We start from the raw sequence: 121,896 nt of genomic DNA, 5'->3' as shown, positions 1-121,896 counted from the left end.
TGAGAGAGGAGTTGGCCAAAGTTGATTGAAGGGGGACACAAGCAGGGATAATGGCAGAGAAACAATGGCAGGAGTTCTTGGGGGCAATTTGGAAGGCGCAGGATGGATGTATTCCAAACATAGAGAGGTATTCTAAAAGGAGGATGAAGCAATCGTGGCTGACAAGGGAAGTCAAAGACAGCATAATAGCAAAAGAGAGGGCAAAAATTAGTGGGAAGTTAAATGATTGGGAAGCTTTGAAAAACCAACAGAAGGCATCTAAAAAAGAAAGTAAGCTAACCAATAATATAAAAGAGGATACCAGCTTTTTTTTCAAATATGTAAACAGTAAAAGAGGAGGGAGTGGATATGGGACCACAGGAAAATGATGCTGGAGAGGTAATAATGAACAAAGGTTAATGAACATTAAGTTATTTAGTGTCAGTCTTCACTGTGGAAGACACTAGCAGTATGCCAGAAATTCGGGAGTCTCAGGGAGCAGAAGTGAGTGTTGTTGCTATTACTAAGGAGAAGGCGATTGGGAAGCTGAAAGGTATATAAATCACCTGGATCAGATGGACTACACCCCAGGGTTCTGAAAGAGGTAGCTGAAGAGATTGTGGAGGCATTAGATCCTTGAAGAATCACTAGATCGTGGAATGGTTCTGGAGGACTGGAAAATTGCAAATGTCACTCCACTCTTCAAGAAGGGGGAGAGGCAGACGAAAGGAAATTACAGGCCAGTTAACCTAACATCAGTGGCTGGGAAGGTGTTGCAGTCCGTTCTTCAGGGGATTTGGAGGCACGTGATAAAATAGACCAAAAGCAGCATGGAATCCATAATAACAGAAGAAACAGGAACAGGAGCAGGCCATCTGGCCATCGAGCCTGCCCCACCATTCAATAAGATTCTGGCTGATCCGAAAATGGTCTCATCTCCACTTACCTGCCTTTTCCCCTACAATGCAAACTTCTATCCAACCTTGTCTTAAATATATTTACTGAGGTAGCCTCCACTGCTTCATTGGGCAGAGAATTCCACAGATTCACCACCCTCTGGGAAAAGCAGTTCCTCCTCATCTCCATCCTAAATCTACTCCCCAAAATCTTGAGGCCATGTCCCCTAGTTTAGTCTCACCTACCAGTGGAAACAACTTTCCTGACTCTATCTTATCTATCTGTTTAATAATTCTAAATGTTTCTATAAGATCTCCTCTTATTCTTCTGAATTCTGGTCAGTTCTGAATTCTTCAAGGGAAAATATTGCCTGACAAATTTTTCTAAATGGGGAGAAAATTCTAAAATGAAAGGTGAAAAGTGACTTGGGAGTCCTTGTGCTCGATTCCCTGAAGTTTAACTTGCGTATTAAGTCGGTGGTAAGGAAGGCAAATGCAATGTTAAGCATTCATTTTGAGAGGATTAGAATATAAGAGCAACAATGTAATACTGAGGCATTGGTCAGCCCGCACTTGGGAGTATTGTGAGCAGTTTTGGGCCCATTATCTGAGAAAAGATAGAACCATAGAACCATAGAAACTACAGCACAGAAACAGGCCTTTTGGCCCTTCTTGCCTGTGCCGAACCATTTTCTGCCTAGTCCCACTGACCTGCACACGGACCATATCCCTCCATACACCTCCCTTGATGTGCTGGCATTGGAGAGGGTCGAGAGGAAGTTCCCGAGAATGATTCTGGGAATGTAAGGGTTAATGCATGAGGTGCCTTTGATGACTCTGGACCTGTACTCACTGGAGTACAGACGAATCTGGGGGGGGGGGGGGGGATGTCTCATTGAAAAGTATCGAATACTGAATGGTCTGGATAGAGTGAAAGTGGGGGAGATATTCCCTATAGTGGGGAGTCTTGGACCAGAGGGCACAGCCTCAAACTAGAGGGAAGTCCAATTAGAACAGAGATGAGGAGAAAGTTCTTAAGCTAGAGGGTAGAGAATCTGTGGAATTCATAGCCATGAGTGGCCGTGGAGGCCAAGTCATTGAGTATATTTAAAGTGGAGGTTGATAGGTTCTTGATTAGTCAGGGCATCAAAGGCTACAGGGAGAAGGCAGCAGAAAGGGGTTGAGAGGGATAGTAAATCGGCCATGATGGAACAGACTCAGTGGGCCAAATGGCCTAATTCTGCTCCTATGTTATATAGTCTTCAATGCAAGTGGGACATTGAAGGGTTAACCCTCTCTGGTACACATCTTAGGCAGCACACACAAAATGTGTTGCTTTGGATTTCCAGCATCTGCAGACTTTCTCGTGTTTCTGGTTCACATTATTCCCAGCTATCAACACACAACTAATATCGGATTTCCAAAGTATTTAAAAGGTTGATAAAATTAAATACTCCCTGGCCAATTCCAGGTGCAAGACACTGTAAGCGTACGCAGCTCCTGCTGTACAGCCCTATTTTTAAATGCAAATGCCATAATTTAGCAGCAAGACCGATAACTGAGGTGAAAGCGGAGGCTCTCGCTCTGCTTTGTTCTGTCGTTAGAGGAAGCTCGTTTCGGCACATCGGCCATCTGTTAGTGCCTCTGTCGCGTTCTGCAACGCGCAAGACTTAATCCATTCGGCTTGCAGCCCTTTGAAGGTAAAGTCATCATGCATCTGGGTTTTCCCTCAACTAATGAGGCCCCAAATTCAATGTCCCTGTCAGATCTGGCACATTCACTTTTGCTGAAGGGTTTTGAGGATTCTCTTAACACAATGCCCCTGTCTATAAGTTGCGCAAACAACACACTGACACCCAGCCAACCGTGCAGAGATGAAACTTATTCGACTGCTTGTTTAACATACACTGATTTTAGAGAGAGGGAGAGAGGGAGAGAGGGAGAGAGAGAGAGAGAGAGAGAGAGAGAGAGAGAGAGAGAGAGAGAGAGAGAGAGAGAGAGAGAGAGAGAGAGAGAGACCGACCGACCGACCGACCGAAAGACAGACAGACAGACACATGTACAGGCTACACCAGGCAGTTCTCAAACCCATTGCTTCAGAGTAATGAATTACAAACGATTTTACTTTTTTTTTGTTAAAATGTCCATTTACAACATGAAATAATCCCGTGGAGGAGCACCTTCTTGGATCTAACTTCCAATTAAACAACAGCAAGAATGGCTAGGAAGTCTTTTTGTGGAGGTTGTATGTGTTTAATCTTCCTTCTTCCAGATCTCTCTTCACAATGTAATTCATGAACATTTTCCATAAATTGAAAGTGAGATGTATGATCATCAGCCTGCTGGTTACTGGAGATAAGTGGCTGGAGCAATCATAATCTCTTAAGCTTTGTAGGTGTTTAATTATAAGCTGTGTGGGGCTTGGAACCAAAAATGGTTCAAGATATTTTCAGTGTTCATCTTTTTGCAATGGCTCCACTTTATAGTTTTCTTTTCAGAGCTGGAAGATATTTTAAAATCAGGAGTACTTAGTGACCTCGCTGTGCTACATTCTTGTACCATTTCAGTACGTAATATATCACTACTTCACAGAAATGATATCGATCAATATTGATTGAATACTGCCGTCAAGCAAGAAGGCACAATAGTCTGAGCAGCTAAGTCAATGTTGCCCTGAACTCAACAATAGGAAAAGTAGCAAACACCCTTGTTGACATACTGTCTATTCTCCAATTGACACTACACATCAAATCTTCAGTGCAAGGTTTGATACCAGGTAGGCTTATGACTGGGTGCAGACTTCTCAAAGTAAACCCTGATTCTCCTGCGCTGTGTTCTTCACCTCATTTTGCCTCACAACTTTAAAGAACGTAAAACATTTCTCTAATGATCAATGAAAGGCAGACACATTTCAAAGTTCTACTGATTTATGACTTAACAGATAAAGTAGGGCAGACACTATTGACAGCTGGAGAACTTACAATCTCCAAATACAGATGATAAATATCAATGGTTGTTTCTTTAATTACTGGCTGACTGACACGAATGATAATTAGTAATTATAAACAGTTTGATTCAAAATGCAATATTTTCTTCTTTAAAAAAAACAACCTCAAATTACTGTTTGGAAAACACTTATCGTTCAGTTGAACAGTACTTTAATTTCATGGAATAGACAAAACCCATAACAGGTATTAAGCATGAATCTGATCTCTGGGACCTCACACCCACACAAATCATCCATAAAAACTCTTCTCTATTTAAGCTGAACAAAGCAATTCTTTACCCAGCTGAAAGATACATGGTACAGTCAGAACTCATTAGGAACAATGTAATTAAAAATAATATACAATATGTTAAGTATTTATTGGAATGATTACAACTTTGAAGAATAAGAAATAATTGATGATGAGGGATATATTTTCCCACATTGATTTTGAGAGAGATTATGGAACAACATTGGGGCCGAGTCTTTTGTTATATACCTTCAGTGGCTGCTTTATTAGGTACACCTGAACATTAATGCAAATATCTAGCCAATCACGTGGCAGCAATTCAATGCATTAGAGCGTGCAGACATGATCAAGTGGTGCAGTTGTTGTTCAGATCAAACATCAGGATGGGGGAAAAATGTGATCCAAGTGACTTTGACTCTGGAATGACCAGATGGGACAGCTTGAGTATCTCAGAAACTGCTGATCTCCTGGGGTTTCATGCAGAAACCTAGGGTTTACAGTGATTGGTGCGAGAAACAAAATGCAGTGAGCATCTGTGGGTGACAACACCTTTTTAATGAGAGAGGTCAGAGGAGAACGGCAAGACTGGTTCAAGCAGAGAGGATGGCTAGAGTGACTCAAATAACCACACGTTACCATCGTGGTACAAGAGGTACCTAATAAAGTGGCTACTGAGTGTATACGCTTTGGTGCCACTGCCAGTCTCTGTAATCTTAAAGGATGAATGGTATTTAAGGTCAGATTTGCTCAGTGAAGCATTCTCACTGAACCCTAGTATTCTAGATGAACTGCAACATCTCAGTTTCTTCAACATCCAAACTTGCGATGGTAGCAAGCACAAGAAAGCACCACAACCTCCAGCCTCCCTGCAGTGCCGCCATTTATAAACTTTATAGGCCACATCTGGAGTATTGCATACAGTTCTTGTTCGCCCCACTATAGGAAGGATGTTGAAGCTTTGGAGAGGGTGCAGAAGATGTTTACCAGAACGCTGCCTGGCTTAGAGGGCCATGTGCTATCATGAGAGACTGGATAAACTTGGGTTGTTTTCTCTAGAGTGGCAGAGACTGAGGAGAGCACTGATAGAGGTTTATAAAACTAAGAGGCATTGATAAACAGGGAATACCTGTTTCCCGGGGTTGAAATGTCTAATAGCAGAGGGCAGCATTGAAGGTGAAAGGGGGTAGGTTCAAGGGGAATGTGAGGGGTAAGGATTTTACTCAAACAGTGGTAGATGCCTGGAATGTATTGCCTGGTGTGGTGGTAAAGGCAAACAATTGAGCCATTTGGATAAGGCACGTGGAAATGAGGAAGATGCAGGGATATGGATATTGTGTAGGTAAGAGGGATTAGTTTTTGGGTGTTTTTGGTTTGTTTTTTTTACTGATTCAGCACAACATTGTGAACTGAATGGCCTGCCCCTGTTTTCTGTTCCATGTTCTATATTATTCTGACAGCACCTTCTAAGTTTATGATCCCCACTGCCAAGAAGGAGACTTGGGAGAACAACCTCCTGCAAGTTCCTTTCCCAATATGCACATGATCCTGATGAGAAAGTACACTGTACGTCTTTGTTCCTCATCACGCTGGGTCCAGACCCCGGAAACCCCCAGCTCCAGACCACAATGGGGGGGGGGCAGCTTCACACTGTGGCTGACACTAGTTCTCCAACACTTTCTCAAGGGCAGTTAAGAAGGGGCAATAAATTCTGGCCTTACTGGCAAAATGTACAGTGTATAAATAAGTTGTTTAAAATAATCCCATTCCAGTTTTAAATACATGATCTACAATGCCACTACAGTGCAGTAACAAACAAGTGCTACGCTGAGAGAGACGCCGTCCTTCAAGAAATTAAACCAAGGCTTTGGTTGCTCTTTCCAGCAGAAAACAATGGATATCATGGCATTATTTTAAAGAGCAAGGACTTTGCAAAGCACACGTTAGTTAGCATACATTACAAGAGCAACTTCACTTCAAAAGTGGCTCATTGACAACCACTTAAGGATGCCCCAATGTTGTGAAATCTCAAAATGTGAACCAGAGAATAAACCTACCACAGCATTAAGCAGACCTAAAGTCGTCACATGACTCTTCCCAGCTCAGTTCAGTGCATTGTGCATTTACATTGAGGGTCTTGTATATAAAATAATTGATGGCTTTGTGTTTCACTGGTTCACACTCAATCTCTCTCAAAATCAATTTAGGCCATTGTGTACTTTTTCACGTATCTTACATTATTCCCAATAGTCTGCAATAATACCAAAACATTAATCATTCTCTGGCAGTTGGTCTTATAACCAAAAAATATTAGCAATATTACATTTCTGAGGGAGGCGTAATCAAATGCACATCCTTCATGCAGAGAGAGAGAAAGAAGGAGTACACACACTGTACCCCAGGAGCTACATAATCTTTCAAAAGCCAGGCACTGGGAGAAATAGACTGTTTAATTAGGCTATCAGTAACTCTTTCAGCACCGTGCTACTGCATCCCTACAGATTGCTTACTCTGTTCCCTTTTAAACCCTCGGCTCGACTGAACAAGAACATCTGTCATGATTCTTTTTATTTAGCTGGACTCAAGACAAGTCACTCAAACCAGTGATTAATGGGAAAAAATAGATTCCAATTATACAGCGCACACCATTATATATAAAACAAACATGTGAATAGCTTTAATTGAGGATTCAAGATATGTAATGAACCATGGTAGGGGGCACATAATTTGCATCCGTCAATTGTATTCATAATGACTTGGGCTTCACCTTATATTCTACCATAATTTAAGTGGATTCTATATCATTGGATGTCCCTCCACACTGTTAGTTAACATGTTTGTAGAGATGGTCATCAATTCTCAATTACTAGCATGTAAAAAATACCCACCTTCTCTCGTCTATAGTCTGAGGGATTATGCACTGGCTGCAATGTTCCCTCCATTTTGTAATGACCAGTGTGCATAAAAATCTTGTGCTGTGCAATTTTTTGCCCAGTGGAAACAACAACATGTGCACACTCAATTTTATATAGAGAGGTATTCACTTTAACAGCTATCAAAACACTGTCCATAAGAACTTTGATCTCCTCTGGGTTTGATAGTTTTTGCTCTTGTTCATCTGCACTCTCACAAAGCATACGTAGCAGGTCTGTAGCAGGTAATGAATGATTTTCTTTCCGGAGCTTTTGCACACCGTCCATATGTGACTTGCTTGCTAAATGACGCCTTAAAAGGTCAAATTTCCAAATATCATTCCACTTCTTCCCACTTGCAAATTCTCCAGCAACTTTTGCATCATGACAATACACGTGGGTAACACCAGTTTCTGAATTGTACATAAATATTTCTCATAGATGCACATTCCTGACCTCATGAGCTTTCAGTATAGCAGTTTCTACTGTCTGATTAAACCATTCTGCTTTAAGTAAACTAGCAGGTTTTTGTGCTTCATGCCCTTTGCTTCTTTGGAATTTTGACATAGTGTATCAATAATTTCATCAATAAAAATTGTATAAATAATCCAGTTCTAAAAGTCTGCAGATGAATCATTGCAAACTGCACATTGTCAACATTGTCCACATCAAATACCAGAAAAGGAAGTGTGATTGCTTAACATACTTAACATGCGAACAAGTTAGAGGGTGACAACCTTTTGTGCACAGTTTAAATTCCTTAGTGCTCTGGTAGCAAAAGATGAGCGTGTGCGCACACTTTAACGGGAACATTGACTGGATGCCATATTTGCAATGGCCATCATGCTAAGTTTAATGCACATCAGCAACTGTTCTACAGAAGTAATTGTTGTGTATTTAATACTCCAGTAATATTTGAGTAATCTGGTATCTATATTGGTTGATTAAGCATTCTTGTTCATTTAAATAATTAATGAGTTGTATGTATAAATACATGAACTGCATACATCATCACGCGATACATACGCGCCATGCTTAAAGTAAACAAAGTTAGACCCACATCCCCAGACTCCTGTGTCTTCCTTTGAATTCATTTAATGTTTTGAAGTTACAGAGCATAACATTATTCTGTCATGGTCCGGATCGGGGTCCCTTTAAATTTAGCTTGTTTATGTTACGATCCGGACCGTTGATTCCCTGTTTTCCTGTGTCCCTCGACTTTGGTGATTAGAGGCAATTAACACTCGGCTGAACCGGTAATTTATAATCTCCGGCTTTCAGCCGTTCGGTGCAGGAGCATCTGCAAAGTCACGGCGTGCCAATGTCATCTGGCCGGAGCAAACCTTGTCTCCGCCCGAAGCAAGTGTCAGTAATTCGTCTTTCCTCACCAGAGCAACCCTGTCCAGTTACCTCGCTGAAGCGAGCCTGCAAAGTTTCCTCATCAAGGTGGGTCCATCAGTTAACCCGCCGGAGAGAATCAAGAGCCGCTGTCTACTGTCCCCGGGCCGAGTTGAGAGCTCGGCACTACCCGGAGGTTCCAAGCACCACGTCCTGGCTCCGGCAGCATCCAAGTACCACATCCACGTCCTGGCTCTGGCGGCATCCAAGTACCATGTCAAGTCCTGGTCCTGGCGGCGTTCAAGTACCATGTCAAGTCCTGGCCCTGGCGGCTTCCCAGTTCTGAGTCTAGTCCTGGCCCTGGCGGTCTGTGATTCCTGTCCTACCCCCTTGTCTTAATCCCTTCTCTGCCCCTCTCGCCTCTAGCCCTCGTCTGCAGCCCCCGCCTGTGCTTCAGTCTAGTTCCATCACCGGAGCTAGATAGGTACTGTCTGGTGTTCATTCCTGTTGGTCTTGTCTTGTCTTGTCCTCGCCTCCGTGGGGTAAGTCAGGCCGTCTTGCTGTTGCCCCACGGGGGGTCATGAGCCCCGGCCCTATGTCCTGTACCCAAGGAGGGGTCCCGGCTCTCTGTTCTGTGTGCGAGTCCCGGCCCTATGTCTTGTACCCAAGGAGGGGTCCTGACTCTGTGTTCTGTGTATGTGTCCATGGTTCCATGTACCTGCTCTCCCGGGACCGAGACTCTGTATTCCCATGTTCCTCCTCTCCCTAGCCCATGTCATGTCTATGCCTGGTTCTGGGGTCCGAGCCCGAGGCAAGATCCAGGTACTAGGTCCATGCCCAGTCTCGGGCTCGGAGTCCATACCCTAGCCTCTTCATGTCTTCTCTAGTTCTGGGAGCCGATTCCCAGTCCAAGCCCAGACCCTTGGTCCCAGCCTAGTCGTAGTCCTGAGTCCTTATCCTGTTCGCTATTTCTGCTTCTGTCTTGCTCTCCTGGTATCGTACTATAAACTAAACCTAAGTAACCTCACAAGATGTGTCTTGCATTTGTGTCCACCCTTACTCCCTATGCTCCCACCACTGTGACATATTCACTGTATTTTGGGATATGAAATGGATTTAAGTTACATAAAGATAAAAAAAGATCAGTTTTGTTTGTAACATGTACATCGAAACATACAGTGAAATGCACCGTTTGCACCAAATCAAATCAGTGAGAACCGTGCTGGGCAACTGTCGCCACGCTTCTGGTGCCAACATAGCATGCTCACAACTCACTAACCCGACCAAACATCTTCGAAATGTGTGTGGAACTGGAGCACCCAGAGGAAATCCAAACAGTCACAGGGAGAACATACATACTTATAGACAGTGGCGGGACTCGAATCAAACAGTCGTAATGGCTAGCGCTTTAAAGTGATGTGTTAACTGCTAGACTGCCATGTGGCCCACATTATACCTGAGCAAATCCTTTGTTTCTTCCATTACTAAGCAAGCAGTTTTAAAATCAAGAATCCATATTGATTTCAATGAGTCAAAATGATCAGCAATATTGGTAATGGAAAATGTGAAGTTTACAATATCCAGTATCGACCACTTGCAATCAAATGGAGATTTAGAAATAATTTTCCCTTTTTCCATTCCAATCAAAGATTTCAGATCTCTTAGACAGACTCTGTGACATTTCCTACTTGGAAATAGACTCACTGGATGGCCTCTCCCCTCAATGTAGTCCCTGCTCGGGTCAATCGTGTGCAAAGGGTCTCGGGCACACAAAAGTGAACCGACACTACCTAACATCACTTCTCAGCCAACCAATGCAAGTAACTTCCATCCAGCAGGCAATCGCACCGCCAAGATGATGACTCAAAGCATCGCTGCTGTCTTTGGAATCATCTCGAATCATGTTTCTTCTGCATCTAAGGACTCCAACCATGCTGAGCTTGGCAGGTTTCTGATCAGCTAAGCCAAAGCTAAGTTGCCAACAAGGCTCATTTTTATCTGGTATAACTAATAGCTGACAGAAAATGTAATTTATCTATTTATTTATTTTATTTATTTAGAGATACTGCACAGAATAGGTCCTTTGAGTCATGCTGTTCAGTAAACCCCAGCCATCTCCGATTTAACCCTAACCTAATCACGGGTCAATTAACCTACTAACTGGTACATAAGACCGTAAGACACAGGAACAGAAATAGGCCACTTGGCCCATTGAGTCTGCCCCACCATTCAATCATAGCTGATTCTCTGTCCTCCCCACCCCCCCCCAGCCCTACTCCCCATAACCTTTGATGCTGTGGCCAATCAAGAACCTATCAAGGTCTGCCTTAAACACACCCAGCAATCTGGCATTCACAGCTGTCTGTGGTAATAAATTCCACAAATTCACCACCCTCTGGCTAAGGAGATTTCTCTGCACTCTGTTTTAAATGGATGCTGCTCTATCCTGAGGCTGTACTCTCTTGTCATAGACTCCCCCACCATGGGAAACATCCTTTTCACATCTACTCTGTCTGGGGTCTTTCAACATTTGAAAGAGTACAATGAGATCTCTCTTCCTTCTAAAGTCGTACGTTCCTCGTATGAGAACCCTTTATTCCCAGAATTATCCTTGTGAACTTCCTCTAATGCCAGCACATCTTTTCTGAGATGAGGAGCCCAAAGCTGTTCAAAATACTCAAGGTGAGGTTTCACTAGTACCTTTTAAAGCCTCAGCATCACATCCCTGCTCTTGTATTCTAGACCTCTTGAAATTAATGCTGACATTGCATTTGCCTTCCTCACCACTGACTCAATCTGCAAGTTAACCTTTAGGGTGTTCTGCACGAGGACTCCCAAGTCCCTTTGCATCTCAGAGTTCTGGATTTTCTTCCCATTTAGAAAATAGTCTGCACATTTATTTCTACTACCAAAGTGCACGACCATGCGTTTCAAACATTGTATTTCATTTGCCACTCTCTTTCCCATTCTCCTAATCTGTGTAAGTCCTTCTGCAGCCTTCATGTGTCCTCAACACTACCTGCCCCTCTACCAATCCTCGTATCATCTACAGTCTTTGGACTGTGGGAGGAAACTGCAGCATCTGGAGAACACCCGCTCATTGCACGTGGGGAATGTACAAACTCCTTCAAGTAGATGCCAGCACTGAACTCTGAGCTCTGACACCCTGCAACGTAATAGTATTGCACTAACTGCTATGCTGACGTGATGCCCGATCTCAGTGTTCCTCTTAATTTTCAAATAGCTGACGTGAATGGGAATAAATCATTAGTCAAGGGAAGATGTTTCATCAAGTGTAGTGCAAGAGAGCAAGACTTAGTTAGTTGTTGTGTTATCCACAGTCTGTTGGTGCCTCCTACTTTCCCTGTTTCCATAATACCCACTTACACATCCAGACACCACATCACCACAAACACAATGTAGAAATACTCCACCTATTGCATCATTGCTGTAAAGAAATCTTTTAATGTTGTAAAACCATGGCAGACCTTGTTACTGAATTAGATTTGTCAGGCCAGGTCACGGCATCACTTGATGTAATCACTATACCCAAGACTTTACCAGGCTCAAGTCACAGATGAATTAAAAGAAATTCTGATTAAGTGCTTCACCCACAGCATCAGCAGGATGCTCAGCCCAGCAATAATAGAGCAAGAATGTTGGATGACAAACTGGAGAAAATTGTTCTCTGTGTCATTGCCTGTGGCAAGATTGATTGCATAAAATAGACATTGCATAAAATAAAATATGGGGAAGGAGCAACAACTTATATTCCGTCTGGGTAGCCTCCAAACTGATGGCATGAATATCAATTTCTCCTTCCACTAACAAAAATCCAACCCCACACCCCCCAGCTTCTTTCCCTACTCTGGCCTCTTCTATCTTCTCCATCTGCCTATAACCTCCCCAAGTGCCCCTCCCCATTCTCTTTCTCCTATCAGATTCCTTCATCTCCAGCCCTTCACCTTTCCCACTCACCTGGCTTCACCAACACCTACCAGCTAAGCTCCTTCCCCTCGCCCCACCTCTTCCCCCTTCTTTTTCAGCCCTGAAGAAAGGTCTTGGCCTGTACCATCGACTGATCATTTTCATGGTTGCTGCCTGAGCTGTTGAGCTCCTCCAGCATTGTGTGCGTTGCTTCAGGGGAGTCCACTGGATGCCAAAAATTAAGGATCAATTAAAATCTGTTTGATCTCTCCATAAACTGATAGAGGACCATATCGATCTCTTAAGATCTAGTCTTTGCATATGTGCATGAAAAGCTATGTTGCTTGAAGATCTCAGTCTACGGGACTTGCTACAGGAGAATTTATCTTAGAATTTCAGTTAATTAGGAGCATGTTTGCAGATGTTTATTCGCTGTGTTTTAAACTGTATAAACTTGGCCCTTGTGTTCAAGTGAGCTGTTAATATAAATTCAGGCAAAAGCTTCATCTCAAAGTCTCAGTAGCTGTTACCGAGACATCATACACCCTTGAACAAAGGTTTGAACATGTTAGCTTTTGTGATATATGTAAAACCAGAACCTCTTTAAGGACATTACCAGCAGCCTTTGGGATCATCTTAACTGTGGACCAAGTCATTTACTCCCCTTTTTACAGCCTGAGATTTCACAGTGGCAGACGACACATGGACAATAGAGTCAAAATGTGCATTAATTGTGGGTGGACTCTTAAATCTTTTCAGTGATGCAGATCTGAACGCCACGCATCTGAATTGCGACCTTTTTAATCTGACAGCAGGCCTCATCCATTCCATCAAGTTTAACATATGGGGCATGCACACAACCCAAATGAGTTAATAAAATGCTCACTCTGCTAATTGACAGGTTTTCCACTCTGCTTTATTGTATTGGTGAAGTCACTGTTCAAGCTGGGGGCATGAACTATCAGTAGGAAGTCAAGTTATTGGCTATCTCTGTTACCGATGATTGCTAACTCAAATTGCCGGATAGAATAGCCTACAATAGCCACATTGTAATGAAAGGCTTGCCTCTAACATGATGAGCAACAATATACAGGTTATCAGATCATTCTGGGAAAAGTCTAGCAATTTATGGTAGCTGAGATGTCAAGACATACTACAATTCAGCAGGGGTTATGAAAATCTGGTTGCCTTGTTTTCTGCCTGGTTTATTAAAATAATGTCTGGTAAACAGCAAATTGTACATTAAAATAAATCTAACAATAACATACAAAGTATTACTTCCAGGATCATCAGAAAAAGACAATAAGTGAGAGAACGCATCCCTGTAATAGATAATCAGGGGAACAACAGTCTCATAGAAACCATAGAAACTACAGCACAGAAACAGGCCTTTTGGCCCTTCTTGGCTGTGCCGAGCCATTTTCTGCCTAGTCCCACTGACCTGCACACGGACCATATCCCTCCATGCACCTCCCATCCATGTATCTGTCCAATTTATTCTTAAATGTTAAAAAAGAACCCGCATTTACCACCTCGTCTGGCAGCTCATTCCATACTCCCACCACTCTGTGTGTGAAGAAGCCCCCCCTAGTGTTCCCTTTAAACTTTTCCCCCCTCACCCATAACCCATGTCCTCTGGTTTTTTTCTCCCCTTGCCTCAGTGGAAAAAGCCTGCTTGCATTCAATCTATCTATACCCATCATAATTTTATATACCTATCATAATTTTATATACCTCTATCAAATCTCCCGTCATTCTTCTACGCTCCAGGGAATAAAGTCCTAACCTATTCAACCTTTCTCTGTAACTGAGTTTCTCAAGTCCCGGCAACATCCTTGTAAACCTTCTCTGCACTCTTTCAACCTTATTTATATCCTTCCTGTAATTTGGTGACCAAAACTGAACACAATACTCCAGATTCGGCCTCACCAGTGCCTTATCTCAACCATAAGATGGTTTGTCAGGAGGAATCATCCTTGGATTTTTATAAAATACACGAAAAGGAATTTTCTCTGCTGGAGAATCACCTCATTTTTCATATTTATTAAATTGAGACTTTACAACATTTGGACAGAAGTTTGGAGAAAAGCTACCTTGGAGAAAACACTCCGAATGCTACTCACATAATTTAGTCACAACACACAGATTCGCAAACAACTCTAATCCAATTCAAAATTACATACAAGATCGAACTGTTCCAATTATGCAAGAAATGATGATGATGATTTGCATTTATATTGTGCCTCAAGACATCCTGAAAGAAATTACAGCCAAGGAAAAATATTAGAAAAGTAGGTACTGTTGTAGGAAATCAAGCTGTGCATCAAAGGTTCACATTTACTGATTTTAATGATGTTGATTAATAGAAAAAAAATTGGGCAAGATACCATGGCAAACTCTTCTATGTTTCTGAGGACATAAGGTGCTGTTTGGAATCTCATTCTAGAATGGTTCCACGCACCAGAAGTACATAAGGATCTACTCTCAAACAGTGTAGGATCTTGTCCGTACCACATTGGAATGTCAGTCAAGATATCTGAGCTTAAGTCTCTGAAGTGGAACCTGAACCCAAACCTCCAGAGTCACAGTGGTTCCAAAGTAAATGATACTCTGGACAGGATCGTTCCAATAGCTCAGAGGTAATGAAACTCAAACAATATTTTAAACAAATAAGTAATAAATAGTATGGCAAAGAACTTACAGCTCAACACATCTGAACCTATTTAAATATTAAGTTGTACTGCAGCAAGCTTTCATTTGTAATTCTTAGACTTGCGAGCAGTGTGACATAAATTATTGAGCTCATCCCAACATCTATATATTAATAAAATTGTAACAATTTGAAGAACATTAAAAACTTGGTCATCAGGCTGGAACTGACAGGGTAGTTAATCAAATATGCTAGTTAATGAAGAAACAGCCCTGGTTGATGCTGGCTCCCTGTTGCTGCAGCTCTCTCCTCATGAAAGGCTAGTTACTAATTCTGCTTGATTGCAAAGCTCCTGTCAGACCCTAGTTGTGTTATGCTGCCATCTAGTGGAGTGATTTATTTTCCTTTTTGTTTCGGCCTCCATCATCTCCTCCTGCAGGGTAAGATTGCAGGAATCCTGCCATGTATCCAGTGGCTTCAAGAATGGGAAGGGAGTGGTCACCCTCTTGAGCCTATTCTGCCATCTTGGCCGATCACTGACCTAATTCTATACACTTTCCCTTTTCCCCATATGCCCCAAGATAAAAATCAACCACCCTCCGATGTAAAATTATCAGGCCTAGCATGGATTTCGATTTGCGGATGGAAGCTCCAAACCTTTTCCAGGTACAAGTTGAAATTTCACAGGGACATCATGAAAATGGTAGTGTATGTTTGGAATGAGCTGCCAGATACCGTGGTTGAGGCAGGCCCAGCAGCAACATTTAGAAGCCATCTAGGTAAGCACATGGACAGGAGAAGTTTAGAAGGCTCTGGGCCAAATGTGGGCAGATGGGTCTGGCTCACTGAACAACACAGTCAGCATGGAACAAGAAAGAAATGGGCTGAAAGGACTGTTTCCGTCTTTCTATGACTTTAAGGGTTTCATAGCTCTGCCTCAAAATGACTACTGTCTGCAAGTTATAAGGCCTCTTGAGCAAATCATACCCAAGAGAAAGCCTATCTTCTGCCCTCCTTTATTTCCAGTCTAATTAGGAGTCTAATTGCCTTATTAATGCCTTATGTATTTTTTTTTTAACATTTTGTTTTAACTGTTTGATCTAATTGAAGGGTATTGGAAATCACTGCTATGTTATCAGATAGAGGTGCACTATTATCCATTGGAGCCAGGATATTTCAGACCGGTATTGCTTAAAAATCGCACTAACCATGAATCATATCCCTCAATCCATCACTCTAAACTTTCCAGTACAGTGGTTGAAATTTACCAATATTCTGTCAAACATACCAATCTGATTCTTTGCATTATTCTGTGATTTTCTGTCCTTTTGATGAAACTGAATATTAGGTATAATTTGAAAGCGAATAGAAAATATTCAAAAAATGCAGCTTCACTTGCTATGTTTCAATGGTTGTGCTGTCCCCACATTAGGCCCGACTGTAAGGTTAGATCACATGGTTAGCCAGCAAATCGGAGCTCTCTGAGTGTCCTAGCTTTTTCGATATTTTCAGGAGCGGACTGGAAGATTTGCACCTTCAGAGTGCAGCCTTGTGGACGATCCAATTCCTTGTTAGTGTCACCAGCTGAAACGTCGTGGGAGATCGGAACACTGAGGCATCAAACGCGGCTGTCGGAGGCCTCTGCACTTGAGTCGGGGGAACTCAAAATAAAGTGACTCTGCAGACTGTAACACTGAAACAATGAGCTGTTGGTCTCCCCCTCTTGCTGTGGCGAGAGATATCTCGTGTGTGTGTGTGTGTGAGAGACAGAGTGAGTGAGTGAGTGAGTGAGATTTTGAGAGATAAGACATATCTGCATTTGGAAAGACAAGGACTGGTAAGGGATAGGCAACATGGCTTTGTGTGGGATATTGTGTCACACAATTTCAGAATCAGAACCAGGTTTAATATCACCAGCTTACATCATGAAATTTGTTGTCTTTACGGCAGCAATACAATGCAATACATAATAACAGAGAAAAAAAATCTGAATTTCAGTAAATATATACACATATATTTTAAATAGTCACATTAAATAAATAATGCAAAAATTTTAAAATAACAGTAGTAAGATAATGAAGAAGTCACTTAACACATTTGCCTTAACCAGTTAGGCTACTGAGTACAAGGGTTGGAGCATCATCTAATAGCTGTACAGAACATTGGTGAAAGCACATTTGGTGCATTGTGTGCATTTCTGGTTACCCAGATACAGGAAGAATGTCCTTAAGCTCTAAAGGATGCAGAAAAGATTCACAGGGAGGTTGGCAGGACTAGATAATTTGAGTTACAATGAGAGACTGGATAGGCTGGGGCTTTTGTTTCACTCCCGCCATCTGTCTTATCTTGTGAAAGGGAGAATCTTACAGAGGGATATAAAATCATGAGGGGCGTAGAAAAGGTGAATTATCTGCCTTTTCACCAGGAAAGGGGAGCCACAAAACTTGAGGGTATTGGTTTAAGTCGAGAGGGGAAATATGTAAAGGGGATCTGAGAGGCAAGCTTTTTCAGAGGGTTTCGGATATTTGGCACAAGTTGTCAAAGGAAGTGACAGAGGTGGGTGCAATACTATATATTTCAACAAATATATGGCGAAGAAATGTTTAGAGAGATGTGAGCAAAGTGCAAACAAATAGGACTAGCTTATACAGGCAACTAGGTCGGCATGGTTAAGTTATGCCAAAGGGCCTGTTTCTTGTGATATAATTCTAAGACAACTTGGCCTTTTGCTAATTTTGAAATGCAGTTCTAAAAATAGCACCTGCAACGATTGAACGTGGTATCAATGTGAATTCCTTCCTGGAGTGGATGCCGCTCATTCTTTCCCTCACTAAGCTTTCCTTCACTTATGGTACAATATAAAATTAATTTGCAACCGCAGCCTTGAAACTTATCTTCAAAGTGTATCTTTGATTCTGCATATTTTATCTATTGTTTCCCAAATCAGCATGTCTAGGTTCAAAAAAGTATGTGAGCCTCTGGGACAATGCCTTCGATAAAAGCTATTTGGAGTCAGGTGAATTGAGATTGGAGGTGTGGGTTGTAGAGGTGCCCTGCCCTATAAAAAGGTCAAAGTCAAGTTACTGACAGAGCATGTTCTTCTCAAGAAAGATCTGTTTATGCGCACCATTCCTTGATCGAAACAACTTTCAAAGGATCTTAGAATTATAGAAATGTATGAAGCTGAGTATTCATCAGTCCACAGTAAGATAAATTGTTTACAAATGCAGGAAATTTAGTACTGTTGCTTTGCTCCCTAGGACTGGGCATCCTGCAAAGATCACACCAAGAGCAAAACGTGCATTGCTGAAGGAGGTGAAATAGAACCCAAGGGTAACAGCAAAAGACCTGCAGAAACCTCTAGAACTTGCTAAAGTCTCTGTTCATGTGTCCACTATAAGAAAAACACCGAACAAAAATGGTGTTCATAGAAGGACACCATGGAGGAAACAACTGCTCTCCAAAACATTGCTGCACGTCTCAAACTTGCAAAAGGCCACCAGCATGTTTCACTGCATTTCTGGGACAATGTTTTGTGGACAGATGGAACAAAAGTTCAACTTTTTTGGCAGAAATGCACACCGCTGTTTGGAGGAAAAAGGGCACTGCACACCAACACAAAAACCTCATCCCACCTTCAAAGCATGGTGGAAGCAGCATCACAGTTTGGGGTTGCTTTGCTGCCTCAGGACCTGGACAGCTTGCAATCGTTGAGGGAACAATGAATTCAAAATTGTGTCAAGACATTTTACAGGAAAATGTCAGGTTAGAGGTCCACCACAACTTAATAGAAGTTAGATGATGCAACAAGACAATGATCCGAAACACATGAGTAAATCAACAACGGAATGGTTTAAAAAGAAGATTCGTGTTTTGGGATGGCCAAGTCAGAGTCCAGACCTTAACCCAATTGAGATGTTGTGGCATGACCTGAAGAGGACTGTTCGTGCAAGGTATCCCAGAAATATTAATGAACTGGAAAAGTTTTGTACAGAGGAATGGTCTAAAATTCCTCCTTGCTGTTTTGCAAGTCTGATCAGCAGCTACAGGAAATGTTTGGTGGAGGTTATTGCTGCTAAAGTAGGTTCGACCAGCTATTAAATACTAAGGTTCACATACTTTTTCCAGGCAGAACTGTGAATGATTAAACAATGCGTTCAATAAAGATATAAAAAGTACAATTGTTAGTGTGTTATTAGTTTAAGCAGTCTGTGTTTGTCTATTATTGTGACTTAGATGAAGATAGAGCACATTTTATGAGTAATTAATGCAGAAAACCAGGCAATTGCGAAAGGTTCACAAACCTTTTCTTGCAAATGTAGAACAGATTAAAAAAATTGGCAGTTGCAAAAAAAAACAAGATACTTGAGGAATTCAGCAAGTCAGACAACACCTGTGCAGTGAAATGGACGACTGATATTTTGGCCTGAGACCTTTCATCTGGACTGGGACAATTTTAAAATTTAGAATATTTGTTAAACAGATAAGCAGCCCACTCTCACATACTTCAGCACGGTTCTCCGGAAATGGACCAGATGACTTTTTCTAGACTAATCCCCAAGCGACTCTGAAAATGTCCTGGTCTGGTTTTCAGGCCTGCTGCACTGCTTAACTGTAGTATATATGATTCCTTACTTCAAAGCAAGAAAGACTCACCTCTGCGAGGGTACATGGTCTTCAAAATTTGATTATCACACTTCCTTTAACAAGCTCCTTAAAATCATATTCTCTTGAACAAACTTTTGGGGCTCAAGCATTAAATGTTGTTTTGTGTTGTGGAAAGTATTAAGCTGTTACAAATGAAATATTTTACACATTATGGTAATTACGACTGCCACATTGTTGCTGTTAATAACTTGTAGTGAAGTGTATTTTGAATAAGCCGGCAAGCTGTTTATAATTATACCATCTTCACACGATTTTCCTCAACTTTAGTTGCCTTCACTAAGTCACAAGATAAAAAAGATTACATCTCAATACATGCTGAATAGCAACATTCAGTCTGCTGTTTTTTTTGCGTACAATTAGGTTTGTTTTACATGCTGGAGCAATTACATCAAAATGGTACTCCATCTCGCCCCACTTTCAGCCTAATCTACAAAAGAGCAGAATCTATCTGGGCCACTCTGCCCCACCATTCTGATGGCCCCAGGTCTCAATTCCTACGAAAGTCACCATAGCCCTCAATTCTGTGTTTTAGAGTTATTTGCTACCTCTTTCAATCAAAGTCAAGGTCAAAGTACACTTATTAACAAAGTGTACCATTAAAAAAACCATCAAACAGCCAACATACAGAAAAAAATTAAACCATACAAACAAAAGCAAATAACTGAAGTCCATGGCCATGAAGCAGTCATCACTGCAGTCTTAGCTCAGAGTCTAGCAAACCCCTGGGAGCAGCGAGCCGAGGTCAGCTGACCTGTCTCTTGCCTCCAGCCCCAACACCAATGCTTTTCTTTCACAATGTCTAGGGTGGAGAGTTTGGTATCACTACTTGGTCTGAGAAAATGCTACCCTCCTTAGTTAGACTGCCCCCTTAACTTACAACTATGCCCACTCAGCAAAGACTCACTCACCAGTGACAACATCAACTGTGTCATGTCCCCTTAAGATCTATCTATTTTAATGAGATTGCCCAATTCTTCTGAACTCCTAAAAAAAAAATACCCACTCAGCTGCTTCAGCCACTTATAGGACCACCCTCTCATCTGCCTAGTGATCTACTTGGGCTGTCTCTAATGCTAGGATACCCTTTAAATCAGGTGATCAAAACTGTCAACAGTTCTCCAAGTGGGACCTCACCAAAACCCCGTGCAATTTGTAACGCTTCTCTATTTCTAAATTCCAACCCCCCCCCCCCCGCAATAAATGCCAATGCACCACTTCCCTTCCTTGCTGCATCTGCCTGTTAAATACCTCATTTATTCTCAGGAACACCAAAATGGTCACAGACCACAAGGGCACACGACAGCCTAGAACACGCTATCAAATGAACATCTTGACTTCTCAAGTTGTCCCAAAATAAGAAGTTGCAATTTGGAAATGCAGATGATCCAACTCAGTCTTCTCAAACTGTAAAAGTAGAGTTACAAACCAAAAGATGCAATATACCAATTCTTTTAATACAAAAATAAAACAATTAAGATTCACCAGACTGATTTCTGTTTTTGGAAGAACTGTCACAAGTAGAAATTAAGCAGATTGGGTCTATACTCTCCAAAGGTTAGGACAGTTAGAAACAAACAAAAGCAAAAACCCCTGATTGGGATATTCAGGGATTATGAGCTCAAGATAAGGAATTGGCCTTTCAGAATTGATAAGAAAATTCTGCACTCAGGACTCAGAATGCTGTGGAGGACAAACAACAAGAAAGTATGAGACAAATGGATAGGCCAACCAGCAATGGCGATAGTAGATTTCTTTCTGAAAAGTTGAATTGATTTTTTTCCATATATAAAAAAGGGCAGAAACATACAGACCCAATGACACAAATGCCACCATCAATGCTGGAGGAATTATTTGGTCACTTTGCAATTTAACAGTCATGCATGCACACACCAATTCAGAGGTTGATCACTTCAACTGTAAACTCAATTACTTTCTGCAGTCTGGGAAGATTAGGACCAGGGAACATAATTTATAACATGAGCCAGGCCTTTCTGAAGCGAAGCCAGCAAACATTTTTGCCCTTCAAGGTTGGTAAAAGCTTGGAAATTTCTCCAGATACAGGTGTCCCCTGCTTTTCAAACGTTCGCTTTACAAAGCCTCACTGTTACGAAAGACCTAAATTACTTCTCTGTTTTCACTAACAGACGGTGTTTTCATTCTTACGAGAAAAGGCAGCACGCGTCCTGAGCAGCCACTCCTCCCCCGGATTTGGAACAGCATTCTAGCCGGCATTGCTTAAACACGTGCCTGTGAGCAGCTGTTTGCAAGGTGAGTTCTAAGCTGTCAGAAAAGCCTAAAAGAGCTTGTAAGGGTGTTATACTTAGCGTAAAACTAGACATAATTAAGCGTTTTGATCATGGTAAACGAAGTAAGGACAAAGTGAGTTTGGCTTGTGGAAGTTGACGAAGATGTTGAAGTGGTTTTGGCATCCCATGACCAAGAACTGATAGATGAAGAGCTGATGCAATTGGAAGAGGAAAGGATAACAATCAAAACGGAATGCAGTCGCGAACGAACTGAAAGTGTAGTCGTCCAGGAACTGAACGTGAAGCAACTGCGTGAGATTTTCGCTGCAATGATAAAGTACAACTTTAATTTTGAAAAGGTACATCGGTTTAGGGCATATTTGCAAGATGGTTTACAAAGAACTGTATGATAGAAAAATGCATGAGGCTAGCAGTCAAGCATACTGTCATTTTTCAAGCCTTCCACATCAGCCACAGCAGACGACCAACCTCGACCTTTGACATCGAGGCAGGCAGACATAGAAGAAAATGATCTGCCTGCCCTGATTCGACGATGAGATGACACTCCTGTGTCCCACCACCCCAGCGGTCCCAACCCCTGGGCCGCGGACAGATACCGATTCGCGGAGAATGCAGCAGTAGCCGGGTGGCACCCAGCACGTCTTTAAGAAAAAGCCAAAATAAACAAGCTAATTAATTAGGTGCCGCTCGGCACGTAAATGTCGCCCCAGATCAGAGGCGATGCAATCACCTCTGATCTGGGCCGACACTTACATGCCGGGTGGCACCTAATTAATTAGCTTATTTATTTCAGCTTTCTTCTTAAAGATGTGCTGGGTGAGTACCAACTACCGCCGTACCTCTGCATGCTTCACAGATTGGTATCAGTCGGCAGCCCGGAGGGTGGGGGCCACTGCACCACCCCAACCTCCGACGACTCAGCCTAACACACCATCATCAGTGTGCTTGGCGCTGTCTTCCCGATTCCCGTAAGTGATACTATATACACTTTATATAGGCTGTGTATTTTTATGTGTTATTTGGTCTGATTTGGCAGGTTCATAGCTTAAAGGTTACTGGAGAGAGTGTTTCTGCCAACAGTGCTAGCATGAGATTTTTGCTACGGTGGACAGTGCGACAATGATTGTAGAAAAGTATTTCTACTTTATATAGGCTGTGTATTTATTATATCATTCCTGCTTTCACTATATGTTACTGTTATTTTAGGTTTTATGTGTTATTTGGCATGATTTGGTAGGTTATTTTTTGGGTCTGCAAACGCTCACATTTTTCCCCATATCAGTAAATGGTAATTGCTTCTTCGCTTTACCACATTCTGGCTTACGAACCAATTCATAGGAAAGCTCTACCTTCGGATGGCGGGGGAAACATGTACAGATGATGCTGAATGAACTGTCTTTAAATCTGAAGATATGGTAACAAATATAGTAGCAAATATGGGGAAAAAGACAAGTTTTTTGTCATCAAATTACTAATTGGACTATCATGGCTTACTAGTGTACACAGCCTCTTGAGTTTCTATGTCCCCAGGAATGGATTCAACAGCAACAGTTTACAGAGTCAGAAATGCAATTTTTGGGCCCCTTATCTAAGAAGGGATGTGTTAGCATTGGATGTCTAGAGGTTCACAAGAAAGATCCTGGGAATGAAAGTGCTATGGGGAGTGGGCCAGAACTGAATGGAACAGATTCAGAATACAAGGATTTCCCTTTAGAAAAGAGTTGAGGAGTAATCTCTTTAGCCCGAGGGTGATGAATCCATGGAGGACATTAGTGGGTATATTTAAAGTGTAGGTTAATAGGTTATTGATTAGTAAGGCTGTTAAAGATTATGGGGAGAAGACAGAATAACAGGGTTGAGAAGGGTAATAGATCAGCCATGATGGAATGGCAAAGCAAACTTGGACCAAATGCCAAATTTTGCTCCTATGGTCTAATTTTTTTTTTATTTATTGAGATAAAGAGTGGAATAGGCCCTTTAGGCCCTTCAAGCCATACCGCCCAGCAATCCCCCAATTTAACCATAGCCTAATCATGGGACAATTTACAATGAGCAATTAACCTGCCAACTGGTACATCTTTGGACTATGGGAGGAATGTGGAGCACCTGGAGGAATCCCACGTCACCCACCAGAACTTACGAACTCCTTACAGGCAGTAAAGGGAATTGAACTTGGGTCACCTGGACTGTAAAGCGTCGTGCCAACTGCTACGCTACTGTGCCATGCACTCAAGAGTACAGACTTTTAGATTCCACGCAGCTGCTCATTGAGAGTTGAACCTTGTGCTATTCACTGGAGATGTTGGTAAGGTCATAGCACCACACTTTTCCGGGCAGATCTTCACTTCCATTCTGGTTCTGTGGTTACGATTAGGGCAACATCATAGCAAATACTGATTCTTTGCATTAGGCCCCAATGTCAACAGTTTTATCCTTGGGTTGAGAGAGGAGTTCTGAAAGTAAGTAGTTCCGATTATTGTCACACAAGGATTATTTACCAGAGGACAATGAAACGAAGTCACCAGCAACTGGCAGATTATTTGGGATTCATCTGAGATTAATATACATGAAAACAATGGAGATGAAAGCAACTGATCCAATCCTTTTCATACAAAAACACTTATTTAATATTCTTTAGCTACTTGTCAAAGTACAAATTCCAAACTGTTCACAAAAGTGAATCCTGATCATTGTGCCTTTATAAAGTTAACTGCAGGTGCCTTTCCATCACATGACAAGAAAAATTCAATGCTTCAAGTGCATGTTCGAAGCCATCTTTGTAGAGTGTCGTTTCCGCTAATTCAGAAATGGTGATGTCTTCACTACACTCTTTCTAAAGCTTCTAGCATGATAATGCTGTTTCCTCTAATCACCTAATGAAGAGAATTTAAAGACAAAAGTTAAAACTCACTGGAAGGATAGACTCAAGTTACTGCTGGAAGGTGCACTGTGGAAGAAGGATGCTGGACTCCTGATCAAAATATTTTGGGTCAGATTTGCTAATCATGTTACAGAGAGCCTCAGACTGGAAATGCATCTGCATCACAGGTATATGGGAACGCTGAAAGACAATTTCATTACTCTGACCACAGACACACTTGTATTAAACGAGAAAGGTGGGAAATATGCTTTTGATATCACAAGTTATTTCAAAACAGAAAAGCTATCATTTGATAATATTCTTCTTTTGCAAAGCAGTATTAGTTCACGTTAAAGTGAGTTACAAAAATCTACAATAAAAAATAAACAGACCCAACATAAACATTTCATTATAGCAGATATAGTATACAACCTAGAACAGTACAGCCAATGACATCGTGCCAAAGGTAATTTAGCTAAAGATGCTTAATTAAACCAATTCCTCCTGCTTGCTCATGGCCCATATCCCAGCATTCATGCGCCTACCTGAGAAACTCAAATACCTTTATTGTTTCTAGCTCCCCCACCAACCATGGCAGTGCATTTCAGGCATCAATAAGAACTTTATGAAATAATTGGTCCTGCACATCTCCTCTGGAATTCCCCCCTCTAAATTAAAAGGATGCCATCTAGTATTAGACATTTTGACCCAGGAAAAGATACTGGCTGCTTGCTCTACAACTCTCATAATTTTATGAACTTCCAACAGATACAGCCAAAGATTTTTCTCTGTCTGAGGAGAACTTCCAATTAGCAGACAGCAAAGCATCTAGTAAAGTGGCAATCAATACTACCACTTCCTAGCAGAAACATTGGTGCCAAGTGGAGTCTCAATCGACTTTGTCAAAAATTTACCTCATATCATAAGACCATAAGACATAGGAGCAGAATTAGGTCATTCCATCATGGCTAATTAATTATTCCTCTCAAACCCATCCTCCTGCCTTTTCTCCATAATCTTTCACACCCTGACTAACCAAGAACCTATCAACCTCCGCTTGAAATATACTCAATGCCTTCGCCTCCATAGCCCATGGTAATAAATTCCACAGATTCACCACCCTCTGGCTGAAGAAATTCCTTCTCATCTCTGTTCTAAATGGATGTCCTTTTATTGTGAGGCTGTGCCCTCTGACCCTGGAACTACCAAGAACTGCTGATATTAGTATCACAAATGTTCTAAATGCACAGTTTTGGTCATTAGAGTTACAAAATGTTACACCCTTATTGAGATAAGAGCATGACAACATATTCACTTATTTCAGTTAAAGCCCAGATTTTCATTTAAAGTGACATTGGCTTTCATTCCCAGTTGTTTAAAAACTTCTCTACAACTTCAACTTGCAAGTAAGGGATGGTCAGAATAGAGTACAGAACTGTCTCAATGACTAATTAGCTTAAGATGAAGCTTAATTCACTGTGATAAGTTCTCAAGTATAGGCAGGGAGGAACAAATGAGGTACTTATGGAGTATAAGAAATGTAAGAGAACACTTGAGAAAGAAATCGGGGGGGGGGGGGGCTAAAAGAAGGCTTGAGGTTGATCTAGCTGACATGGTGAAGGAGAATCCTAAGGGATTCTACAGCTAGTTAAGAGCAAAAGGATTGCAGAGACAAAATTGATCCTTTAGAAGATCAGAATGTTAATCCATGTATGGAGCCAAGAGGTGGGAGAGACCTTCAATGGACTTCTTGCATCTGTATTTACTCTGGAGATGGACACAGAGTCTATAGAAGTGAGGCAAAGCAGCACCAGGGTCATGGATCCTGTACAGATTACAGAGGAGGAAGTGTTTGCTATCTTGAGGCAAATTAGGGTAGATAAATTCCCAAGATCTGACAAGGGGCTCCCTCAGACCCTGTGGGAAGCAAGTGCAGAAATTGCAGGGGCTCTGTCAGAGACATTTAAATTATCCTTAGCAACAGGTGAGGTACCAGAGGACTGAAAGATAGCTAATGTTGTTCCACTGTTTAGGAAAGGCTCGACGAGTAAACCAGGAAATTGTCGGCTGGTGAGCCTGCAGTCAGCAGTGGGAAAGTCACCAGAAGGTATTCTAAGGGACCGGATACATGAGTATTTGGACAGACAGGGACTGATTAGGGATAGTCAGCTTGGCTTTGTGTGTGGTAGGTTGTGTCTAAACAATCATGTAGAGTTTGGCATGGAAATTACGCGGAAAGTTGATGACGACAAGGCAGTGGATGTTGCCTGCATGGACTTTAGCAAGGCGTTTGATGAGGTCCCGCATGGGAGGTTGCTCAAGAAGGTTCAGACACTCGACATTCAAGACAAAGTAGAAAACTGGATGAGACATTAGCTCTATGTGAGAAGCCAGAGAGTAGTAGTAGGTGGTTCCCTCTGACTGGAGGCCTGTGACTAGTGGAATGACACAGGGAACGGTGCAAGATCTATTGTTTGTCACCTATATCAATGGTCTGGATGATAATGTGGTTAACTGGATCAGCAAATTTGCCGATGAGACCAAGATTGGGAGTACAGTAGACAGTGAGGAAGACTATCAGAGCTTGCAGCAGGATCTGGACCAGCTGGAAAAATAGGCAGAGGAAATTTAAGGCAGTCAAGTAAAACGTGTTACATATAGTTAGGACCAAACAGGGTAGGTCTTATATAGTGAACGGTAGGGCACTGAGGAATGCAGCAGAACAAAGGGACCTGGGAATACAGGTATATAATTCATTGTAAGTGTAGATAGATAGGGTTGTACAGAAATCTTCTGGCATATTGGCATTCATAAATCGAAGTATTGAGTACAGGCAATGGGATATTATGCAACACACATCAAAATTGCTGGTGAATGCAGCAGGCCAGGCAGCATCTCTAGGAAGAGGTACAGTCGACGTTTCGAGCCAAGACCCTTCGTCAGGACGAACTGAAAGAAGAGCTAGTAAGAGATTTGAAAGTGGGAGGGGGAGGGGGAGATCCAAAATGATAGGAGAAGACAGGAGGGGGAGGGATGGAGCCAAGAGCTGGACAGTTGATTGGAAAAAGGGATATGAGAGGATCATGGGACAGGAGGCCTAGGGAAAAAGAAAAGGGGGAGGGGGGGAAAACCCAGAGGATGGGCAAGGGGTATAGTCAGAGGGACAGAGGGAGAAAAAGAATGTGTGTATATAAATAGATAACGGATGGGGTATGAGGGGGAGGTGGTGCATTAGCGGAAGTTAGAGAAGTCAATGTTCATGCCATCAGGTTGGAGGCTACCCAGATGGAATATAAGGTGTTGTTCCTCCAACCTGAGTGTGGCTTCATCTTTACAGTAGAGGAGGCCGTGGATAGACATATCAGAATGGGAATGGGACGTGGAATTAAAATGTGTGGCCACTGAGATATCCTGCTTTCTCTGGCGGACAGAGCGTAGGTGTTCAGTGAAACGATCTCCCAGTCTGCGTTGGGTTGCGCCAATATATAGAAGGCCAGATTGGGAGCACTGGATGCAGTATATCACCCCAGCTGACTCACTGGTAAGTGTCGTCTCACCTGGAAGGACTGTCTGGGGCCCTGAGTGGTGGTGAGGGAGGAAGTGTAAGGGCATGTGTAGCAGTTGTTCCGCTTACAAGGATAAGTGCCAGGAGGGAGATTGGTGGGGAGGGATGGGGGGAACGAATGGACAAGGGAGTCACGTAGGGAGTGATCCCTGCGGAAAACTGGGGGGGGGGGGGGATGGGAAAGATGTGCTTAGTGGTGGGATCCCGTTACAGGTGGCGGAAGTTACGGAGAATTATATGTTGGACCCAGAGGCTGGTGGGGTGGTAGGTGAGGACAAGGGGAATTATGTTGAAGTTGTATAAGATGTTGTTGAGACCTAATTTGAGTATTGTGTGCAGTTTTGGTCACCTACCTACTGGAAAGATGTACATAGGTTGAAAGAGTACAGAGGTAATTTACAAGGATGTTGCTGGGACTGGAGGACCCGAGTCATAAGGAAAGATTGATTAGGTTCGGACTTTATTACCTGGAACACAGAAAATTGAGGGGAGATTTGATAGTGATGTACAGAATTATGAGGAGCATCAACAGGGTAAATGAAAGCATGCTTTTTCCACTGAGGTTGGGTGGAACTGCAACTAGAGGTCATGGGTGAAAGGTGAAATGTTTCAAGGGAACATGAGGGGTAACTTCTGCACTCGAAGTGTCACTTGAGTGTGGAACGAGCTGGCAGCACAAGTGGTGCATGTGAGCTTGATGTCAATGTTTTAAGAGAAGTTTGGATAGATACATGAATGGGAGGGTTATAGTCCGAGGGGCTTGCTTCCGTGCTGCACTTTTCGATGATTCGAAGTAACTTACCACCATGCCAATGTTATTCTGCTGGCCACCGGGTGCCATCTCCACAGACTCATCCACCACAAGATTCATGAAGGGGTCAAAACCACGTAGAATTCCTTGCACGTGCCTTCCACCATTCAGCTTTACTGAATAACAGAACAAAAGCTTTTTGAAACCTGCATCAAAAACTCTTACTTTTGTAGTAAGCTTCAACTGATGTGGGATGAATCACTGACAGTAGTTGGGCTTCTAATGCAGGCCCCCACAAGAAACAAATAGACAACAATCCTAAAGTCAGATCACATTTCCCACCATTTCAATTTATCAAGAATGAGGCAAAGCACTTTCTGAACAGTATTTTGCAGATTTTCAAAAGAATAAAGGGACCAAGAATAACATTTACAGACGGACAGAAAAAGTATCACCGTCTTCCTGACTTCACAGAAGTCCAGATATCCAAGCCTTCCCTCTAGAATAAAACAATCTAACTTGTTACCATGGCGCAGAGCACACAATGAAGCAAGTTTACTGCCAACACAGTGCAAGAGTGGGTGACATGAACTATGTATGCAAATTCTTGTCGTTATATCCTTACAGATTTGCAGGATTTTTAATTTGAAAGGATTACTTAATTATCATATACATTAAATTTGAATTATCTGACAACTTGGTAGGCAGAAAATTTTACTAGAGGCTCAGGCATTTTAAAATATTTTGTGGGATGCAAAATGCCCATTCTGAAAAATGTCACCACTCCAGATGCATTCAATTCGAGCCTGCAGTAGCTCAACATTCAATCCTGATCTACCACAAAAAATGGCAACATTAATTCATCTAGCACGGCTTATTCAAAACAGACTTTACTGCGTATTTTCCCAGTTTTGACAGTTAGGCACTGCTCTACACAGAGTTCCGGTTTTGTATATGATAATCCTCCTCCATGAGGCACTTCACAGTTCCTTGCATGCAAACGCAATTCAAAACTCACGTGACAACTTCTTGTCCATGAACCTAGAAAAGCAGAGATGTTGAGGTTAATAACATGCTCAAGCTCAGTACAGCATTAATTCAAGACTCCTTAAATCAATGTTGACTCTAAAACATAAGAATCTCCAGTTACACACACACATTGGAAGGAAATAGTACAAAATTTGTACATATTAAAGAAAACGTGTGCCATTCAATTCTAATGTAAATGTTCACAAAGGAAGCTCAATTGCCTGTCTCACAACACGCTGGAAGAACTCAACAGGTCGGGCAGCATCCGTGGAAAAGATCGGTCGACATTTCGGGCCGGAACCCTTCGTCAGGACTCAAACGAAGGGTTCCGGCCCAAAACGTCAACCGATCTTTTCCACGGATACTGCCCGACCTGCTGAGTTCCTCCAGCGTGTTGTGAGTGTTGCTTTGACCCCAGCATCTGCAGATTATTTTGTGTTTTCAATTGCCTGTCTACTTGCATTGCCTCTAAGAAGGCAACATCCAAGGATCCCCACTACACACACTGTGCTATTTTCTCACAGCCACCATCAGGCTGAAGCTACAGACGCCTGAAACCCCACACCACCGTCCAAGGACAGCTACTTCCCTTCAACTATGTAGCTCTTCAACCAACTGGCAAAATCCTAAATTACTATCATGACCATTTTGAATTAAAATGGACTTTTTATTTATTCTACTTGCACTCATTCTTGTAAACACTGTTTAATTTGTGCTTCTCTTGTGACTGCAGCTTTGTGCTATGTGCTGTGTTGCCACTGCAGGCCAGTATTTATAGCAACTTTGTATATGCGGACTTTGTGCACACAACAAATTTAACTTTGATTGTTGACGCACCATTTAACAGATTTAAAGTAGTGGACATGGCCCAACCCTTCACTGATAAAGGCCTCCCTACCACTGAGCACATCTACATGCAGTGTTGTTGCAGGAAAGCAGCTTTCATCATCAGGGACCCCAACCACCTAGATCATGCACTGTTTCACTGCTGCCACCAGGAAGTTGGTACAGGAACCTTAGGACTCACACCACCAGGTTTAGGAACAGTTACTACCCCTCGACCATCAGGCTCTTGAACCAGTGGGGATAACTTACGGCATCACTGAACTGTTCCAACAATCAATGGACTCACTTTCAAGTACTCCTCATCTCACGTTATTGATATTTATTCAACCATCACACAAAACAAAATGCTGAAGTGACTCGGCAGGCCAGACAGCATCTATGGGAAAGTGTAAACAGACGATGTTTCAGGACGAGACCCTTCATCAGAATTTGAATTACATTGTTCTGATGAAGGTTCTTGGTCCGAAACATTGATTGTTTACTCTTTTCTATAGACACTGCCTGAGTTCCTCCAGCATTTTGTGTGTTGCTTGGATTTCCAACATCTACAGATTTTCTCCTGTTTGTTCTTGATATTTATTGTTAATTTATTATTATTTTCTTTCTTTCTGTATTTGCAGTTTGTTGTCTCTTGCAGACTCTTTGTCCAGACTTCCATTGATTCTATTATGGTTAATGGATTTGTTGAGTATGCCCACCAGAAAATGAATGGGAGGGTTGTATATGGAAACATGTATATACTTTGAAGTTTGATTAGAAGTTAAAATGATGTCTAGTGCTACGAGTCAAAAATAAAATCTGAAACCAAATGTAAAATTTGTAGGTCCAACAGCACCTGTAATAAATAAAAATAATCTGCTTCATCTATTCTAATGAAGAGTCTTAGCTGTGACGTCAACTATTTCCCTCCATAGATGCTGCCTGACCTGCTAAGTTCCTCTAGCACTCGTCTGTTTTGCACAAGATTTCCAGCAAATACAGAGCCATTTACTGTTTATAATGATTTACTTTTCTCTGTTCAATGGTGACGGATCCATTTGACGCCTGTGCTTACAGAGTGCACGCCGCTTCTATAACTGGAGAGTGTACCCCAAATGCACGGGCTAAGCTGCTCTGAAGCTTATTTCCTCCACTCTCTTTCCCGAGAGCTGAGGGGATGAGCCCATAACGAAGTGGGGGGGGGGCGCTCAGGAAGAAGCCGGTCGGCGGAGGGTAGTTATTGCTAGGGTGCGGATGTGGATCAGAAGCACCGGCGCAAACTGGGGAGCTGCCAGCTGCAGATTCAAGGCCTGCGGTACCATCATCAGGCCACCCTGAAGGAATTCCCTTCCTCCCCACCTCCCATCCTTCGACCTGTCCAGCCGTTCTGCTCACATGGAGAGACGTACAAGCCCCTGAGTAACCCCCCCCCCTCTCAACCCGCGGGCCCCCACATGTATGGGCCTACAAGCCCAAACCGCCTTCATGCCCCACAGGCGGGTGCCGCGCCTCCAGTGAACGCTAGAGCTGAGCTGAGCAGAGACTTAACGAGGGCCCCAGCTATTACTTCCTCCCTCCCTACCCTCCGTATCCTCTCGATCCCGCTCTCCCGGACTCACTTCTTCAACTCGGGCGGGTGCGCTTTGCTCATTTTCCTCTCGCTACTCGCGCTTCAATCCTTCACTGACGGTCGCGCTCCAACTGACGTCAAAAACTCGGCGCAGACGCTCTCCGTCATTGACTAACGGCCGGAGCTCGGCAACCCTGTCCAATCGGTTGGCAGCATTACTCACCGCCCAACCAATAGGATTTCAGTGCAGAACCGCCGGTCATCCAGTGGAATGAAGGGCAAAATATTAGCTCCTACAAATGCTACCTCTTATTGAATGTTTTCTCCTGTTTGTCGTTGTATTTCAGTTTGCTAAAATCTGTAGGTTTTATTTTAATTCGTCCAACAGATTGCTTGCTACTTTTCCAACCAATCAGTTCTATGCGCTCCCCCAGCGTGTCCAATCATCTCACAGGACTTGTGCGTCTCCTTCCAATCAACTGCAGGCATCGGCTACGCCCAGCAATCAGCTGCCACCATTGCCACGGAGATACAGATGCTAGGATCTGGTGCAAAATGCAAACAGCTGGGGGAACTCAGGGGTCAGATAGGTTTTGTGGAGTATTTGGGATGGTTGATCCTCCACAGATGCTGAAAGAGTTCCTCCAACATTCCTGCCTTTCCGTCTAATCAGCCCCTACCTCTGTTTCTCCTTTCACAGACGTAGCCTAATTTGCTGAGTGTTTGCAGCATTTTCTGTTTTTATCTCATACCTCTGGTATCTACAATTGTTCTTATTTTCATTCAGTTATAGACTTTGGTGAGGTCACATTTGGAGCATTGTGTTCTGTTTTGACGCCGTGATTTAGGAAATATGCCAGCAAGCTGGAACGAGTGCAGAGGAGATTTATGAAGATGTTGCCAGGATTAGAGTCACAAACACGAGAAAATCTGCAGATGCTGCAAGTCCAAGGCTGGAGGAACTCAGGAGGCCAGGTCGTATTATGGAAAAGAATAAACAGCCAACCAACTGGAGGGAGTATTCAAGGACGTTTTCAACACCTCACTGTTACGGTCAGAAATTCCCACTTGCTTCAAAAGGGCAACAATTATACCAGTGCCCGAGAAGAGTAGCGTAAGCTATCTTTATAGTCCATTTGCACTCATATCGACGGTGAATGTTTTGAAAGTTGGTCATCGCTCAGCAAGGACCTGGTCCCACTGTAATTTGCCTATCGCCACAATAGGCGTGCGGCGGACACAATTGCAATGGCTCGTCACACATCCATAGATCACCTGGACAATGTAAATGCTATGTCAGGATGCTGGTCGTTGACTATACTTCAGAGTTTAACACCATCATTCCCATGGTCCTGATCAAAAAGCTATAGAACTTGGGCCTCTCTACCTTCCTCTGCAATTGGATCTTGGACTTCCTCATCAGAAGACCACAATCTGTGTGGATTGGTACTATCTCCTCCTCACTGATGATCAATACTGGCACACCGCAGGGAAGTGTGCTTAACCCACCACTCTACTCTCTCTATACCCACGACTGTATGGCTAGGTATAGCTCAAATGCCAGGTATAAAATTTGCTGATGATACAATCATTTTTAGTAGAATCTCAGATGGAGACGAGAGGGCCTACAGGAGTGAGATATACCAGCTAGCTGAGTGGTGTCGCAGCAACAACCTTGCCCTTATCGTCCGGAAGAACAAAGAGCTGATTGCGGACTTCTGAGGAGTAAGACGAGGGAACGTGAACCAATCCTCAGAGGGATCAAAAGTGGAGAGAGTGAGCAATTTAAAGTTCCTGGGTGTCAATATTTCTGAGGATCTAATCTTGTCCCAACATATCGATGCAGCTGTAAAGAAGGCATGACAGCAGCTATGTTTCATTAGGACACACAAACTTCTATAGGTGTACTGTGGAGAGCATTCTGACAGGTTGCATCACTGTCTGGTATGGGGGGGTAGGGGGCGCTACTGCACAGGATCGAAAGAAGCTACGGAAAGTTGTCAAATTAGTCAGCTCCATCTTGGGTACTGGCCTCCATAGTATCCAAGACATCTTCAAGGAGCGGTGCCTCAGAAAGGCAACATCCATTATTAAGGATCCCCCATCACCCATGACATGCCCTCTTGTCATTGTTACCATTAGGAATGCCCTTTTCTCACTTACCATCAGGTAGGAGGTACAGAAGCCTGAAGGCACACACTCAGCAATTCAGGCTTAGCTTCTTCCCCTTGGCCATCCCATTCCTAATTGGACATTGAATCTATGAACACTACCTCACTTTTTTATATTTCTGTTTTTGCACTATTTTTAATTTAACTAATTAATATACATATATACTTACTGTAATTTACATTTTTTCTATATTATTATGTATTGCATTGTACTGCTGCTTCTAAATTAACAAATTTCATGGCATATGCTGGTGATATTAAACCTGATTCTAATGATTGATGGTGTCTGATTGGGTGCAGCAGGCGGCCTTTCAGATCTGGTGCTACTTTAATTTAGTTTTTTAAATTTAATTTTAAGGCACAATTAGGGTTTTGGACAATGGATAACAGACCGACTATCTACCATCACCAGATACTGCTACAATACAGAGATCACCCAAAAACAAACCTTCATGAAGATCTGCTGGTTAAATTGCACGACCTCCGCTTGCTGAGGCACTCAGGCCTGCAGTCATTGGGGTCGCCTGATGCCGGTGGCCGGAGGTGGGGACGTCGTAAGCGGTGTGCGAGGAAGCGGAAGCAAGGCGAGCGGGCAGGAGTCCATGCCAGGAAAAAAGCAAGCCCTAGCGGGCTGGCTCTCCTGTCCATTCTGCTCCCCAATGGATATTAAATTGGACTACATCCGACTCCAACGAAATACTTGGTGGGAGTACAGAAACGGACAGAATCCCGGACGCTGCCATTCAGCTGTTTATGTAACAGTTTTCCCCCCAAGCCATCGGACTACCAACCTACTGCCCTCCGCTGTGCCTATTGTCTTGTTTATTACTTATTGTAATGCCTGCACTTCTGTGTACTTAATGCAGTCCTGGGTAGGTCTGTAGTCTAGTGCAGTTTTTGTGTTGTTTTACGTAGTTTAGTATAGTTTTTGTATTGTTTTATGTAGCACCATGGTCCTGAAAAACATTGTCTCATTTTTACTGTGTACTGTACCAGCAGTTAGGGTCAAAATGACAATAAAAAGTGACGACTTGAGTATCACAAAGTTGCTGATCTCCTGGCAATTTCATGGACAACGGAATTTACAGAGAATGGGGAAAAACAAAAAACATCCAGTGAGCAGCAGTTTTGGGCAAAAGCACCTTGTTAAAGAGAGAAGTCGATGGAGAACGGCCAAATTGGTTGAAGCTGACAGGAAGGTGACAGTAACTCAAGTAGCCATGTGCTATAACAGTAGTGTGCAGAAGCACATTTCTGAATGGACAGCACGTCGAACCAGCAGAAGACCACGCTGGGTTCCACATCTGTACCTAACAAAATGGCCACTGAGTGTGTGACTGCAGCTTACTGCACTGTTATAAAAAGGCCCAACGAAAGCTAAAGGAACAGCACCTCATCTTTTTCCTCGACAAACTGCAGTCTTCTGAACTCAACGTCAAATTCTACAACTCAGGCTACTCAGTTTACCCACTGCATCAGAAATTATCCATCATCTGTAACAGAGCCTGTGTGTTATTTTTTCCACTCTTCTTTATCAGAGTCTGAAATGGCTCTGTATTCAAAGGGATGAAGCTACGTCAGTGTTTGTAGTTACTCACCCGAAACAAGCCAAGAATTTATTTTGGGAATATTAGGAAGTATGGTTCATCTTGACAGCTGACTCAATTTATCAAAAGCAAAGTGATGCAAAGTGTTTCCAGGGGAAGTGATGAGGGTTATGGCTACTGACAGCTTCTGAAAGAAATTTATTGCAAAAGAATTGGAACCAGAGCAGATTTACGATGTGCATGAAACTTGACATGTTTACTGACAAGGACTTTCGCAATCCAGGCCAAATGACTTGGCGAAAGGGAGGAGAACACAAGTGCAAATGATTCTCAAGAACTCAAACACTGTGCAAGTTACAAGTGCTCGTTGAAAGGAACTGAAAGTATTATTTAATTTTTTTTATTGAGATACAGTCCTTCAAGCCAGACCACCCAGCAATCCTGATTTAATCCTAGCCTAATCACAGCACAATTTACAATGACAAAATTAATCTACTGACCGGTATGTCTTTGGACCCAGAGCACCCACGCGGTCACAGGGAGAACGTACAAACTCCTTGCAGGCAGCGGTGGGAATTGAACCCAGGTTGTCGTGCTGCCCCAAACTAATATGCTGGGGGAATATTTCATCCAGATACAAGCATGGGCGAGCTTGCTATCTGCCCTTTCGATGGTGATGCAACAGTGGTCCGTATGTGTTTTAATAAACTTTTAACAACAAGAATTAAAACTAATACTCCTGAGGCTTTTCAATGTGTCCTGCATTAATCATGGATGCATTCCCTTCTATTGCCCAATGTAATCAGAAGTCAGCTGCCACTTTAAGTGCATCCACCCACTCATCTTACATAAGGCAAGCAAAAGACATTGAAATCTTTAAAGGGTAAAGATTAGCTCTATTTGTCACAAGTATTTTGAAACATCGGAACTTACAGTGAAATGTGTCATTTGCATCAACAACCAACACAGTTCAAGGTGCTGGAGCAGCCCGCAAGTGTTGCCATATTTTTAGCACCAATGGAGCATTGCTAACAACTGACCACCCCTACCTGGTACTAGTACCCCTAACTAGTACGGCTCTTGGAAATTGGGAGGAAACTGAAGCACCTGAAGGAAACCCAGATGGTCACAGCAAGAGCTTGCAAACTCTTTGCAGACAGTGATGGGAATTGAACCCCGATCTCCCAGTTGCTGGCATTCATCAGCCTGAAATATTGATCCATTTATCACTATCTGCAAAAATCGTTTGACCTGGTGACTGCTTACAGCATTTCATCTTTCTGTTAATGAGCTTCTAATTACGACAGTTGGGGAGGAGGTACAGGAGCCTGAAGACCTGCACAAGGAATAGGGTGGCACGGTAGTGTAGTGGTTAGCACAAGGCATTAGAGTACCAGTGACCAGGGTTCAATTCCCGCCACTGCCAGCAAGGAGTTTGTATATGGGTTTGCTCCAGGTGTTCTGGTTTCCTCCCACAGTCCAAAGACGTACCTGTTGACAGGTTAATTGTCCCGTGATTAGGCTAGGATTAAATCGGGGGTTGCCCTGTGGCATAGCTCGAATTCCGTGCTGTATCTCAATAAATGACTGAATTTGGGAACACCTTCTTTCCCCACCATCAGATTTCTGAATGGTCCACCTTTACTTTGCACAATATATTTATTTTGTCATTAATAGTAATTTTTATGTCTTTGCACTATACTGCTGCTGCAAATCAACAAATTTCATGACACAAGTGAGAGATTCTCCCTTGGATGATTAAAAGGTACACCAACAGGCATAATTCGGCAATTATCTGACTACTTTAATAAAATAATCCTGAAGGCAGGCTTGCATGTAAACATCAGGAATCTACAGAACGGGCACATATTTTTGTTATTTAAAAAAAGCACTAAGGCACAAATAAAATAGCACTGAAGTCATGAAAACAATAAAAAAAATAAAAAACTAAAATGCTGGAAATACTCTGCCATTCAGGCAGCATCTGTGAAGTGAAAACAATTAATCATTTATTTTGATAGCCTTTCCTCAAGATAGTGTGGAAAAGCCAACTCCTTGAAGTATTATCTTCTGTTTCTCACACCAGATGCTGCCTGAACTGCTGAGTATTTCCAGTACTCGTTTCTATACAAAGGCACGTGTAGCTGCTAATATCCCAAGGAGTTGGAGACGGTAGAAAGAAATACATCCTGATGTAAATACAATCCTGATTTCTATAGACCCATTCACAAACTCCAAGCATTCATCATTAGTGAAGTGACTATTGCCTTTTGTCATGTTGAAACAGCAGCAGCCAATTTATGCAAATCTGTTTCATTGATGTTGAATGAGGGTGAATATTGACGATGGGAAGACACTCCTTTTTGTGTTTTTTTTTTAAAAAACAGAATTATTCCCCTCCAAACGAACAGAGTTAGTCCCAGTTTTATATCATGCCCAAGAATGACTCAATCTCAGTGCAGGCAAAAACTTCAAATTCATTATGTTAGCACGAGGAATTCTGCAGATGCTGGAAATTCAAGCAACACACAAAGTTGCTGGTGAATGCAGCAGGCCAGGCGGCATCTCTAGGAAGAGGTATAGTCGACGTTTCGGGCCGAGACCCTTCGTCAGGACCTAGTGAAGGGTCCTGACGAAGGGTCTTGGCCCGAAATTCATTATGTTGACAAGATCCAGATACTCAAAGGTGTAATACAATTCTACCCAACCATCTACAAATGACAGGAGAAAGAACAACAAATTAGTAAAATGGGAGAGCATTATGGATGAAATGTCTCTCCTATTGGTGCTCTTCGCCCATCTCACTTTCTCGCCTTTTATAATCCAGCCGCACATCAGTTGCTTTACCCACACGGTAATGTAGCCAGCAGTACGGTAGCACAGCTGTTAGTGTAACGATCAACAGCACCAGCAAACACTGATCAGGTTCAATTCCTGCTGTTGCCTATAAGGAGCTTGTACATTCTCTGGACATGGTTAGGGGTAGAGAGTTGTGGGCATGCTACGATGGTGTTGGAAGCATGGTGACACTTGTGGGCACAACCCTTACTGATTGGATTTGATGCAAATCATAAGACACAGGTGCAAAATTAGGCCATTTGGCCCATCAACCCATTTCACTGTATGCTTTGATGTTTTGTAATATATTTGGCAAATAAAACTAATCTTCTCTTTACTTGATAAGTCAAACAAAAACACAAACTCCCACATTGTTGTCTCTTAACACTATAGTCCCTCTACAAGCTCTTCCTAAATTTCCTGCCCTGCTATCAGTCTCTTCAAGATCCTCCTTGACTGCCTCCCATGACTTCATTCCAGTTCATTGTCAGCAGTCCCCTCATTATATTCTTCACATGAAGCAACAAGATCAAACCATGGTTGTGGCCTGTGTGGGGAAAGAGGTTTTCTGTTGAATCTGGTACATTGCATGCAGGAGTGCCCACAAGTTGATGATACGCTGTTGCAAATTATCTTAATTTCCTCCATTAGCAAAACCCATGCATCCAGCTCTGAGTAGTAATGTGCTTTCCTCTGAACAAGTTGGACAGTAGGGTAGGCTAAAGTTGTGGAGAAGAAATAAGCACAGACATCTAAATACATTAACTTTAACAGAGTGAATATTTCTTCCAATATTTCAAAACTGTTCAAAATACCATGGAAAAGAGCAAAAAAATTAATGTGGACCAGCAGAGACACCATTACTGACATAATCACTTGGATCAATTACAGAATCAGAGTCATACACCCCTTCAGCCCATCATGTGCAAACTAACAAGCACCCATCCAAATTAATCCTATTTGCCAGTACTCGGCCTGTGACCTTCTAGGCCTTGATAATTCAGGTGTTTAACGAGGTACTTTTTAAAATGTTGTTAGAGTACCTGCCTGCACCACCAGATTCCAGATTGCAACCAACATCTGGCTGAAAGAAATTCTCCTTCAGATCACCTCGCTTTATACCCATGTCCTCCGGCTATAAAAGTCTCTGTTATGGGGAGAGACAGTATTTCTCATTATCCACGTTTTTGCTCTCCTAAGTTTGCCCATCTCCGTCAGGTGCCACTCCTGCTCCAAGAACAACAAACCCAGTTCCACACTCAATATTACAGAGGAATCTAGAGGGTCAGGATTCTAGGGATGACACCAAGGATGACGGCAGAAGTTCTAAGCAGCAGGAAATTCTGGACAGGCTGAGTCTTTTTTGACAGGGAGGCTTACAGGAAAAATTTTTAGAGGCTCATGATTAAGAAGAATTGACGAGGAGAAAAATATTTCTTTCATGAGGGAAGTTCGAAACTAGACAGGAATTCAATAATCTATCCAGTAGGGATTTCTGGAGAAACTCTGTCTAGATGGTGTTGATAAGGCAGAAGTTCATCCCACAGGTGAGTCTAGTACTGGAGAGCACAGCCTCAGAAAAAAAGGGCCGCTTTAGAAAAGATGAGGAATTTCTTTAGCCAGATGGTAGTTAATCTGTGGAATTTAATGCCGTAGACGGTTGTGGAGGCCAAGTCATTGGGTATATTTAAATTGGAGAGTGATAGGCTCTTGATTAGTAAAGACGTCAAGATTTACGGGGCAAAGGCAGGGGAATGGAGTTTGGTGGGAAAATAAATCAGCTATGATCAAATGGCAGAATGGACTCGATGGACTGTATTGACTTACTCTGCTCTTATGTCTTATGATCTCCGCAGTGACTGAGCAGCACTAATGAGGGTGAGAGGTTTGTTTGGAGTGCCAACACCTGCACAGGCCAAAGGGCAGTACAGACTTTTCCAGTGCTGTGACTTTCAATGTAATTCAGTGCAAACGTAAACCATTTCTTTAGATGAAAGTAAACATCCAGTACGGAAAATGCCTCAGAGCCAAGCAGCTTTTCCAGTTAGCTCTGGTCAGAGTTCAACCTTAACTTGTTGTGGCACATTTTGGTCAACCTTGTCCAGCTGCCCGAACCAGCGGTGGTGGGCGAGGAGGGCACCATTCTTGGCAGCAATGGCCATCATCTCAAGGGTGCTGGCTGCCCACTCAATGGCATTGAGGTGGTAAAGCTGGTCGTGGAGGACGAAGGGCGGCACCCGATCGTCTGGGCTGTAGCGTGGGTGGGCAAGCCACTGGGCCTGGCGCACGGCAGCCCAGGATGGGAAGAGCTGCCTTAACCGCTTCTCGCCCAGGGGCTCGGGCGACAGCACCTTCCAGACCCGGGTGGGGGATGCCACGCCTGTGATGGGTGTCGAGACACTGGCGCCCAGGATGAAGTTGCCCGAGTGTACGGTGGTGCCGATGGTGGTGGGACGGAAAGGCCCAGCCCCGTGGTAGCTGAAGAAAGAAGCGTTTAAATGGCCCTCCACCAGCGTGACAAACTTCTCTTGGTAGCGACCCTGAGCTACATCGATCGGCTGGGAGAAAGCCCGGAAATGGATTTCTGGATCGGAGCTGTGCAAGGGGACTGCAACAATGACGATATCGTATGCCCCATAGCCAGTGCCGGGGCCATCCACGTAGTTCACTTCATAAATAGTAACCTCATCACCTGAAATTTAAGGAGAAAACACTGAATCACAATAGAACACACTGTTTTGTCCACCGCCGTCCCTTTGCTCTTTTTCCATTCCCCACTCTGCTTACCTTCTCACTTCTTCTCCTCTCCTTCCTTGCTCTCATCTTCTGCCCATCACCTCCCTCTGGGTCCTCTCCTCCTCCCCTTTATTTCATGGTCCACTGTCACCTCCTATTTGATTCCTTCTTCTCTGGCCTTTTATCTCTTCCACCCATCACCTCCCAGACTCTCTCAGAATTTCTCAAATGATCTGCATTCGAAATCATTTGTTGAAGGAACCTAATGACTAACACAGAGGGCAACTTCCCTGGAATTCCTCTCAGCCAGTTGAGAGGGCAATTTAACATCTCTTTCACAAGCCTGTATGACCAACAGTTCAGCATGCACTGAGCAAAGGTACAAAGTGATGACAGGATGAACTTTTTTTTAATAAATTGGACACAAGGTAACATCGATATTTTGAAATGGATTCAGTGAATGCAAAGGGAAATGGTTAGGCATTTATTTTTAAAATTTTATTTAGCGATACAGCATGGTAACAGGCCCTTCCAGCCCAATGAGAAGATGTCTTCTGATTTAGCAATTCTGCAGAAGGACAATAGACATGCTCTGGTCAACACCGCCTGTACCTGGGTTTCAAATATTCCAAGTCCTGCATGGTGACCAACTCTCGGTGATATTGTTGCCCCATTTTCATGCTGACATTTGTTTGAATCTCCCAGGAACCGTGGCAGGGAGGGAGAGTAAGGGTTGCCCTTCCAGCCCAATGAGCCCAATTAATCGACTACCAATTAATGACCGGTTAATCTACCACCCCATACAATATGTCTTTGGAATGTGGGAGGGAAGAGCAGCACGTGGAGGACATCCACATGGTCATGACGAATGTATAAACTCCTTACAGACAGTGATGGAATAGAAGCCAGGTCGCTAGTGCTACATTAGGGTTACGTTAACTGCTACGCTACCTTGCCTTCCCAAACAGGTTTGATAGAGGTTAATCTGTGGGGAAAGAAAGAAAGGAAAGGAAGTGATAAAGTTGTTCTAATTGGATGCTGCATGATCTCGGGGAGCTCAAATGCCTTGACAATTCTATGCTCATATATCAAAAAGCACAAACCTGGATTTGAGGCGGCAAGGAGTTTCGACAGCATAACGATAATCTATCCTCTGAATGGTAACTGCCCAAGAACGCCTTGCTCAGCTCCCAATAACTTTCCTCAGCCGCACACGTCACTGACCAGCTGTTGGAACAAGAGGACTCACCATTGCGACGAGGCCTCTTCTTGGCTTCGACGGAGGTGACCTTGCCTTTGATGAGGTTGACTTTCGCAGAGTAAAGCAGGCCTGAGCAGATGAGCTGGTTCCCGTCTTCCACAGACCACAGATCGGACTCTGTCTCTGACAGCGAGGTCATGCCTGCAGGTGCGGCAAAGACAACGGCTTATAGCTCGGCACCCTTTATCATCTTTATACCTCCGATACACAGGCTGTGGGTTCAAGCCTCACTACTGAGATGTCAGCGTACATATTTAGCCTAATATTGTGGGTACAGTACTGAGTTCATGGTGCACTGTCAGACAGGATGTTAAACCAAGGAAAAATTTTGAAGAGAACTGAAATAAAAACTAAAATGTTGGAAACATTTAGTAGGTCAAGTAGAGTCTATAAAAAGTCATCAACCTGAATCATGAATTTTCTTTCTCTTTTCACATGCTGCCTGACAGGCTGAATATTTAAAGCATTCTATGCCTGTACAGCTAACTTTTACACCTCAGGTGGTGGGGTGGAGATACATCTCTACAAAAGGGGGTGTAAGGCGCTCCTTCCCTCTGCCAGCCTGCAGCTCACCCTTGGGCAAGATGGTTAGATGCTGATCAGGGCCATGTGAAGCCCATAGGAACAGCTGGTGGACAGTCACATGAGCAGCTGGTGCATATCACAATTACTGGTTATGCGACCACCAACGCCAGGCAGACGATCTCCACAGAGTATTGATAATGACTGGGGTGACCTGTCCTGTAAAGACACTGACCAGAAAGCGGCAATGGCAAATTACTTTGGCAGAAAAAGTTTCCAAGAACAATCATGGTCATCTAAAAGACCACGAACGCCTCAGCTCATACAACTCAGCACATAATGAACAAACAGCTAACCAAATCCCTGTCTGCTCTCTTCACTGGAAGAGAAAAAGTTCATAAGGATTCCACCGATGTTTGGGCCAATATTTTCCTCTCAGTCAAAGGTGTTAATGAACAGGTTATCTGGTCATCACCAGTACCACACTGTGCGCAGACAGCCTGTCCATTTCCTCCAACACAACATTGTGGAATCAGGTATTGATTGCAATGTGCTTCAGGAAATCCCAAGGTGTGCAAAGTATCCTGTTTGATTAAACTTCCCTTTCCTTGTTGCTTAAAAGGGAGAGAAAGATTCTGTAATGCTGGTTAGTTATATGCTACCTAATATAGAGCTGTTTCTGCCTTTCCACAGCTTATTCTATTTAATATTCAGGAAGATTATATTTTCAGACTTTCCTTATAAGATAGACAGGCTGTTTCAATGCATTGCTTCACCTGTTTATAGGGCTATCCTAATTCTTAACTAATTTTTTCTTTAATCTACTCTCCACCATCCCTTTTACACCCCCTAGTTCCTACCACCCATCTACGCACACACAAAATTAACAGTGGCCAATTAACATACAAATCTACACATCTTTGGGATATGACAGGAGCTCCTTGGTAAATGTGTACACAGACAGCCCGCAAACTGAGGGCTGAACCTGGGACACTGGAGCTGTGCCATGCTCCACCATGCTACCTGTACAGGAAGGAAAGTTTTGTACTCCAAAAACAGCTTGCATCATTGACTGACACCCCGCAGAGCTTTACTGTTAATTAGAAGTGTAACTTAGCAGGCAGTTTGGACTTAGTGGATCCCACAACACAGCTTGAGTCGATAATCTACGTGTAATCTAGCCACTCCTGCAGTTAATATTGGCTAGGACATCGAAGAATGTAGGAAAAAGAAAGCAGCACAGCATGGGTTCTTTGGCTCACAAAGTTTTGCTGTCCCATATAAATCTACTCTATGACTTTACAATCAATCTTCCAATTAGGAAGAACTTCCCTGTTCTTCAAAGCAAGGTGGTTGGATGCACATGGATTGTTTTGTCCAGAGCTTCAGAGGTTGAGTGGGGAGAAACAGAGTTCATTTTTCAGGTGAGAGGTCCCTTGACATAATCTGTGAGGCCTTCAACCCAATACATAAACTCTGCTTCCCTTTCCACAGTTACTGTCCGAGTGCTTCTCCCACATCTTCTGGTTTTAATTCAGGATTGGTTGAGTGGGCTACAGATCACTCTGGCTCCAACCTTCACGCTACAGCAGCAGTCCCCAACCACCGGGCCATGCAAAGCAAAGCATGTGCTACTGGGCCGCGAGGAAACGATATGAGTCAGCTGCACCTTTCCTCATTCTCTGCCACGCACTGTTGAACTTGAACATAGGATTGCCAACTGTCCTGTATTTGCCGGGACATTCTGTATGTTGGGCTAAATTGGTTTGTCCCATACGGGACCGCCCTTGTCCCGTATTTCCCCCGCTAAGATAGAGCGTTCCTATGAAACCTTTCCTGCTGAAATGGCGTGAAGCGAAGAAGCAATTACCATTAATTTATATGGGAAAAATTTTTTGAGCGTTCCCAGACCCAAAAATAACCTACCAAATCATACCAAATAACACACAAAACTGAAAATAACACTAACATATAGTAAAAGCAGGAATACTATGATAAATACACAGCCTATATAAAGTAGAAATAATGTATGTACAGTATAGTTTCACTGAACAGAATTGCACAAAACCAATTTGTGGAAAAAAAAATCGGAACACACATGCATGCGCACGTCACGTATGCGCACACAGGTGCCCGCGCAAGGCTTCATGGTCATGGTAGTGTTTCTCGGGGTAAACACGTGTTCCGTATTTGACTGCTACCTTTGTCCCTTATTTGGGAGTGAGAAAGTTGGCAACCCTAAATGTATGGTGAGTTTAACCCTATGTTGAACACCTCCCCCCACCCCCCCACCCAGTCGGCCAGTCCACAAGAATATTGTCAATATTAAACCGGCCCGCAGTGCAAAAAAGGTTGGGGACCCCTGTGCTACATTATAAGCAACAAGCTCTGATATGGCCGGGGATAGGGCGAGCCAAGGCTTTCACTGCACCGGCTCTGCATGAGGGCAGGGGCTTTTTGAGAAGATGTCTCCCCATTAACCATTTCCGCAGGACTGCTGCAGAAGGACAATAAATACGCCCTGGCCAAAACTGCCTGTACCTGGGGTTTCAAATATTTCCAAGTCCCGCATTATGACCAACCCATGGTGATCTGTTGCCCCATTTTCATGCTAACTTTGGATAGAATCCTCCCATGGGAACTTCAGGAACTGTGGCAGGGAGGGAGAGTAAGGGTTGGGCAACCTTCTTAGTTAAATAGCCGTGGTTAGGACAGCTGGCCGAGCCACAGCATCAACCTACAGGATGTGGTCAAATGGCAGCACATCGGCAACCTCTCATTCACAATATATCTCTACCTGTATCTCAGGAACAACATACAAACACCATGAAGTGCTGCTGTACCTATGAATGCATTGACATGGACACCCTCTCCATAGGTGAGCCTGATGATGGGGCCGACCATCTCGTCAATGAACCTCTGGCTGATGCCGGCCTCCTGCAAGGCTTCGTCAATGGAACGCTTGGTCAGCTGTACAAACTTGTCACCGCCAAGCACCTGCAGCATCTTCTCCATGGTCGAGAAGGAGTAGCCCATAGCCTGGTACTGATAGATTCTGCAGGCGACAAATACAGATGTTTCAGTCTCCAAGCAAGCATCAATTTTTAAGAGGATAGCAAAATCATGAGAGTTAAATCTCTCTTGCCGAAACAGCAGCAACTTGCTTTTGCTTCTTTCAGTTTACTTCCTTCATTTGTAGCTCTTAAATTTAGGCAGCATAGTGGTTACAGCAATCGTTTTACAACACCAGCAGTCACTGATCAGGGACCAATTCCCACTCTGTCTTTAAGAGGTTTGAACATCCTCCCTGTGTCCGTGTGGGTTTCTTCCAGGAAACCGGATTCTTTCCACATTTCAGAGACATACAGTTAGGGTGAGTTGGGGGGGAGGCATGCTATGCTGATGCCTGAAGCCCGGCCACAGGTGTGAGCCGCCCCCAGCACATCGCAAACAATGCATTTTGCCACATGAGGAATCCTGCAGGTGCTGGAAATTCAGGCAACACACATCAAAGTTGCTGGTGAACGCAGCAGGCCAGGCAGCATCTCTAGGAAGAGGTACAGTCGACGTTTTGGGCCGAGTCCTGACGAAGGGTCTCGGCCTGAAACGTCGACTGTACCTCTTCCTAGAGATGCTGCCTGGCCTGCTGCATTCACCAGCAACTTTGATGCATTTTGCCATATGTTTTGATTAATGCACATGTGACAAATAAGACTAATCTCTTTACCTCTTGATGTGATCCCCTCTAGTTTGGGTGAATATTTTAAGACCTTCATCTGATCAGGTGATCTATTACTGCTCCATCCCTCTCTGATCACTTTGTGCTCAGTTTCTTGCGTTCCTCCCAGGAAGCCTGATGCAAATTTGAGGATTGATGCCTCACCTGATTAGACACATGGCAGCTTTCTGGACAACAGTGTCACAAAACTGTACAGAGAGAAATAGGCCCTTCAGCCCAATTCATCCATGCCAACCATGTAGTCAATCTCTAGTAATCCCATCTGTCCATACAAGGTCCGTATCACTCAACTCCCTTCCTGTCCAAACACCTTTTAAATGCTGTAATTTTACCTGCTTACACCACATCTATATACTCACCACCCTCTGTGTAAAAAGCTTGACCCTCAGATCTCCTTTGAACTTCTCCCCTCTCAGTAAACTGAGGCCTCTTGTTTCAAACCTTCTTCACTTCGGAAAAGGACTATCCACCCTATTAGAGCGCACAATTTCAGCAACTCCTGATTTTGATCCAGTTCCTGCTTATATTTCCTCTAGACCCAACTTTCTTTGGCCTATTATTACCCTTTTACATCATGGACCATAATCACTAATCTCTCTCACTTTTCTGCCCTTCAAAGTTCAAAGTACATTTATTATCAAAATATATATACTTGAGATTCATCTCCTAACAGGCAGCCACAAAACAAAGAATACTAACAGAACTCATTAAAAAAAGACCTTCAAACAGCTGATGTGTGGAGAAATAAATCATGCATACAATGAACACAAGCAAATAGCGTTCTGAGACTAAGTGTACAGAGACTAAGACAACTTAGTCTAGCTCAGCATAGAGCCAAGCAGCAAGCTGAACCAGTCCATCTCTTGCCTCCAGTCCCAATGCAAATGAACATTTCAATCTGGCCCGGCGCCAGATATGCCCTTCCTTCTCAGCTCCTGCACTCGCTCCAAGACTGGACACAAACATTCCCCAGTTCTGATGAACGTCCTGAAGCACTAACTCCGTTTCTCTCTCCACAGACGCTGCCTGGTATGCTGAGTGTTTCCTTTCCACCTGCTGGATTTACCCAGATGGGGGTATAATACTGCTCCTGGTGACCCCAGTGTAGGCTTCTGTCTGCCCTCCTGCTCCTTGAGCCATCTGTAGACTGGCTGGAACTGATCCTGGGAGGCAGCAATGACAACCAGTGTAGCTTCCGAGGAAGGACGTCCCTCTCAGAACTGGTAGTACCAGGCATGGAAATCCTGGCCTTTTATTCTTCTATGCGGTGCTGGGATCATGCTGTGTTCTTATTGCTGGGGTGCCTTTGCCACGTGGGCTGCCATGAATTAAGGTAGCAGACCAGAGCTTCTTCAGGGTGCTGAGGTGACGGCCAAAAGGTCTCAGTCACAACTCTACGGCGAAACCCCACTCATTACGAGAACATGCCTTGTCCCTCTCACACTCCTACTCCAAACAGCCAGGTTACAGTTTGTGTTTAAGACCACAATCTCTTGCACGGTAATCAACTAAACATTGCCAAGCCAACCCTGCTCCAAGAGGCATGAGAATAGGAGGAGACTATTTGGTCCCCTGGGTCTTTATTGTAACGAACTTGGATCATGGCTGAATTGGATCCTCTGTTCTACAACTATCTTTGGCTCCATACAAATCTCTCCCAATGCCAGTTTTAAAGTGTACAGCTGATCCCCTGATGACAGATTCCAGCTCCCACACCCTCTGTGTACTTTGTGCTCTCTCAGTGACCAAGTGCCCAGTGTAGGGCTAGAACCTTTGGTCCATTCCCCCACCACATGTACCCAGACCATTTCTTTCTGTTCTGTGCTAATTAACGTCTTTAATCAGTCCGCTCAAGGCCATTCTGTGCATCCAAGTTTCATAATTTAACCCTTTCAGCAGTTCTATTCTGACAGAGTTAAGAGCAGCCCTTCCAAATTCTGTAGACTGGGAGAAAGGGGAAGAGATCTAGCGTTGGCAAAGGAGCCAAAGCAGACGTGGGTGAGGTGGCAGTTGTCTACGCATAGCTCTGTGCTGTTGGTACTGATGATCCTTACCTCATGAAACTGTGTTGATAGTTTTCCAGCCACATCTTCACCCGCAGGAAGTCAAAGCCGTACCGCCAGAGCAGCTTGATGAAGTTAACGATGAACCACTCACTCTCTTCGAACACCAACTGCTCCCCATCGTACACCGCCAGCAGGTTGTTAGGGTGCTTGCGCTCCGTAAGACCTTGTGTGTGAACAAACACAGGGAACATTAAGATTCTGGGATTGAAATGAATACACTGTGCAGAAACAGGCCATTTGGCCCCCACGTTCCTGCTGTCCTGTCTTCTTCCCCTCCCACCCCATCACCACAGCCTTCTATTCTATAACGTTGCCAAGCCTTGAGCGCCCGAGTTTCAGTGAGAGATTTGGCAGACTGGGGACTTCATTCCTCGAAGCACTGGAGGCTGAGGGGTGATCATATAGAGGTGTACAAAACCACGAGGGGCACTTATAGGGTGAATGCACTAAGTCTTTCTCCCCAGGGAAAGGAAACCAAAAAAAAGGTCGTAAGTTTAAGGTGAGAAGGGAAAGATTTAAAAAGGGACTGGAGAGGCTTTTTCACCCAGAGAGTGGCACATATTTAAAAAAACTGCCAAAGGAGTTAGTCAAAGCAGGTACAATATATTTAAAAGGCATTTGGGTAAATATATGGATAGGCAAGGTTTAAAAGGGTATGGGCAGAACATGGACAAATAGGTCTAAATGGGCACCTTTAATGAGATCGCCGAAAAGCCTATTTCCATGCTGTTTCTCTCTATAACTTTAAATTTACTCCTCTTTCCTTCCTGTTGTTTATCCAGCTTCCTTTGCTACTTAGGACCCTGATGAAGTACCCCGGCACAAAATGTCGACTGTTTATTCATCTCCATGGATGTTGCCTGACCTGCTGAGTTCCTCTCGCTGCTGAGGTTCCCAACCTGCGGTCTATGGGCCCCTCAGTAAGGCTCCATGGCATTTAAAAAAAAGTTTGGGAACCCCTGCTAACATTTTGTGTGTGCTTACAATATCCACGTTTGTTGGCATAATAAAGCGAGGTGAAGAGGTAAGGGGTATACAGAGTGAGTGAGGTGGTGTTTGGGCAGGAATTGTGAATGGGCAATTGTAAGTGGGGATGTGCAATTGTCCAGTTGGCAGAAAGGATGGTAGAAAGTTATTCTCTCGCTGCCATACTGTACTGTTCCCTAAAACTACTAAGTCTACTTTAATCCATCTCTTGACAAGCAGTCAGAATTGGAAGAATACCGAGTAGAAATGGAGGTAAATCACACAATTAACAGATCGGAGTCCAGGTTGGGATCTAGTGTCCAGGAAGATTTGAACATGTGAGGAAGAATTTTAAATTCAGACCAGGAGCCAGAGAGTTCAGTTTGTTGATAGTTTTGTGGGTTTCAGCGTGTGTTAACAGTTGGGATAAACACAGGAGATCTGGTTGCCTCATTTTTACCGAAGATGGAAGCTTGGAGTCTGGTGCAGAAGCTGCAAAATTAGGAACAAAGGATTCAACAGCAACTGGAGAGGCGATGTTCTGGAGGTAACAACATGCAGTCTTCACGGTGAAGAGTCATTAGTGTCAGAACATGGGGTAAAAAACGTGGTGCAGAAGGGAAGAGAGAGAAGAAGGGAGCGGTAGTGCTAGGGGACTCAATAGTGAGGGGAACAGACAGGAGATTCTGTGGACGTGAACATGACACCCGGATGGTACGTTGCCTCCCAGGTGCCAGGGTCAGGGATGTCTCAAATTATGTCCACAACATTTTGGAGAGGGAGGGAGAGCAGCTAGATGTCTTTGTACATATTGGTACCAATGACATAGGAAGGAAAAGCAAAGAGGTCCTGAAAAGAGATTTTAGAGAGCTAGGTAGAAAGCTGAGAAGCTGGATTTCCAGAATAGTAATTTCTGGATTGCTGCCTGTGTCATGAGCCAGTGAGGGTAGAAACAGGATGATTTGGCAGATAAATGCGTGGCTGAGAAGCTGGTGCAGGGAACAAGGCTTCAGATTCTTGGACCATTGCGATCTCTTCTGGAGGAGGTATGACCTGTTCAAAAGTGATGAGTTGTACCTGAACCCGAGGGGGACCAATGTTCTCGCGGACAGGTTTGTTAGAGCTGTTGGGGAGGCCTTAAACTAATTTGGCGGGGGGTGGGAACCGGAGTGATGGGACTCAGGATAGGACAGATGGTAAAAAAATAAAGATAGCGTGCAGTCAAACACTCAGGAAGGGTCAGGCAGATGATGGGACTTCACAGGGCTGCCAAGGTGTCTATAGTGAGGTTTGGGCATGATAAGCGAGTGGGCAATAATGTGGAAATGTGCAATTTCTCAGTTTGGAGAAAGAAAGAATGGTAGAAAGTTGCCTGTAAGCCGGTATAGACTCGAGAGGTCAAACGCCTCCTACATCAAAATAAATACACGGAACTTGTTTTAAATCATTTGTTAAAGGCCAGGTTTGTTCTTCTTATGGCTGGGGAGAAAGCTAAAAGATGTTTGGAGAACCACTTTAAAAGTGGAAATAATTTTCAGGGCTACAGGGAAAGAGCAGAGGTGTCAGGATTAATGGAAGATTTTCTTTAGTCTGACAAGACAAGGTTCGGCTGTCTTGTAATGTAAAGATCAAAGATAGCTGAACAGCACTGTGGCTGAAAAAAAAATAGCAGCATTATAAGGGAAACACAAATCTGGACTCGAGGAGGAGGAGGTTAATCAGGATTTTGCCTGGATTGGAGGACTTTAGTTCTGGAGGGACATTAGATAAGACTTGCAATCCTTAGAGTGAAGGAGGCAATGGTATCACTTGATAGAAGTGTATAAGATTAATGGAGCCATAGAAGGGGCAGACAAAATTTTGTTTCTCATTGTAGAAAAGAAGGAGTTTTAAAAGAGATCTGAGGGATACGTTTTTACACAGAGAATGGTCGTTATCTGAAATGTGCTTCCAGAGGAGATAATGGTAATAATAAGATATAATTATTGTTTAAGAGGCACCTACACAGACTATTAAATAGACAAGGCATAGAAGGGAATGGAGTAAAGGCAGTCAGATAGATTTAGTGCAAAGATATCTGACAGCCAACAGACCTATTTCTGTGCTGCGTGACTCTTGAAAGCTGTTGAGTTCAGAATTGTTTTATGGGTGAGAGTTCCAGCAGAAGTCACTGCAACTTACCCAGCAGCTGAACAAACTCCTTGATGTGCAGGCTGAGAGGGTGAATGGTTGCCCCTCCTATCTCGTGTTCCTGGCCACTGATAGAAGTCTTGGCCAACCGCCCTCCCACTGTCCCGCTCTCATAAACATCGATCTGTACGCTCCGTCCAAAATACTGCCTTAGGAAGTGGGCAGCTGACGCTCCACTGATCCCAGCCCCGATCACAGCTGAAGGAGGCAGGAAAGAAAAAGAAAACTTGAGAGTCTGGCCACTCCAGGAGAGAAATGTCTAGTGGATTAAAGACCAGACTAGACCCGTTCGACAGGTGCACTTCAACAGCGTGAACAGGAGGATTTTAGATCACAGGAACAGACCAAACTAATCTACTTTACACAGCTAGTTCTGTGATAGAAATGGTACAGCTGTAAGATTATCGAACAACTAGCCTTGCTACCTCACAGCTCCAGCGTTCTGGGTTCAACCCTGACCTCCGGTGCTGCGTGGAGTTTGCCTGTTCTCCCGGTAACTGCCTGCGTTTTTCCAGGGTGATCCATTTTGTTCCCACATCCCAAAGACATGTCGGTCAGTAGGTCAATTGGCTGTCGTAAATTACCACTGGTGTAGGTGTGTGGCAGGAGAAAGAAGGGGGCGTTGGATATGAGAGAGAACATCAATTGTGGGAAAATGTGGAAGGGGGTTAATGGGATTGCATTAACTCAAGGGACCAAATGACCTTCCATAGCATAAGGAAATATGAACCTTAAAATCTCGGAGAGGCTATTCAGTCCATTTTGTATATAATGTCTATACAAAATCTCTTCTGTTAATCTCACTTCCACACAGTCCTGAAAATTATTTCCCTTCTGCTATTTATTCATTTCCTCTTCAAGATCCTTCACAATTCCCCTTCTTTACTGTGGGGAGAATTACAGGTTCCCTCTACCTCCTGTTTCCTTTCAGCCTGGAAAACTTTTCTTCTTTATTTTCTTTAGATAGTTCCACTGACTCTGCCTCCACCTCCCTTCTCCATTACAGTAACTTGCTGCATTAAAAATACTGATCCCCTCCGAATGCTGGCCTTGTTGCCAATGGAAATAGCATCTGTTTACTCCACCAAAAAAAATTATTTGGTGCTAGCAACAAAATCCATTTCTGTTCACTGTTTTCTACAACCGATATATTTTTTTTCCCAGAAATCACAGGATCTGGACTTTGTTTCCATAAGACCATAAGACAAAGGAGCAGAAGTAGGCCATTAGGCCCATCGAGTCTGCTTCACCATTTTATCATGAGCTGATCCATTTTATCCTATTTAGTCCCACTGCCCCACCTTCTCACCATAACCTTTGATGCCCTGGCTACTCAGATACCTATCAATCTCTGCCTTAAATACGCCCAATGACTTGGCCTCCACTGCTGCCCGTGGCAACAAATTCCATAGATTCACCACCCTCGAACTAAAAAAATTTCTTCACATTTCTGTTCTGAAAGGGCGCCCTTCAATCCTGAAGTCATGCCCTCTCGTACTAGACTCCCCCATCACGGGAAACAACTTTGCCACATCCACTCTGTCCATGCTTTTAACATTCGAAATGTTTCTATGAGGTCTCCCCTCATTCTTCTAAACTCCAAGGAATACAGTCCAAGAGCGGACAAACGTTCCTCATATGTTAACCCTCTCATTCCCGGAATCATTCTCGTGAATCTTCTCTGTACCCTCTCCAACGTCAGCACATCCTTTCTTAAATAAGGAGACCAAAACTGCCTACAGTACTCCAAGTGAGGTCTCACCAGTGCCTTATAGAGCCTCAACATCACATCCCTGCTCCTATACTATATTCCTCTAGAATTGAATGCCAACATTGCATTCCCCTTCTTCACTACTGACTCAACCTGGAGGTTAACTTTAAGGGTATCCTGTACGAGGACTCCCAAGTCCCGTTGCATCTCAGAACTTTGAATTCTTTCCCCATTTAAATAATAGTCTGCCCGTTTATTTTTTCTGCCGAAGTGCATAACCATACACTTTCCAACATTGTACTTCATTTGCCACTTCTCTGCCCAGTCTTCCAATCTATCCAAGTCTCTCTGCAGACTCTCCGTTTCCTCAGCACTACCGGCCCCTCCACCTATCTTCGTATCGTCAGCAAACTTAGCCACAAAGCCATCTATTCCATAATCCAAATCGTTAATGTACAATGTAAAAAGAAGCAGCCCCAACACTGATCCCTGTGGAACACCACTGGTAACCGGCAGCCAACCAGAATAGGATCCCTTTATTCCCACTCTCTGTTTGCTGCCAATCAGCCAACGCTCTATCCACGTATGTAACTTTCCTGTAATTCCATGGGCTCTTATCTTGTTAAGTAGCCTCACGTGTGGCACCTTGTCAAAGGCCTCTAAAAATCCAAATATACAACATCCACTGCATCTCCCTTGTCTAGGCTACTGGTAATTTCCTCAAAAAATTGTAATAGGTTTGTCAGGCAGGATTTTCCTTTAAGGAATCCATGCTGAGTTCTGCCTATCTTGTCATATGCCTCCAGGTACTCTGTAACCTCATCCTTGACAATCGACTCCAACAACTTCCCAACCACCGATGTCAAGCTAACAGGTCTATAATTTCCTTTTTGCTTCCTTGCCCCCTTCTTAAATAGCGGAGTGACATTTGCAATCTTCCAGTCTTCCGGAACCATGCCAGAATCTATCGACTTTTGAAAGATCATCGCTAATGCCTCCGCAATCTCCACAGCTACTTTCTTCAGAACACGAGGGTGCATTCCATCCGGTCCAGGAGATTTATCGACCTTTAGCCTATTCAGCTTCCTGAGTACTTTCTCTGTCGTAATTGTGACTGCGCACACTTCTCTTCCCTGCCACCCTTGAGTGTCCGGTATCCTGCTGTCTTCCTCAGTGAAGACTGATGTAAAATACTTGTTCAGTTTCTCTGCCATCTCCTCATCTCCCATTACAATTTCTCCAGTATCATTTTCTATCAGTCCTATATCTACTCTCACCTGTCTTTTACTCTTTATATACTTGAAAAAGCTTTTAGCATTCTCTTTGATATTATTTGCTAGTTTCCTTTCATAGCTAATCTTTTCTCTCTTAATGACCTTCTTGGTTTCCTTTTGTAAGGTTTTAAAAACTTCCCAATCCTCTGTCTTCCCACTAATTTTTGCTTCCTTGTATGCCCTCTCCTTTGCTTTAACTTTGGCTTTGACTTCTCTTGTCAACCACGGTTGCATCCTTTTTCCACTCGAAAATTTCTTCTTTTTTGGAATATACCTGTCTTGCACATTCCTCATTTCTCGCATAAACTCCAGCCACTGCTGCTCTGCTGTCTTTCCCGCCAGTGTCTCTTTCCAGTCAACTTTGGCCAGTTCCTCTCTCATGCAACTGTAATTTCCTTTACTCCACTGAAACACCGACACATCAGATTTTGGCTTCTCTTTTTCTAATTTCACAGTGAATTCAATCATGGTATGATCACTGCCTCCTAAGGGTTCCTTCACCTCAATCTCTCCAATCACCTCCGGTTCATTACATAATACCCAATCCAGTACAGCCGATCCCCTAGTGAGCTCAACAACAAGCTGTTCTAAAAAGCCATCTCGCAGACATTCTACAAATTCTCTCTCTTGAGATCCAGTGCCGACCTGATTTTTCCAATCTACTCGCATGTTAAAATCCCCCACAATTATCATAACACTGCCCTTCTGACAAGCCTTTTCTATTTCCAGATGTAATTTGTAGTCCACATCCCTGCAGCTGTTTGGAGGCCTATAAATAACCGCCATCACGGTCCTTTTACCCCTGATATTTCTTAGCTGAACCCATAAAGATTCTGCACCTTCCAATCCTATATCACCTCTTTCTAATGATTTAATATCATTTCTTACCAATAAAGCCACGCCTCCCCCTCTGCCTATCTTCCTATCCTTCCGATACACCATGTATCCTTGGACGTTCAGCTCCCAGAGACATGCATCCTTTAGTCAGGTGTCAATGATGGCCACAATATCATACCTGCCAATCTGTAGCTGTACAACAAGATCATCCACCTTATTCCTTATGCTGCATGCATTTAAATACAACACCTTAAGACCAGTATTTGATACTTTTTGCTTTGATTTCACTGCAACTTTATTGCACTTCAACTCATCCCAATGGCTACACATTTGCCCTATCACCTGCCTGTCTTTCCTGACATTTTTACCTCTCACTATCTTAGATTTATTTCTGTTTTCCCCTTCCTCCGCTCTATCATTCCGGGTCCCATCCCCCCGCCAAATTAGTTTAAACCCTCCCTAACAGCTCTATTAAACTTTCCCACCAGGATATTGGTCCCCTTCGGGTTCAGGTGTAACCTGTCCTTTTTGAACAGGTCATACTTCCCCCAGAAGAGATCCTAATTATCCAAGAATCTGAAGCCCTGCCCCCTACACCAGTCTCTCAGCCAGGCATTCATCTGCCTGATCCGATGACCCTTGCCCTCGCTAGCACGTGGCACAGGTAGCAATCCCGAGATAACTACCCTGGAGGTCCTGCTTCTCAGCTTCCCTCCTAACTCCTGGAAATCTCTCTTCAGGACCTCCTCTTTTGTCCTATCTATGTCATTGGTACCAACATGTACCAAGACAACTGGCTGCTCACCCTCCCCTTTAGAATATTCAGGACCCGATCCGAGACATCCCGTACCCTGGCACCTGGGAGGCAACACACCATGCGGGTATCTCTGTCAGGCTCACAGAATCTCCTGTCTGTTCCCCTGACTATGGGATCCCCCACGACTACCGCATTTCTCTTCTCCCTCCTTCTCTCCTGCACAACAGCGCCAGGCTCAGTGCCAGAGACCCGGTCACCGTGGGCATCCCCCGTCAGGTCATCCCCCTCAACAGCATCCAGAACAAGATATTTGTTGCTGAGGGGGACAGCCACAGGTGTGCTCTCCACTATCCGGGCATTTCCCTTCCCTCTCTTGACAGTGACCCAGTGTTCTAACTCCGGTAGCCTAGGGATGACTACTGACTCCTGTAGCCTAGGGATGACTACCTCCCTGTAGCTCCTGTCTATCACCTCTTCACTTTCCCTGATAAGCTCTAGGTCATCAAGCTGCAGCTGCAGATCCCTAACATGGTCTCTGAGGAGCTGCAACTCGGTGCACCTGGCGCAGATGTGGCCATCAGGGAGGCTGGAAGTCTCCCAGGATTCCCACATCTGACACCCTGAACAAAGCACTAACCCTGCAGGCATGCTATCTAATTCTACAGGAATGAAACAGGAAAAATAAGTCTACTCACCCACTTACCTTGCCAAACAGACAAACTTTTTAAACCGTTAGCTGTGAGAGCCCTGCTGTTCCTGTCTGTCCGGGCCGATTCGCGAAAGGGGTGGGGGGGGGGGAAGAGAGAAAAAAGAGTTGGCGCTTCGCTCTAGCCTCTTCCCGTTTACTGCCTAAGCCCATTGAAGCCAAAGCCCTACACTCTGCTACCGCTCACTCCGCTGCCCGCTGTATAGGGTGGTCTCCTTTTTAAACTCTCCGCGCGGTCCTGCTTCCTGACTGTCCCTAATTATTAAAGATAATAAAGAGCTCTTAAAGATAGCAGAATCAAAGGTTATGGGGATAAGGCAGGAACTGGATACTGATAGTAGATGATCAGCCATGATCACAGTGAATGGCAGTGCTGGCTCGAAGGGCCAAATGGCCTACTCCTGCACCTATTGTCTATTGTTGAAATGAGCCACTTATTATTTAACAGCTACTTACATTGCTGTGGGTCTGGTGTCACATACAAGCAAGATATTGTAGGGAAGGCAGATTTCTTCTTCAATAAGTCATTAGTGAACAACCTGGTTTTTCCATAACAAATCGTTGTCACATTTCTGACCTGTTGGCAGAATTTCTTAATTAAATAAATTTCAATTCCCCATCAGCTGTTGTGGGATTTGAACTTGCACCTTTGCGTTATTAGTTCAGATTTTTGAATGTTAGTCCACTCTGCTATCCGACCATTCAATACCATGACATCACAGAAACTAAAATCTTGCCCTTTTGCAACTGACTTTAATTTTCACTAACATGAGAAAATCTGCAGATGCTGGAAATTCAAGCAACACACACAGAATATTCCACCAGCATTTTGTGTGTGTTGTTTCAATTCTCACTTGAAATTTTGTGGAACAAGCAGCTTTATTTTGATGCAATGAGGCTTTGGATCATTGATGGCCTGCATGTTCTGTCAGCTGTACCAGCTCAACTCCTTCTGCACATCCTTGCAAAGTCCATAATCAGCACAACAACTTATGTTTAATAACTTGAAAAACAAAATGAACGCAAGATACAGGAGTCAGCAATACGTGTCCACTTAGTTTTACTTTAGTGAGGTGTGCACACATGATGTGGTGGCATAATAACATATGCCATTCACATACTTCTGTAGTTATGTAAACAAAGAATGCTTAATCAAACAATGTATTTACAATATTACTGAAATATTATTGAAATATTAAATACACTACACCAATCCAAATGGCATGTTTTAACAGACCAATGCCATCCTTCTAGAAGCGAAAAGGTGCATCCAGCAAACAGGATTTCCATCTTACACTCCAGTGATCGTCACAGAGAATGAAACAGTCTTTGCTGTATTACCATACAACAGTCCCAATCTCAGTGCAGCCGGTGTCAAACATCGTGTTCTCAGTCTTCTTGCTGAACTTTGCTTGTTCCACTTGCTGTCTTTCTGCTCCATCTCTCCCCCTACTGGAGTGGAGCCCATTGACAGTTCAAGTGGGAAATGCTTCAGCCTACATCTCCTCCACTCCAGGACTAAATCCAATCCTACTTTAGTCATCGAGCTGCAGTACAACACTTATCTATGGATTATCTAAGAAAGCCGAGCCTCAAGTCATTTCTGACTTGCTCACCGAAGCAAATGACCGAAGGGGCATTAGGATTAACATCCCAGCAACACGACACAATCCCTTACGATAAAGGCCTACAATGAGAACCAGTGGAAGGTGCATCTACCTATATTTTAGAACCACCTTGAGAAAAGTGGACATCGCTGATAAAATTTACTTTCACCTTGGCCATCTGAGAAAAATACCTCAGCCTTCCCACAAAGCTTAGGGTCTACTGCACAGCAGTGATCCAGGTGTTCCTGTACACTTCTGAGTCACGGGCTTCATGAAACAGATACAGAAACCCACTGCAGACACCTCAAAGCACCGGACAGATATGGCCACCATCATCTTCACAAAGCCCACTTGTCATCGCCCTGGTCAACATCCCAGGCCTGAAGCCTAGGGCAGACACGTCAGAAGTTACCAGGTGGACAGAGAACACCATTCAAGGACGTTCTGTGTGTCCTCCTGTAAGTGTAACATCTCCATCGACTTGTGGAAATCTTTGGCCACTCATGATGGAAAAGCAGGATCTGTCTCAGCACTGGGAGCAGAGTCCTTTTGTCTGGAGCACAAAGGATTCCAGTATAATAGTGGGCATAGTGCACTATTTCCCAACCAATCTCAGGACATGTTCTTTTATTCTTCGGTTGTCCATCGAAATCCGATGACAATGTCCACTCCTTTAACGGTGAGATCTTTGATGACTATACCGCCCTATCCTGGACCCACAAGCTCTGTTGCAGGTAGGACATGTATATGTGGTAGTGGTGGCAACCGTGACTGCATTCCTCCTGGCTCTCTTCTGCTGTCTTTTGGTTGTTCTTTCCATCTCCAGAATACGAACCCCCTCCCTACACAGCTGTTGCCAAGTGGTACAGTCAGCAGCAACATCCTCCAGGTCCTCGGGTCTGATCTTGCACTTCTTTAAAGCATTCTTCATCTGATCCTTATAGCGCTTCTTCGGCCCTCCAGCTGAGCATCGACCATGATGTAGCTGGCCGTATAACACTCTGCAGGGTAGCAGACATGGGGGCATCCCATGTTCTCTTATTACAGCCATTAGGGAGGGTACAGGAGCCTGAAGACACACAGACACTCTCAACATTTGATGGATTGCTTCTAGTCCTCCACCATCAGATTTCTAAATGCATGATGAACCAACTCATGGAAACTACCTGACTGTTTAATTTAAAACTTTACATATCTTTATTGTAAAGTATAGTTTTAAAAAATATATTGCACTGTAATGCTGCCACATTTCACAACATACAGTATGTCAGTGATTTTAAACCCGATTCCGAGTAGAAATAAAAGGCTAGATTTTAAACTGCACCCCTCACCCACCCGGATTCCCCTTGAAGAAAGCCAGCACCACATCATCCATGAAGGGGCAAAGCCCCACTCTCACACCGAGAGCACATTCTCTCCCGCTGTTTGCCACTACAACCGCACTGAACGGTGGCTTCGGCCACAGCCAGCAAGCTCACAGCCCAGTTGGTTAGTCTCTGCCGTTTGCATCAAGCCAGGGTTGAACCTGGTTTAATAAACGGAAGGGAAGTCTGTTAGCAAAACCAGATATACCAGAGAATGAGGCGCCACGCCGGCGACTAAACAAACGTGCGTACTGACAAGGAAAGTGGCCGTGGTTAGACAAAAATGATCGAGCCCAGCAACAATACTTCAGACAAAACTGCTGGGTTTCTAATGGTGGTGGTTTGTCCAAAATCCTTCCTCCTGGGGTCTTTTGTGGTGAAATTCCCCTGTATCTAATGTTTTTACATTTCTTTTCAACGATAATCCGGCTGCAGGGCAACTGCCGTATAGAGTTTTAACAAAACCATCCAGCTTTGACCTCTAGTTAAGAGGTCAGTGTTTGGTACAGTGATTTCCTTCGCGGTTCTGATTGCCCCTTCTCACTACTTCATCTGTGCCCTGTCTGCAATATGCGTCCTGTCAGAGACAATAAAATCTGAACAACTAAAGAACTTGTCCATCTCTCCACACGGGCCTCGACCAGCCGACAGATCCCAGCGCTATTTTTAGTTTCCAATGCAATTCCAGTGTAAATAGGAATGAGAGACAGAGAGAGATTCAACGTCCCAGTCTGCTCACGTCCTTGCGCTGTGATCAGTTCAAAGAGCAGATTGTGCTGGACAAATGATTCGGCAGCGCGCTTTACCCTTGCAGTAATTGATAGGCCTTTACCTATTTTCTCTGGAGGTGGTGTGTCTGAGTTGGAGGTCTCTGTGACGGCTCTGCCCAGCCAAACGACGAGAAAAAACAGATTCAGCTCTTCAAACTTCACCATTGTTAACTTCCTGTGTGTTGAATGGTACCAAGTCCAACCCACAGGGTGTCGCCCCTGCGGTTCTTAAAGCTGTAGGCCTCCTGGACAGAATGTCAATGAGAGACTGAACGAGCTAGGGGCGTTGACTGATCTCTTCCCGCAGGCGTCCCGAGTATTTCGGTCGAACTCTGTTCAAACGTTTGACAGACTGGAAACTTTTCCAGGGCAATGAGTCTATGAGCGCTAGGACCCCTCGTCGCAGTCGCTACCGCGCCGTTTGTTAATTGTAAGGTACTTCCTTAAGGTCACTGAGCCTTGACTGAGTCGCCCTACCACACACAAACGCACATAACTTTAATGTTGTACCATGTTGCATTATTTCCTGTCAAACATCTGTCTACCGGTGGGATCAAATCACGCGACCGTTCGGTTGTGGGATCTTGCTGAACGCCCGCGGCGTTCCCTGCATTGCAAAATCCAATACACTCATATCTCTTTACAAGTAGGAGAGCCCATCGAGTTCATGGTGGCTCTTAGAGCAATCTCTTCAAAACCATTACCCCACTTGTTTCCCTGCGACCTGTTCTCTCCCTTGTGCCCAGTTCTGCCAACATCCACTAAGGGCCAATTTAGAGCAGCTAATTAACCCGCCAATATGTTCAAAGTAGATTTATTATCGAAGTATGCTTACATTAAATAATCTAGAGATTTGTCTCCTTATAGGGTCCTACAAAGAACCATTAAAAAAAGACCATCAAATACCCAATGTGCAAACAAGAAAAATATGCAAACAGCTCGCTAGCAATAGCATTCAGAATTGAAGTTCTGTGGGTTGTTTCATGGGTTGTGGCAGAGAAAATGGGAGCCAGTTGGGGATGATCACATGTAAATTCCACGCAGACCCGTGTCCCTATGTCTGTGAAGCAGCAACACAGTCCCGTGAATCACCATGCCTCTCCAAAAAAATACACTATAAAGTAGTTTGGGATGTCCTGGAGCATTAAACAACAGTGAATATCGGTTCCCAATGGTCCTCAGCCAAGCAACAAGAGGTTAGATAATCAAAACTTGAGGGGGATTGGAGCAGGATTAAGGAGAAAGAGTGAGGAGTGGACGCAGATGTGTCCTCAATTACCTGGCAGTCTCACTGGCTAGAATGGTGATATTCAATCAGTCAATTACAGATCATTCTGTAATAAAATGCTGATTCACATTGTTTGGAAATTTATTCGGAGAGGGTTGAGAAAGTTTGGTAGACTCTCTCCCGGTCAGTGAGCAGAATGGGAATGATAGAAATTAGTAAATTTCTTTATCATTGTCACAAGTATTGGAGTACATCAAAAAACTTTGTTTTGCATCCCATAATGAATTGGTTGTTTAATCACATTGGTACATTGAAGTAGTGCAAAGGAATATAATAACAATGCAGAATAAAATGTTACACTTACATAAGTGTGGGCAGACGGCAAGGTGCAAGTCCATAGTAAGACAGATTGTGGTGTCTGTTCTGGGAACTGTAAGGTATTGTATTGGGGGCTGTTATAACACCAGGATGGAAGCGATCCTTGAGCCTTGTGCTATGTATTTTGAGGCTTTTGTATTTTCTGCCCAATAGGGGTGTGGGTGGGGGAGTACAGAGAATGTTTGGGGTGTGTGCAGTCTTTAATTATGCTTAATTTGATTTGATTTTGCATTTGGTTTGCTTTACTGAAGCAGAAAGAACGTAGTTGGGGTCCTTGAGGGGAGGCTGCTGTCTGCGATGTGTTGAGCTTGTTCACAACTCTGCATTTTCTTGTCATCTCAGGCCGAACAGTTACTGTACCAAGCCACAATGCATCTGCATAGGTTTTCTACAGTGCCTCTGTAAAACTTGGTGAGGGTCAAAGGGGACGTACCAAGTTTCCTTAGCTTCCCGCGGAAGTAGAGGTGCCGAAGAACTTTCTCGGCCGTAGCATCGATGTGGTTGGATCAGGACAGACTATTGGTGATCCACATCAAAGTTGCTGGTGAACGCAGCAGGCCAGGCAGCATCTGTAGGAAGAGGTGCAGTCGACGTTTCAGGCCGAGACCCTTCGTCAGGACTAACTGAAGGAAGAGTGAGTAAGGGATTTGAAAGTTGGAGGGGGAGGGGGAGATCCAAAATGATAGGAGAAGACAGGAGGGGGAGGGATAGAGCCAAGAGCTGGACAGGTGATAGGCAAAAGGGGATACGAGAGGATCATGGGACAGGAGGTCCAGGAAGAAAGACAAGGAGGCGGGGGGGACCCAGAGGATGGGCAAGAGGTATATTCAGAGGGACAGAGGGAGAAAAAGGAGAGTGAGAGAAAGAATGTGTGCATAAAAATAAGTAACAGATGGGGTACGAGGGGGTGGTAGGGCCTTAGCGGAAGTTAGAGAAGTCGATGTTCATGCCATCAGGTTGGAGGCCACCCAGACGGAATATAAGGTGTTGTTCCTCCAACCTGAGTGTGGCTTCATCTTTACAGTAGAGGAGGCCGTGGATAGACATGTCAGAATGGGAATGGGATGTGGAATTAAAATGTGTGGCCACTGGGAGATCCTGCTTTCTCTGGCGGACAGAGCGTGGATGTTCAGCAAAGCGGTCTCCCAGTCTGCGTCGGGTCTCGCCAATATATAAAAGGCCACATCGGGAGCACCGGACGCAGTATATCACCCCAGTCGACTCACAGGTGAAGTGTTGCCTCACCTGGAAGGACTCTTTGGGGCCCTGAATGGTGGTAAGGGAGAAAGTGTAAGGGCATGTGAAGCACTTGTTCGGCTTATACGGATAAGTGCCAGGAGGGAGATCAGTGGGGAGGGATGGGGGGGGGAAACGAATGGACAAGGGAGTTGTGTAGGGAGCGATCCTTGCGGAATGCAGAGGGTGGGGGAGGGAAAGATGTGCTTAGTGATGGGATCCCATTGGAGGTGGCGGAAGTTACGGAGAGTAATATGTTGGACCCGGAGGCTGGTGGGGTGGTAGGTGAGGACCAGGGGAACCCTATTCCTAGTGGGGTGGCGGGAGGATGGAGTGAGAGCAGATGTATGTGAAATGGGGGAGATGCGAGATGTGAAATGGGAGACTATTGGTGATGCTCAATCCGAGGAACCTGAAACCGTCAACCTGCTTGACCTCAGCACTGTAATAAAAACAGGAGCATGAACACCACCTCCTTTCCTTTCCTTTAGTCAATGCCTAGCCCTCTTGGTTTGCTGACATGGTTGTCATGACACCATGCCACTAGGGTCTTTATCCCCTTCGTATATTCTGACATCATTATTTGGGATTCGCCCCACTACATTGCAAACCTGTATACAGGGTTAGAGCACAATCCGTCTATGCAGTCATGTGTGCAGAGGGAGAAATGTAAGGGTCTAAATATGCAGCCTTGTGGGACACTAGTATTGAGGATAATCACAGTGGACTATTGTTGACTATCCTTACAGACTGCTCTGTTGATCTGAAATCAAAACTCCCTTTGCAAAAGGAGGCATTGAGTCTAATCTCTAGGAGTAAGGAGGTAAGTTTGCAAGGAATTATAATGCTGAAAGCAGAGCTGTATGAACAATAGTCAAATGTAGATGCCTTTACTGTTCAGGTGCTCCTGAGATGAGTGTAGGGCCAGGAAGATAGCACCTACTGTTTTGGCAGTAGGCAAATTGCAGTAGGTTGAGGTTGTCTGGGAGGCTGGAGATGGTGTGAGCCTTGAAGCACTCCTGATGGTGGATGTTAGAGTCATTAGGTGGTAGTAATTAAAGCATGTTACTTTGACTTTCTTAGGTACCAGAATGATAGTGGTCTTCATAAAGCAGATGGGCACCTCAGGTTGAAGTAGAGAGAGTGTAAAATTTTTGCAAACAGTCTTGGACAGTGAGATCTGCACAGTGTCCAGGGGCATGGCCAGGAATACTATCCGGGCTAGATGCTACCCACAAGTTCACTTTCTAGAAGACTCATTGAACGTCTTCAATGGTGGACATGGGTACAGTTGCACTGGAGGATGTTGGGGCCAGCGGTGACAATTCATTCCGCTTCCGTTCAGATTGCACAGAGAATATGCTGAGCTCATCAGAAAGGGGTGTGCTGTTGTTGTTAGTTCTGAGGGGATCAGAGGGGTTCAACTGTAAACTTATAGGATGGCAGATCAGTTTGTGAAGTGAACTCCTATTCCTATTCCTGAGTTTAAAATTATTCTTGTATAAAAGAGTATCAGTGAGACATCAGATAAATTATACTTAGCGACATTTTTCTCTCTCTTTGATCATTAGTTTTTGCAATTTTCATCAAAATCCCATAGGAGTCCCTGCAGACCAGGTCCAAATTAGCTCCGGATGAGGTGATGTTGGCACATGACAGGGCAAGATCCCATTTTCCGATGGCTAATCACTGGTGGTACAGGGTTGGCTTCACATCATTTTGCAGATATGGGTTCGACCTCGGTATTTTCTCCTGTTTGTGACTCAACCACTGGATATCTGTTCTAATCCACTCTCCTTCTGTACGCTCTTTGCAATATCCCTCAAGTTTAAACGTAAATCCCGTGAAGATCCTGTATCTCTTCCTAACCTGTGGTATATAAACTGGCAAAGCCAGCATTTTTGCACATCAGTAATTACAATTGGGAAGGAGGTGCCGGATCTCTTCTTGGCTCTACAGCCCAAGTGGTGAAGAGGTTGTTAAGTAGAGAATTCCAGGATTTAAATCTAGTGGGAGTGATGGAATGGCAATATATTCCCAAATCATGAAAGATCCCATCCACTCTGCTCATGGAGGTTTGTTCCACTCCCATTAGGGAGGAGGCTATGTAGTTTCCACGGCAGGACCACCAGACTCAACTCCAAGAAGTAACACCCACTAACCCACCCCTCTGTACAACCAACCGCCACTAATATGTTATTTCCTGTCAGTCACCTCATGTACAGTCACTTCATTGACATACAATCAATCTATGTATCTAAGCTATCTTATGTATTTATGTTTATTGTGTTTTTTAAGTTATTATTGTGTTCTTTCTCTTGTGTGTTTTTTATGCTGCATTCAATTTGGAGTAACAATTATTTTGTTCTCATTTACACTAGTGTACTGGAAATGATATTCAGCAATCTTGAATCTTGATTATTGAAGTCAGGATGAGATATGATTTGGAGAATCTATGTAGAGTTTGTATGCTCTCACTGCCCTGGTTTTCCTGTGGTCACAGATCTGGGAGATGCAGTTGAAAAAGCCTAGGCAAGCAACCATGGACTATCAGGTGCAACATCCCTTGGATGCCAATAATGAACGGTATGAATATTTCAAGAGGGTAGATTGGTTGCCATTAAAGGGGTTGTTTCATTCTGGACAGTGTTGAATTCTTTTATTTTGAAAACGGACTTTATTCATAAAAATACATACAGAAAGTACAATAATTGCATCATCAAATCAATATATTTGTTGAACTACCTAATGTTATATATATCAAAGCTATTCATATGGCCTCTTTGAACAATGCATCCTTTAAATTTTATAGGTTTGCTTCGCAGCACCCAGACTCTCACTGTCCAGCGACTGTAGAACCTCGTTCTCTCAGAGCCTTTGCATTGCCCGCACTGAGCTTAGCATGTCCCTCCACAGATACTCCTGCACCCTGGAACGTGCTGGTCAGCAGCATTTGCAGTCGAAGTCTGACAAACTTCAGGCAGACGACACAGAATCTTTCACCGAGTTGATTGTCATTCAGCAGTTGTAGATGTTTGTATCACTATACTTCACTGGGAACAGCCCGTAGATCAGAGAGTCCACTATTACACATATGCTCAGGATAAATCCCAACCAGGATCATTTCCCGTATCTTCTTGGCAAACGCACAGACTACAAAGAGGCGGGCAATCATCTTATTCTCATCCCAGCTGTTTGGAGGACAGTGTGTGTTGGGTGTGAGGCTCTAACCATGCAGGAGGAATCTGAAGGGGAAGGCCCCTCTCAGTGCCAGCCAAGCAAGTGAGTTTTTGCAATAAGACATTCTGCCAAATGGCTTGTGGAACCATCCCACAGGATCCATCGCAGGATGTGCGGGACATTCTGTGCTGACTAGAGTTAGGTGGACTTGTATTCCTACAGAAACTTCTCTCTGAAGCACAGGTAATAAGACCGTAAAACCATAAGACATAAGAGTAAAATTAGGCTATTCAGCCTATGGAGTCTGCTCCACCATATCATCATGGCTGATCCATTTCTCCTCACTGCCCCAATCTCCTGCCTTCTCCCCGTATCCCTTCATGCTCTGACTAATCAAGGATCTATCAACCTCTGCCTTACATATACATAAAGGCTTGGCCTCCACAGCTGCCTGTGGCAAAGAATTCCACAGATTCACCACCCTCTGACGATAGAAGTTCCTCCTCTTCTCTGTTCTAAAAAGATGCCCCTCTATTCTGAAGCTGTGTCCTCTGGTCTTAGACTCTCCCACCATGTGGAGAAATATCCTCTCCACATCCACCATTTGATAGGTTTCAATGAGGTCTCCGCTCATTCTTCTGAATTCTAGTGAATATTGGCCAAAAGCATTCAAATACTCTTCATCTGACAAGCCATTCAAACCTGGGATCATATTCGTGAACCTCCTTTGAACCTTCTCCAGTTTCAGCACAGCCTTTCTAAGATAAGTGTCCCAAGCCTGCTCACAATACACCAAGTGAGGCCTCACCAGTGATTTTTAAAGTCTCATCACTATATCATTGCTTTTATATTCTAGTTCCCATGAAATGAATAGTGAACATTGTATTTGCCTTCCTCACCACAAACTCAACGTACAAATGAACCCTTAGGGAATCCTGCACAAGGACTCCCAAATTCCGTTCTGTCTCTGATTTTTGTATTTTCTCTCTATTTCGAAAATAGTGTACCCTTTTATTTCTTCTACCAAAGTGCATTACTATACACTTTCTTACACTGCTTTCAATCTGCCACTTCTTTCCCTATTCTCATGAGCACATAAGAACATAAGAAATAGGAGCAGGAGTAGGCCATCCGGCCCATCAAGCCTGCCCCGCCATTCAATAAGATCATGGCTGATCTCCTATTCTCCAAGTCTAAGTCCTTCTGTAGCCTCTCTACTTCCTCAAGACTATCTGCCCCTCCACCTATCTTCATATCATCTGAAAACTTTGCAACAAAGCCATCAATTGCATCATCCAAATCATTGATATACTGTATAACGTAAAAAGATTTGGTCCTAGCACAGACACTTGTGCTACTAGTCACCGCAGCCAATCAGAAGAGGCTCCCTTCATTCCCACTCTTTCCTTCCTGGCAATCAGCCACTGCTTTATCCATGCTAGAATCTTCCCATTAATACTATGGGCTCGTGGTTTGTTAAGCAGCCTCATGTGTGGCATCTTGTCAAAGGCCTTCTGAGAATCCAAGTATACAACATCAACTGATTCTCCTTTGTCTATCCTGCTTGTTATTTCTTCAAAGACTTCCAACAAAATTGTCAGGCAAGATTTTCTCTTGAGGAACCATACTGACTACAGTATATTTTATCATGAGCCTCCAAGTACCCTGAGACCTTATCCTTAGTAATCAACTCCAACATCTTCCCAACCACTGAGGTCAGACTAACTGGCCTATAGTTTCCTTTCTTCTGCCTCTCTCCCTTCTTGAAGAGTGGAGTGATATTTGCAATTTTCTAGTCTTCCAGTACTATTCCAGAATCTAGTGATTCCTGAAAGATCCTCCATGATCTCTTCAGCCACCTCTTCCAGAACCCTGGGGTGTATACCATCTGGTCCAGGTGACTTATCTACTTTCAGATCTTTCAGTTTCCCTAGAATCTTCTCTCTATTTATGGTAACTTCATACACTTCATGCACCTGAAACCTGGATCTTCCATCATTCTGCTCATGTCTTTCACAGCAAAGACTGATATAAAATACTTATTCACTTTTTTCTACTCTTTCGCTGTCCCCCATCTCTACCTCTTCAGCATCATTTTCTCGCAGCCCAATATCTACTCTTACCTCTCTTTCACACTTCATGCATCTGAAGAAGGTTTTGATATCCTCTTTAATATTATTGGTTCGTTTACTTTTGTATTCCATCTTCACCTTCTTAATGACTTTTTTAGTTGCCTCTAATTGATTCTTTAAAGCTCCCCAATCCTCTAACTTCCCATTAATCTTTGCTTTGTTATATGCCCTCTCTTTGGCTTTTATGTTGGCTTTGGCTTCTCAATAGACAATAGACATTAGGTGCAGGAGCAGGCCATTCAGCCCTTCGAGTCAGCACCACCATTCACTGTGATCATGGCTGATCATCCACAATCAGTACCCTTTTCTTGCCTTCTCCCCATATCCCTTCACTCCGCTATCATTGAGAGCTCTATCTAACTCTTTCTTGAAAGAATCCAGAGAATTGGCCTCCACTGCCTTCTGAAGCAGAGCATTCCACAGAACCACAACCCTCTGTGTGAAAAAGTTTTTTCTCAACTCCGTTCTAAATTGTCTACCCCTTATTCTTAAACTGTGGCCTCTGGTTCTGGACTCCCCCAATTTCAGGAACATGTTTCCTGCCTCTAGCGTGTCCAATCCCTTAATAATCTTATATGTTTCATTCAGATCTCCTCTCATCCTTCTAAATTCCAGTGTATACAACCCCAGTCGCTCCAATATTTCAACATATGACAGTCCCGCCATCCCGGGAATTAACCTTGTGAACCTACGCTGCACTCCCTCAATAGCTAGAATGTCCTTCTCAAATTTGGAGACCAAAACTGTACACAATACTCCAGGTGTGGTCTCACCAGGGCCCTGTACAACTGCAGAAGGACCTCTTTGTTCCTATACTCAACTCCCTTTGTTATGAAGGCCAACATACCATTAGCTTTCTTCACTGCCTGCTGTACCTGCATGCTTACTTTCAGTGACTGATGAACAAGGACACCTAGATCTCAAACAACAGGAATTCTTCAGATGCTGGAAATTCAAGCAACACACATCAAAGTTGCTGGTGAACGCAGCAGGCCAGGCAGCATCTGTAGGAAGAGGTGCAGTCGACGTTTCAGGCCGAGACCTTTCGTCAGGACTAACTGAAGGAAGAGTGAGTAAGGGATTTGAAAGTTGGAGGGGGAGGGGGAGATCCGAAATGATAGGAGAAGACAGGAGGGGGAGGGATGGAGCCAAGAGCTGGACAGGTGATTGGCAAAAGGGGATACGAGAGGATCATGGGACAGGAGGTCCGGGAAGAAAGACAAGGGGGGGGGGACCCAGAAGATGGGCAAGAGGTATATTCAGAGGGACAGAGGGAGAAAAAGGAGAGTGAGAGAAAGAATGTGTGCATAAAATAAGTAACAGATGGGGTACGAGGGGGAGGTGGGGCATTTGCGGAAGTTAGAGAAGTCGATGTTCATGCCATCAGGTTGGAGGCTACCCAGACGGAATATAAGGTGTTGTTCCTCCAACCTGAGTGTGGCTTCATCTTTACAGTAGAGGAGGCCGTGGATAGACATGTCAGAATGGGAATGGGATGTGGAATTAAAATGTGTGGCCACTGGGAGATTCTGCTTTCTCTGGCGGACAGAGCGTAGATGTTCAGCAAAGCGGTCTCCCAGTCTGCGTCGGGTCTCGCCAATATATAAAAGGCCACATCGGGAGCACCGGACGCAGTATATCACCCCAGTCGACTCACAGGTGAAGTGTTGCCTCACCTGGAAGGACTGTTTGGGGCCCTGAATGGTGGTAAGGGAGGAAGAGTAAGGGCATGTGTAACACTTGTTCCGCTTACACGGATAAGTGCCAGGAGGGAGATCAGTGGTGAGGGATGGGGGGGATGAATGGACAAGGAAGTTGTGTAGGGAGCAATCCCTGCGGAATGCAGAGAGAGGGGGGGAGGGAAAGATGTGCTTAGTGGTGGGATCCCGTTGGATGTGGCGGAAGTTACGGAGAATAACATGTTGGATCCGGAGGCTGGTGGGGTGGTAGGTGAGGACCAGGGGAACCCTATTCCTAGTGGGGTGGCGGGAGGATGGAGTGAGAGCAGATGTACATGAAATGGGGGAGATGCGTTTAAGAGCAGAGTTGATAGTGGAGGAAGGGAAGCCCCTTTCTTTAAAAAATGAAGACATCTCCCTCGTCCTAGAATGAAAAGCCTCATCCTGAGAGCAGATGTGGCGGAGACGGAGGAATTCCGAGAAGGGGATGGCATTTTTGCAAGAGACAGGGTGAGAAGAGGAGTAGTCCAGATAGCTGTGAGAGTCAGTAGGCTTATAATAGACATCAGTGGATAAGCTGTCTCCAGAGACACCTTACCACCATTCAAGGCCCCAAACAGTCCTTCCAGGTGAGACAACACTTCACCTGTGAGTCGACTGGGGTGATATACTGCGTCCGGCGCTCCCGATGTGGACTTTTATATATTGGCGAGACCCGACGCAGACTGGGAGACCGCTTTGCTGAACATCTACGCTCTGTCCGCCAGAGAAAGCAGGATCTCCCAGTGGCCACACATTTTAATTCCACATCTGACATGTCTATCCACGGCCTCCTCTACTGTAAAGATGAAGCCACACTCAGGTTGGAGGAACAACACCTTATATTCCGTCTGGGTAGCCTCCAACCTGATGGCATGAACATCGACTTCTCTAACTTCCGCTAGGCCCCACCTCCCCCTCGTACCCCATCTGTTACTTATTTTTATACACACATTCTTTCTCTCACTCTCCTTTTTCTCCCTCTGTCCCTCTGAATATACCTCTTGCCCATCCTCTGGGTTCCCCCCACCCCTTGTCTTTCTTCCCGGACCTCCTGTCCCATGATCCTCTCGTATCCCCTTTTGCCAATCACCTGTCCAGCTCTTGGCTCCATCCCTCCCCCTCCTGTCTTCTCCTATCATTTTGGATCTCCCCCTCCCCCTCCAACTTTCAAATCCCTTACTCACTCTTCCTTCAGTTAGTCCTGACGAAGGGTCTCGGCCTGAAACATCGACTGCACCTCTTCCTACAGATGCTGCCTGGCCTGCTGCGTTCACCAGCAACTTTGATGTGTGTCACCTAGATCTCGTTGTACTTCCCCTTTTCCTAACTTGACACCATTCAGATAGTAATCTGCCTTCCTGTTCTTGCCACCAAAGTGGATAACCTCACATTTATCCACATTAAACTGCATCTGCCATGCATCTGCCCACTCACCCAACCTGTCCAAGTCACCCTGCATCCTCATAACATCCTCCTCACATTTCACACTGTCACCCAGCTTTGTGTCATCTGCAAATTTGCTAATGTTACTTTTAATCCCTTCATCTAAATCATTAATGTATATTGTAAATAGCTGCGGTCCCAGCACCGAGCCTTGTGGTACCCCACTAGTCGCTGCCTGCCATTCTGAAAAGGACCCATTAATCCCTACTCTTTGTTTCCTGTCTTCCAACCAATTTTCTATCCATGTCAGTACCCTACCCCCAATACCATTTGCTCTAATTTTGCACACTAACCTCCTATGTGGGACCTTATCAAAGGTTTTCTGGAAGTCCAGGTACGCTACATCTACTGGCTTTCCCATGTCCATTTTCATAGTTACATTCTCAAAAAATTCCAGAAGATTAGTCAAGCATAATTTCCCCTTCGTAACTCCATGCTGACTCGGACCTATCCTGCTACTGCTATCCAAATATGCCGCTATTTTATCTTTTATAATTGATTCCAGCATCTTCCCCACCACTGATGTCAGACTAACTGTTTTCTCTCTCCCTCCTTTCTTAAAAAGTGGGATAACATTAGCTACCCTCCAATCCACAGGAACTGACCCTGAATCTATAGAACATTGGAAAATGATTACCAATGCATCCACAATTTCTAGAGCCACCTCCTTAAGTACCCTGGGATGCAGACCATCAGGCCCTGGGGGTTTATCAGCCTTCAATCCCATCAGTTTACCCAACAGCATTTTCTGCCTGATGCGAATTGCCTTCAGTTGCTCCGTTACCCTAGGTCCTCTGACCGCTATTACATCTGGGAGATTGTTTGTGTCTTCCCTATGAAGACAGATCCAAAGTACCTGTTCAGCTCGTCTGCCATTTCCTTGTTCCCCATAATAATTTCACCTGTTTCTGTCTTCAAGGGCTCAACTTTGGTCTTAACTAATTTTTTCCTCTTCACATACCTAAAGAAGCTTTTACTATCCTCCTTTATATTCTTGGCTAGCTTACCTTCATACCTCATCTTTTCCCCCCCGTATTGCCTTTTTAGTTATCTTCTGTTGCTCCTTAAAAGTCTTCCAATCCTCTGGCTTCCCGTTCATCCTTGCTATGTTATACTTCCTCTCTTTTATTTTCATGCTGTCCTTGATTTCCCTTGTCATCCACGGTCGCCCCTTACTCCCCTTAGAATCTTTCTTCCTCTTTATCTTTCTCCTCGACAAAGGTTCTGAACTTAAAGAGGGGTAACTTTGAAGGTATGAGACGTGAATTAGCTAAGATAGACTGGCAAATGACACTTAAAGGATTGACGCTGGATATGCAATGGCAAGCATTTAAAGGTTGCATGGATGAAATACAACAATTGTTCATCCCAGTTTGGCCAAAGAATAAATCAAGGAAGGTAGTGCACCCAAGAGAAATTAGGGATAGTATCAATTCCAAAGAAGAAGCATACAAATTAGCCAGAAAAAGTAGCTCACCTGAGGACTGGGAGAAATTCAGAGTTCAGCAGAGGAGGACAAAGGGCTTAATTAGGAAGGGGAAAAAAGATTATGAGAGAAAACTAGCAGGGAACATAAAAACTGACTGTAAAAGCTTTTATAGATATGTAAAAAGGAAAAGACTGGTAAAGACAAATGTAGGTCCCCTACAGACAGAAACAGGTGAATTGATTATGGGGAGCAAGGACATGGCAGACCAATTGAATAATTACTTTGATTCTGTCTTCACTAAGGAGGACATAAATAATCTTCCAGAAATAGTAGGGGACAGAGAGTCCAGTGAGATGGAGGAACTGAGCGAAATACATGTTAGTAGGGAAGTGGTGTTAGGTAAATTGAAGGGATTGAAGGCAGATAAATCCCCAGGGCCAGATGATCTGCATCCCAGAGTGCTTAAGGAAGTAGCCCAAGAAATAGTGGATGCATTAGTGATAATTTTTCAACACTCGTTAGATTCTGGACTAGTTCCTGAGGATTGGAGGGTGGCTAATGTAACCCCACTTTTTAAAAAAGGAGGGAGAGAGAAACCAGGGAATTATAGACCAGTTAGCCTAACGTCGGTGGTGGGGAAACTGCTGGAGTCAGTTATCAAAGATGTGATAACAGCACATTTGGAAAGCAGTGAAATCATCGGACAAAGTCAGCATGGATTTGTGAAAGGAAAATCATGTCTGACGAATCTCATAGAATTTTTTGAGGATGTAACTAGTAGAGTGGATAGGGGAGAACCAGTGGATGTGGTATATTTGGATTTTCAAAAGGCTTTTGACAAGGTCCCACACAGGAGATTGGTGTGCAAACTTAAAGCACACGGTATTGGGGGTAAGGTATTGATGTGGATAGAGAATTGGTTAGCAGACAGGAAGCAAAGAGTGGGAATAAACGGGACCTTTTCAGAATGGCAGGCGGTGACTAGTGGGGTACCGCAAGGCTCAGTGCTGGGACCCCAGTTGTTTACAATATATATTAATAACTTGGATGGGGGAATTAAATGCAGCATCTCCAAGTTTGCAGATGACACGAAGCTGGATGGCAGTGTTAGCTGTGAGGAAGATGCTAAGAGGATGCAGGGTGACTTGGATAGGTTGGGTGAGTGGGCAAATTCATGGCAGATGCAATTTAATGTGGATAAGTGTGAAGTTATCCACTTTGGTGGAAAAAATAGGAAAACAGATTATTATCTGAATGGTGGCCGATTAGGAAAAGGGGAGATGCAACGAGACCTGGGTGTCATTATACACCAGTCATTGAAAGTGGGCATGCAGGTACAGCAGGCGGTGAAAAAGGCGAATGGTATGCTGGCATTTATAGCGAGAGGATTCGAGTACAGGAGCAGGGAGGTACTACTGCAGTTGTACAAGGCCTTGGTGAGACCACACCTGGAGTATTGTGTGCAGTTTTGGTCCCCTAATCTGAGGAAAGACATCCTTGCCATAGAGGGAGTACAAAGAAGGTTCACCAGATTGATTCCTGGGATGGCAGGACTTTCATATGAAGAAAGACTGGATGAACTGGGCTTGTACTCGTTGGAATTTAGAAGATTGAGGGGGAATCTGATTGAAACGTATAAAATCCTAAAGGGATTGGACAGGCTAGATGCAGGAAGATTGTTCCCGATGTTGGGGAAGTCCAGAACTAGGGGTCACAGTTTGAGGATAAAGGGGAAGCCTTTTAGGACCGAGATTAGGAAAAACTTGTTCACACAGAGAGTGGTGAATCTGTGGAATTCTCTGCCACAGGAAACAATTGAGGCCAGTTCATTGGCTATATTTAAGAGGGAGTTAGATATGGCCCTTGTGGCTACGGGGATCAGGGGGTATGGAGGGAAGGCTGGTGCAGGGTTCTGAGTTGGATGATCAGCCATGATCATAATAAATGGCGGTGCAGGCTCGAAGGGCCGAATGGCCTACTCCTGCACCTATTTTCTATGTTTCTATGTTTCCTGTTAGCCATGGTTGTGTCATCTTTCCTTTAGAATACTTCTTCCTCTTTGGGATGTTTATATCCTGTGCCTTCCGAATTGCTTCCGGAAATTCCAGTCATTGCTGCTCTGTCGTCATCCCTGCCAGTGTTCTTTTCCAATTAATTCTGATCACTTCCTCTCTCACGCCTCTGTAATTCCCTTTACTCCACCGTAATATTGATATATCTGAATTTAGCTTCTCCTCAAATTTCAGGGAGAATTCAAACATATTATGATAATTTTCCCCTAAGGGTTCTGTTACCTTAAACTCTCTGATCAATTCCAGAATATGGAAACATCCAAATGAATCCATCATAACCATGTTTAATAAACACATTAGATTCTGCAGATGCTGGAAATCCAGAGTAACACACACAAGATGCTGGAGGAACTCGGCATATCAGGCAGCATCAATTCAGTGGAAATTTCGGGCCAAGATCCTTCATCAGTACTAGAAGGAAAGGAAGGGGGAAAAATATTCTGGCTTCTTCCTCCTTCCTTTCCAGTCCCTATGAAGAGTCTCAGTGAAATGTTGACTGTTTGTTCCTCTCCCTAGATGCTGCCTGATCTGCTGAGTTCCTCCAGCATTTTGTGTGTGTAACTCCACCGTAGGCTTGTGGAAGAGGCAAGGCCAGCAGATGGAGCTCCATCTTCACATTGGTCATCATATTAATGATGTGGTTTGTGCATCAGACGTTGAACAGTCTTGCAACTGTCAGATGTATCATGTTAATCCGTGGGAGGGAAGGCTGATTCACAGCTCTCTAAGCAGTTTGCAAATTCTTTGCATTTGTGGAGCTACCAGCAAAGAGGAACTCTCACTGGTCGTGCTGTGTTAACCCTTCAAGAAGCGCAGCTGCTTTAGTTGTAGATTGGTACAGAAGGGGTTAATAAAGTGACAGCAGCAGACTCAGAATCAGGTTTAATATCACTGGCAAAAGGCATGAAATTTGTTGCCTTGTGGCCGGACTACATTGCAACACATGCCATGGTCGCGTAGGAGTTAACACAGCACTATTACAACTCATTGTGCTCTGGAGTTCGGAGTTCAATTCTGGCATCATCTGTGAGGTGTCTGTACACTCTCCCTCTGACTGTGTGGGTTTTCTCCGAGTGCTCTGGTTTCCTCCCACAGTCCAAAGACATACCAAATAGTTTAATTGGTTATTGTAAATTGTCCCATGATTATGTTGGGGTTAATAGGGTTTGTTGAGATTGTGGGGGTTGCATGGCACGAAGGGCTGAAAGGGCTCATATATATTATATATAATACCAAAGTAGTGTGAAAAGAGTTAAAAAAAATAGTGAGGTAGTGTTCATGAGTTGGTTCATTGCTCTGCAGCCACTGATTTCTCAATAACTGAGCAACCACCAGTTTCTCGACAAGTTTCTGGTGCGAGCTCCCATCCTGGGAAGAAGGTTTGCTTTTGGATAATCTCTTTCACAACTTGAGGATGTCCCAAACCCACTGCAAAGAAGTAAGCACATCTGCTGTTGTAATGCACAAACTCTAGCTCAAACCAACAGCAGCAGTCAGAAGATCTGAGTTGGTGACGTTATTTGAGTAGAAGTTTGCAAACTGGCTCTGTAGCATAACTTACACCGTACCTGAAGCAATAGACAAACTGCTGGAGGAACCCAACAGCTGGTGGAGGCAAAGAGTTGGTTAATGTTTTGGATCAACACTCTGCAGCAGGGCTGAGAGTGTAAAGGGCAGATAGGCAACACAAAGAGGTGAGTGGGTCGGGTGAGTCAGGGAGAAGGGTGGAGATGGGAAACGGGCTGGAATGTAGAATAAGGAGGGAGATGAATGAAGTAGAGACGGGTAGGGGGAGAGGAGGCTGGAGGCTGATTAAGGGAAATATAAGAGCCTGCAGATGCTGAAATATGTTAAGGAAAGTAGGTGATAAGTGGATCCAAATGATGGAAGTATGAAGGGCAGATGGAACCATTTGAGGGAGGGTGTAGGAGACCCAGTGTATATTGTTACAGAAAGAAGGTTTAAAGATTGCCCTGATGTGTGATAGAGATATTCAAATATTGGATGCCCATGACAAAGATGAGTTGCGGGGCTAGGGAATTGGGCTTCTCAAGCTGGTGGAGGGTGCATGAGGTGTCCAGAATGCAACTGGGAAGGGACAGGAAAAGGGGAGATAGGAAAGAGATAGTCTCAGTGTGGCAGGAGGAGGAGGAGACGATGGGCCTACCACAGTCCCGCGTGTGAATCTTGGATAAGGGGGCCGTGTGGGGATGGGGCATCATCAGGTTGGAGACTCCTGATACGATGATCTGGGAGACAGTGGCCTGGTGCTCACTGGTGGTTTCAGCCACTGCAAGGTGGATGTCAGTTGGCCAGACTACAATGGGACCACCCTTGTCTGCAGGTTTATCGATGAAGCTGGGATCGGTGGGAAGTGAGTGGTAATCTACAAGATGGGAGGTGACCTAAGGAAGTGGAGAAGCAGAGGCATTGACGTCAGCAATCTGAAAATGAAAAGGTCAAGAAAGGGTGAAAGGTCCAAAGGATGAAAGGCCCAAAGATCATGGGGGATCATGATGACCTGACAGGAGGCTGGAGCTGGGGCAGGTCACTGGGTCAGAAGAGGGTGAAAGGAGAGAAGGTCTGGGAGAGGTGTAACATGATAGGAAGAGAAGGCAGGGTAGCGGGGGGGGGGAAGAGAAGTATTGAGAGTGGTGTTTGGGCTTGGGGTGGGATGTGAGGTCGAAGTGGGTGATGAGAACAATGAGATTGGTGGCAGTGTAAGAGCCAGGAGGCCTAGCACAGTGTCAGTGGCCGAGGCCTCAAGGTAGGTGGGAGAGCAAGGAGATCCCTCAACTTCCATCTTAGACCTTCCTGAGGCAGGAGAGAGAATGTCAGTTTAATGTCTCAGCCTTAAAGCGTCTCCTCATACCATGCAGCGCAGACCTTCAGCATTAGATCATCTTGCTCAAAGAGTCCAAAGTGGTGCCTGAATTTGCTGGCGGAGGACCAGCTAGAGGTCACAACTCCAGTGATCCAGGTGTCAATCCTAGTCTCCTGTGCTGTGGTTGTGGAGTTTGCACCTTCTTCCTTTGGCTGTACAAGTTTTCTCTAAGTCTCAATTTCCTCCCACATCTCACGGATGAGCGGGTTGGTAGGATAAGTGGCTACAGTAAATTGTGGGTAGGGGTTAAAATCTGATGGGAATGTGGGGAAGGATAGAAACAGATTAGTGCAGGTGTTCCCAACCTTAGGAGAATCAATGGCGGCTTCTTTGCTTGCATCTTTGGAAACAGTTCTATTTCCATCTTAATATCTCTATTTTTCCCTTTCAGGGTTCCTTTGAAGACCCTGATCTGGAGTTACATGCTGACTACGGTTCTTTGCGGGAATGAGACCTGCTCTCGGGGTTTCATGACCCTCCGTTATTCGGCACACTAAGGGCGCGGCCTAAGAGCTTCACTTGCCTTCGGAGGGCCGAGATTTCGTGGCTCTGGAGATGGGGGGATCGAAGGTCGGTGTCCAGGCAGTGGGAGTCGGAAGATCTAAGGCTGTGTGCCTGGAGACCTGAGATCTTCAGGCACAGAGCTTGAAAAAAGCGACGCAATGGACTTTTAACATTGTAAACCAATGAATTGTTTGTTATGTCTCCCCTCTCACTGTGAAACGGAAATACCTCTTTCTCCCTTATTAGGGAGAGAGAGAGAGCCTGTGGCATATTGAATACCGGGCGAACGAATAGTCTTTGGAGTACTATAAGTCTTTGCTGTAGGCTTGAGTGCTCAGTGGTGGGTACTGATGCCTTTTTTCTGCTGGTGGGGGGAGGGGGGATGATTGCTTGCTGCTGCTTACGTATGGGCGGGAGGGGAACTGGGGGGGTGCTTTGGGGTTCTAACATTTAATATTCATTCTTTGGGGGCACTCCTCTGTTTCTTTGTGGATGGTTGCGAAGAAAAAGCATTTCAGGATGTATATTTACATTTCTCTGGCATTAAATGTACCTTTGAAACCTTCTTAATGTCATGGACCAATACTATTAAGCAAGGAGTTCGTGGACCCCAGGTTAGAACCTCTGGATTAGTTCAAACGTGTGGTTGAAGATCAGCACAGAGCGATGGGCCAAAGAGCCTGTTTCTGTGCTTGTGATTCTATTACCTAATTCAAAAGCCTGGAGTTCCCAATGAAAACACATGGCTGAGGGTGTAGATACTCACAGCACATAGGACAATGCGCGCACCGTGGCTCTGGTCCTGGACACACACAGGCACTCAGCTACACACAAAATAGGGTCTGGTCTCTCCTTAGTGGTAAAGGCTACCTCAGGAAGCAGAGTGACGCAGCAACTTCCAGCTGTCACTGACACAACTACCAGCCAGATGTGACGCAGGTGTTTGTTTCTACAATTTTCTATGAAAATATATCATTTATTGCCCATTCCAAAATGTGAAAGCAGTTTATTTGTTTCAAGATGATTTCACCACTTCCCTGGTGACTTTGACTGAGTCTGTGTACATTAAAATGGAATTTAACTCTTACGATTCCAGCGCTGGGAACTGAATTTGCCTCCTCTGGATTATTAATTCCAGAATGTCTCTCTATGATCTGTCTTGGGTAAAAGAGATTGCCAGTGCTATGCTCAGTATTTATTTTGACATAAAGGTGTTAGTCTCACTAATCTTCTGCATATTCAAACACAGTCAGAAAACACAGCACATATGGCATGTGTATGATGGGTATAAGATTCCTTAAGGTTGTTATAGCTGAGGGAAGGGGTAGTGGGGATAAATTCCCACGATCTATTAAATGCTCCAAATGGCAGGCATCTCAATTAGCCTATGACAACCAAGTCCAGCCCTCACGTGTGGCTTAGCTACCTAGCATGACAGAACATTTCTACTGACAGGAGAAGGGGTAAAGGCAAGTTATTGGCACCTTAAAACCAGTCGCTTCGGGCAGGTGGAGCTCATAAGGTGTGATTGGCCGCTGATCAAGGAGAAGGAACACTCTGATCTCAAACTTACACTGCCTTGCAGCTTTACCCACTCAAGATTAAACCCTGAGGAAAAATTCGGAGCTGGAGTCCCCAAGGCAGTCCTACGTTGAGTTTAACATTGACTGGCAATTCTTGCAACGCCACTGGTGCCAAACTGTATCAGCCTTTGCCACTTCAAGGTGTGGAGAGGGCGACTCCCAACACGCTGGAGGAACTCAGCAGGTCAGGCAGCATCCGTGGAAACGATCAGTCAACGTTTCGGGCCGGAACCCTTCGTCAGGACTGAATAGGGAAGGGGCAGAGGCCCTATAAAGAAGGTGGGGGGAGGGTGGGAAGGAGAAGGCTGGTAGGTTCCAGGTGAAAAACCAGTAAGGGGAAAGATAAAGGGGTGGGGGAGGGGAAGCAGGGAGGTGATAGGCAGGAAAGATGAAGAAAGAATAGGGGAAAACACAAAGGGTAGTAGAAGGAGGCGGAACCATGAGGGAGGTGGTAGGCAGCTGGGGGAGGGGCAGAGTGAAATAGGGTCAGGGGAAGGGAGGGGGAGGGAATTACTGGAAGCTGGAGAATTCAATGTTCATACCAAGGGGCTGGAGATTACCTCGATGGTATATGAGGTGTTGCTCCTCCAACCTGAGTTTAGCCTCATCATGGCAGTAGAGGAGGCCATGTATGGATATATCCGAATGAGAATGGGAAGCAGAGTTGAAGTGGGTGGCAACTGGGAGATCCTGTCTGTTGTGGCGGACGGAGCGGAGGCGCTCGACGAAGCGGTCCCCCAATCTGCGTCGGGTTTCACCGATGTAGAGGAGGCCACACTGGGAGCACCGGATGCAATAGATGACCCCAACACCTCATATACTGTCTAGGTAGTCTCCAGCCCCTTGGTATGAACATAGAATTCTCCCTTCCCCTCCATTCTCCTATCCCTATTTCACTCAGTCCCCTCCCCCAGCTGCCTATCACCCCCCTTATGGTTCCGCCTCCTTCTACTACCCTTTGCGTTTTCCCCTATTCCTTCTTCACCTTTCCTGCCTATCACCTCCCTGCTTCCCCTCCCCCTCTCCTTTATCTTTCCCCTTACTGCTTTTTCACCTGGAACCTACCAACCTTCTCCTTCCCACCCTCCACCCACCTTCTTTACAGGGCCTCTGCCCCTTCCCTATTCAGTCCTGACGAAGGGTTCCGGCCCGAAACGTCGACCGATCGTTTCCACGGATGCTGCCCGACCTGCTGAGTTCCTTCAGCATGTTGTGAGTGTTGCTTTGACCCCAGCATCTGCAGAGTATTTTTGTGGAGAGGGGGAGCTTGCTACATGGGCAACAGCTTGCTCTCCATATTGTACTGCCTGAGCTTGCATACTGGTTCGCGTATCAGGTAGACAGCATTCCTGGTTGACCCTGGCCATGGAGGGCCTAAACATGTAGATCAGGGAAACAGCTTTTGCACTGTGTACACTGCACTGAAGGATCATTCTCAGCTCCATGCTGCTGGGATGTCAGGGTTCTGCTTGAGCTGAATGTTTGTGCTCTCTGCTGAAGATACATCCATGCTCTGGTGTTCCTGGAGAGAGAACACGGTGCCCACCAGCTCAGTGGATACCTTGGAGGAGTGATAGATGTGGCAGGGCCTGGAGTGCCTCCTGGATAAGGATGGCAGTGTTTGCATTTGACGTACATAGAAGTAGAACATAGCACTGTACAGGCCCTTCGGCCCACAGTGTTATGTCAAACCTACTAACCTAACCCTGAGTAACAAACACAAAAAACTGGAGGAATTTAGCAGCTCAGTCAACAGCTGCGGGAGGGAATTGACAGTTGACATTTCGGGCTGAGACCTTTCATCGGGGCTGGAAATGAAGGGGGAAGAAGCCAGAATAAGAAGTGGGGGGGAGGGGAAGGAGTACAAGCAGGCAAGTGATAGGTGAAACTGGGTGAGTGGGAAGATAGGTGGATTCCCTTTCTCCCACATAGCCCTCTATTTCTCATTCATCCGTCTTCTTATCTGAGTCGCTTAAATGTCCGTAATATATCCGCGCTTGGCACCACCACTTGCAGTACATTCCACATACTCAGTGTCCTCTGTGTAAAAGAACCACCTCTGACACTCCCCATAGTTTCCTCCAATCATTTACATTTTGAAAGTACTCAACAGGGAATGAAGTAAATATGTTAATAAACCTCTTTTTATGTCTATTTTCCCAGCGGTGCGGTAATGACTGAAAAGCAGAATAATTCCTGTTTAGTTTAGTTATCGTGGATGCAACCTGCAGGGATTTGACCACGTCCAGAAAGCAGCAGACTTTATCACACCATTGTAATCACTTCACAAAAATGCACCGTAATTTAGTAGACTTCCCTTTCCGTCCACAAGATTTTTATCAGTATTGAGGCCCTGTTTGAATTTCCCAACGGCAACAAAAGTGGCATTTCGGGAGATCACTCCCACACTTCCACCCCCATTCCCGACTTGCTGAGTGATACCAGTTCTACTCTGCATCTGTGAGGGTGAAGGGCAGCACAATGACAGCTTCACTAGCATCAGCTTATGGAGGGCTGGGAGCAGTCACTGCCTGTTACGCCACTGGCTTTTGGAACAGCAATGAAGGTCCTCCACCTCTATCTGTGCTTCGCCAAAACCAGCTCTGGTCTTGATCTTGGGCAGTGTTCAGGGCTTCCTTCATCAAGCCAGATGCTTCCTTTTAGTTTTCACTACTGTTAGTCATGAAAGTACTGGGTGAGGACTCAGGAATACTGTTCCACACAGATAAGGGATTCTTCATTACTGTTTCCGTAACAATTTCTTTTGACACCTTGAGTTGATAGCCCTGAGTTGAACCTGGTGGACCACTCTTAGTCCGGCCTCTACCCTTTGACTTGTTTGGTATGGGTGACCCTACCAGGAGTCAAAGCACAACGCCCTGACTCCAGCCGACATAGCCCTCTGGGTCATTGAGGTACACAGGCCCGAAAACTCCACAACTAGGTTGTGGTCCTCTTTGAGTGAAGAGCTGGGAACATGGACAGAATTATGGTCAAGGTGCTGGGCATATTAAATAAATCAGTGATACTGTGGAAAGGAAATGGTTCTCTTGGGAATAGCCGGCTCCAATGATAGGGATGTGGAGCTAAAGGCAAGGAAAAAAAAACTTGCATTTCTGTTGCACCTGTCACATCTGAAGTGTTCTGCTGCCGTTGTAATGGAAGGAAGATAACGGCAAGTGTGAGGACAACAAGAGGAACACAGAGACTGGAATGCCACCCATGGATTTCTGAACACTTCCAGAACATTATACCATTGTAATCACTTTGCCTTTCTCTCATGGTCCACTCTCCACTCCTATCAGATTCCTTCTTCTTAACCCTTTACCTTTTCAACTTATCACCTCCTAGCTTCCTACTTCATTCACCCCTCGCCCACCCACCTACCTTTACCATTAATTGGCTTCACCTATCACCTTCTAGCTTGTACTCCTTCGCCTCCCCCTTCACCTTCTTATCCCAGCTTCTTCCCCTTCCTTTCCAGTCCTGATAAAAGGGTTTCGGCCGGAATCGTCAACTCTTTATTCCTCCCCATTGACGCTGCCTGACCTGCTGAGTTCCTCCAGCAGTTTGTCTATGTTACTCTGGATTTTCAGCATCAGCAAAATCTCTTGTGTTTATGATTTACTCTTATTTAGTAGACTTCCCTTTTTTGTCAAAAAAAAAGCACAGCAAGATTGCACAACAGCAAGGTAATATTGACAAGCAACGTTGGTCAAGTAATACCTACTGTAAACAACAGGAATTCTGCAGATGCTGGAAATTCAAGCAACACACGTCAAAGTTGCTGGTGAACGCAGCAGGCCAGGCAGCATTTCTAGGAAGAGGTACAGTCGACGTTTCAGGCCGAAACCCTTCGTCAGGACTAACTGAAAGAAGAGCTAGTAAGCGATTTGAAAGTTGGAGGGGGAGGGGGAGATCCAAAATGATAGGAGAAGACAGGAGGGGGAGGGATGGAGCCAAGAGCTGGGCAGGTGATTGGCAAAGGGGATATGAGAGGATCATGGGACAGGAGGCCTGGGGAGAAAGACAAGGGGGGGGGGAACCCAGAGGATGGGCAAGGGGTATAGTCAGAGGGACAAAGGGAGAAAAAGGAGTGTGAGAGAAAGAATGTGTGTATAAAAATAAATAACAGATGGGGTACGAGGAAGAGGTGGGGCATTAGCAGAAGTTAGAGAAGTCGATGTTCATGCCATCAGGTTGGAGGCTACCCAGACGGAATATAAGGTGTTATTCCTCCAACCTGAGTGTGGCTTCATCTTTACAGTAGAGGAGGCTGTGGATAGACATGTCAGAATGGGAACAGGATGTGGAATTAAAATGTGCGGCCACTGGGAGATCCTGCTTTCTCTGGCGGACAGAGCGTAGGTGTTCAGTAAAGCAGTCTCCCAGTCTGTGTCGGGTCTCGTCAATATATAGAAGGCCACGTCGGGAGCACCGGACGCAGTATATCACCCCAGCCGACTCACAGGTGAAGCGTCGCCTCACCTGGAAGGACTGTTTGGGGCCCTGAATGGTGGTAAGGGAGGAAGTGTAAGGGCATGTGTAGCACTTGTTCCGCTTACAGGGATAAATACCTACTGTTCCTTGTTCAGACCACAAGGAACTTGGCTGTCCTCCTCCTACCTGCAGATGAACAGAGCAAGGCTCCAGAGATTAACGCAACTAAGAGGTGGTTGCGGGACGCAGAGGAGCGATTACGGGATTGCTTTGAGTCAGTAGACTGGGCTGTGTTCGAGCACTCATCTATAGATCTGAATGTATACACCATGGTCGTAACAGGCTTTATAAAAACAGTTGTAGATGAGTGTGTTCCCACTAAGTCATTCAGAGTCTTCTCCAATCAGAAGCCCTGGATGAAACATGAGATACAAAACCTGCTGAGGGCCACATCAGAGGCATTAAAGTCTGGAGACCAAGAGAGCCACAAGAGATGCAGGTATGATCTCTGGAAAGCCACCTCATGGGCAAAATGGAAATTCTGGACCAAAGTTGAATCAAGGAATGATGCTCGACAGTTGTGGCAGGGCTTGAGTGCTATCACCTCCAACAAAGTCAAATCAGGCAACAAGGGAGACAGCAGGGCTTTATTTCCAGATCACCTCAATACCCCCAATGAATCCGCATACAGGAGGGAGATTTCAAATTTGGCTGAGCAGTATCATAACAACCTCTTGCTCAATGTCAACAAGACCAAGGAACTGCTTATAGACTTCAGGAGAAGGAAACCAGTGGCCCATGAGCCAGTCCTCATCGGAGGATCAGAGGAGGAGAGGATTAGCAACTTCAAATTCTGGTTGTTATTATTTCTGAAGACCTGTCCTGGAACCAGCATGTAAATGCAATCGCAAAGAATGAAGGGCAACACCTCTACTTCCTCAAGAATCTGCAGAGATTCGGCATGACATTTATAACTTGGACTAATTTCCATAAATGTGCCGTGGAGAGTGTATTGACTGGTTGCATCACGGCCTGGTATGGAAGCATCAGTGCTTTTGAATGGAAAATCCTACAAAAGGTAGTGGATTCAACCCCTGAACAGCATGGTAAAGCATTCCTGACCATTGAGTGCATCTATATGAAACTTTGTCATAGGGAAATAGCAGCCATCATTGGAGATCCCCACCACCCAGGTCATGCTCTCTTCTCGCTGATGCCATCAGGTAGCAGGTACAAGAGCCCCAGGACTCGCACCACCAGTTTCAAGAACAGTTTCTACCTCTCAACCATCAGGTTCTTGAATAAAAGGGAATAACTTAAATAACTACACTCACTTGCCCTATCATTGAAATGTTCCCACAACCGACGATCTCACTTTAAGGACTGTTTATCTCATTATCTCATGTTCTCATTGTTTATTGCTATTTATTTATATTTACATTTGCACAGTTTGTTGTCTTCTGCACTCTGGTTGATCTTTCATTGGTCCTGTTATAGTTACTATTCAATGGATTTGCAGAGTACAATGTAGATGAATATATGTACATGATAATAAATTTACTTTGAACTTTAATCTGTTAGTGATATTCATTGGAGGTTATATCTGTAACCATGGGTTCAGCTCATTCCTCTCATGTTCTGCAATCATTGCGGACAGCTGTCGGAGCAAAAGAAGCCTGATTTTATGGTCTTGTTTGAAAGGCAGCTTCCCTCCCCTCCCCCTTAGGGTATATGTTGATGCTACACTTTTATGGTAAAGTAGCCAAATGGGATTTGTGCCTCAGGATTTGTAGAGAAAGAGACCTGCCCTTTCATCAGCACTGACCCCTAGACTGCTCCGGCACACTGACAGAACCTTAAATCCACTTTGCTCCTTGGTGTTGGACTTTCTCATTCCAAGATGTGCATTGTGCAATTTCATAATTGCACCCAAAATGACTTGGCCAGATGCAGGCAGCATAACACACAGGTAAATAATTCCTCGGGCATACTGCTGGTCACCAGATGTTGCTTGTGGTCCTTTTTTTTGCAACTGCAGGAGTAATGAATGGAAAAGTTCAAATGTGTCCAGGCTCAAGCTAATTTTTCAAAGGCTGGCACAAGCACCTTGGTAATATATCAGAGAGCAATTGTTTCATGAAGTGGGATGATGTCAGCTTCTCTACTTAAAGGAACATTGCCACCACAGTTAACTGTGTGGCTCCCTTAAAGGCAGCACACATCTTGGCAACAGGTTTTGATGGGATACTCTTCTTTTAATGAAATACGGCCCCACAACCCCATTTAGTCTAGGGTTTGCATGACTGGTCACAGACTGTCAACTCAAGTTCTGAAGATGCCTGCAAGTTAAGATCCAGATAACGAGAGGCCACATCTCTAACCACACAACACGTCAGTTATTGAAGTAGATGGGCTAGAGCAGCTCAAGACCGCACCAGGTTCCAAGGTATACCTAGCAAATTGGCCACTGGGTGTATTTCTCTATATTTTGGCCTTCTGTTGCTGTGAAGTAGCCCATCCACTTCAAGGTTCAATGCGTTGTGCATTCAGAGATACCACCGTTGTGACGCACAGTTATTTGAGTTTCTTTCACCTTCCTGTCATCTTGAACCAGTCTGGCCATTCCCCCCTGAGCTCTCTTATGGATAAGTTGTTGTCACCCACTGAACTGCCACTCATTGCATGGTTTTTATTTTTCACACCATTCTCTGTAAACTATAGAGACTGCTGTGCATAAAAGGTCAGCAGTTTCTGAGATACTCAATCATCCCATCCGGCACCAATAATCGTTCCATGGTCAAAGCCACTTAGATCACATTTCTTCCCCATTCTGATGTTTGGACTGAATAACAACAACCTCTTGACCATGTCTGCATGCTTTTAGTCATTGAGTTGCTGCCACATGATTGGTTGATTAGATATTTGCATTAACGAGCAGGTGAACAGATACACACAATAAAGTGGCCACTGAGGGTAAGTCAAGACTACCATAGACTAGAGAGGCCAAATGGCCCCCACCTAGCTCTTAGACTGGATGTTAAACAACAGGCCCTAAATGTCCCTGTACAAGATGCCATGCCACTCTTTCATGCTCTCTCTGGTGATCTGGTCTGCAAGTATCTTTCAATTAACTGTGCTAAAAACATTGATTGTGTGTCATCCATCTTGATTTTGGCTCAGCTTCTTTTTCTCCATTAGCATAACTGACCCACCACACATTTCACAACTTTTGCGTTCGTTTGTTTTTATTCTCATTCTCCATCTGCCCTCTTCCCACAGCTTTTGTTCAGCATTTCTCTCTCTCTCTCTCTCTCCCTCTTCTATGTCAACATTAACCTATTAATCAGATGATCTTGCCATCTTATGCCCACAACAACCCTTGTCTCACCCAGTCAGAGATATCCACTTTGTCTTATCCATTCCACCCGCACTTCCTCTGCAATTTAAAATTTGTTTGTCTTTTTCAACTCCTCAGCTTCTAATCTACAATACTGTGCAAAAATCTAAGATGCGAGATTTTTTATATACATTTAGTTTGAGATGTTTATTTTCTGCCTTCTGCATTAGTGTGTCAGTCGAAGAAAACAAATTTTAGATTTCCAAACACACATTTTCCAAAAAAATTAAATAGTACAGAAGCATTTTTGTATTTCATTAAAGAAAGTAACATAGTAAGTAATAGGCCACTTTTCAAATACAAACTTGATTACTTTGTAGGTATATAGCCCAGTGCATGATTAAACTAAGATAGCAAACAGGTGCTAATAATCCAATGGCATAAAGAATTGAATAAATTAAACTGATTAACAGAAACAGAAGCGGGTGTGGAAGGAATCAAACTGGACGAAGGACAACCAACCAAAAGGCGAAGGTGGGGCAGATGTGACAATTTAACCTTCAAATCATCAATTCTTACACCATGGCAAGAGTGAGCATAGCAACAAGACACAAGGTGTTCATCCTGCATCAGCAAGGTCTCTCTCAAGCAGATATTTTGTGGCAGACAGGAGTTTCAAGGTGTGCAGTCGAAGCTCTTCTGAAGAAGCACAAGGTGACGGACAAGGTTGGGGATCAAAACGCAGTGGCTGGCCACGGAAACTGAGTGCTGCAGTTCAGAGATACATCAAACGGAAGCTACTTTGAAATCAGAACAAGTCTAGCACTGCTATCAGCTCTGAACTCACAGGAAGCTTAGGAAGCAAATACACCCCTCCACCGTCTTGAGAAGTCATGTCAGAATTGGGATTACTGGTGTAACACTCACTTCGCCTAGTGGCTTAATGTAGGGGGTGATAACCCCCTGCCCGGCCAAACTTAAGAAATCTCGTTTGGGTGGATGCTGCGTGATGTATGCCCTGTTACAAATCAGCACCCGGAAATAACAAACAGTACACAATATGTGATTAAATGATTAAGCCTTGTAAGTCTTACTTTGACTATATGGTTAGTAGAGAAATGAAATATAAAAGAAAATGGGCCCAAATCTTATTAAACAGTCTGTGCACAAAGTTGGAGCTCACTCATAGGCCGATAAATCCCCATTCACCTCCTCCGATCGTCGCTGCCCTTCGGACCCTCGCTCCGAGTCCACCCTGTCCAGTGGTCTACCAAATCTCTCCATTCGTGTCTTCTCTCTTCATCTCTCTCTCTCTCCCTCTGGCAAAAGCCTGCAAAATCAACTGCTTCCAGAATCACAAGACAGGGTAACAAAATCCTGATTGGCTAACATTTCCTGTTATCTCCAGCCATAACCCAAACATTGCTGCTACAGAGAAACTGTTACTTCAGAAATGAACATTACAAAAAAACTATTATATTAGCAGTGAAACCTTACAGCGCGTTACACTGGAAAGACAGTCAAAGTCTGCAGAAGAACTATGACAAGTTCTCCAGGATGTTTAGAACAACTAAAGAACCAATTTTCTTATAAAACTGCTCAACAGCGTATCTAAGAGAATCAATGCAGTTTTAAAGGCAAAGGGTAGTTGCTCCAAATACTGATTTGATTTATTTTTTTTTACTGTTTATTGCTCTTTATAGTAATTCTTTTGAAATTTAGAAACTTTTCATTTCATTATTTTTGGAAGTATCTTTGCTTTACCCATTTTTTAAGTGCGTAAGACTTTTGTACAGTGCTGTCTATCTCTATTACTCTTCCTGCAGGTGACAAATGCTCTTCATCATCTGCAATTGTTGTTTTTCATTTTATTTATTATTACTTCGAGATACAGTGTGGTATAGGCTATTGTGGCCCTTGAGTTGCACTGCCCTACAAACCTTGACAACCCTGATTTAATCATAACCTAATCACTGGGCAATTTACAAAGACCAATTATCCTACCTGGTACGTCTTTGGACTGTGGGAGGAAACCGGAGGACCCGGAGAAGACCCACGCGTTCCGCAGGGAGGACGTACAGAGGACGGTGAGTTTGAACTCCGATACTCCAGCCTGCGATAGTGTCGCGCTAACCGCTCCTCTACCCTGGCATCTGATTTGCGCCAATCAAGCCGTTACTACTGTGTTTGCCATTTTGTGAGAGCTTGATGGGCTGCTGTGTTTCCAACATCACAACAATCATTACTCTGATTGTTATCGCACACGTAACACATAAGGCTATTTTTGACATGTCACACATCAAGTGTTTGTAATCACAAGCAAGAGAAAACCTGCAGATGCTGGAAATCCAAGCAACACACACAAGATGCTCCTGATGCCATTCCACAGGCCCTGAGGTGCTATCCCGAAAGAAACACAGCGCCATCCAAAGGACTTGGTATAGTGAAGTTAGTTACAGACTGTTATTGTGAAAGCATATTTATTTAGAACATGGGTTTATGAAAGGAAAATTGAACAGTTTGTACATGTACAGTTTTATGTAGCATTAATCTAAAGGGAGAGGAAGTGCAATGTATGGATCTATTTCTTTTAGAGCAATGACCCCCGCTCCCTTAGCACTACATATTGCTCTGTTTTCTACGCATGCCTACTGATCTGTTTTCTATTCGTGCATATTGATCTGTTGTCTATGCATGCGTATTCATCTGTTGTCTACACATGCGCATTGCTCTCTCTCTCTCTCTCTTGCTCTCCCTGCAATGTGAATACACTGTTAAAGCCATGTACCGTGTGTGTGTGCCTTTATTTAATTGAGATGTAGTTGCAGAGGCACAACACTGTATATTGGTGAAGAATCCTTGAGTGAATGACATACACACTCCACTCTCATATATCCAGTTATGCCCTCTGCAGTCAGCTTTAATAAAGCTACAAGCTGGTTGTGTACAGAAATCGTGCAACGTTGCCATGGGAAATCTTGAGGACTAGGTGGAAAAATGCAGAATCTTATTGACAGAGAAAGGAGAACAGCTCTGATATTCCCTTCAGACCTCAGAGAGTGTGAGAGAGAGAGAGAGAGCTTGCAACATCCACCCTTCCCAGAAGGGACTATCTCCACGCTTGTGTGCAATGTTCTTCTGAGTTTCCTTGCAAATCACAATAACAACTTTTATTTATCCAGCACCTTTATGGTCCAAAAACATGGGCTGCACAGTCCCACAGCTAGTGGATTTAGGTTCAGTCCTGACCTTGGGCACTCTCTGTGTGGAGTTTGCACATTCTCCCTGTTACTGTGTGTGTTGCCTCCAAGTGCTCTGGTTTTCTCCCACTTCACAATGACATGTGAGTTGTTTGGTGGATTGGATCACTGTAAACATTCCCATGTTCAGCATGTGACTGATTGAATGTGGAGGCTAGTTGACGGGAACGCGGGTAGAATATAAAACAGGATTGAAGTAGAATGGGTGGTTGATGGTTGGCATGGATTCGATGGACGAAAGGGCCTTGCTCTGTGCTGTATCTCTCTATGACCCCGTCCCATCTGTTTTATTAACAAGCAATATGCTACACCAGGCTACATCAAGTGATGTTGATGTAGCTGACTGAAAGACTGGTCAAAGAGGAAGGGTCAAGGAGAATATTCATGAAGACGGAGAGACATAAGATTTGAGGAATTCCAGAGCTTGGGGCAGTTGATAGTCTGGCCTTCTGTACTGGTGTGTTTAAATTCAGGAGAGTAGTAACCTTGGTGGTTATGGTATTATAGAACTGGATGAGTTTACAGAGGCAGGGAGGGGATGAAGCCAGTGGAATGAATTGGAAACAAGGTTGCAGATGTTAAAATGTAATGCGCTGGTTTCCATTTCACACTTTGAGGCAGGCACTGTCACAGCATATAAAAAGAGTCTAGACAGTATTTGAATCAACAAGGCATAGAAACCACTGACCTAATGCAGATGAGTGGGATTGACGTAGATCAGTACATCATGAACAGGACCTTTTACTTATTTTTATTTTTTGAGATACAGTGGGCAACAGGTCCTTGCAGCCCTCTGAGCCGCACTGCCCAGCAAGCCCCAACTTAATTCTAACCTAATTATGGGCCAATTTACAATGACCAATGAATGTCTCAACTGGTACGTCTGGGTGGAAACTGGAGCACCTGGAGGAAATCCATGTGGTCATGGGGAAAACGTACAACCTCCTTATTGACAGCGGTGGGAATAAGAACCCGTTTCTGTGCTGTGTGGTTCTAGTACTTTTGTTTCCACGTTAAGTCAAACAACACAGAGTGCTGATCTATGATGCCCACACCAACCAGACCCCGTACTGAACACATTTTATTCTCCTCGCATTTCCATCCCCAGATTCTACCACTCACCTACAGTGGCGGCATTTTACAGTGGCAAATTAACCTGCCAGCTTGCACTTCTTTCTACCCTAGTAACGCAGTTAGCATAATCAAAGACCCCACGCACCCTGGACATCTCTCTTCTACCCTCTCCGAATGAGCAGAGGACACAAAACCCTGACGGCATATACAACAATTCAAGGACAGTTTCTAACCCGCTGTGATAAGATTATTAAATGGTTCCCTAGTATGATAAGATGGAACCTTGATCTCATTGCACCTTTCTGTTTACCTGCTCTGCACCTTCTGTGCAGCTGCAACACTTTATTTTGCATTGTTGTTGTCTTACCTCAATGCACTGAGTAATGATTTGATCCCTATAAACAGTATGCAAGACAAACGTTTCACTGTGTCTCAGTGCATGTGAAAATAATAAAGCAATATCAATACCAATAGAGGTAGAGCGCCTCTTATCTGAAATGCTTGGGGCAGGAAACCTTTCAGATTTTGGAATATTTGCATTCATATATTGAGATTGCTTGGGGATGGGACCCAAGTGTAAACATGAAAACCATGTATATTACATATACTGCACAGCTTATACATATACCCTGCATGTAGTTCTATTATAATATTTTAAATAATCTTGTGTGTGAAGCAAAATGTGTACATTGAACTACTACCTTGTTCACCCAGGTGGACAGTCAGTGGCTGTTTGGCATCACCATCATCCCCGACTCCGAATTTAATGTGCTACTGGTAAGCAGTCTTTATCTTTACACTTGTTCGTCACACATTTATACTGATGCATCTGTTCAGTGTATGGATTTTCATCAGTGATGATCCTGGCAAACTCATCAATGAATTTCTCTGCTGCTTTGTGCTCAGTGGATGGTTTATCACCACAAATCTTTAAAAATTGAATGTCGTGCCTTTTTTTAAATGTCTGTAGCCAGCCTGCTGAATATTTAGAATTACCTTCAGTTTTCAGTTTGGCATGATAGATCTTTGCTTGTTTCATGATCAGCATACTGTCAAACGGCATATATTCACACCAGTGATGAGGAATCCACTCTTTCAATACACGATCCAGATCTTCATTTTTTGCTTTATGCAGTGTTCTGCTATTTTTCATTAACTTCTATTCATTACAAATGAACAGTGTGGTGTGCAGATTCCTGCCCATCGCCTGGGAACCTTTCCAGCACCCTATGGAATTTTCCATTTGTGACCTCATGATATTGGACATTTTCAGATTTTGGAGATTCAGATAAGGGGTGCTTAACCTCTCTGGGATGCAGGAGGAAATTGGAGCCCCCTCACCATTATAATCACACACAGTCACAGTGAGAACATGTAAACTCCACGTAAACAGAACTGGAGGTCAGGTTGGAACCCAGGTCACCAGAGCTGTGAAGAAGCAGCACTAACTGCGACACTGCCATCTATATAGCTCTGCTCAGCTTGACAGACTTTGGCAAGCTTTGGATTTCCAAAGAATCACCTGCAGTAGTGTGGCTAGACCCTATTAATTTTTAAAAAAAATTTCCAGATGCCAATGCAGAGCATGGGTCAATTCACCTCCCGCAACCCCAGACCAAGTTCAAAAGTGTCAATGAGGTAATCAGTTTTCCATCTCGGCCCCTGAGCTGGAAGGGTTAAAGGCAAATATTATGGGCCAGCAAGACTTTGGTCTACTCAAGTTCTCAGGGTAGAACACATGTTGCCAGGCAGTTGCAAGTGCCAAGTAGAACAGAAAGTTGGGAGAGATTCCCAGGCCGCAGTATTTGCTTTATGTTTCAGTTTAGCGAACTGCTGATACAAGAAATTCTATGAACATCGGCAATGGTAATGAGTAAATGTGAATAAATATTTATTTAGCATTTGCACTGGTGGCTCGACAGTCTTGATTTGTGTGCAGTTTTTCATTGATTTGTCTTTGTCTCTTTGTTCTACTGTAAATACCTGCAAGTAAATGAATCTCAGAATAGAATATGGTGACATATACGGACGTTGATAATAAATTTCCCTTGAACTTTGAACATCCAGCAAAATGAATCAAGTTGCATTACAGAACACTGTTATATAATCGGAAGGAGTTGAGACTGGTGGCCAAACTTCTCTGAATGCCAGGAACTCTAGAGCTTAAAGTGGTCACTTAAGGGAAAGCGGCTTTTTAAAATTTTATTTAGAGGTGCAACATGGAACATGCTCTTAGAGCAGCAGTGGCCAACAACCTCAGGAACCCCGGCCTAATTGTGGCCAACTTACAATGATGAATTAACCTACTGATCGGTGTGTTATTGGACACTGGGAGGAAACTGGAGCAATCTGAGGAAACACATATATTGGAATGAACAAAACTTGCTTACGGAAGATGCTGGAATTGAGCTCTGACTCTGACACTCCGGAGTAGTAATGCTGCACCACCCTGGTGAGGTAATGTTGTTCTCTTGCTTTGTTGTTGTTTTTGTTGTTGCTGCTCGTGTTGTTCTGTAGAATATAGTGGGCATAGCATGTTGGCACCAGAAGGTGTGGTGACGCTTGCAGGTTGTGCCCAGCACACCCTAGGCTGTGTTGGTTGTTAGTGCAAACACTGTAGTTCACTGTGTATTTTGAAATACATGTGATGAGTAAATCTGTATCATTGTTGGAGTGTTAAATCTGAGGATGGACATGATTTCAGAAATTTAGGGGAGCAGAGAGAGGAGAAGGGCTGGTGTAATCCACAGGGGTCAGGAGGAGCTGGGCTGGAATGGACAGTGAATAAGGATTTCAAGATTGAGGCAGAAGATCAGTTTGGAGCTTGGTCCCAAACAAAAGAAAATCTGCAGATGCTGTCCAAGCAACACACACAAAACGCTGGAGGAGCACAGCAGGCCAGGCAGCATCCATGGGGGAAAAAAATCACAAGCAAGAGATAATCTGCAGATGCTGGAAATCCAAGCAGCACACACAAAATGCTGGAGGAACTCAACAGGCCAGGCAGCATCCATGGGGGAAAAAAATCACAAGCAAGAGATAATCTGCAGATGCTGGAAATCCAAGCAGCACACACAAAATGCTGGAGGAACTCAACAGGCCAGGCAGCATCCATGGAAAAAAGTACAGTTGACGTTTCGGGCCGAATCCCTTTGGCTGGACTTGAGAAAAAAAGATGAAGAGTGGATTTAAAAGGTGTGGGGAGGGGAGAGAGAAAAACGCTCGGTGATAGGTGAAACCTGGAGAGGGGACGGATGAAGAAAAGAGCTGGGAAGTTGAATGGTGAAAGAAACAGAAGGCCATGGAAGAAAGAAAAAAAGGGGGGCCAATGGGTGGGCAAGGAGATAAGGTGAGAGAGGGGATAGGGGATGGGAAATGTGATGGGGGGGTGGCGGGGGCATTACCAGAAGTTTAAGAAATTGATGTTGACGCCATCATATTGGAGGCTATCCAAACAGAATATAAGGTGTTGTTCCCCCAACCTAAGGGTGACCTTATTACGACAGTGGAGGAGGCCATGGATGGACATACCGGAATGGGAATGGGAAGTGGAATTTAAATGGGTGGCCACTGGTAGATTCCGCTTGTCCTGGCAGACGGAGCATAGATGCTTGGCGAAGTAGTCCTCCAGTCTACGTCGAGTCTCACCGATGTGCAAGAGGCCACTCTGGGAGCAGCAAATGACCCCAACAGACTCATAGGTGAAGTGCTGCCTCTCCTGGAAGGACTATTTAGGGCCCTGAATGGTAGTGAGGGAGGAGGTGTAGGGCAGGTGTAGCACTTGTTCTGCTTGCAAGAAAGAGTGCCAAGAGTGAGGGACAAATGGACAAGGGACTTGCGGATGAAACGATCCCTGCAGAAAGCAGAAAGTTGGAGGGGGGAGAGGGAAAGATGTCCTTGGTGGTGGAATCCCGTTGGAGGTGGCAGAAGTTTCAGAGAGTTGTGTGCCGGACGCGGAGGTTGGTGGGCTGGTAGGTGAAGACAAGAGGAACCCTATCCCTGGTAGGGTGGCGTGAGAATGGGGTAAGAGCAGATGTGAGTGAAATGGAAGAGATGAGGGCACTGTTGATGGTGGAGGAGGGGAGACTTTTTCTTTGAAAAAGGAGGGCATCTCCTCCATTCTAGAAAGAAAAGCCTCGTCCTGAGAGCAGAATACAACTCTGAGATTTGTCCTGCCACAGGCAGTCACAAAACAAAGAAACACCAAGGAACCCGATCAAGAAACCATCAACCGCCCAATGTGTGAAAAAAGAACTAATTGCACAAACAGCAAAAAGCAAGTGAACAGCATATAGAATATTGCTCAGTGCCTCCACTGGAAGGAAGCAATGGAGTTAATCATGAGCTTGTGCCCCCATTTCCAGGCTCTAATGCTCACCAAACTCCCTTCGAGACAGCAAAGCGCCAGATCACTCAATCAGCCCAAAAACACACCATCAAAATGTAAATCACAGTTTCCAATTGCACACAGCATAGTAGCAGAATCATATCAAAAGAAGAAAAAGTAGTTTCATGAACTGTCTGCAAGACGTCACTATTGGTTGTGTTGTTTACTGGCGCCACCTTGAAGATGTCTATGATGCCCAACATCTTGAAGATGAGTCTATGTGTCTATGACTCTGTGAAATTTACTCCACATTAGTCATGAGAAGATTTATTTATTCAAAACTACCCATTCCGGGGTAATTCACCAAAATCCTAGGGACTAAAAGACAAACACAAATAGAGGTTAGTAGCATGGGGCTTTGAGGGTAAGTGTTCAGGATGGGAAGATGGGAGGTTGGGTGAGAGAAAATTAAAGGTTAGAAGTTAAGAATTTCTCCCACTTCATTCATCTCTGTCTTCAGTACCCACTTATCAGGAAGTATAATTTAGAGGAAGTGGACTGCAAATTTCAGAGTGAGAAATTAATCCTCCCAATATCATTTCACCCAGTTAAGGATGTACTGTAAATATCGATTATGGGCTTGGGCATTTTTTTTTTCAAAATCTAAATCTTCTTCTGTCTGATGGAAGTTAAGTTTGTCATATTTCCCATGTAAGGTAGCTACATTTTGTATGAACTCTCAGTCAACATAATAAACCTTTTGATATCTTGGGATTAAAATATTGGCCAATGCACAACATGGGAACAAATGTTGCTAGTAAAATCTGAAATAGGACACTTCTAAAGTAATAACTCAAAATGTCAACAATACTCCTTTCCATTGATGCTGAGCTCCTCCAGCATTTTGTGTGTGTTGCTTGGATTTCCAGCATCTGCAGATTTTCTCTTGTTTGTGATTGAACCTATGTTTATCACCTGTGACTTTATTTGTGATTTTATAAATTTTGTATGGAGGGTCTGTAAGTACATCAGATTGCAGGCAACCCTGGCAGTTGCTTGAACTCAGAGGCTGATCTGTTGGGTCCTTAACTGAAGCACACTGAAGGGTCAACATCTGCAAGGCAAAGGTCTTTGACTACCCTGCTCCCACTGCACCCACACACCCCTCTGACAACTGGGAGACTCTGGAAAATGTGGATCACTTCCCTTTCTTTTGACATTGATAAAGTCCACAATAATTTCTGATTAACAGCACTGTCCTTGATCAATAAAGTAGAGGGATATTGGAAGATCAAGACCTTAGATCTGGAATAACACTCATGGTCTACAGTAATTCCTGCTCTCCTATATGCTTCCCAGGTTGAAAAGCACACAATGGGACCTTGGTACATCCCATTATGTCTGTAATTTACATACCCAGCATGAGACTCTGTTCTAATCTCTGTAATGGGAAGGGAATTGCAGGTAGGTAAAGGAAAAGTTTCAAGGAAGTGGCAAAGGAGCTCATGGGATGCAATCAAGAACTTTGAGACTATACAAAAGCCCTGCCGACATGGTGGAGGCATTAAACCACTGATAAACTACCTATCTTCTCACCGTCTTGTCCACCTGCTGGACGAGTCAGTGCTTACCATATTAGGTTCAGTAGTTACTTCAGAACCCTTGTGAAGATGTCATTCTCAATTCCGAGGGATTGCATAAGAAGAAGGGGAAGAAGTAGTGTGTTCTAAGGGTAAGTATTATAAATGTCTTGGTACATATTTTTATATACTATATATATATATATATAGAATACTGTTTTATAATGCAATGTCCATTTTAATGTATTTGTGCTACTTATGTTCAAATTAATGCCTTTAATCCTGCAGTGCCTATAAAAAGTATTCACCTCCCCCCTTTAGAAGTTCTAGGGATGTGACAGTTGCTATGTAAATGCCAGTTCCATACTTGTCCCTACCATTGAGCTTACAGTCAGTGGGTCTTGCATTTTAATCGTGGTTTATACTTGTAGCTTTTCAGAAAAAAAATTCTTGGTATGACTGCATCGTTGGCAGAACCAGCACTTATTCATCATTATGTGATGTGTTGTTAGACGTGGCCAATCATAGTCTCCATGGCCATGATTGTTCTTGGCAACTTTTTCCACAGAAGTGGCTTGCCATTGCCTTCTTCTGGACGGTCTCTTTACAAGACAGGTGACCCAACCCACTGTCAATGCTCTTCAGAGTTTGTCTGCTTGGCAGCAGTGGTCACATAACCAGGACTAGAGGTATGCACTGGCTGCTCATAAGACCATCCACCACCTGCTCCCATGACTTTTAGTGACCCTGATCCGGGGTGGGGGGTTTAAGCAGGTACTCTTCCTTACCTAAGGGTTGCCTGAGGCTAGCTAAGGGAAGGAGTGCCTTACCCCCTCTTTGGTAGTGACATATCTCCACCCCCCCACCATTTTATTACCCATTTCTAATTTGGAATGGCATGGTAGCATAGTGTTTAACATAATGCTATTACAACATCAGCGACATCAGTTCAATTTCTGCCGCTGTCTGTATGAAATTCGTACGTTCTCCCTGTGACCATGTGGGTTTCGTCCCAGTGTCCCAGTTTCTCCTCACATTCTAAAGATGTACGGGTTACCAGGTAATTTGGGCACCATGGACTCAACAGGTTTGAATGGCCTGTTGCCCTGCTATATCTCTAAATAAAGGAAAATAAACCTTGAACCGTTGCAGTCCACCAGGTGAAGGGGCTCCCACCATACTGAGCAGGGTCCTGCAGATGAAGGACCGTGATATATCTGCATTTTTGTGAATGGTGCAGGATTTGCAGAGGGGGTGCTCCTGTGCTCCCGAAGCCCTTCTCCTTTTTGGGAAGCGCTGCCAATGCAGCTTAGGTGGGAATTGCAGCACAGTCTGTGGACATTGCACAATGCCGCCGTGGCAAGAGGGACGCATATTTAGTGGGGGTATGAAAGTCCTGATGAAGGGTCTCGGCCCAAAACGTTGACTGTTTACTCTTTTCCATCGATGCTGCCTGGTCTGCTGAGTTCCTCCAGCATTTTGTGAGTGTTGCTTTGTTAGGAAAGTGCAGGGTTGGAGCAATTAAGTAACCTTATTGCAGCCTCCTGTTCCCTGCTCTTTAAACCCTTTTCATGGTAACATTATTTTTCTCTGCAGACAGGCTGCCTTCCTCAATCAGATATTAGGATCAGAGGAATACCCCCTTTAAAAGGGAACCTCTATGTGGTCAACATCTGGACAATTGTGAATAACAAAGCAATCTATCTGACTGAGGGATCTGAATCATTTGCATTTCTGAAAGGCTTTAAAGCTGGCGTCCATTGCGTGCTCTGCACAGAATGTCGAGCAAATGGCAAGTGTTGAAATAGCTTGCCTGTTGCCACAACAAACACTCATTAGCATCAATAGTGCAATTTAATTTTTCCAAAAATATAAAGCACTTACTGATGATGAGGGTGTCCCTCTTGTACCGTTGAACATTATTTGTCCATGGAGGAGGGTTGATGCCTGCACTGATAGCAGGAAGCAGAGCCAGACCTGAAGTGGTGTCAATACCAACTGCTCGGGATGGGGGTTGGTAGCTGACTGCCGGCAGCCAGTGGCAGGCCAGAAAGCCCACTGTGGTTCAGTGCTACATCTTGCGCCTCGTCCCACTTCTCTGCTCATAGCTCAGTCCCAGGAATATTCCTGCTAGACAGTTTTAATCTAATCTCTTTCCACTTCAGAACTAGTGCCCACTTGAATCCAAAACCCTCACATCACAGCATCACAGGCACATGGACTGACATCTACTTATTATGGGAGGAGAGAGAGAGAGAGAGAGAGAGAGAGAGAGAGAGAGAGAGAGAGAGAGAGAGAGAGAGAGAGAGAGAGAGAGAGAGAGAGGGAGGGAGGCTATTCAGCCTGTCAGGTTCATGCTGAGCAATTTGGTCTGTCCTGTTCCCTTTCCCCTGATAGACTCTCTCTCACTGCCTATCAACTCCACCTTTATTCTTTTGCCGTCTACTCACACCACATGGTAAGTTACAGTAGATAATTAACCGACCAGCTCCTGTGTCATTGTGGAGTGGGTGGAAGATCAAGTTCAAGTTTAATTGTCATTCAACCACACATGAAAAAGGCATCCGTTAGTCTTGCGAGACTATGGATCTGTGCCTGGAAAGTCTTCACTCTCCAGGGCGCAGGCCTGGGCAAGGTTGTATGGAAGACTGGCAGTGGCCCATGCTGGAAGTCTCCCCTCTCCATGACACCGATGTTGTCCGAGGGAAGGGCAAGGGTCGATACAGCTTGGCACCAGTGTCATCGCAGAGCACTGTGTGGTTAAGTGCCTTGCTCAAGGACACAACACGCTGCCTCGGCTGGGGCTCGAACTCACGACCTTCAGATCGCTAGTCGAATGCCTTAACCATTTGGCCACGTGCCCACACATGAATACCCATGAATACAGCTAAATGAAACAGTGTTTCTCTGCGACCAAGGTGCAAAACACAGTACCAACAGGCACACACAGCTCAAGGCACATATAGCACGTATGAGACATCAGTGAAATATAGTCTTACAAAAAAAAGTCCCTGAGTCCATGAATGTTGCAGCAGTCTGCAATCGAACACAGTAGGCTTGTCGTCTGCTGAGCGACTACTGGGAGTAGTGCTGGCTCCAGCTTGGACGCCATGACACACCAACTCCAGTGGAGCCACTGACTCCGATGACTCTCTCTTGAGCTGCTGTAAACAGGTGACACAGCAGCTTGAGACCTGGTCTTTGCTACGATCAAGGTCATGCAGATCTCCCGCCGTCCGCCAATAAATCAGTGAATCGGACTTGAAGTATTCCACATTAACAATGTCCAACGTTCTTATGATCACAAGAAAAGTGACTAAGGTGACTACTTGCTGTTAGACTGCACGCTGCCTTTGCGCACCCACTCCCCCGGTGCCTCTCTGGCACAGGAAGCAGCACGGTCCGCACCAAATCCGGCTCCTTCAGTTTCTACGCCAATGCGCAACTCACTGATGAGACAGACCTGCAGTACTTTAAGTTCTTCAGGGTCCTGCGGTTATAAAAAAAATGTTTAGAAATGACAATAACATCTTTGGTTGACCCTTAAGAAGCAGTTGTGATCGAGTACGTCGACCTCTTACCAGAGAACACAGGAGAACTCGTGTTCATTTGTAAATAGAAGGTGCAAACACCATATAGACAGCATCAAGGTGAGGATCGAACCTGGCTAGCAGCAAAGACTGCTGCACCAATGTCCAGCGTAGAGAAGCAATCTAACAGATTAGTGTGAACTTCTTTAAAACCTGGAAAATTAACAGCCAACATGAAGCAGCCCTCAACAGTACTGGTAGAGTATGGTGGAAAACCTGCGAGATGGATCCATCTAAAACAGAGACTGGGGCAGGGAGTTTGATCTTCTGGGTCGGAGTCCAGATTCAGGTCAATGAAGCAGTGGAGGAGCGAGTGGGACAGTGAGGAGAGGGGGGTGGTCTGATGGGAATAAAGAAGAGTGAGACAGGAGTGAGGGGGAGGTGAGTCCAAGTGACAGGATTGTGTGGGCGGTACAATGAGAAGGAGTTAAGGGTAGGTCAGGTGGGATGGAGGAGCTGGGGAAGAAATGGTGAGGGGGAGTCAGGGAGCAGGGAGAGGGAGCTGGGGCTTGAGTGGGGAACGAGGGTAGTGGGGAGGTGAGGAGTCAGTGGAGGGCACACTGAGTGGGCTGATGGATTGAGGTAGGATTTAGGGAGCAGTGACTCAAAGTAAGGCAGGGGTGAGGAGGCAAGTGAAGGGAAAATGAGTGGGGCAGTGAGAGGGCCGAGAAGAGGGAGTGAGTTGATGTTAGTGGGCCAGGCATGAGACAGTGAAACATTTGTGCCCATTAGCATGACTGAGGATTACAGCATGGAGTCAGGAGCAGTGAACACGAAGCCTATTGCCCGTGAGTGACCCTCAGACACAGTCTGGTTTGTAGATAGAGTCATAGAACACCTCAGCACAGAAACAGACCCTTTGGCCCTTCTAGCTTGTGCTGGTCTGGTCTTCTGTTTCATCCCATTTACCTGCACCCGGACCATAGCCTTCCATTACCCTCTCATTCTGTGTTGAGAGACCTAGTGAGGAAGTTTAGGACCCAACTGTTGGAGTATCTGAGACTAGAAGTGAGACATGAAATGAGGACAGGGTTCTGAACTAGATGCTAGATGAGAATCCAAAGTAAAACTGATGATTGGGCACTGAACCTCAGTTCAGGTAATTTTTGGCACCAAAACCTGGCTGCCAATTAGCGGATGGGTCTGTGTCTTTAAGGGGGCTGTGCCTGCTATCCATATTCCAGAGAGTCAGAATATCTAAATTCCGGAAGCTGGAGCTGTCGGGTGCGCATCGTAACAGATTTCCCTTACATATTTCACCTTTCACCCTAAACCTATGACCTCTGGTTTGAATCTCGCCCAGCCTGAGGGGAAAACGCCTGGATTCATTCACCCCACCTGCACTATTCCCCTCACTTCTGCCCCTGCTGTTTAGCACTGCATTAGAGAGCTGGGATTGGGTCCACTGACCAACAGAGATGCCAGTCCCTTCGCGGGTGAAGTCAGTAGTGCTGGAAGTATTGAACCTGCTTCTACAAAAGTAGCTGATGCCAGGTTAATTGTGAATTTTCATAGAACACAGAACATAGAACAGTATAGCACTACACAGACCCTTTGGCCCAAGATGCTATGCTGACCCTTTAACATATTCTAAGGTCAACCTAACCCCTGCCTCTCATTTACCCTTTTGTTTTATTTCACACATGTGCCTATCTAAGAATCTCTTAAATGTCCTTAGTGTGTCTGCCACTACCAACACCTCCGGCAGCACATTCCACTCACCTACCTGTAAAAAACTATAAAAAATCTACCACTGTATTTCCCTCCGAAGTCACGACTCCTCAAGTTAGCTAAGTTCCATAGAGGTTTTTCCTAACCCAAGGTACCGCCGTGAATGTGGGAGACGGACACGTGTGAGATGAGCTGTGATCTCAGAGAATGGTGAACAGAACACTTCGTTTTAATCCTTCAATTAAATTACAATTAATGCTTCCTCGCTTCATGACTTTGAAGTTGCTTTACTGCATTCAACAGCGTGCTGGGAAAATAGGCATTTTGTGGGATGGAGGCTTCAAAGTAAATCCAGAAATTCTCTCATGTTTAGGAGCAGCCCTGTAAAAGACAGACGGAGTGCGGCTGAGTAAACGTGTAACACAGCTGTAGACAGGCTGCTCCATGTCTGGAATAAGAGAAGAAAAGAAAATATAAAGAGGAGATGGAGAACTTGTGTGTTCACCCTGCCTGCTGCTATATCAGACAGATAGAACTCAGTACAGCTAGCTGTAGGGTGCTCCCTCAGTACTGTCTGTCCAACAGCAGGGCGCTCCCTCAGTACCGACCCTCAAACAGTAGAGTGCTCCCTTAGTACTGACTCTCCAATAGTATGGTGCTTCCTCATTACTATCCCTGTGCTCCCTCAGTACTGTACAACAGTAAGGAGCACCCTTGGTCTAACTCTCCAACAGTAGGGTGCTCCCTCAGTATTGACCCTTGAACATAGGGTGCTCCCTCAGTATTGGCCCTTGAGTACAGGGTGCTCCCTCAGAATTGACCCTTGAACATAGGGTGCTCCCTTAGTACTGACCGTCAAACAGTAGGGTACTCTCACAGTGCTGTTTCTCCAACAGGAGAGTGCCCCCTCTGTAGTATACAACAGTGGTGTGCTTCCTCAGTACTGTCCCTCCCACACTGGGGTGCTCCCTTGGTACTGACCCTCAATTTAGGGTGCTTCCTCAGTACTAACCCTCCAACAGTAGAGTGCTCCCTCAGTACCATCTCTCCAGCAGTAGGGTGCTCCCTCAGTACCATCTCTCCAGCAGTAGGGTGCTCCTTCAGTACTGTCCCTCCAACATAGGGTGCTCCTTCAGTACTAACCCTCCAACAGTAGGGTGCTCCCTGAGTATTGTCCCTCCAACAGAGAGTGCTCCTTCAGTACCATCTCTCCAACAGTAGGGTGCTCCCTCAGTATTGCCCCTCCAACAGAGAGTGCTCCTTCAGTACCATCTCTCCAACAGTAGGGTGCTCCTTCAGTGCAGCCTCTCCAACAATAAGATTCTCCTTTAATATTGTCTATCCAACAATAAGGTGTTTTCTCAGTACGTTTTCTCCAACAGTAGTGTGCTTCCTCAGTGCTGTACAATCGTAGGGTGCACAGTGCTTATATTTCCTTTTCACATCAAAACCTGTAGTTTGGCCCATTGAATCTCTGCTGTTCCTCAGATCAATCCCACCACCTCACCCTCCCCCCCCCCCCCACTTACAGTATTTCCCTGCAATTCCTTCTCTCTGACATGTTCGTCATCTCCGGCCTGCTTACCCTGCCATCCAATGAGATGATTTGCACACTGGCCAGCGAGCCTACCAACCAGCTTGACTTCGGGATGGGGGAGGAAATGAGAATTCCAAGGGCAAGTCCACATAGTACCAGGCAAGATGAGTAAACACGAGACAGCCCTGGGCCACTGGAACACAACTACTCATCCCGATAGCGTAGTCCTTGTAAGGGGCAAGTGGCTGATGCATTAGGGTTAGGATTCAAGCCTCACTGCTGAGGCATGGCTTTTTGCAGAGAGGGCAGTTCTGAGGGAGCACTGAGGGTGCCACACGGTTGGTGGTCAGGACTGAGTGAGTGCCTCACTGTCAGAGGTCAGTACTGGATGAGTGTCACACTGTTGGTTATCAGTACCGAAGGACTGTCACACTGTCGATGGTCAGAATGAACATAACACTGTTGATAGTCAGTACTGAGGGAATACCACATAGTCGATGGTCAGAAGAGGGAATGCAAGAATGTAAAGTTAATTGCCAGCAGTTGCGGTGAGCACAAGAACATTGAATGGTTTCTGAATGAGCAGTGCATTGTCAGAGGGACAGTCCTGGGGGAGTACTATCCTGTCATGGAGGTGGTACTGAGGGAAAGGAGTGTCATCGAGACAGCACAGAGCGAGCACACTACTTTTGGAGGGACAGTACTGAGGGAGCACCCTACTGTTAGAAGGACTGTAATGTGGGAGCACCCTACATTAGAGCGTCAGTACTGAGGGAGTAACCTACTGTTGGAGGGTCAGTGCTGAGGGAGTGCACTACTGCTGGAGAGACAGTACTGAGGAGTGATGTACTGTGGGAAGATACTGTACGTAAGTAGAGTACTGTGGAAGCACTCTATCATCAGGGACATCAGTAATGAAGGAGCACCCTAATGCTGTAGGGACAGTACTCTACCTGCAGGGACAGTCACAAGGAGTGACAGCTGCTGGGTTAGCGCTGCAGGGGAATTTCCAAGGATTTGCCTTACGTTCTGATACAATCTCTCCAATGAGACCTTGAACTAATATGCCAGCTACCTTCTCAGATGGGGAATCAAATCGCACCTCATCGCACCTCAGTGTTTAATGAGGATCTATTCTTTATGCCCCATGTCAATATTTAGCCCTCAGACAATATTTCTATGATAGATGGTTTAACTATTACCACAGATGATTAGGAAATCCTGTGCTTAAGTTGGCTGCCTCATTTTCATATTATGTAAATTGCACTTCAAAAGTATTTCATTGGCTCTAATGTGCTTTGCTATGGTATGTGAGGGATGTGGAAGGTGCTGTAGAAAGGTAAGCCTTTTTGCTTTCTGACAGAGAGAGGTGGGTAAATTATTTTTTCTCAACTGAGCTATATTAGAGACTGTTTTATTGAGATGCACAAAAATGTTTTATGTAGTTTATATATTAATGTAATTATTTACGGAAGAGAAAGATGGTTGGGACGTACTGCTCAAATGGGAATGGGGGTTGCTTTTCTGGAAGAAGGGGCCTCAACTCTTCCAGACTGTGTGTTCACTGAGTTTCCTGCCAAGATACTGCGGCACTGTTGGTGGACAGATTGCAGAAAACTGTATCTTCGGTCAAGCCTAGAGTCTGCTAGGTCTAGCTCACTGTCTTGGCATCTTTCAGCAGGTATCACTGCTCCGCTCAATGCTAAACTCACCACAGGAGCCCCCCAAAACGCTCCTCAAAGGCCACAGGACTCTTCCCACATTGAACCAAGTTAGTGCCGTACACTTCCCTATAAGTCTACCACCACCAGCTCAGCAAAGACATAGCAAATACATTTAATCAAATTCAATGTTATTAGGTCCGATCATATGTCGAGAAGAGCAAAATCAGGAGCAAATTTGTACTGTGGTCCGTTAGTCTTGCGAGACCATGGATCTGCGCCTGGAAAGTCTTCACTCTCCAGGACATAGGCCTGGGCAAGGTTGTATGGAAGACTGGCAGTTGCCCGTGCTGCAAGTCTCCCCTCTCCACGCCACCAATGTTGTCCAAGGGAAGGGCATTAGGATCCATACAGCTTGGCACCAGTGTCGTCGCAGAGCAATGTGTGATTAAGTGCCTTGCTCAAGGACACAACACGTTCCCTTGGCTGGGGCTCAAACTCACGACCTTCAGGTTGCTAGTCCAATTCCTTAACCACTTGGCCATGTGCCCACACTGTGGTTCAGTAACATGGTTAATAGGGGTGCCCCCTCACAGCTCCAGTGACCCAGGTTCCATTGACCCAAAGATCTGTCTGCATGGATTTTACATCCTGTGACTGCCTATGTTCCTAACCCCACCTGAGCTCCTATTTCCCCTACACCCCAAAGTTCTAGAGGGCATAGTTTTAAGACGATGGGGGAGAGATTTAAAAGAGGCAAATTTTATACCCAGGGAGAGGTCGGTATATGGAACAAGTTGCTAGGCGAAGTGGCTGAGGTAGGTACAGTGCTGTGAAAAGTCTTAGGCACATATGTTGCCGACGTGCCTAAGACTTTTGTAAGGACTGCCGAAGGGACTCGGCCTGAAAAGTCGACTGTACTCTTTTCCATAGATGCCGCTTGGCCTGCTGAGTTCCTCCAGCAATTTGTGTGTGTTGTTTGGATTTCCAGCATCTGCAGATGTTTGTGATTAAAGCTCTTGATGTACCTGAGTGATAATAAATTTGATTCTGATATGGGTCTCTATTGTGGACTGAGAGTGGGAAGGGGCCAGGGAGAGGGGAATCATGGTTGGGCAAAGGGAAAGGAAAAGGAGAGGGAGTGGGAAAAAATAGTGAGACATTCTGTAATGATCAATAAGTCAATTGTTTAGAATCAAATGATCTTTCCTGATGTCTCAGGGCTCTGTCCATCTGCACCCTTGTCATCCCCTGCCCCAGAAACTCTTTCCCTGCCACCTGTCCCACACTCCTCCTGTGGCACTCCACCATTCCCAGCATCCTTTGCTCCCACCAGATTTACAAATTTGCTCTCCACTCCATATTGACAAATGCAGGACTGTGCAAAGGTCTTAGACGCCCTAGCTATATGCTTTTGCCTAAGACTTTGGCACAGTACTGCACATTATCAACATTTGGCCACTTTATTAGGTGCACCTGCTTGCTAATGTAAATATCTAATCAGCCAATCATGTGGCAGCAACTCAGCACATAAAGCATACAGATATGGTCATGAGGTTCAGTTGTTATTCAGACCAAACATCAGAATGGGGAAGAAATGTGATCTAAGTGACTTTGATTGTGGAATGATCGTTGGTGCCAGATGGGGTGGTTTGAATATTTCAGAAACTGCTGGGATTTCACGCACGACAGTCTCTAGGGTTTACAGAGGAAACCTTAGAAAACTTCAGAGAGTTCTCTAAAAGTTCTCACACAAAAATGAAAAAACATCCAGTGCACAGCAGTTCTGTGGGCAAAAATGCCTTGTTAACAAAGAAGTCAGAGGAGAATGGTCAGACTAGTACAAGCAGATAGGAAGGTGACAGTAACTCAAGTAACCATGTGTTACAACAGTGATGTGCAGAAGAGCATCTCTGGATGCACAACCCGTCCAACCTTGAAGTGGATGGGCTCCAGCAGCAGACCATGAATGTACACTCAGTGGTAACCTTATTAGGTACAGAAGATACCAAATAAAGTGGCCACTGAGTGTACGTCACCTACAACACGCACTGCAGATACTCACCCAGGCTATCCTGACAGTATCTCTGTTAGAATCTGTGGGAGACCTAATAGAGTGTTATAAGATTATGAGACGAATGATAACGTAGCCAGTCAGAAGCTTTATACTGTGACGTACTGTAGAACATGGATTTAATGTGCAAAGAGGGAAATTTAAGGGAGATGTGGGGAGAAAGTATTATGCACACAGAATGGTCTCGGTTCCTGGAATGGGACACCAGGGTAGTGTTGGGAACAGAAACAATATTATTGTTTAAAAGGCTTTTTGATATGTAGTCCTGATGAAGAGTCTTGGTCTAAAATGTCAACTCTTTATTCCTCTTCATAGATGCTGCTTGACTTGCTGAGTTTTGTGTGTGTTGCTCTAAATGTGCAGAGAATGGAAGGATCTGGATTATGTGCAGGCAGAAGATTTAGTTTAATTTAGCATCATGTTTAGCACAGACAACAATGGTCAAAGGGCTTGTTCCATTTCTATGTTCTGTGTTCCTGTATTAACCCTATGACCTCTACCACCATAAAGAGCAAATGCAGAGAGTGAACGGGAGTACCATCACCTCGTGTTCCCTTTCAGGTCCTGTCTTGGGTATCTGCCCCATTGGAAGTTGCTTCCATTGAAGTTAGTGAGACTGAATTATGGAATAACAGATAATATGCAGTTATAAACTGCATTGTGAAGCCAAAGACAAGTCTCTACCCCAATTTTCCACCCATACGCACTACAACATGCTCCCCACTGTTGGTCTCAAGAAACAGCAACAGTTCAATACCCATCAAGGAAGTATACAGAAAGGAAACAAATTGACTGTTCCCATTGGACCCAAAAATCCTTGGTAATCTGTAAATCTGGAGCAGAGGGGTCTTCTCCTTTCATGAACAAAGTTATTACCCAGGCAGGTTTTGAGATCATGCCCTGATAAGCAGATTTGAGGCTGGCAGAGAACGTGTCTGTTCTGTCTGAAGCCACCAGGGAATGGATGGAGTAAACAGCCGGGTGTGTTCTCATCAAGAAGGCCAGGAATGTTTGGCTGGGCGGTGCCTTTGATGCTCGGAGAGGAGGGGAGGACAGGCAAGGGGAAGTGTCATGGTGCCATGTACTGTCTTCACAAACAGCTCAAATTCCTCCTGGAAATGGATCCGGGCGAGAATTCCAGGAACTTGCCAAGTTACAAACAGGCTAATTGGAGATTGGTTTGCGTTCCAAATAAGACTTTGCCGTACCTTATCTCCAATTGCAGATTGCACGGCCTCTGACAGCTTGCTGAAAGATGTTTCAGACTAAACCCCCATCAAATGGAACAAATGACAATGCTCCAAAGGTCGTCAGCTCACGAACATCCATCAAAACACTGCTCTCTTGAATTAAGTGTGTGATAGCAAGATGTTGCGGCTCTTGCAAACTCAAGTAGTTTTAATCAATATCTTGGTAGTTTTTCAGGAGAGAGACAGGAGCAGGTCAGATTCTATACATTTCTCTCAATTTCTTCTACTTGAGATAAAAATACCTCAGTGCACCCACAGGCACTGCCCTCATACCATCACTGCACTGTCTTATGCTGAAGAGCAGTGATCCTTCATATAACGAAAGGTGCAGAGCACTTAACACCCACGTGGAGTGAGCAACCTGTAAAACAGAGCGTTTCCCCCTCTTGCCTATAGTAGAAATGGGCCATTTGGCCCCACCAGCCCATGCTGGTATTTGTCTTCCCAATCACCCTTTGCTCAGCTCTCTCTAACACCTTGTCCCTTTGAGTTTGTTTGCTGCTCCGCCAGCAACAGTCCTATTTAACCCTTACAGGACAATTTATAATTACGAATTAACTTACTAACCGGTACGTTTGTGGACTGTGGGAGGAAAGTGCAGCACCTGGAGGAAACCAAAGCGGTCACGGGGCAAAGGTACAAACTCCTTATAGATGGCCCAGAATTGCTTTGAATTCCAACATGCCAAGCAGTAATAACATTACGCTAACCACGACACTGCAGTGGTCTCCTGCACTTCCTTAAGCACCTCAGTAATTTTCAGTTGTGTGATCTTCCATGGGAGCAGGGACCACACTTTCAGTACTCTCTGCTTAAATCTCTCTCTCTCTCTCTCTCAGGCTATCCATCCCATAGGATGATGTTGGTTCCTTTCAGAGAAAGGAACAGTGTGTGCGTGAATAGATTTTAGGTGAGTAGGGGGTTGCACAGGTCCAGGCCCACCCTCTCGACATCCCCTTCCGGATCCAGCAGCACGGTGGGGTCCAAGACAGCTGGGAGAATTTCTGTTGCAGTGAATGGCCAGACCAAGCTTCGATGCAAGGGATGCCCTTTCCATACTTCACGGCAAGTGTTTGCTAGATGGCCGTTGACGCTACGAGAGGGTTCATCCACCCTTTGACAGGTCTTGTTTCTCGCCCTGCGGGGTGTCTAGCCACCCTCCTCAGCAGGCAAGCCTGGTTGGGGAGTCGGTTTAGTCGCCGACCACCGACCATGTGACAGGTAGTACTGGGTTACATGGTACCAGTAGCACTCAGACGAGTGACCTGACAATACTTAAAAACACTTCTCCTGAATTCCTGGGTTTGCATTCCTTTTCTCTTCACTGCCTTGTATAATTCATATACAATTTAACTTTTATGTGTTGTCTGAACTTACTTGTCTGTGATGCCGCTGCAAGTAAGTTTTTCATTGTGGCTCTGCCCTACCGTATATGACAATCAACTTGACTTGACTTTCATTGCCTCTGAGACTGGGCTCTGCACCCCAGAAGCCAACACTACTAACCTAGCAAACTCCATTGCAACTTTGAGGGCCCCTCCAACCCGTTGTCTTTTCCTCTCCTGAAGTGAGGAGCCTCTTCGGGATATGGGGAGGATCTATTTTCAAGGGAAGGGCTGTGGAATGGATGGTTCCTGCTGAATATGTGGCTTGCTGAACAGCAATGGACATGTGCCCTCAGCACTGCCTCTAATCAGGCTGCTGATTACCAGCTCCTGAGAAAGAAAACAGGAAATGGAGAGTCTTGAGAATGCTTTCATTCCTGACAATAATTGATGGGCAGGGGATGAGAGACAGGGAAAAAAAGTCTGATGGGCGCAGATTGCATTGTCTTTGAACAGGACTCTGAAGACCCACACCTCAAGGGTATGCAACAGCGTCTTCCTCACTGCAATCGGGTTCTTGAATGAAGCTGAAACTAGCTCAGACAATAATACTTTTTCCTGTCTCTTACTATTGTGCTGACATTTGTTTTGTGTCTTTTGCCATGTAAGTTATGTATAATTAATGCTATTGTAAGTTTATGGTAAATAATGTTTGTACTGTACTGTGGTGGTGCTGCTGCTGCAAGTTTCACGTATGGCTACCACAATGATCTTGAATTTGAACTTGACCATGCAGTGCAGGGAAGCTGTGCCAGTGGAGTTTTCCTGTGCAATTTGTGCTACAGCTTGAATATCCTGCTGCTGATGTCCAAGTGGTTGTTGGTGAGCAGAGGCACTGAGAGATTAGTCAGTGCAGTCTCAAATTTTAACACAGCATCAGAACGAGGGAGCGTGAAGCAGAGCTGATAGGGGTGCAGAAAGGGAAACAAAGTGAAGTTTTGAAGATTGGGAGTCTGTGAGAAAAAAGATTTTTAAGTAATGCTTTTATGATACAATACACAGTAACAGGAATTCCTTAAAGCTGAGCCATTGAACTGCCTTTTCTCAAACCTTGTCCTATGCCATCACAAGCTCCTTGTTAATTTCCCAGCAGACTCTTGTCACTTTGACAAAAACCGTGCTTCTCACTATTATGAGATTTTTCACTCATGCTTATTGTTGCCTCTTCTTGCGACCAGACCACAGTTAATCTGCACTTCATCATTTTTGCTCCTTGTCCCTCATTACCTTCATCAAACTAAACATAGCAACCTCTTTACTGAAAGCACTTGTACATGGGAGAGAACAACATCTCTCCACTGTCTGGGGGTGTTTCCCAGTTGTGCTCCTGATTCACCTGGCTCATCCTCAAAAATGCTGCTTAATCCTTGATTCCCACACCAGAGGAACAAACTTCCCTGTGACTATTCTCTCTGAACCTTTCATCATTTCAAAGATCTTAGTCTTAAACATTTCACGTTTCGACCTGCTTAACCTTTTAAGTCCTGGTATCAGGTTCCAAATATCTCTTACATGGAACATTCTGTATTAAATTCAAAGTAAATTTATTATCAAAGTCTGTATATGTCACCGTATACTAATTTGAGATTTATTTTCTTTCAGGCATTCATAATAGATCAAAGAAATACAATAGAATCAATGAAAAACTACACACAAACTGACTAACAACCAATGTCCAAAAGAAGACAAACGGTGCAAATACAAGAACACAAATTATAAAAATAATAAATAAATAATACTGAGAACGTGAGACGTAGAGCTCTTGAAAGTGAGTCCATTGGTTGTAAAATAAGTTCAGTCTTGAAGTGAATGAATCTATCTATCCATAATGGCTCAGTAGCCTGATAGTTGAAGGGTAATAATGGCTCCTGAACTTGGTGCTGTGGAACCTAAAACTCCTATACATCCTTCCTGATAGAAGTATCGAGGAGGGAACATGGCCTGGATGGGAGGGGCCTTGATGATGAATGTTGCTTTTTTGTGGCAGCCTCCTTGTAGATGTACTCAGTGGTGGGGAGGGCATTTCCTGTGATGGATTCAGTTGTATCAGCTACTTCAAGTTTTGGAGATTGGTGATTTCATACTAGACTGTGGTGTAACCAGTTAGGATATGCTCCACTGTGCGTTTATAGGCGTTGTAGATGGCATGCTGTATCTAGAGTTCTAAGGAAGTAGAGGTGCTGCTGTGCCTTCTTTGTAATGGCAATTATGTGCTGTGAAATATCTCCTCCCCAACCCCAATGCTCAACACCTGACATAAACAAGAGAAAATCTGCAGATGCTGGAAATCCAAGCAACACACACAAAGTGCTGGAGGAGCTCAGCAGGCCGGGCAGCATCTATGGAGAAGAGTAAACTGTCGACATTTTGGGCCGAGACCCTTCGTCAGGACTGGAGAGAAAAGATGATAAGTCAGTGCAAGAGGGTGGGTGAAGGTGAGGAAGAAATACAAGCAGTGGGTGATAAGTGATAGAGGGGGAGGGGTGAATATTTGAGTGTGCACAGTATATGAAATAAGGTAGATCATTTTGTAGCGCAGTTAGAATTTGTCAGCTATGATGTTGTGGCCAGCACTGAGACCTGGCTGAAAGAAGATTACAGCTGGGAGGTTAATGTTGAAGGATACACATGGTGTTAAAAGGATAGGCAGCTAGGCAGATGTGGTTGGGTGGGTCTGGTGGTAAAAAATGAAATCATAACCTTAGAAAGAGGTGCCATACGTTCAGAAGATGTAAGATCCTTGCGGATAGAGTAAGGCAATTGCAAAGATAAAAAAAAACTCCAGATGGGAGATATATGAAGGCCTCCAAATAGTAGCCAGGATGTGGGGTACAATTTACAATAGGACATATAAAAGGCATGTAAAAAGGGCAATGTTTCATTAGTACTGTGGGATTTCAATATACAGGTAAATAGGAGGGGTGATTGATAAGTCCGTGGCCTAAGGTAGAAGGAGTCAATTTAAGGAAACCTAGCACATTTATTTTTCAACATAGTCCCCTCCTACTTGTACACACTTAGTCCAGTGATCATGGAGCATACGGATCTTGGACCTTCAGAAAGTGTCCACAGCAGGGGTGATTGATAAGTTTGTGGCCTAAGTTAGAAGGAGGTGAGTTATTAACTTCAAACTTTCTGCATACTCACTCAAAGAGTTGACCTACATGTGCATGTAACAAGAGCTGTATAACTCATCTCCTTCTACCTTAGGTCACAAACTTATCAATCACCTATCTGTGGACACTTTATGGAAGTCCAAGATCCATATGCTCCACGACCGCTGGACTAAGTGTGTAAATGTGGGAGGGGACTATGTTAAAAAATAAATGTGCTAGGTTTTCTAAAATTGACTCCTTCGACCTTAGGCCATGAACTTATCAATCACCCCTCGTATAAATCGGGTTTGCGTTAGATCTTGTCAGTAATATTTGAGTAACATTGTAAATATGTTGATCCATTCGTCATTCTTTGTTGTTTACATAATGCATTGTGGATTATACGTAAAAATATGCAAATGGTATATGTCATCATGCTACCGCATGATATGTGCGTGCCTCGTTGAAAGTAAAAATTAGGTTAGACTTGCGTTTTGGATGCTCCCTCTTTTCCTTTAAATTAATTTCATGTTTTGAAGTTATAAAACAAAACGGTGGTGACAAGGAAGTTTTAAACAAACCTGAGTTGACTACCTACCCGTTAAACTGCAGCGAGATGTTCAAGTTAAAAGGAAAACACAGCTAAAATCAATTGAGTGAAAAAGCAGCACAACATATGTTTCTTCAGAAAAGGTGGCAGAGACTGTCAAGTTAAAAAAAGCAGAAAATGGATGAATTCACTGGTTCTTAACAGTGAGCACTAGGTGATAATAATAATAAAAAAGAGCAGAAATAGCTGATTACATCTGCTATGTTTGATTACACAATAGATAACTGGGATATGTATACTGAACTAATTGAGCAATATATTAAAGCAAATGGAACAGGCAACGAGAAACTAATACCATTTTGCTGAGTGCATTGGGTGGAAAAGCATACAGTTTGCATATGAGTTTGACAGCTCCAACCAAACCAGCCGAAACAAGCTTTGCTGTTATTGCGAAAGCAATGCAGGAACATTTAGAACCAAAACTATTGTTGTTGCAGAACACTTTAGGTTGAATTAGTGGAATCAAAAGGAAGAGAAGTCTATTTCAGCGTATGTAGCTGAATTGAAGAGATTGTCTGAGCATTATCAGCTCAAAGGTGCACTGAAGGATCATTTAGTTTGTAGAATCGTACAAGAAAGCATTCAAAAATGGCTCCCAGCTGAAGAACTACTCACATTTAAATGAACAGTTGAAATTGCTGTATCAATGGAAAACGCAGACAGAAATACTATTGATTTGCAGTTAGGAATGAAAGTACATGTGGTCCAACTACAGCAGTTTTTGTCGGCAAAATGTCTAAGAAAGCTTCTGATATATTAATTGGGCAGTGACTTGTGAAATGTTTCTTGAATTTAAGCTGCAGGAGAGTTCAAAAAGTTTCAGGAAAGTTGCAAGCATTTGGCTTTTGTGAATATAAAGAACCAGAATCTACTCTGCATGTATTAAGGTTATTGCATGAAGCTCAAGTGCGAGACAAAAAGTTGTTCGTAAAAGTTGATGCAAAGACCAATGCCCAGATGGATGAATGGATGGCCAAAAAGAAAGGAATCAATGGAGATAGGAAAACAGAGGATTTGTTGTATGATGTTGTGGATGAGGAAACCAAGAGGAGAGATCAGATTGTAAAGGAGGCATCAGAAAGATTAATAAGAGAATACTCCAGTGAACTAAATGCACCTTCCCAAGATCAAGATGCACATCCTAGAAAGAAGAAAAAGAATAAGAAATGGGAGGATGACATAAGTGCTATGGAAATAGCAGAGGGTAAATGAGATCTAATTTCTCAAAAATTAGCAAATTCAGAGATACTTATAAAAAACTAGAAGAATAAAAAGGAAGGAGAGAAAAAGAAAGACAAGAAGTTGAAAAGAAGGGCAATCTAGAGAAGTTGAGAAAATGAGAAGGAAGTTCTTCAGTGATGTTAGAACCACTACCTGCCATTTCAGAGTAAGCTCCTATAACTACCCTGGAGGAGGCCCCTGAAACTGATTATTTCACAGCTGCATGTCTCACCTGCCAAGCAGAGTGACCCGCCCTTGTCAGGAAAGAGAGTATCCCACAAGAGTAATATTTCAGTAATACTTGAGTAATATTGTAAGTATATTGCCTGATTAGGCATTCTTTGTTGCTTACATAATGCATTGCAGGTTATATGTAAGAGTACATAAATGGCGTACGTCATCACACCACCAGGTGATAAGCAAATGCCTTGCTTTCTCTTTCAACGTTTTTATTAGTTTCTGCATAGAAGAATACAGAGTACAAGAAGATATATATATATGTGTGTGTGTGTAGTACCAAATACATTGTATAAAAAATACAATTACAATGACAAAACCCTGTATTGAAATATAATAATTTTGTTATACAGAAAAAAATCTAAACCCAGTACCAAAGTCAGAGCTGTTAGGAAAAGCAAGAAAAAAGGGGGGGAAACCCTTATCATATAGTAAAATATATTATTAGCCACCATCTGTACTTTTACAACAAATCAAAGGTTTTGAAAATATCTCAAAAATGGTCCCCACAATGTATAAAAGTCTTGGCTAGATTCAAAAACTGAACAATGGTTCTTCTCTAAATTTAAACATGACATAACATCAAGTAACCATTCAGCATGAGTAGGCAGAACAACATCCTTCCATTTAAGCAAGAGCGCCCTCCTAGCTATAAGAGAGATAAAAGCCAAAATATGCAAATCAGGTGTCTCCAAAATAAAGTCTTTTCCTCTAACAATACCAAATAATGCGGTCAAAGGGTTAGGCTTAAAATTTACCTTGAAAAGTACCAAGAAAGTTTGGAATACTTCCTTCCAGTATCTTGCAAGGCTCGGACATGTCCAAAACACGTGAATTAATGAATGTTCTCCATTAGTACATCTATCACAGAAAGGAAATATATTCAAATAAAAACGAGATAGCTTATCTTTAGACATGTGAGCCCTATGAACCAGTTTAAATTGTAAGAGGGAATGACGGGCACATAACGATGAAGTGTTAACCAATTAAAAAATTTCATTTCAAGTTTCCTTAGAGCTGGAAATCTGTAAATTTGTTCCCAAAGATTTTTAATTTTGTCTATAGGAACATTTCTCATTCCTAGCAACATACCATAAATATTGGATATTGAACCATTATAAAAAGGTTTCAAATGAAAAATTACATCTAATAAGTCCTTATCGGAACTTATAGGAAATGTATATAGTTGAGAATGCAGAAAGTCTCTAATTTGTAAATAATGAAAAAAGTGAGTTTTGGGTAAACTATATTTAGCTGACATTTGCTCAAACAAAAGAAGACTTCCTCATGCCTTGCTTTAAAGTGTGCCAGAAATTTGAAAGTGTCAAAGGGCAGAAATGTGTGTGGGTTTTATTACTATGAAGAAGATGCTTGGGGACCTGAAAGGTCTGAAGGTTGATAAGTCATTTGGACCAGATAGACTACACCCCAGCATCTGAAAGAGGTAGCTAAAGCGATTGCGGTGGTATTAGTGGTGATCTTTCAAGAATCACTCGATTCTGGAATGGTTCTGGAGGACTGGAAAATTGCAAATATCACTCCACTCTTTAAGAAGGGAGGGAGGCAAAAGACAGGACATTTTAGGCCAGTTAACCTGACTTCATTGGTTGAGGAGATGTTGGAGTCCATTATTACGGTTGAGGTTTCAAGGTAAAATAGGCTGAAATCAGCATGGTTTCCTTAAGGGGAAACCTTGTTGAACAAATCAGATGGAATTCTTTGAGGAAATAATAGACTGGATAGACAATGGAGAATTAGTGGATATTGTTTACTTGGAATTTCAGAAGCTCTTTGACAAGGTACGCACATGAAGCTGCTCAACAAGATACGAGCTCATGGTATGACAGAAAAAGTACAAACATTGATTGAAGGTTGGCTGACTGGCAGAAGGCAAAGAATGGGAATAAAGAGGAAGTTTTCTGGTTGACTGCCAGTGATTAGTAGTGTTCTGTAAGGGTCAGTGTTGGGAACACTTCTTTTTATGTTTTATGTCAATGATCTGAAATGACAGAATTGATGGCTATGTAGCCAAGTTAGCTGATGACACAAAGATAGATGGAAGGCCAGGTAGTGTTGAGGAAGCACAGAGTCTGCAGAGAGACTTTGTCAGATAAGGAAAACGGGCAAAGAAGTGTAGGAGTGTACGGTCATGCACTCTGGGTGGAAGGAATAAAGGTGTGAACTACTTTCTAAATGGGGAGCAAATTAAGATATCAGAGGTACAAATAGACTTGCCAGTCCTTGTGCAGGATCTCTAAAGGTTACCTTGTAGGTTGAATCAGTGGTTAAGGAAGACAAGTGCAATGTTAGCATTCTTTACAAGAGGACTAGAATACAGTGGCATGCAAAAGTTTGGGCACCCCTAGTCAAAATTTCTGTTACTGTGGATAGCTAAGTGAGTAAGAGATGAATTGATTTCCAAAAGGCATGAAGTTATAGATGACACAGTTCTTTAATATTTTAAGCAAGAAAACCTTTTTTATTTCCATCTTTTACAGTTTCAAAATAATAAAAAAGGAAAAGGGACCAAAGCAAAAGTTTGGGCACCCTGCATGGTCAGTACTTAGTAACACCCCCTTTGGCAAGCATCACAGCTTGTAAACGCTTTCTGTAGCCAGCTAAGAGTCTTTCAATTCTTGTTTGGGGGATTTCCGCCCATTCTTTCTTGCAAAAGGCTTCTAGTTCTGTGAGATTCTTGGGCCATATTGCATGCACTGCTGTTTTGAGGTCTATCCACAGATTCTTGATGATGTTTAGGTCAGGGGACTGTGAGGACCATGGCAAAACCTTCAGATTGCACCTCTTGAAGTAATCCATTGTGGACTTTGAGGTGTGTTTAGGATCATTATCCTGTTGTAGAAGCCATCCTCTTTTCACCTTGGGCTTTTTTACGGATGGTGTGATGTTTACTTCCAGAATTTGCTGGTTTTTAATTGAATTCATTCTTCCCTCTAACAGTAAATGTTCCCCGTGCCACTGGCTGCAACACAAGCTCAAAGCATGATCGATTCACCCCCGTGCTTAACAGTTGGAGAGGGGTTCTTTTCATGAAATTCTGCACCCTTTTTTCTCCAAACATACCTTTCCTCATTGCGGCCAAAAAACTCTATTCAAAAGGTTCAAAGGAACACCTAAACAAGCCTGATGCATTTTGGAAACAAGTCCTGTGGACTGATGAAGTTAAAATAGAACTTGTCTTTAACTCACGCGCTGGACCGTTGGTCTTCGTGAAAGCACACACACCGCCTTCTGAATGTCACGTGAAATCCATCTTGAACAAATAGGCTCCCCCATGGGAATATTGGTCCTTCCTCGTTGAAGCTTTGCATCTGCACAAAGCACCTTGTGCGACAGGGATGGCATCCTCAGCCATCTTCCCTCCTGTCTTCTCCAAGCTCCCGCCAAATTGACCTTGACCCACAGCGGTGTCTGTCACAAAAACCTCTCCACCCAGCATTCTCTAGAACCTTCTCCCAATTCCACCATCCTGATTGGCTGGCACAACATTTTTGTTGAACAATAAAGATCCTTATCTTTAGCACAAACCCAAACAAGCTGAACGTAGAACAGACTGCTCTTACAGAACTGCTAGAATGAAATACCTACAGCATAATAGTAAAAATCTTAACCAGGGCATTAGAATTAGTAGGGGCATCAAAGGTTATGGGAAAAAGGCAGGAGAATGGGGTTGAGACAGATGATAAATCAGACATGCTGGAATGACGGAAAAGACTTGATGAGCCACACGGCCTAGCTCTGCTTCTATGTCTTGTGGTCTTACGGATCACACGATTGAGTCTCATTTGATGGGGTTTTAGTGTCTGGGTGGACTGCATTCAGGCTGCAGTTATACTCTCCAAGAGAAATCAGCTTTCCGTGCACAAGCCTGTAGAGTGAGCAAACCCACAACCTTTAACTCAGAGCAGTGAGTGCTGTCCACTGAGAAAATGTGGGAGATGTTCCCTTGACCGTTGATGTAGGACAAAGTGAGAGTATGTGGCATGGGAGAATGGCCTCATCTCAGGTCTAACTCAGATACTGTTTGAAGCTTATGAACATTTATTCTTTCGGGATGATGCAGGGAGTACTGGCAAAGCTCCCCCCTGGAGTATTTGCCATGAAGGTTTCACACAATGTGTAGTTTTGTCTGATCATCTGAAAGAGGTGATGAAAGACCATTTCAGAGGGCAGTCTACAGTCAAACACATGTACTATGTATACATCT

General features: G+C 44.1%; 2 protein-coding genes across 3 annotated transcripts; both read right to left on the bottom strand.

Annotated features, from left to right (window-relative positions):
- Nucleotides 1–24,473: 24,473 nt before the first annotated feature.
- On the bottom strand, nucleotides 24,474–32,602 carry snrpg (small nuclear ribonucleoprotein polypeptide G). The gene is made up of 4 exons (XM_072266499.1): nucleotides 32,520–32,602; nucleotides 30,065–30,087; nucleotides 29,098–29,222; nucleotides 24,474–24,743 (listed from the first exon to the last, which is right to left on the bottom strand). The coding sequence occupies exons 1-4, from the start codon at nucleotides 32,549–32,551 to the stop codon at nucleotides 24,693–24,695; spliced, it is 231 nt and encodes a 76-aa protein (XP_072122600.1). The 5' UTR covers nucleotides 32,552–32,602; the 3' UTR covers nucleotides 24,474–24,692.
- A 3,950-nt stretch (nucleotides 32,603–36,552) lies between these two features.
- Nucleotides 36,553–61,714, bottom strand: LOC140201808 (prenylcysteine oxidase 1-like). 2 transcript variants are annotated; one of them, XM_072266497.1, is made up of 6 exons: nucleotides 61,595–61,714; nucleotides 52,498–52,704; nucleotides 49,339–49,513; nucleotides 46,389–46,600; nucleotides 43,012–43,164; nucleotides 36,553–41,718 (listed from the first exon to the last, which is right to left on the bottom strand). In XM_072266497.1, the coding sequence occupies exons 1-6, from the start codon at nucleotides 61,695–61,697 to the stop codon at nucleotides 41,081–41,083; spliced, it is 1,488 nt and encodes a 495-aa protein (XP_072122598.1). In that variant the 5' UTR covers nucleotides 61,698–61,714; the 3' UTR covers nucleotides 36,553–41,080. The 2 variants fall into 2 exon arrangements, with proteins under 2 accessions (XP_072122598.1, XP_072122599.1); XM_072266498.1 differs by lacking the exon at nucleotides 52,498–52,704.
- Between the last annotated feature and the right edge of the window lie 60,182 nt (nucleotides 61,715–121,896).

Source organism: Mobula birostris, chromosome 8, assembly GCF_030028105.1.
Source record: "Mobula birostris isolate sMobBir1 chromosome 8, sMobBir1.hap1, whole genome shotgun sequence".
Lineage (NCBI taxonomy): Eukaryota > Metazoa > Chordata > Chondrichthyes > Myliobatiformes > Myliobatidae > Mobula > Mobula birostris.
The sequence above is the reverse complement of the archived record's forward strand: the minus strand, read 5'-3'. Positions and strand labels throughout refer to the sequence as shown.

Coding starts and splice junctions, on each gene's coding strand:
- snrpg (XM_072266499.1), bottom strand. CDS start 32,551: ATGAGCAAAGCGCACCCGCCCGAGTTGAAGAA. Junction 29,223..30,064: donor CATGGACAAGAAGTTGTCAC/GTGAGTTTTGAA, acceptor TCTGTTATTCAG/TAAAGCTGAATGGTGGAAGG. Junction 24,744..29,097: donor AGAATAACATTGGCATGGTG/GTAAGTTACTTC, acceptor TCTCTTCATTAG/GTGATTAGAGGAAACAGCAT.
- LOC140201808 (XM_072266497.1), bottom strand. CDS start 61,697: ATGGTGAAGTTTGAAGAGCTGAATCTGTTTTTTCTCGTCGTTTGGCTG. Junction 46,601..49,338: donor TATCAACACAGTTTCATGAG/GTAAGGATCATC, acceptor TGTCGCCTGCAG/AATCTATCAGTACCAGGCTA. Junction 43,165..46,388: donor CCATGTCAATGCATTCATAG/GTACAGCAGCAC, acceptor CCGCACCTGCAG/GCATGACCTCGCTGTCAGAG.